This window comes from Ascaphus truei, chromosome 22 (genome assembly GCF_040206685.1).
Source record: "Ascaphus truei isolate aAscTru1 chromosome 22, aAscTru1.hap1, whole genome shotgun sequence".
Lineage (NCBI taxonomy): Eukaryota > Metazoa > Chordata > Amphibia > Anura > Ascaphidae > Ascaphus > Ascaphus truei.
Window position 1 is genome coordinate 18,015,934 of NC_134504.1, and position 144,179 is coordinate 18,160,112.

Genomic DNA, 144,179 nt, shown 5'->3' on the forward strand with positions numbered 1-144,179 from the left:
TCCCCATGCTGTGCCTGTGCCTCTCCCCATGCTGTGCCTGTGCCTCTCCCCATGCTGTGCCTGTGCCTCTCCCCATGCTGTGCCTGTGCCTCTCCCCATGCTGTGCCTGTGTCTCTCCCCATGCTGTGCCTGTGTCTCTCCCCATGCTGTGCCTGTGTCTCTCCCCATGCTGTGCCTGTGTCTCTCCCCATGCTGTGCCTGTGTCTCTCCCCATGCTGTGCCTGTCTCTCCCCATGCTGTGTCTCTCCCCATGCTGTGCCTGTGCCTCTCCCCATGCTGTGCCTGTGCCTCTCCCCATGCTGTGCCTGTGCCTCTCCCCATGCTGTGCCTGTGCCTCTCCCCATGCTGTGCCTGTGTCTCTCCCCATGCTGTGCCTGTGTCTCTCCCCATGCTGTGCCTGTGTCTCTCCCCATGCTGTGCCTGTGTCTCTCCCCATGCTGTGCCTGCGCCTCTCCCCATGCTGTGCCTGCGCCTCTCCCCATGCTGTGCCTGCGCCTCTCCCCATGCTGTGCCTGCGCCTCTCCCCATGCTGTGCCTGCGCCTCTCCCCATGCTGTGCCTGCGCCTCTCCCCATGCTGTGCCTGTGCCTCTCCCCATGCTGTGCCTGTGCCTCTCCCCATGCTGTGCCTGTGCCTCTCCCCATGCTGTGCCTGTGCCTCTCCCCATGCTGTGCCTGTGTCTCTCCCCATGCTGTGCCTGTGTCTCTCCCCATGCTGTGCCTGTGTCTCTCCCCATGCTGTGTCTGTGTCTCTCCCCATGCTGTGCCTCTGTCTCTCCCCATGCTGTGCCTGTGCCTCTCTCTGTCTCTCCCATGCTGTGCCTGTGTCTCTCCCCATGCTGTGCCTGTGTCTCTCCCCATGCTGTGCCTCTCTCTCTGTCTCTCCCCATGCTGTGCCTCTCTCTCTGTCTCTCCCCATGCTGTGCCTCTCTCTCTGTCTCTCCCCATGCTGTGCCTCTCTCTCTGTCTCTCCCCATGCTGTGCCTGTGCCTCTCTCCATGCTGTGCCTGTGTCTCTCCCCATGCTGTGCCTGTGTCTCTCCCCATGCTGTGCCTGTGTCTCTCCCCATGCTGTGCCTGTGTATCTCTCCATGCTGTGCCTGTGTCTCTCCCCATGCTGTGCCTGTGTCTCTCCCCATGCTGTGCCTGTGTCTCTCCCCATGCCTGTGCCTCTCCCCATGCTGTGCCTGTGCCTCTCCCCATGCTGTGCCTGTGCCTCTCCCCATGCTGTGCCTGTGCCTCTCCCCATGCTGTGCCTGTGCCTCTCCCCATGCTGTGCCTGTGCCTCTCCCCATGCTGTGCCTGTGCCTCTCCCCATGCTGTGCCTGTGCCTCTCCCCATGCTGTGCCTGTGCCTCTCCCCATGCTGTGCCTGTGCCTCTCCCCATGCTGTGCCTGTGCCTCTCCCCATGCTGTGCCTGTGCCTCTCCCCATGCTGTGCCTGTGCCTCTCCCCATGCTGTGCCTGTGTCTCTCCCCATGCTGTGCATGTGTCTCTCCCCATGCTGTGCCTGTGTCTCTCCCCATGCTGTGCCTGTGTCTCTCCCCATGCTGTGCCTGTGTCTCTCCCCATGCTGTGCCTGTGTCTCTCCCCATGCTGTGCCTGTGCCTCTCCCCATGCTGTGCCTGTGTCTCTCCCCATGCTGTGCCTGTGTCTCTCCCCATGCTGTGCCTGTGTCTCTCCCCATGCTGTGCCTGTGTCTCTCCCCATGCTGTGCCTGTGCCTCTCCCCATGCTGTGCCTGTGCCTCTCCCCATGCTGTGTCTCTCTGTCTCTCCCCATGCTGTGTCTCTCTGTCTCTCCCCATGCTGAGTCTCTCTGTCTCTCCCCATGCTGTGGCCTGTGCCTCTCCCCATGCTGTGCCTGTGCCTCTCCCCATGCTGTGTCTCTCCCCATGCTGTGCCTGTGTCTCTCCCCATGCTGTGCCTGTGTCTCTCCCCATGCTGTGCCTGTGTCTCTCCCCATGCTGTGCCTGTGTATCTCTCCATGCTGTGCCTGTGTCTCTCCCCATGCTGTGCCTGTGTCTCTCCCCTTGCTGTGCCTGTGTCTCTCCCCATGCTGTGCCTGTGCCTCTCCCCATGCTGTGCCTGTGCCTCTCCCCATGCTGTGCCTGTGCCTCTCCCCATGCTGTGCCTGTGTCTCTCCCCAGCTGTGCCTGTGTCTCTCCCCAAGCTGTGCCTGTGTCTCTCCCCATGCTGTGCCTGTGTCTCTCCCCATGCTGTGCCTGTGTCTCTCCCCCATGCTGTGCCTGTGTCTCTCCCCATGCTGTGCCTGTGTCTCTCCCCATGCTGTGCCTGTCTCTCCCATGCTGTGTCTCTCCCCATGCTGTGCCTGTGCCTCTCCCCATGCTGTGCCTGTGTCTCTCCCCATGCTGTGCCTGTGCCTCTCCCCATGCTGTGCCTGTGCCTCTCCCCATGCTGTGCCTGTGTCTCTCCCCATGCTGTGCCTGTGTCTCTCCCCATGCTGTGCCTGTGTCTCTCCCCATGCTGTGCCTGTGTCTCTCCCCATGCTGTGCCTGTGCCTCTCCCCATGCTGTGCCTGTGCCTCTCCCCATGCTGTGCCTGTGCCTCTCCCCATGCTGTGCCTGTGCCTCTCCCCATGCTGTGCCTGTGCCTCTCCCCATGCTGTGCCTGTGCCTCTCCCCATGCTGTGCCTGTGCCTCCCCCCATGCTGTGCCTGTGCCTCTCCCCATGCTGTGCCTGTGCCTCTCCCCATGCTGTGCCTGTGCCTCTCCCCATGCTGTGCCTGTGTCTCTCCCCATGCTGTGCTGTGTCTCTCCCCCATGCTGTGCCTGTGTCTCTCCCCATGCTGTGTCTGTGTCTCTCCCCATGCTGTGTCTGTGTCTCTCCCCATGCTGTGCCTCTGTCTCTCCCCATGCTGTGCCTGTGCCTCTCTCTGTCTCTCCCCATGCTGTGCCTGTGTCTCTCCCCATGCTGTGCCTGTGTCTCTCCCCATGCTGTGCCTCTCTCTCTGTCTCTCCCCATGCTGTGCCTCTCTCTCTGTCTCTCTCCATGCTGTGCCTCTCTCTCTGTCTCTCCCCATGCTATGCCTCTCTCTCTGTCTCTCCCCATGCTGTGCCTGTGCCTCTCCCCATGCTGTGCCTGTGTCTCTCCCCATGCTGTGCCTGTGTATCTCCCCATGCTGTGCCTGTGTATCTCTCCATGCTGTGCCTGTGTCTCTCCCCATGCTGTGCCTGTGTCTCTCCCATGCTGTGCCTGTGTCTCTCCCCATGCTGTGCCTGTGCCTCTCACCCCCCCATGCTGTGCCTGTGCCTCTCCCCATGCTGTGCCTGTGCCTCTCCCCATGCTGTGCCTGTGCCTCTCCCCATGCTGTGCCTGTGCCTCTCCCCATGCTGTGCCTGTGCCTCTCCCCATGCTGTGCCTGTGCCTCTCCCCATGCTGTGCCTGTGCCTCTCCCCATGCTGTGCCTGTGCCTTTCCCCATGCTGTGCCTGTGCCTCTCCCCATGCTGTGCCTGTGCCTCTCCCCATGCTGTGCCTGTGCCTCTCCCCATGCTGTGCCTGTGCCTCTCCCCATGCTGTGCCTGTGCCTCTCCCCATGCTGTGCCTGTGCCTCTCCCCATGCTGTGCCTGTGCCTCTCCCCATGCTGTGCCTGTGCCTCTCCCCATGCTGTGCCTGTGCCTCTCCCCATGCTGTGCCTGTGTCTCTCCCCATGCTGTGCCTGTGTCTCTCCCCATGCTGTGCCTGTGTCTCTCCCCATGCTGTGCCTGTGTCTCTCCCCATGCTGTGCCTGTGTCTCTCCCCATGCTGTGCCTGTGTCTCTCCCCATGCTGTGCCTGTGTCTCTCCCCATGCTGTGCCTGTGCCTCTCCCCATGCTGTGCCTGTGTCTCTCCCCATGCTGTGCCTGTGTCTCTCCCATGCTGTGCCTGTGTCTCTCCCCATGCTGTGCCTGTGTCTCTCCCATGCTGTGCCTGTGTCTCTCCCATGCTGTGCCTGTGTCTCTCCCCATGCTGTGCCTGTGTCTCTCCCCATGCTGTGCCTGTGTCTCTCCCCATGCTGTGCCTGTGTCTCTCCCCATGCTGTGCCTGTGTCTCTCCCCATGCTGTGCCTGTGCCTCTCCCCATGCTGTGCCTGTGTCTCTCCCCATGCTGTGCCTGTGTCTCTCCCCATGCTGTGCCTGTGTCTCTCCCCATGCTGTGCCTGTGCCTCTCCCCATGCTGTGCCTGTGCCTCTCCCCATGCTGTGTCTCTCTGTCTCTCCCCATGCTGTGTCTCTCTGTCTCTCCCCATGCTGTGTCTCTCTGTCTCTCCCCATGCTGTGCCTGTGTCTCTCCCCATGCTGTGCCTGTGTCTCTCCCCATGCTGTGCCTGTGTCTCTCCCCATGCTGTGCCTGTGCCTCTCTCTCTGTGTCCCCCCATTGTGTGTGAGTGTGTGTCTCTGTGTCCCCCATTCTGGACCATACCTGCATGGGTGGGGGAAGCCATCTTGAGCTCTGGCAGCAAACACCGGAAGTTCTCACTGACACTTCCGGGTCTCACTGCTGGGGCTCCGCAGCTAAGGCCTGGGACATAGTAGGATCAGCCTTGCTGATCCGTGCTGAGGCACGCTCACGCTCAGCACTGAGCCCCTGCAACCGCAATGAGAGCGGCTTTAGCAGGGGCTCGTGCACGCTTCCGCACGCTTGCGGAAGCGTGTGTCTTTACAAAATTTCAGATTTGGCGCTCGCCGGAACGCAGGGCCGGTCACGTGAGCGGTTCGCCCAATGAGGCACCGGGACACCTGGTCACCCTATTTTGTACTGTCGGTCACACACACACACACACACACACACACACACTTACTCAAACACACACACACGAAGAACACACATATACAGGCAGGACACAGAGCGAAAGACAGACACACTAAGACACACACATTGAGACAAAAATACACACACACAGAGACACACACATAGACAGACAGGACACAGATAGACAGACACACACAGGCTGGACACTGAGACACATATACAGACAGGACACTGAGACACACACACAGGCAGGACACTGAGACACACACACATACACTCACACACAGATACACACACCACTGAGACACACACACACGACACAGATAGACAGACACACATACAGACAGGACACTGAGACACAGACACAGCCTCACCTCTCTGCTGCATGCTTTTCCTCCGCTCTTTGGCTCCACCCCTCAGGCTCCTGCCACCTCCCGATTGGCTGAATTACACAGCAGCAACCAATCAGAAGCTGCCCAGCCCGCTAGCAGCAGCAGCCCTGCTCTATCCCATGTCTGGTATTATCTCTCACAGGGGAACCGGACACGGACACCGGGCAACCCTAAGAGCGAGCCGGGGGGCCGAGCGGGGGAGAGCGAGCCGGGGGGCCGGGCGGGGGAGAGCCTTGGTGGGCACGCATGGGCCGGGCGTGTGGGGCCCCCCTATGCTGTGGGGCCCCCGGGCAACTGCCCAGCCTGCCCATATGTTACGACGGCCCTGCCCAGCACTTAGTTAAGTTATGGTGGGTAAAAAAAGTTACAAAAACCATGTACAGTAAAGCATATAGGAAACTAGCTGAGAGACCCGGCGTTGCCCGGGATGTAAATCCCTAATAGGTAGTATTATTTATAAATAGGGGAACAATAGGTTGAGGTGACGGAGGGGGGGGAGGGAGGTGACATAATGTATGTGTCCAGCGGCCACTCGCTCCCCCTCTGTCTCGGCTGGTCCTATGTCCGCTTCCCCCCCCCCCCCCATCTGCGGAACATCAGCAGCCGGAGGCGCGTGCACGCGGCTGCAGGAAGCGCCATGTGTGCGCCTGGCCTAGCGGGAGGTGAGTCGGGAGGGCTGCAAAGCGGTGTACGGGTGAGGAGGGGGGTTTCCGTCCGCTCCCCCGCTTGGTCCCGGCTTGCCGCTTCCCCGCTTACTATCCCGTTCACCCGCTCCCCTGCTTACGGTTGAGGCGGGAAGCGCCGGGGTGTGAGGCGGCGGGAGGCACAGGGTTGTGAGGCGGCGGGAGGCACAGGGGTGTGAGGCGGGGGGAGGCACAGGGGTGTGAGACGGCGGGCCGGCGGCAGGGGTGTGAGCTGTGAGGGGAGGCTGGAGGTGCAGGGGTGTGAGCTGGGAGGGGATGCCGGAGGCGCAGGGGTGTGAGTTGGGAGGGGATGCCGGAGGCGCAGTGGTGTGAGCTGGGAGGGGATGCCGGAGGCGCAGTGGTGTGAGCTGGGAGGGGAGGCCGGAGGCGCAGGAGTGTGAGCTGGGAGGGGATGCCAGAGACGCAGCGGTGTGAGCTGGGAGGGGATGCCGGAGGCGCAGGGGTGTGAGCTGGGAGGGGTGGCCGGAGGCGCAGGGGTGTGAGGCGGCTGTTTAGTAACTTACCTGGGCGGCTGGTGCATGTGTGGTAGGCAGTCTTGGAGAGGCGCAAGCGGTGTGAGGGTGGTGTGTGTGTAAGAGTGGGTTAGACTGTTAGAGCACAAAGGCCAATGAGAGCCGTGGGTGGGCGGGGGGCCGACGGACCAATCTGATTGGCCAGAAGCTGAGTGACAGACCGATGGAACAATCAGATTGTCCATAAGAACAGCAAACATACAACGTTTTCAATTATGTAGATATAGATATATAGATGACATCTGGTGGAACCTATCCTAAGCTACATTTTGCAAAGCCAGTATAACCAACCCCACACTGATGAGACTCATTACGGTCGAAACGGCTGTCTGTGTGTGAGTTTACTGGCTATGCATCTTAACACAGGCTGTGTTCAAAGTTGTGAAATGCAGCAAGCATAAGCTTACAGGGGACCATGTTATATGGCTTTGAAGCAAAAGGTGGCACTGCGTGTTCATTTGCATCTCATTTCCCAGAATCCCTGCAGTGGAAGTGCTGTGTGCTGGGTGATAATGGTGAAAGGTGGGATTGCAGACCTGTCTAAGACATGCAAATGAGCATACAGTAATATTTCCATTATATATATTGTGATGCCGACACCACATTGCAGTCTCTTTTGTCCCAAATGAGGCAGGAAACGCTGTATTTCTCTATACTTGGGGTTTATTTACAGGGATAAATAATACGAATAGGCCCACCGTCCCTTTAAGAAAACCAAATAAAATCCTATCCCTAGTCAGGGAACTAACTGACTTCTCAGGCCGTTACTATCAGCTAAGCCAGTTATCAGCCCAAAACATGCTCTGGCATAGGCAATAAGGTAACAGCAGTCTTTGTAAACAATAGTAAGGGTTTTGCTTATCTTAGTCCATCTGGCGATGTCCCTGCTTCAGCACAGTCTATCGTCCTTCCTTCTTCTCTTTGGGATTCCACCCCACGGGAGCTCAGGGAAAGGGCGGGGGGGCAAGGGGCATGGAAGGGCGGGGGGCAAGGGGCGGAAGGGCGGGGGGGCAAGGGGCGTGGAAGGGCGGGGGGGCAAGGGGCGTGGAAGGGCGGGGGGCGTGGAGGGGTGGGAGGGGCAAAGGCAGGGAGGGGTGGGAGGGGCAAAGGGCAGGGAGGGGTGGGGGGGCAAAGGGCAGGGAGGGGTGGGGGGGCAAAGGGCAGGGAGGTGGCAGGAAGGGGCAAAGGGCAGGAAGGGGCAAAGGGGGCGGGGGGGCAAGGGACGGGGGGGGCAAGGGGCGGGGGGGGCAAAGGGCAGGGGGGGCAAAGGGCGGGGGGGCAAAGGGCAGGGAGGGAGGGGGGGCAAAGGGGAGGGAGGGGGGGCAAAGGGCAGGGAGGGAGGGCAGGGGGAGGGGGGGGCAAAGGGCAAATGGCAGGGGGGTAGTCAGGGACGCGTTAAATAACCCATTCCCCTGCGTTTACTCACCTTGCACACGGCCACGCTCGTCTTCCTTCGGGTACCGGCCGCCCTCCTCCTCCACCTCAGGGTCCTCAGCGACGAGGCTGAGACGCTCCGGTGAGGAGGTGCTGTTCCTTTCACGGGAGAGGCGTAGAGAGCCGGAGGAACGCTCTCGGGGATGGGGAGCTGGGGAAGCGGCCTATGTGAGGGAAGAGCCGCAGAGAGCGTGCTCTGTGGGGGAGAGCGCCGGGGAAGGGAGAGCACTGGAGAAGGGTGAGAGCACCGGGGAAGGGTGAGAGCGCCAGGTGAGGGAGAGCGCTGGGTGAGGGTGAGAGCGTCAGGGAAGGGTGAGAGCGCCAGGGAAGGGTGCGGTGTGTGTGAGGGAGAGTGTCGGAAGGGGGAGAGCGCCGGGGAAGGGGGAGAGCGCCGGGGAAGGAGGAGGGCGCCGGGGAAGAGGGAGGGCGCCGGGGAAGGGGGAGAGTGCCGGGGAAGGGGGAGAGCGCCGGGGAAGGTTGAGAGCCGGGGAGAGGGAGTGGCCTATGGGAAGTGAGAGCCGTGGGGAGGGTGAGAGCCGTGGGGAGGGTGAAAGCCCGGGAAGGGAGCGGCCTGTGGGAGGAGAGAGCGTGTTCTGGGGGGCCAATGAGAGCCATGGGGGGGCGGGACACAAGGGGGGGGGGGCAGACACACCGGCCAATGAGAGCCGTGGGAGGGCAGGCGGACCGACAGACCAAGAAAATGGTCTCCAGACACTCTCAAACAAGATTTTGAGAAATATATATATAGATAATAGAGTAGGAGGATCCAATGCGCACTCATATCCAGATGATATAAAAATAAAAGAGAAAACACAATAGTGTAATTCTGTATATATTCGGTATAGATAAAGATGGTAATGCACTCACATTTAGTAAGATAAAGCAGACATCTCGGTTAATCAGTTTAACCAAACTGTAGTAGGGAAACGTCAGGAGACAGGGTACTTCTTATATGGTCTCTGACGGCAGGATACTCCCAATTTCTCCGAGGCTCACAGGCAGCAGGATAGGATTGCGCTCGTTTTCTTGTTTTCATTTATAATAATAATAGCATGTTTTTGTATAGCGCTGCTAGTTTTATGTAGCGCTTTACAGAGCCTACAAAGTATGTATCGCTGAAGATAACGGGGTCGGAGAATCGGAACGTTTGGCATTATATTGACAATAAAGATCATTTGGAAATCTGTGTTAATAATAATAATAATTATTATTGTTTGCTCTTGTATAGCGCTGCTAGTTTTAGATTTTTTTGTGCCTGAGGCACAGGGAGATAAAGTGACTTGCCCAAGGTCACAAGGAGCCGACACCGGGAGTTGAACCATGTTCCCCTGCTTCACACTCAGTGCCAGTCTGTGTCTTTACTCACTGAGCCGCTCCTTCCTTTGTGTTTAATGAAGGATGGGCACATTCACGAATTTTGAAACTCTGAAATGAGCAGACTCTGTATTTGATTTGAAATCTTGAGTCTAACGCATTTTCTATTCTGAGCAACAAACTGTATGAGCCAAAACCCAAGAAATGCTAATTTTAAGAAAGAGCAATGGATTCTGGGAATTAAGACCGCATCAAATATTGGTCTTGTCAAATTCGAATACAGATTTGCAGCAATGCATTGATCTTTGATTTTATATATACTAGCTTTTGTACCCGGCTTCGCCTGGGGAGCTGCCGTCACATCTCCCCGCGCTACTGCCGCATCTCCCCTCGCTGCCGGCACATCTCCCTGCCCCCCCTCCCCCCGCTGGTACATCTCCCCCCGCTGCCGGCACATCTCCCTGCGCTGCCGGCACATCTCCCCGCCCCCCCCCCCCCACTCTTCCCCACTTCCAGCACATCTCCCCCCCGCTGCTACCGCAGCTCCCCTCGCTGCTGGCACATCTCCCCGCCCCCCCCTGCTGCTGGCACATCTCCCAGCGCTGCTGCCGCATCTCCCCTCGCTTCCGGCACATCTCCCCCCCTCACCCCCGCTGGTACATCTCCCCCCGCTGCCAGCACATCTCCCAGCGCTGCTGCCGCATCTCCCCTCGCTGGCACATCTTCCCGCCCCCTCCCCCCTGCTGGTACATCTCCCCTGCTAGCTGGCACATCTCCCCCCGCTAGCTGGCACATATCCCCTCCCCCCCCCCCCCGCTGGCACATCTCCCCCACACATCCCACATCACACACACAGAAACACACACACAGCCCTGATCCAGCCAAGGACACGCCCCCTCCCTTAGTAGCCACGCCCCCCTGCGCCTGCTTTAACATTTTTGCAGGACACCCGATGGAAACTTAGAATGTCCATAATTTGGGAGGTGAGTCACATTGGAAGCTCAACATAGTCGCGTTGACCTACAAATCCGCAGCAGAATGTCCAGTAAAAGTTGCGTTGTGCTACGTCGTGCCGTTTGTGAGATTTTGATGCTTCGTACATACAAACAAACAAACAGACGGAATAACATACTTAGAAATATAGTATAGATATATAACCTACAATTCCACACCTCCTTGAATAAATCTGTGTATTGTACAGCTCCTCATCCAAGGACACTGCTCTCGTAAGAGTGCGAAAGCATAGGCAGCCGTAAACAGTCATTGTGATCAAGCTCTGGTAAATGATTAACATACACTATAGCTTACAATAAAACAGGTTCTGTTAACAATCCAACTTCACTGCACAATAAGGTTTTGTTACATACATAGTGATATAATCATAATGACTCTTCCCATTATATAGGCTTCATGGTTTCAGTTTTGATGCGTTTAGCAGTATAACACAAAATAAACCACCAAGAAGGGGACACTTTCATATCTGGCTTTGGTTCTAAAAACGTTGTGTTTTTGTTTTGCCAAAACACGATTTGCAATATTGGAAAATTCATTTATTTGAATTAATGTATTTTTCTCGAAATTTGGTTGAGCTTTTCTGAACGTCTAACTTTTTTGCAAAAGTTTGCAGTTTATTTATTTTTACAAATCGGACCGTTTTAGTAAAGAGGAGAAGAAGGAGGAGAAGGAGAAGAAGAAGGAGAAGAAGGAGGAGAAGGAGGAGAAGGAGAAGGAGGAGAAGGAGAAGGAGGAGAAGGAGGAGGAGGAGAAGCAGGAGGAGAAGGAGGAGGAGGAGAAGCAGGAGGAGAAGGAGAAGAAGAAGGAGAAGGAGGAGGAGAAGGAGGAGAAGGAGAAGAAGAAGGAGGCGAAGGAGAAGGAGGAGAAGAAGGAGAAGGAGAAGGAGGAGGAGGAGAAGAAGAAGATTGATTTGGAGTTTGAATCTTACCTGGTCTATTTATTGTACCAAGGCAGTGGTCACTGGAACAAAGAGCACCATTTACATTTTGCATCAATGTTTCACGGTACATGGCTCTGGATTTGGTGTGATTGGCATAGCACAGGAGCGGCCAACTCCAGTCCTCAAGGGCCACCAACAGGTCAGGTTTTCAGGATATCCCTGCTTCACCACAGGTGGCTCAATCAATGGCTTGGTCTTCGACTGCACCACCTCTGCCGAAGCAGGAATATCCTGAAAACCTGACCGGTTGGTGGCTCTTGAGGACTGGAGTTGGCCGGCCCCGGTGTAGAGTGTCCGCAGTAAGAGTTGGAGAGGAGTTACCCGACACGCGTAACTTGATTAATAGAGATGCGCCAGCCATGCGAAATGCGCCCTTTCATCAGATGATTCGCCAACCAACCAATCAATGTTATCTAATCTGCTAATTTTGCAAAGTTCTCTAAAAGCACTAGATTCGCCTAATAGGAGGCCCACTCCGTGTTTCGCGCGGTCTCCGGCGATATTTCGCTGAAAGCGTACTAGTTTGATGACCTTGTTAACCCTTTGAAGCTTGGCGAAACGTTTTCGCTGGGAATCAAATCTGGTAATAAAAATGTAAAAGAAATGTGTTTTAGACCGTGCCGCACGTCTCTGGCGATTAGCACTTTTCTAACACATGGCGCAACTGGGGCCACAGATTGATGCAGCGGGTGCGTGGCAAACCAATTCTGCAGATGTCAGAATGTGTCTTAAGTAACCCGTTCACTGCCAGGAGAGGTGCCAAAGTAAACTCAACACATTGCTTGGCGGGGAGAGGGGGAGAGAGAGATACATTTAGAAAGTTCTCTCTCCCTCTCTCTTCCCCCCTCTCTCTCTCTCTTCCCCCCCCCCCTCTCCCCTCCACGCAATGTGTTGCGTTTACGTTGGCGCGTCATTTAAAGTTAACGCTATGGAAAACAATGGTTCAGGAGATATCGCGCTCATTATTTAATGCTACATTATGGCTATCACCCCAAAGTGTGAAACAAAGTGTCTGTGGAGTTAATACTGGAGTTATTATCTGTGGATGCTCTGTACATCTTTTAATATCCTTAAACCTGGATGCATACTGAATAATATGGATTCATTTCTGACTTCATTTCGTCACACAGGTATGTTTGTTTGATTGGAACCCTTCTATCAATATTAAGCCCATCTGCTATTGATCTTTATTTAACATCTACCTGGTATGAGCTGAATAGGCAGACCCCTCCCTTAATTGTTAGTCAAGTGACTATGTTTTAGAGTATTTAAGTGAGTCTATCTTGGCTGTGAGCCATATGGCTGTGTCATCCTAAAGTGTCACATAAACTGTCAGCGTGAGCGTGGATGTGACGATCCACATTGACTAAGGTAAGCGCAAAGCGCTCAGCACCAGCGGGGACTCAGCCTAAGTTGCCTGCGTCTGGATGTTTTCCATTTATTATATACAGAGGATGTGATGTTACACTATAAAGAGTTTGGGGGGCACCTATGCTAGGACTCTCTTAAGCATTATTCCCCTGTTACCCTTATAGATGAACTGCAACTGCTCCTCACAAGTATTCCAGACCGGACTTTATGGATGAGGAGCCGATATCTGGTGTGAGCAGCATTACACTGCGAGTCTCTATTTGTATAATCACAATATGCAGCTAAGCACTTAGCTCTGGCCTCAGCTCAGCCTCCTTGCTGCTGCCCCCCTGTTCCGCCCTAGGCCTAATGGGAAATCCTAAATGTAATAAAATAAAAATTTGAATAATTATATATATGTAGAGGTATCAGTACCATGTTAGCCAAGCTTAATAATCAAATATTAATAGATGATACCGTTCTGTGGCTCACTAAATGCTTTAATTTGTGCGAGCTTTCGAGATACGCTGATCTCTTCTTCCGGCGGCGTTACAATGGATAAAGTAAGAAGGGTTTTTACTAAAAAAACAGTGCGTCCTGGACTGTATCTGACTGAAGCCTATCCCTCCCCCCTATGCAGTATGCGATTTATTACTTAAAGTGTTAAATTGTCCCTGAATGTTAGTGATGTAAGAGTGTGTGTGTGTGTGTGTGTATATGTGTAAATATAAATGTATAAAGCGCCACAGTATATACAGCGCTTTACAAAAGGTGTGTATTGAGTGGGAGTGTATACCAATGGTGTGGGTAGGTGTAGAAATGTAAGAGAGTGTTGCATTACTATTAATGTGTGTAGATACTATGTGGTCCCTATTGATATATAGGGATAGAATTACATTGTACATATGTATGTGTAAGCTACAGCAGCGTGTGCATACTTATAGCGCAGGATGTATAGACATGGCCTTTAGCACTCATGGGAAGAGAGTTCTCTCGTGTCAGTAGTGACTCATGAAGCTGCAGTCTCAGTTTAGGCCACCGCTAAGTGTCCTGAACAGTTGCATAAATTTGCATTCATGCAACGGTCTCTCTTTCGGTGTTCTAAGATTACCTTTGAGTATGGCCACCTTCAGATCGTTCATCTTATGGCCAGAGTCAGAGAAATGTTCACAGACAGAACTGTTTCTTGTTCCGCGTGTGATGCTGTGGCGATGCAGGTTCATTCTCTTGTTTAGCCCCTGTCCCGTCACACCTTCAGTATCTGTTAGCAGCCCCTTGGGCATTTCATTCACATGATGAGGTACACGACATTGCTGGAGGAACAGGTGAACCTTCCTCTGATTTTGTACTCCAGATTCCTGTGTGGTATTTGTATTGTGCCCGCTGTGTGGAGCATTGCGCAGGTTTTGCATCTTGCGTCCTGGCATGGTCTTGTCCTGCATTCAGTTGTACTGTTGAATACTTTATCACTCATCATCATTTTCTTGCGATTATGAGGTTGTCTGTATGATAATAAGGGTGTTTCAGGGAAGACCTGTTGGAGTTTTGTATCTTCCTGGAGAATGGGTTGTAGTTCCCTGGCGATCTTGTAACATCGCCGGAAGAAGAGATCAGCGTATCTTGAAAGCTCACACAAATAAAAGCCTTTCGTTAGCCACAGAACGGTATTGTCTATTAATTTTTGATTATTAAGCTTGGCTAACATGGTACTGATACCTCTACATATACACATATATACATAGGCATCAATACGACCAATTCACATAAAACGGACTGTAAGGTGTTTTATGGCTTAGCGCTGCTTAGCAAGTGGAGCCTTAAATCTTAACTTTGTTGTTAAGCAAGACAAAATGTATGCAAGGCACATAGAGTAAAAGAAAGAAAATGTATTTAATAGCGAATATTCACGTTTCCCTGAAACAGGACATTATCGGTGTGACTGTGAATGAGAACTGGAGCACTGCGCTTATCGGAGCTATTCTTAGATTTCTTGTACAGAAAATGTTAGATAATTCTATTTCTTAATGAAGGAAAACCGTCAGAGTTTCCCAGGGGTTACGCCTTGCCTGGTATGAGAGATAAAATAATCTGCAGGGTTCCAAAACATTGGGCAAAGGAGACCCTCTCCATTTCCACGGGACAGGATAAGGGATCCCTGCACATTCTGACCTCACTTTCAGCTGCCGCTATCTTTCACCAACTGTCCGATCTGGCATCTCCAGGGTTCTCTTTGGGAACACAGGGACTTCATGTCAGAGATAACTTTCATGGGTTAAAACTAAGGGGTCTATCTAACAAGCAAATTTTGCCACATTTTCCCCCTGCCCCTATGTATCAAAGCATTTTCCTCCAATTTTCCCCTGTCTGCCCCAGCGTGTGATTTGAGGGGTGTCAGTAGGAGGAGTTGGGGGGAGTTACATGGTGCACAGATTATAATGAGATGTATCACATTCTGCGTCTCTGCCCCAGCGTGAGATTTGAGGGGTGTCAGTAGGAGGAGTTGGGGGGAGTTACATGGTACACAGATTATAATGAGATGTATCACATTCTGCGTCTCTGCCCCAGCGCGTGATTTGAGGGGTGTCAGTAGGAGGAGTTGGGGGGAGTTACATGGTGCACAGATTATAATGAGATGTATCACATTCTTCGTCTCTGTCCCAGCGTGTGATTTGAGGGGTGTCAGTAAGAGGAGTTGGGGAGTGTTACAGGGAGCACAGATTATAATGAGATGTATCACATTCTGCGTCTCTGCCCCAGCGTGTGATTTGAGGGGTGTCAGTAGGAGGAGTTGGGGAGTGTTACAGGGAGCACAGATTATAATGAGATGTATCACATTCTGCATCTCTGCCCCAGCGTGTGATTTGAGGGGTGTCAGTAGGAGGAGTTGGGGAGTGTTACAGGGAGCACAGATTATAATGAGATGTATCACATTCTGCGTCTCTGACCCAGCGTGTGATTTGAGGGTTGTCAGTAGAACGAGTTGGGGAGATTTACATGGTGCACAGATTATAATGAGATGTACTGTATCACATTCTGCGTCTCTCTGCCCCAGCGTGTGATTTGAGGGGTGTTGGTAGGAGGAGTTGGGGAGAGTTACATTGTGCACAAATTATAATGAGATTTTATCACATTCTGCGTCTCTCTGCCCCAGCGTGTGATTTGAGGGGTGTCAGTAGGAGGAGTTGGGGAGAGTTACATGGTGCACAGATTATAATGAGATGTATCACATTCTGCGGCTCTGCCCCAGCGTGTGATTTGAGGGGTATAAGTAGGAGGAGTTGGGGAGAGTTACATGGTGCACAGATTATAATGAGATGTATCACATTATGCGTCTCTGCCCCAGCGTGTGATATGAGGGGTGTCAGTAGGAGGAGTTGGGGGGAGTTACATGGTGCACAGATTATAATGAGATGTATCACATTCTGCGTCTCTTTGCCCCAGCGTGTGATTTGAGGGGTGTCAGTAGGAGGAGTTGGGGGGAGTTACATGGGGCACAGATTATAATGAGATGTATCACATTCTGTGTCTCTGCCCCAGCGTGTGATTTGAGGGGTATAAGTAGGAGGAGTTGGGGGGAGTTACATGGTGCACATATTATAATGAGATGTATCACATTCTGCATCTCTGCCCCAGCGCGTGATTTGAGGGGTGTTTGGTGTTGGGGGAGTTACATGGGGCAGATTATAATGAGATGTATCACATTGTACAGTATGTCTCTCTGCGCTGTTCTTTTTCCCTCTATAGTAGGTGCCGGTAGCCACTTCAGAGTTCTCATTATGGCCACATTTCAAAGCTCCCGAGACCTGTGGGCCAATAGGAAGCTGTGACGTCACCCTGCGCGACTTCCTATTGGCTCATGTGACACGAGAGCTTTAAACTGCAGAAAACTGCAGCAGATGTCAGCATCCCCTTCAGAGGTAAGTACCTCTGGAAGCCGGGGGTCCATGGGGCGGAAATAAACGGGGTTACACTCCAGAGACCCCCTGCTTCAACCCTGGAGTAAAAACGGAATTTTGTTTCCGAAATGCATGAATTGCTCCTTTAACTGGACCTTTGCCTGACCCACCGCAGGGTTTCACCTGCACGTGAGAATGTCGAATATTAGCTATACCTGGGCGGGCAGAATCTCAGGTATGCCTGAGCCTTCAGCATTACCTGTAGGAATACGTTGAGCAGAGTGGACACAGAGGTCAGATTTTTGACCTTCAACCCAGCGCAAAGGAAAGGGGGCGCGACTGTTCTGTTTTTGTTGAAATATAACTGCACCAGGTCACTGGGTGAATCCCATTCTCTGGCACTGCGGGTGATGAGCAGGGAGACTGCATCATTTTACCCTCGAAATGAAATGTCCTCTTGGTTTCCAGATTTATATTTGGCAGAGGTTTACAGCAGGGGGGCTCAATTCCAGTCCTCATGCCCCAACCCCCCTTCCCCCGCCCTTACATGTCAGGCTTTCAGGATATCCCTGCTTGAGCACAGTTGGCTCAGTCAATCCCTGCTACTGCACAGGTGGCTCAATCAGTTCCAGCTTCAGCACAGGTGGCTCAATCAGTCCCTGCTTCAGCACAGTTGGCTTAATCAGAGGCTCTGGTTGAGTCACCTGTGCTGAAACAGGGATATCCTGAAAACCTGACCTGTTGGGGGGGCTTGAGGACTGGTTACAGTACCTTGCAGATTTTCTTATACAAACAGGGATGAAAAATGAAGCAAAATAGGCAACAGATATGGTACATTATCATGTAGGCGTCTGGTAGCCCCTCCTTACGGACAGTTCCCAAATGACACATTGGAAACGTTGGTGCAAAGTACCACTATACAGGCATACCCCGCATTAACGTACGCAATGGGACCGGAGAATGTATGTAAAGCAAAAATGTACTTAAAGTGAAGCACTACCTTTTCCCACTTATGAATGCATGTACTGTACTGCAATCATCATATACGTGCATAACTGACATAAATAACGCATGTGTAACAGGCTCTATAGTCTCCCCGCTTGCGCACAGCTTCGGTACAGGTAGGGAGCCGATATTGCTGTCCAGGACGTGCTGACAGGCGCATGCGTGAGCTGCCGTTTGCCTATTGTGCGATATGTCCTTACTCGCGAGTGTACTTAAAGTGAGTGTCCTTAAACCGGGGTATGCCTGTACATTGTTGCAAAGAACCACAAGATTAAAATGTTCTCTTTGCCCCACTCTATCTATCTAAGACTGAAATAAATAATATTTGTGTGTGTATTTGTGCCCCCTGTGATTGGCCGGCGGACGGCCACAGCTCATTGGCCTGCGGGGTGGGCTGAGGTCACAGCAGGGCATGACAGTCACACCACCCACACCCGGTCGCCATGCCTAACCTCAACCCGTCACCCCTCACACCTACCCTACACCCTCCCGCCTCACATTGCCACCGGCTCCCGCAATCACTCACTGCCTCCCGCCTCACCCGCGGGAGGACCGGGGTAGGGGGGGAGAACGATCGCCAGGGACGGGGGGGAACGAGCGCCGGCTTCCGCATCACCCGCCGCCTTACACATAGCCGCCGCACTGCCTCCCGACTCACCCGCGGGAGCACCAGGGCCCGGGGGAGGGGGGAGAACGAGCACCAGGGACAGGGGAACGAACGCCGGGGACCGGGGGTGGGGGGGACGAACGCCGGGGATAGGGGGGGGGACGAGGGCCGTGGGGTCATGCAGGGGAGGGGACTGTGATGTCAGGTACAGGGAGGCCTGCTGTCGGCCCCCCGCATCACCGCCACTCCCCCGCCTCCCCTCCAGCCGCACCGCACTCAGTCCCTCACCCTGCCGCCTCACAACTACACCCGGCCTGCCGACGGCCCACCGCATCGCCCCCACCCCGCCCGCAACACCGCACTCAGTCACTCACCCCGCCGCCTCAGGGGCAGGGGGTAAGCGTCTGGCGGCAGGAAGCAGCACCCACCCGGTGAAGGTGTCGTCCACCCCACCCAGTCACTGCCACCCACCCAGTCACTGTCACCCGCCCAGTCATTGTAACCCACCCAGTCATTGTCACCCACCCACCCAGTCACTGCCAAGTGTCACTGCCTCCCACCCACCCAGTCACTGCCTCCCACCCACCCAGTCACTGCCTTCCAAAGTCACTGCCCACCCAGTCACTGCCCTAAGTCACTGCACCCCACCCACCAGCCCAGTCACTGCCTCCCAATGACACGGTCACTGCCTCCCAAGTCATTGCCTCCCACCCACCCAGTCACTGCCTAACACCCACCCACTGCCTAAAGTCACTGCCACCCAGTCACTGCCACCCACCCACCGCCTTGCACCCACCCACCCAGTCACTGCCTCGCACCCAAAGTCACTGCCTCGCACCCACCCACCCAGTCACTGCCTCGCACCCAAGGTCACTGCCTCGCACCCACCCACCCAGTCACTGCCTTGCTCCCAAGGTCACTGCCTCGCAAACCGCCTTGCACCCACCCACCCAGTCACTACCTCGCATCCAACCCAGTCACTGCCTCACAAGTAACTGTATAGCTCCCAAAGTCACTGCCTCGCAACCACCCAGTCACTGCCTCGCACCCACCCAGTCACTGCCTCGCTCCCACCCAGTCACTGCCTCGCTCCCACCCAGTCACTGCCTCGCTCCCACCCAGTCACTGCCTCGCTCCCACCCAGTCACTGCCTCGCTCCCACCCAGTCACTGCCTCGCTCCCACCCAGTCACTGCCTCGCTCCCACCCAGTCACTGCCTCGCTCCCACCCAGTCACTGCCTCGCACCCACCCAGTCACTGCCTCGCTCCCACCCAGTCACTGCCTCGCACCCAAGTCACTGCCTCGCACCCAAAGTCACTGACTCGCTCCCACCCAGTCACTGCCTCGCACCCACCCAGTCACTGCCTCGCTCCCACCCAGTCACTGCCTCGCTCCCACCCAGTCACTGCCTCGCTCCCACCCAGTTACTGCCTCGCTCCCACCCAGTCACTGCCTCGCTCCCACCCAGTCACTGCCTCGCTCCCACCCAGTCACTGCCTCGCTCCCACCCAGTCACTGCCTCGCACCCAAGTCACTGCCTCGCTCCCACCCAGTCACTGCCTCGCTCCCACCCAGTCACTGCCTCGCACCCAAGTCACTGCCTCCCACCCAGTCACTGCCTCGCACTCAAGTCACTGCCTCGCTCCCACCCACCCAGTCACTGCCTAGCTCCCAAAGTCACTGCCTCGCAACCACCCAGTCACTGCCTCGCACCCACCCAGTCACTGCCTCACTCCCACCCAGTCACTGCCTCGCTCCCACCCAGTCACTGCCTCGCTCCCACCCAAGTCACTGCCTCGCTCCCACCCAGTCACTGCCTCACTCCCACCCAGTCACTGCCTCGCTCCCACCCAGTCACTGCCTCGCTCCCACCCAGTCACTGCCTCGCTCCCACCCAGTCACTGCCTCGCACCCACCCAGTCACTGCCTCGCTCCCACCCAGTCACTGCCTCGCACCCAAGTCACTGCCTCGCACCCAAAGTCACTGACTCGCTCCCACCCAGTCACTGCCTCGCACCCACCCAGTCACTGCCTCGCACCCACCCAGTCACTGCCTCGCTCCCACCCAGTCACTGCCTCGCTCCCACCCAGTCACTGCCTCGCTCCCACCCAGTCACTGCCTCGCTCCCACCCAGTCACTGCCTCGCTCCCACCCAGTCACTGCCTCGCTCCCACCCAGTCACTGCCTCGCACCCAAGTCACTGCCTCGCTCCCACCCAGTCACTGCCTCGCTCCCACCCAGTCACTGCCTCGCACCCAAGTCACTGCCTCCCACCCAGTCACTGCCTCGCACTCAAGTCACTGCCTCGCTCCCACCCACCCAGTCACTGCCTCGCTCCCAAGTCACTGCCTCGCTCCCACCCACCCAGTCACTGCCTCGCTCCCAAGTCACTGCCTCGCTCCCACCCAGTCACTGCCTCGCTCCCACCCACCTAGTCACTGCCTCGCTCCCAAGTCACTGCCTCGCTCCCACCCACCCAGTCACTGCCTCACTCCCACCCAGTCACTGCCTCGCTCCCACCCAGTCACTGCCTCGCACCCAAGTCACTGCCTCGCTCCCACCCACCCAGTCACTGCCTCGCTCCCAAGTCACTGCCTCGCTCCCACCCACCCAGTCACTGCCTCGCTCCCAAGTCACTGCCTCGCTCCCACCCAGTCACTGCCTCGCACCCAAGGTCACTGCCTCGCAAGTCACTGCCTCGCAAGTCACTGCCTCGCACCCAACGTCACTGCCTCGCAAGTCAATGCCTAGCTCACAAGTCACTGCCTCGCTCCCACCTACCCAGTCACTGCCTCGCTCCCAAGTCACTGCCTCGCTCCCACCTACCCAGTCACTGCCTCGCTCCCAAGTCACTGCCTCGCACCCACCCACCCAGTCACTGCCTCACTCCCAAGTCACTGCATCGCTCCCACCTACCCAGTCACTGCCTCGCAAGTCACTGCCTCGCACCCAACGTCACTGCCTCGCAAGTCACTGCCTAGCTCCCAAGTCACTGCCTCGCTCCCACCTACCCAGTCACTGCCTCGCTCCCAAGTCACTGCCTCGCTCCCACCCACCCAGTCACTGCCTCACTCCCAAGTCACTGCCTCGCTCCCACCTACCCAGTCACTGCCTCGCACCCAAGTCACTGCCTCGCTCCCTCCTACCCAGTCACTGCCTCGCACCCAAGTCACTGCATCGCTCCTAAGTCACTGCCTAAGTCACTGCCTCGCTCCTAAGTCACTGCCTCGCTCCCACCCAGTCACTGCCTCGCACCCAAGTCACTGCCTCGCTCCCACCCAGTCACTGCCTCGCACCCAAGTCACTGCCTCGCTCCCACCCACCCAGTCACTGCCTCGCTCCCAAGTCACTGCCTCGCTCCCACCCAGTCACTCCCTCGCACCCAAGGTCACTGCCTCGCTCCCAAGTCACTGCCTCGCTCCCAAGTCACTGCCTCGCTCCCAAGTCACTGCCTCGCTCCCAAGTCACTGCCTTGCTCTCAAGTCACTGCCTCGCTCCCAAGTCACTGCCTCGCTCCCAAGTCACTGCCTCGCACCCAACGTCACTGCCTCGCTCCCAATGTCACTGCCTCGCACCCACGTCACTGCCTCGCTCCCAAGTCACTGCCTCGCTCCCAAGTCACTGCCTCGCATCCAACGTCACTGCCTCGCAAGTCACTGCCTCGCACCCAAGTCACTGCCTCGCACCCAAGTCACTGCCTCGCACCCAAGTCACTGCCTCGCACCCAAGTCACTGCCTCGCATCCAACGTCACTGCCTCGCAAGTCACTGCCTCGCTCCCAACGTCACTGCCTCGCACCCAAGTCACTGCCTCGCACCCAAGTCACTGCCTCGCTCCCACCCACCCAGTCACTGCCTCGCTCCCAAGTCACTGCCTCGCTCCCACCCACCCAGTCACTGCCTCGCTCCCAAGTCACTGCCTCGCTCCCACCCAGTCACTGCCTCGCACCCAAGGTCACTGCCTCGCAAGTCACTGCCTCGCACCCAACGTAACTGCCTCGCAAGTCACTGCCTAGCTCCCAAGTCATTGCCTCGCTCCCACCTACCCAGTCACTGCCTCGCTCCCAAGTCACTGCCTCGCTCCCACCCACCCAGTCACTGCCTCACTCCCAAGTCACTGCATCGCTCCCACCTACCCAGTCACTGCCTCGCACCCAAGTCACTGCCTCGCAAGTCACTGCCTCGCAAGTCACTGCCTCGCTCCCACCTACCCAGTCACTGCCTCGCTCCCAAGTCACTGCCTCGCTCCCACCCACCCAGTCACTGCCTCACTCCCAAGTCACTGCCTCGCTCCCACCTACCCAGTCACTGCCTCGCACCCAAGTCACTGCCTCGCTCCCACCCACCCAGTCACTGCCTCACTCCCAAGTCACTGCATCGCTCCTAAGTCACTGCCTAAGTCACTGCCTCGCTCCTAAGTCATTGCCTCGCTCCCACCCAGTCACTGCCTCGCACCCAAGTCACTGCCTCGCTCCCACCCAGTCACTGCCTCGCACCCAAGTCACTGCCTCGCTCCCACCCACCCAGTCACTGCCTCGCTCCCAAGTCACTGCCTCGCTCCCACCCAGTCACTCCCTCGCACCCAAGGTCACTGCCTCGCTCCCAAGTCACTGCTTCGCTCCCAAGTCACTGCCTCGCTCCCAAGTCACTGCCTCGCTCCCAAGTCACTGCCTCGCTCTCAAGTCACTGCCTCGCTCCCAAGTCACTGCCTGGCACCCAACGTCACTGCCTCGCACCCAACGTCACTGCCTCGCTTCCAACGTCACTGCCTCGCACCCAAGTCACTGCCTCGCTCCCAAGTCACTGCCTCGCATCCAACATCACTGCCTCGCAAGTCACTGCCTCGCACCCAACGTCACTGCCTCGCACCCAAGTCACTGCCTCGCACCCAAGTCACTGCCTCGCACCCAAGTCACTGCCTCGCATCCAACGTCACTGCCTCGCACCCAAGTCACTGCCTCGCACCCAAGTCACTGCCTCGCTCCCAAGTCACAGCCTCGCTCCCAAGTCACTGCCTCGCACCCAAGTCACTGCCTCGCTCCCAAGTCACTGCCTCGCTCCCAAGTCACTGCCTCGCTCCCAAGTCACTGCCTCGCTCCCCCCCACCCAGTCACTGCCTCGCTCTCCCCCACCCAGTCACTGCCTCGCTCACAAGTCACTGCCTCGCACCCAAGTCACTGCCTCGCATCCAACGTCACTGCCTCGCACCCAAGTCACTGCCTCGCACCCAAGTCACTGCCTCGCACCCAAGTCACTGCCTCGCTCCCAAGTCACTGCCTCGCTCCCAAGTCACTGCCTCGCTCCCAAGTCACTGCCTCGCTCCCAAGTCACTGCCTCGCTCCCACCCACCCAGTCACTGCCTCGCAAAGTCACTGCCTAAGGTCCCGGCCCGTGACCAACGGGGTGAAATGGGAGCTGTGAAGGGGGGACCGAGCTGTGAAAGGTGGGGGGGATTGGACATGTGAACGCGGGGGGGGGGGGGGGAGAGAGGAGGGAACGCATCTGTGAAGTGGGGGGAGTGAAGAGAGAGGGGGAGCGGGAAAATTAAATATATACTGGGTATATCAGCTAGTGCTCTATAATTGCCTTGATACATCCGCACCTTCAAGTCACTGCCTCGCTCTCAAGTCACTGCCTCGCTCCCAAGTCACTGCCTCGCACCCAACGTCACTGCCTCGCTCCCAACGTCACTGCCTCGCTCCCAACGTCACTGCGTCGCACCCAAGTCACTGCCTCGCTCCCAAGTCACTGCCTCGCATCCAACGTCACTGCCTCGCAAGTCACTGCCTCGCACCCAACGTCACTGCCTCGCACCCAAGTCACTGCCTCGCACCCAAGTCACTGCCTCGCACCAAAGTCACTGCCTCGCATCCAACGTCACTGCCTCGCATCCAACGTCACTGCCTCGCATCCAACGTCACTGCCTCGCATCCAACGTCACTGCCTCGCACCCAAGTCACTGCCTCGCTCCCAAGTCACTGCCTTGCTCCCAAGTCACTGCCTCGCACCCAAGTCACTGCCTCGCTCCCAAGTCACTGCCTCGCTCCCAAGTCACTGCCTCGCTCCCAAGTCACTGCCTCGCTCCCAAGTCACTGCCTCGCTCCCAAGTCACTGCCTCGCTCCCAAGTCACTGCCTCGCTCCCCCCCACCCAGTCACTGCCTCGCTCTCCCCCACCCAGTCACTGCCTCGCTCCCATGTCACTGCCTCGCTCCCAAGTCACTGCCTCGCTCCCACCCACCCAGTCACTGCCTCGCAAAGTCACTGCCTAAGGTCACGGCCCGTGACCAACGGGGTGAAATGGGAGCTGTGAAGGGGGGACCGAGCTGTGAAAGGTGGGGGGGATTGGACATGTGAACGCGGGGGGGGGGGGGAGAGAGGAGGGAACGCATCTGTGAAGTGGGGGGAGTGAAGAGAGAGGGGGAGCGGGAAAATTAAATATATACTGGGTATATCAGCTAGTGCTCTATAATTGCCTTGATACATCCGCACCTTCATGTTACAGATTTTTTCCCCAGGCTCTCTATACTGTATTGGTCCTAGAGATGCATAGATTTGCTTTCCAACCCTCACAGGTCTCCTTGTCATGTGTACAGAGCTTTCCAAATCGCACACGTCTTTTCTTCAAGTGTACAGAGCTTTCCAAACCTCATAGGTCCCTTTGTCATGTGTACAAAGCTTTCCAAGCCTCACAGGTCTCATCTTCATGTGTACAGAGCTTTCCAAACCTTAATGGTCCCTTCTTCACATGTACAGAGCTTTCCAAACCTCACAGGTCTCTTCTTCATGTGTACAGAGCTTTCCAAACCTCACTGGTCTCTTCTTCACATGTACAGAGCTTTCCAAACCTCAGGTCTCTTCTTCATGTGTACAGAGCTTTCCAAACCTCACAGGTCTCTTCTTCACGTGTACAGAGCTTTACAAACCTCACACGTCTTTTCTTCATTAGTACAGAGCTTTACACACCTCACAGGTCTCTTCTTCATGTGTATAGATTTTTTTTAAACCTCACAGGTCCCTTCTTCATGTGTACAGAGCTTTTCAACCCTTACAGCTCTCTTCTTCGTGTGTACAGAGCTTTCCAAAGGCAACAGGTCTCTTCTTCATGTGCACAAGACTTTCCAAACCTCACAGGTCTCTTCTTCATTTGCACAGGACTTTCCAAACTTCACAGGTCTCTGCTTCATGTGTACTGTCTCCGATAACCCTACATACTGGTACAAATAAACTGCACTGTTCTTATAAGAGGTGTTAATAATAGCCCCTCATGAGACATTAGGTACAGAAGCAGCCAGACAGTATCATGGTATAATGTACCCTGCTAATCGCAGGTAACAAACATACGCGGGGATAATTGCATCAGAGGAATAAGTACTTCACAGCGAATAATATTGCCCATCAGATCTGTTTTTATATCTGCTGACGCAATATGCTTTGTATCTGTGACCCCAAACTGGCTTCCTTTGGTGAAAAGCTCAGTTATTAACTTAATTTGATTTTCCTGGAATGTACTGACAACCAGTAGTGAGGGTGACTGACTTTTAGCCCAGCAGGACAAAGTCTAGCAACAGCAAGCCAATATGAAGCCAATCTAACACACTGAAGGGAGATTGATCAAACAACCAGATCAATCGTTTGCAGGTAATTCAGAATACCGCGGCTAGAACTATCAGACACCTGCACAGACGCAGCAATGTCGGTGGAACCCCGAGAGAACTGGCTACCAATCAGACACTGAATTGAGTTCAGCATCCTCCCTACAATCTACAAGATCACCCACCGCCTAGCACCTACACACATCTCTGAAAGCGTCACTCCATCCATATCAGCCAACACACCGCCTAGCAACAACACACATCTCGAAATGCGTCACTCCATCCATATCAGCCAACACACCGCCTAGCAACAACACACATCTCGAAACGCGTTACTCCATCCATATCAGCCAACACACCACCTACACACATCTCTGAACACGTCACTCCATCCACATGAGCCAACCCACCGCCTAGCACCTACACACAACGCAGAACGCGTCACTCCATTCATGTCAGCCAACACACCGCCTAGCAACAACACACATCTCGAAACGCGTTACTCCATCCATATCAGCCAACACACCACCTACACACATCTCTGAACACGTCACTCCATCCACATGAGCCAACCCACCGCCTAGCACCTACACACAACGCAAAACGCGTCACTCCATTCATGTCAGCCAACCCACCGCCTAGCACCAACACACATCTGGGAATGTGTCACTCCATCCATTTAAGCCAGCCCACCACCTAGCACCTACACACATCTTGGAATGCGTCACTCCATCCATTTAAGCCAGCCCACCACCTAGCACCTACACACATGTCGGAATGCGTCGCTCCATCCTTTTAAGCCAACCCACTGCCTAGCACCTACACACATAGCGGAATGCATCACTCCATCCACATCAGCCAACCCACCGCCTAGCACCAACACACATCTCAGAACGCGTCACTGAATCCCAATCGGCCAGCACTCCGCCCAGCACCAATACACATCTCAGAACTCGTCACTGAATCCATATTGGCCAACCTACCGCCCAGGACCAACACACATCTCAGAACGCGTCCCTGAATCCATATCGGCCAGCACACCGCCCAGCAGCAACACACATCTCAGAACGCATCACTCCATCCATATCAGCCACTCCGCCGCCTAGCAACAAAACACAACTTGGAACGCCTCCATATCAGCCAACCAGGCAATAATGTATGCTTGGTATTCCTTGATTCAAATCCACCATGATTGGAAAGAGATCATGATTTACCCATGCCTCGAGTTTGGGGGTGGAGTTCTGCTCTGTGACACAAACCATCATACCTAACAATACATACTACATCACTGGAAGGACACCGCCATACCAGCTCTCTGAGCCAAGTGTGACTCCACCTTCCTCATAACCACCTAATGGGGTAGTACCTTACATCTCCCTATAAGGAGCCAACGTTTCCCGGGTTTCCAACCCCTCTAAACTTTACTGTCATGTTGCCCCAAAACAAACTTAGACCTCCAATTCTTGAAAAACAGGGAGGGAGTAAGGGAGGGACTTGAAACTGGTCTAGATGATGAAGAGGTAGGTCCCTTTCTATATAACCTTCTTTCAACTCCTCCCCAATCAGAAACTACCCCTAACCCCCCCCCCCCCCCCCCCCCCACGCACACACACACCTCTGCAAAAGTTAAGTTGCTCCTTCAGCTAGGGCCTCAGGGCTTCCTTTCTCGGCCCAAGGGACCAGGTTTTTGAACAACCTCCCTTATTAAAATCAGTAAAGCCCCCATCTTACAAGCCTACAAGAAATCACGTAAGGCCCACCTAAGGAAAATTGGACCATCCTCAAAAATTCACCACATTAACCCACGCAGTCAACCCCTCGGGTAGTTGGCATGCTAAGAAAACATTGATTTAATTTACAGCAGTGGATAGCAAAGCGCTGGATGAAGATACCTGCACAAGGTGTCACTGGTTCGATTCCTGCCTCTGACATTTTATCGTGTGCCAATTTGCGCTTTACATTTCTTTAACAGCTGAATTGAGATAACTTCTGCGAGCAATTTACTTAGTAAACTGGAAAAATCTTGAAATGTACTTCTCTGTGTATAAGGGGTATAAAGGCGACACGGCTGTTTCAAGAAGGTTTTTGTAAACGCTTAAAAAAAGGCAATGATTGGAGCAAAACCAAACACTGTGCTAGATAATTTGATAAAAGTTGCAAAAGATTTTCACGTTTTTCCAGACGCAGCCTATACATTCTTGGCAGTCACTTAAAACCCCATCCAATGTCCCCTTTTCTAAGGCCCTGCATGGCACCGATTTACTTAGATTGTAAGCTCTTCGGGACAGGGGCTCCTTTGTTTAATGTCTGAAACGCTTATTCCTATTATGTGTTCTATTGTTATCTCCTGCATATTACTGCAGCAAGGCGCTATGTACCTGCATGGCGCTCTATAAATGAAGATATACATACAGTAAATACATACTTGTGTCAGACATGGGCATTTTAGATGAATTTGCCCAAATTCTAGTCCATGAATGATATCGCTGTGCTTGGAGTGTCTTTCCAATGTTGACATTCTCACGGTTGCCATTCTCTTCAAATGAACAAACGTCTGTTATCCCCACCTCTCTACCACAGCAGGTGCAAGACGCCAGCTCAGGAAACATTTCATGTATCTGATACATTTAAAAAATGCGCTTTTTACCGTGACTCCAACTCAACCTTGTAAAATATGCTCCACTGTTTAACACCGACCCTTCCATCCAGCATATTTTTTTTTCTGTATTGTCAAAACTAATTGGAGTCCAAGACAACAGATACTTCCCAGAGTTCTGGCACATTTTCTTTTCTGCTATACTGTAGATAACTATGACTCAGATTTTTGGGATAGCATAGTTCGGGTTTTCTCACTGTTACCACCGACCATCAACCCGCGTGCACCGTTCCGCAGGCGGGCAGGAATTTCTTTATTTATAACACAATCAAAACACTAGAGGAGACACTGAGTTGAGTCAAGAATTCCGTAATTATGATGTACGGGTGGCTGACACTCCAAGTTAGCCATGTGATCCAACATGACCTCATTGCAGTTCAGAGAAGCCATCACCCGTAAAGACGTACGTAGGAGGTCTGTCTAGAGGATGGTAGTAAAGTCAAAGAAAATGTTATTTCTAGCCATCAGTGTTAATCCAACAGAACACACACAGACACACATGCTTGACATATGAAATATATTTAGCAAAAGTGAAATTGTTTACACAATTATGCGATCGGCACAGTATGCATTGTATTGTATGTTCTTTCAAGGAGGTTGTGTTTTTTTTTATTTTTACTGTATACTCAGCTCTCTCGAAGAACAAAGCAAGAGCATAAAAGCTTTTTGCAGAGGATGGGGTTAAAGACAGAGTAAAACAGAATAATATTCAAATTGAACTGATGAATATATGGCAAGCTGTGTCTCTTGGGTATGTACAGTATGTATGTCTTTATTTATATAGCGCCATTAATGTACATAGCGCGTCACAGCAGTGACAATCATATAAATAAAAAATAATACAAATAACAGGTCATGGGGATAAGGGAATCATGGTAGCCAGTGATGCCCAATGACTTTTGTGTTGGGTCGCCAGAGACCCATTAAAATGAATTTCAGTCAACTGTATCTGCAACCATAGCCCTTTTTTTTAAATATCTGTTAGCTTAACTTTTAAGTGGTCACTGAGAAGCACACATTTGTGGACTCTACTGCATATGCAGGGGTGCGCAAACTTACCTTCATGCACCCCTCTTTCTCCTCTCCCCTCCGGAGTCAAATGACATTGCGGTGTCGTGTGACGTCATGTTGCCATGGCAACATGACGTCACATGACCCGGCGGCGTTGCCATGGAGATGCGTCGTTGGAACCAAGGTAAGTTAAGAAGTTACAGAGGCCTCACTCGATCCCCGGCATTTATTTTAAATGCCTTCGGGGAAGCACGAGGCCTCCGTAACAGCCGCTCCCCCCACCCCCCCGAAAATCTTGCGCCCCCCACTTTGCGTACCGCTGGTATATGGGACAGGTGTTGCTTGTCAAAGCCCCACTGACAAAATGCTATGAAAACCTAGGCTCATCTGGACCACTTTTCCATGGTGGCCGCTCAAGAATGACAGAGACTAAAAGCCTTGAGTACACTTAGGAGACTGACCAAATCTCTCATGTCAGTCTGTGCTAGTATGGCTGAGTCAGTGGGGGAGAGTCAGTCTGCTCTATGTGTATCAGTGTGTGTTTCAGTCTGCTCTCTAGGTATCAGTGTATGTACCTGAGTCAGTCTTGTGTGTGTGTGTGTGTCTGTATGCTCTGTGTGTATCAGTGTGTGTGTCAGTCTGCACTCTATATATCAGTGCTATGTATCTGAGTCACCCAGCAGTGTGTGTATCTATCTATAACGGCTTAGTGTGCCTACTGCGTGGTTTACTTACACCCCACTAACAAACTGAGACGACACAGTTTTGTGGAAGTAAAAATGGTCACAGCTTTATTGTTTTAACAATACCTACAAATAACTGTCAGCCATAATCTTACTCCTTTGTCATCCCTATTCTCGGTATCTTCTGGCGGGGGGAGCCCTCCTCCAACCGCCCTAATCTACCGTCCACCAGGAGAGACACTCTCCGCCGCGAGAGACACTCTCCACGGCCCCCGTCTACCGTTACTGGGAGAGACACTCTCCACCGCGAGAGACACTCTCCACGGCCCCTAGGTCCCCCTTATCAGAGCCGCCTGGGCCTACCCGCATAGGATAGCGCCCAGCTGCCTAAGATTGGTGCCAGGGGTACAGCGCCTGACCGCCTGCGTCGGCGCCTCCAGCCTGCACAATCTTTTCAGGGGGACCGTTACCTGGCGGCCCATCCGCATCGGGTGGAGCCCCATTTCGGGTATTCACGGTGTCCCTACGATGACTGGCCTGACAGTTCCGCCAAAGCTGTAACGATGGATCTGCTAACAGATTCATAAGAAATGGTTATACACAACACAACATTACATTCTCAATGGGATGGGTGGGAAAACAGAATCAGTGAGCAGCTCCTGCAAGCGCAGGGTTTAAATAGCCCGCCCCATTAGCCCCTCCCCTTGTTGATTTGCGCGCAAATCCACCAAGCCTCGTGGTGGGGGGAAGGAGAGGAAGGCACTTTAAGTACCCCCTGAAGGCACAGGCCATTATGGGCGCGCCGGCCCCATATTGGGACCTCTGCTTCTTCTAATCTGCTGTGTGTATCAGTGTATGTATGTGTATCTGAGTCAGTCAGCAGTGTATGTATCTATCTGCTGTGTGTATCACTGAATGTGTGTGTATCTGAGTCAGTCAGCAGTGTGTGTATCTATCTGCTGTGTGTATCTGAGTCAGTCAGCAGTGTGTGTATCTATCTGCTGTGTGTATCAGTGTATGTATGTGTGTGTATCTGCGTCACTCAGCAGTGTGTGTATCTATCTGCTGTGTGTATCAGTGTATGTATGTGTGTGTATCTGCGTCAATCTGATCTGTGTGTACTGTATCGTACTGCGAGAGAGCTCCCCTCCCCCAAATATCCGGGATGCCACATAAATAACAAACAAATAACGACAAACCCCAGGTCTGGAGGTACAAGGCCGACGCTTTTTAGTTAACCATTAAATAATTGGGTAATTGCCAACCCCTGCCAGAGTGCTCGCTCAAAGGGTGAAAGGTCAAAGGTCCTTTAACCGATCACATCGTGACCTCCAAGCCGAGCCCACGTGACCCGGCCGTTAACGCCAGTGGGCTCCCAGAAGTCTCGTTTAAATTGCCCCCGCCCACTCGCCATTCCCAGCCCCACCGCGCTTTACCCAGCACGGAGCACCGTCTGGCAAGGACAAGCACTTACCCCCCCAACTACCACCGCGACAGAGGCAACGACCTTCAAAACTCAACCCCATAGGGGTAACAAAATGGAGATTTATCTCCTCCCCATCAAGGAACTTCAGTCATTATTTCTCATTTATCTCTTCGTAAATTGAATATCTTGAACTTCAAACTGTAACAACATCATTAACAATATTTCAAAAAAAGGGACGGGTGGGAAATTGCTGGCAGGGAGCGGACTGACCCCGCGCCCTGCCAGCCGGACTGACCCCGCGCCCTGCCAGCCGGACTGACCCCGCGCCCTGCCAGCCGGACTGACCCCGCGCCCTGCCAGCCGGACTGACCCCGCGCCCTGCCAGCCGGACTGACCCCGCGCCCTGCCAGCCGGACTGACCCCGCGCCCTGCCAGCCGGACTGACCCCGCGCCCTGCCAGCCGGACTGACCCCGCGCCCTGCCAGCCGGACTGACCCCGCGCCCTGCCAGCCGGACTGACCCCGCGCCCTGCCAGCCGGACTGACCCCGCGCCCTGCCAGCCGGACTGACCCCGCGCCCTGCCAGCCGGACTTTATGCCCTCCCCAGTCTGCCCTGTGTGTATCACTGTGTGTGTGTATTAGTCAGTCTGCCCTGTGTGTATCACTGTGTGTGTGTATTAGTCAGTCTGCTCTGTGTGTATCAGTATATGTGTGTATCAGTATATGTGTATTTGTATCTGAGTCAGTCTGCTCTGTGTGTATCAGTGTATCAGTGTACAGTATGTGTGTGTCTGTATGTGTCAGTCTGCTCTGTGTATCAGTGTATGTGTGTGTATCTGAGTCAGTGTGCTTTGTGTGTATCAGTGTATGTGTGTGTGTGTATGAGTCTGTCTGCTCTGTGTGTATCAGTGTACTGTATGTGTGTGTGTATCTGAGTAAGTCTACTCTGTGTGTATCAATGTATGTGTGTGTGTGTATATGCGTTAGTCTGCTCTGTGTATCAGTGTGTGTGTGTATGTGTGTATATCTGAGTGAGTCTGCCCTGTGTGTCAGTATATGTATAAGTGTATGTGTGTATCTTTGTGTGCATGCATGTATAAGTATATGTGCACGCATGAGCCTGCGTATATCTGAATGCACACAAACCCCCATTATAACGTCTTTATCCATCATGGCCATTTAATAGCCTGACGATGCCTGATCACCCCCGCCTGACTCTGGGGTATACGAGTAAATTGTACCTTTAACCGCACACACACATGCCCGTGCTCCTGACTTAAACCCTATCATTTGTTTTCGCTTTGCTGAATAGCTCTGGATTGTATCTGGTTTGGACAGCAGTATGATTTATGCAAGCCTCCCCCCTGCCAATGCTTTCTCTTGATGTATCTGGTCCACTAAAAATATATATTTACAGAATATCAGTAGGGCACAGCCTGTTGTGTAAGAGGCTGGATGCCTCGCGATGAACCGCTCTGACAAACTGGCGGACGACCGACCTACGTCATGGAAGAAAATAGCTTGCGAGTCACCGTTGGAATGAGGTTTGACGCTGCTGCTCTCCATTTTTGTTCCCCCTAACGCCAGAACGCTGCCTACTCCACTTAGGTAAAGAGTTCTGATGAAAGGAAACGTCTGGATCCACAACAAAGTTGATAAAAGGGACCTCATGTTTTCGAGACCGGGATGAGAATGCCGGGCAGTGGTGAGTAACACCAGAGGGAGGCTGGCCAAACGTTCTGCTTGGGCCAGAGCAACGAGGAGCACAGGAAGTGTGTCATTAACATGGCGTGAGCGTGGGTTCAATTCCCCTGCGAGGTCAAATTCAACCACTCAGCATTAACCCTTGTTAACCCGAGGAGTCTGCAATGCTTTGCAGAGGCTTGTTACTGTTAAACTCAATTAGGTTAAAAGAACAAAAAACACTTTTTTTGTCGAAACTCCATTTTACGAAACGGTTTTTTTGTTGTTTTTTTTTAATGCTTTTAACATTGATCCTTTTCTCCATTGGGTACAAAATATATTTTGTGGGTGTATATATAGAAAAAGAGAGATCTGTGGCACTCAGCATAAAAATTGGGCTACGTTTCGGACTAAAACGTACATTTCCATTTAATATGTGCATCAATACAATCCACACAATGATAAGTAATTCGATAAGTTTACGATCGATCTGTTCTCCTGTGATCATTCGGCGAAGAATCGGCTCGGGTTCATTAAATGGCTGTCAGTGCAGCAGAAGAGGACCAAAGATGCAGTTATGTGACCAGGCAGTCACTAGATGCAATTGGTGCACTGCTATAGAGAGGGCAGGGCTCAAAAAGGTGTGTGCCAGAGCCTGTTTCAGAAGAGGAAGGGGGTGTGACTTTGTAAATGGTTGCTACATTATAATACACTAGCTGATATACCCATGTCATCAAGGGTTTTTATTTTTTAAATCCTACAAGTATTTTCTCATAGTCAGTGGCGAAATTCCCATTAGGCCCGGGGCTAGGGTAGCACATTTTTGGGGTGGCAAAAATGTCCGCCTTCATATACATTTGTCGCGTTCTCTGGCCTATCGGGCCTGATGCGGTAACTTAAATGCGGCAGCCGCCTCCTTCTGAACCGCAGAGTCAAATAATGCAGTGGACGTCACCAACGTGACGTCACACGACGTCCTTGGCAACGCGACTTCGCAGCGGTAAATGACGTCACGACGTCGCGTTGCCAATGGGAACGCCGCGACGTCACGTTGGTGACGCAAATGATGCCACGGTTCAGAAGGAAATGGGGGGGGGCGGAAGCAAGGAGGCGGCCACCACAGCTAAGTGGCCAGGGGAGACGGATTTTCATTTTTTTCATAGTACAGAACGGATTTATTTATTTTAAAAAAAAAACCCCACAGATGTAGGATATTGCTTGGTTTACAGAGGCAACCCAAGCTGGCCGTTTCTTTTTTACCTACATAGAATTGAAGCAGGGGGTTTCTGGAGCTGACCCCCATTAATTTCAGCTCCGGGGTCCCGCTTCTTCTGGAGATACTTACCTCCGTAGGGGGTGCCGGTAGCCACTCCGGCTTGCTTGCTGGGGTTCACGCAAGGACCGCTTTTCAAAGCTCCCTTGTCCCGCGGGCCAATAGGAAGCTGTGATGTCACCCAGTGCAGCTTCCGATTGGCCCACGTGAAGACCGAGCTTTAAACTTGCCGGAGATACCGGCGTCCCCTCCGGAGGTTTCTCAGGAAGCAGGGGGTCCCCGGAGCTGAAATTAAAGGGGTTCAGCTCCGGAGACCCCCTGCTCCAAACCGATGTTAAAACAAAATTGGAAAAAAACGTCCCACTTGGATTGTTCCTTTAAAATGCCATGTTTTAGTCCACAACCCCTAAATCTCACGGGTTCCTGTCCTTGAAAGTGGGCTATTCCTCCGTTGTTACAAATCGCAACTACATGTCGTTGACTACGGGTACATGGTATCACCCTCACGCATGTTATCCCGCATGCAATGTAAGCGGGGAGCCATACATAATCACCCCGGTGAAATAAATGAGTTATCTGTATTGGTATTTCACAGAAACCATCAAAGTGAAATAACCGTCATCCACGGACCAGGTGGAAGTTACAAGAAGCTAACCGGGTCACATCTGACAACCGTTGCATCAACAACAGAGGGAATGAAAGCACTTATGTTCTCATCACTCGGAATGTGAGTGTTTGGAATTCAGAGAGATCAGGGTATATATATTTTGCTTGCATCCAGATTACTAACAGGGCAGCAAAGGGGGCACCCACGAGATATATTCTCCGGGGTCAACCTTCGCCCCACAAAATCGGCGTACCTGGCACAACTTGCCTTCTGCCCCGATCTTTGAAGTACAGCACAACCCCGTTACAGCGCGATGCAAGCGTGGCCCCCAGTTTTCGTATTTAGGAATACTTTACAACACGATTATTGGCGTCTTAATTACTATATTACAACGCATACAATTGTACATTATTTCTAACGCGATCCGCTGATAGCGCGATGTGATTCTTTGGACTCCAAGTGCAGCGTTATTAGGGGGTTGAGCTGTATCAAGCTTTTTGAAGCCTAAAATAGGAGTTTTGCATGACTTGCCTGTCCCTCGCACCGTGGGGGTGGGGGAAGCGCCCTGAATCCCACCCACCACTTAACCACCCTTTTATTAACGAAACACACGCGCGGTTGGGAGCAGAGATGGGCGGATTTGGATCGGCCGGTTGTTTTGGTCCACGGATTTCAGCGGATTAATCTCAAAAAGGGCGATGTGCGTTTTGCTGATTATTTATTATAAATATCAATACGCTCCGCGGATTCCGCCGGCCGGGGACGGATTTGTAGAATCTAATCCGTGGATTCGGCTATTGGTTCTTAAGAATTCGTCCACGGGTTGTATCCAATGGCAAATTTTTGATGAATCCGAGCAGATTAAAACCGGCCATATATGTTTGTGGATTTGACACCGCGAAACGGATTTTGGGTGGAAAATGCGAGAAAATGCGGGAAACGGATTTGGGTGGATTCTCCCCTCTCTAGTTGGAAGACACAGGTTGCAGCTTTATTAACCGTAAGGCTGCGGTCCCAGTGCGTTCTACAGCGCACGCCGTGTGCACAAGCACCGCCCCCCAATCTATCCGGGCCAAGTACATGCATCGGCGCGCATTTAGCAGCCGCACTGAACTGCAAGTCTTCACACATACAATTTTTTTGTATTTGGAACTTGCAACAGAGGCGTGGCCACGCCCCGCCAACGGTTCAGCCAATGAGGGCGAACCAGCCATGGGAGGTCATGGCCATGCCCCCGCAAAACCCCCGCCACGCCCCCTCCCGTCGCAAACTCTCCCTCTCTCCCAGGACCGCGATCTCCAGTGAAGCACTGTGCACGCGCCGCCCCCCTGCCAGGCGCTCATGCTACAGAACGCACTGGGACTGCAGCCTAAGGCTGCGGCCAAAGTGGAACGCACACACTTCCGCGCTCCTCGGCGCAGTGCACCCTCGCCAGCAGCAGGAGATATTTCCTGTCCTGCAGGCAGAGGCAACAGGGAGGCGTGTCCATGACGTCACGGAGCTGGTTCGCCCTCATTGGGTGAAACGCTCACGTGACCCAACCGTCGTACGGGAAATACAAACAGGTTTGTATCTCCCCATAGCATACGTGCACTATGCACTAATACATTGTAGTCCTAGTGTTTGTTTCGGAGCGAGCTACGTAGCTCGTGCCGTCTCCTGCACTATGGACGTAGCCAATAACCAAAGCTAGGGTACCCTGCTAAATTGCTCCATAACCACTCATAAGCCAGAGGAATATCTCCCAACTTTTAACCATTTGCCAAGTAGCCGCCAAAACCACTTGGCCCCGGACAACACGACCTCAGGTGGGAAACTGCCATACCGACTGTCAGAGCCAAGTATGACTCAACTTCCCAAATAAGTACTGGAGTTACCTTGGACCTCTCCAGCAAAAAGCCAACTTTACTGCAGGGTCTGTTCCCTCTCTAACACCTTCCCGCAAAGCTGCAATAAGAAATAACAAAGCACAACACATACAAATCACAATAATAGTACAGCTGAAACCCGTTATAACGTGGTCCTCGGGGTCCCCAGAATGAGACCGCGTTATAATTTTGCCGCATGAGGACTTACTGTGAGAGAGAGCCGTGATCACACCTGGGATATAAACTAATAGGCCAAGTAAATTCAAATGACTGAAATCAGTATATTTCCCAGGAATCTCAGATTGTATTCTTCACTGGTGAAAGTCGACCTTTTTCTCTTCTTTGCTTTTCAAATTGTGCTTCAACTTCTCAATTCCGCCCAAACTTGTTTGGGCCAAACAGTTCTATGTAACACTTTGGCGAATGTTTGAGCGATATGTAGGCAAAGCGTATGTAGGCTAGTATGGATGGATGTATATCTTTTTATAACACCCACAGTGTACTCTTTACAAAGACAATGCAGTACAGGGAATTATAATACAATAAGTGCAACAAACACAGTCAGACAATCAGAAAGGAAATCCCTGCCTGGGCTAAATCCAATGGCAAAAATACACAGTGAAATATATCTCTTGAATAAAAGGGTCATTTAGTTTAACACTTTTGCCAAAGCATTGTAGGCCTGTGAGCCCCTCCAAGGCATGACCATAATTCACACGTCGTAACACTGATTAAAGTTCTTAATAACCTGTACAATACTAGGAAGAATGCTCATAATTGATCTGTCATAATCAGCTGCACGGTTCTAAATCTGATTGAAATTCTTATTTAGCAATAGAAGAAACTGTCCTGCGCTCAGGCCGTCGTCCGGCACAAATGGTGTCAACAATAGTTACATAGGAAGGAGCAGGGAGTTGTAATGGGCCAAAAGTGAGGTCAGAGCTTGGGAAGGAAACCTTACCTATGGAAGCTCACTTGTAGACCTCGGTCCTATTCTCCTCTGTGTTCCGAATCCTGGCGTGCAGCCTTCTGTGTGTATTGCATAGGAGAGAAGGGAATCCGGCGCCACAGCCCGTGACAGAATCCAAGGCACCTACGGTTGATTTGAAAAAACTTTATTCAGTTCAAACGAATAACAGGCTACACCACAGTCTCCCCCTCAACGCGTTTCACGCTCGAATCAGCGCTTCGTCTTGGAGTGGGGAGCTGTGGTCTGAGCCTGCATATTTATGCTAAAAAAGCCCGCGAAAAACGGGTTTTAAATATTAACCTCTGAAGTACCAGTACCATGATAACTTGTAACGCGTGCACAACTATCCTAATACATTTATATATCATTGCTCTCTTTGAACTTTGTACATAGAAACACTTGTCTCACTCCGAATAGTAAAAGGATAATGCACAGTACTGGTAATCTAACAAAGACAAAAAATAAACACTGTATGCAATATATCTAGAAGTAAAGAGCATTGAGGACAACATAAATAATTAACCCCTTATTAAAGACAAGGTCTGGTAATCAGACTTTATCAGTTTAGCTCTATTGTTAATAATAACATATTAGAGAATAATACAAATAATGAATGGCTATGTGAGTCCTGAATGACAGAAAAAGGGGGGGAGGGTGGGGGAAATGGGAGGGAGTGGAGGAAAGAGGGGGGAAGAGGGGGAAAAAACAAGGAATAACAATAAGATAGAGGCAACACTGAGACATGATTAAAATAAATATTAAACACTAATACCAATGATGAAAGAAAAAGTTCATAATGAATTACAAAGCAAAATCAAAAAATGTCAAAGGAAACAACGCCGGTCCCATTCACTATTCGGAACCAGCCTGTGAATCAGCTCTTTCTACTGATAGAGAGTCCCTGATTAATATGACTTGAAGTCAATCCAGACAAAAATGTCCTGTTGAGAACACGGATGTGCCATACTTTGTCACTAATTTGACCCCCCCCCCCTCTTTCCTCCACTCCCTCCCATTTCCCCCACCCTCCCCCCCTTTTTCTGTCATTCAGGACTCACATACCCATTCATTATTTGTATTATTCTCCAATATGTTATTATAAACAGTAGAGCTAAACTGATAAAGTCTGATTACCAGACCTTGTCTTTAATAAGGGGTTAATTATTCATGTTGTCCTCAATGCTCTTTACTTTTAGATATATTGCACACAGTGTTTTTATTTTGTCTTTGTTAGATTACCAGTACTGTGCATTATCCTTTTGCTATTCAGAGTGAGACAAGTGTTTCTATGTACAAAGTTCAAAGAGAGCAATGATATATAAATGTATTAGGATAGTTGTGCACGCGTTACAAGTTATCATGGTACTGGTACTTCAGAGGTTAATATTTAAAACCCGTTTTTCGCGGGCTTTTTTAGCATAAATATGCAGGCTCAGACCACAGCTCCCCACTCCAAGACGAAGCGCTGATTCAAGCGTGAAACGCGTTGAGGGGGAGACTGTGGTGTAGCCTGTTGTTCATTTGTGAGCTGAATAAAGTTTTTTCAAATCAACCGGAAGTGCCTTGGATTCTGTCACGGGCTGTGGCGCCGGATTCCCTTCTCTCCTATGAAATTCTTATTTACCTGGAGAATACCAGAAAGAATGCTCTGTATTAGATCTGTCACAATCGGCTGCATGCAAAGACCTGTGCATATGGAAAGTGGGATGGGACAAGCTTTAAACCTGGGAGGGAGGAGCCAACCTCCAATCAGCTGATACCAGCTGGACAAAGTTAACAAACACACAGATACCCAGTCTCTGTATCGGAAGTCCCATATAATATTAGGATATCCCAGTCTCTATATCGGATATGTCATTTAATATCAGGATGTCCCAGTCTCTATCGGAAATCCCATATAATATTGGGATGTCTCCATTTGTGTATCGGATATCCCATATAATATCGGGATGTCCCTGTTTCCATATTTGATATCCATTATAATATTGGGATGTGCCAGTTTGTGTATTTGATATCCCGTATAATATTGGGATGTCCTAGTTTCTGTATGGGAGATCCCGTATAATATTGGGAAGTTCCCGTTTCTGTATGGGAGATCCCGTATAATATTGGGATGTCCTAGTTTCTGTATGGGAGATCCCGTATAATATTGGGAAGTTCCCGTTTCTGTGTGGGAGATCCCGTATAATATTGGGATGTCCTAGTTTCTGTATGGGAGATCCCGTATAATATTGGGAAGTTCCCGTTTCTACATGGGATATCCCATATCATGTTGGGATGTCCCCGTTTCTGTATGGGAGGTCCCGTATAATATTGGGAAGTTCCCGTTTTTATATGGGATATCCCATATCATGTTGGGATGTGCCCGTTTCTGTATGGGAGATCCCGTATAATATTGGGAAGTTCCCGTTCTGTGTGGGAGATCCCGTATAATATTGGGATGTCCCCGTTTCTGTATGGGAGATCCCGTATAATATTGGGAAGTTCCCGTTTCTACATGGGATATCCCATATAATGTTGGGATGTCCCCATTTCCTTATTGGAGATCCCATATATTATCGAGATGTCCCAGTTTCTGCCTGGGAAACTCCATATAATGTTAGAGTATATCATTTCCTTCCACCACGTCTAAGCTGCCATAAATCTGCCAAAGAAACTCCCATCAGGAGCTTCAAACATGAAAACAAGTTAAATTCAACTGACTCCACAGTATAGAAGAGTGAAACACTGGTGTAGTCATATTAAATTGCTGTAGCGTGCATTGCAGGCAGCTCTGGAAAACCAGAGGTTAAATAGCATGAATAATCTAACACTGGTGGAATGATCGCATATTGCATCTTCGGTCTAAGATCTGAAAGCAGATCGCTCCTGGGACCAAAGTGAACTAGTTTAAGGGGATCTCATCTGGGTGATTGATACCTTTTTTTTAATCCAAATCTGACACCTATAAGTATATTTAATGTACAGCTCAACCCCGTAATAACGCGGTGCTTGGGGTCCAAAGAATCACATCGCGTTAGAAAAAAATTTGCGTGGGACAATTGCACCCCTCAGGGGTTCAACGGCCGCTGGAGGGGGAGAGCTGGGATAACTCTCCCACCTGTCCTAGGCCCGGCCGCACAGCGGCGCCCCCCGCGGGAGTGACCCGGCATCAGCAGCTCTCTTCTCTCCCTGCTTCTGCCGTCAGCTTCCGGCTGGCAGGGAGAGAAAGGAAAATCAGTGCGAGAGCCAGCATGTTAGGAAGATCTGCATGGTACTGTATATACTGTATATATGTATATCACGTGTTCAGAAGAAAAAATCTACATAACTTACGAAAATTGGGAGCCACGCTTGCATCACGTTATAAGCGGATTCGCATTGTAACGGATCGCGTTATAATGGGGTTGACCTGTATTTATTAAAGGGAGACTTGGGAGGGGTTTGATTTCCTCTGGCTACTCCCTTGTGTGTGTGATGACACTGTGTGATGTCACTGTGTGATCAGCGAGCGCTTATACAGCCAGAGCCCCTCCTGCCCACCTTATCTTTATTGGCCCTATGATAGGGACAGGATGGGATAAGGAGAAAAAAAAAACCACTTTATTGACAAACACTTCCCCATTCCAAGGCCCCAAAGATCGCACCTGCAAGTCATACTCACTCCAGCTTTATACTGCAGCATGTTGTGTGTCACGGAATTATCAACGTAAGAAAAAAAGAGGGTTTGGTCCAATACAGCATATCATTCTTCGGTCTTTATAGGATGCTCAATATGCTCTAACAATATGCTCCGCTAATCCGTCTCAGATGAATCCAGACTTCTTTCTACAGGGTAACCTCTTTATGGACACAATTTCTTTTTTTGCATTGAATGTAAAAACTCACAGTAAATCTGTTTTTGTGTTTTCCATTGCACTGTGGTTACTGGTAATCAAAGGCAGCTGCAAGCCCTTTAATCCGGTCAACATTATGGTGTTAATCTGTGGACGTGTTGGAAAATGATTTATTCACACACCATGGCACGATAACAATGACCCAAGTTACACACATTAAACGGAAAAAGAAAAGACGCTTCTTTTACTTATGCTGAGAAAAATGCAACAATAGCCAGAAAGTGTGTGTGTGTGTGTGTCAGTACCATTATACAATGCAGCATGTTCACTTTCAGGTAATTAGAAGTTTAGAGAGATACAGCTCAACCCCCTTACAACGCTGTGCTTGGAGTCCAAAGAATCACATCGCGCTATAAGCGGATCGCGTTAGAAATAATGTACAATTGTATGCGTTGTACAATAAAGTATTTAAGTCACCAATAATCGTGTTGTAAAGTATTCCTAAATACGAAAATTGGGAGCCACGCTTGCATCGCGCTATAAGCAGATTCGCGTTGTAACGGATCGCGTTATACTGGGGTTGAGCTGTACTTAGTATGGCTATGCAACGCAGCATGCCAGAAAGTGTGTGTGTGATACTTAGTATCGCTATGCAACGCGGCATGCCTGGAGAGGGCGATCCTCACCCCAGACATGAGTAACTGCTGTAAGAGATACAAGGAGGCAGTTTTCCATAGGTTACGGTAATATTAACTTAACCTCGTTAAAATATTTTCCTACCAATCACAAACATGTGTTTTTAAGTCAACCATATGGGTTAAACACCTGAAAAGCCACACAGAGCGCTGTTTATACTCACAATGTTATGAACAATATTTACAGCGTCTGGATTCAATTACTCTGTGATGCTTTTTGTTGGATTTCTCATACATCGACCCTGACTCCCTGTTAAAAGAAAAAAAGAAAAAAGACCTTTTCAAACAAAATGAAGGTACAATCCTTTTATTTTAATACTGTAGATACTTTTTCTTGTCATCGCAGGTCACTGTACCTTTCATGCTGCAATGTATCAGGCCTAAACTGATTGTATTGTCATTCTTTTAGCATCAGTGTTTCAAGGGTCAATTTCTCGTTGTTCTGTTCTGTCTACATACAGTATGCTGGTGACTTGACATGTATTATAATGTGTGTATTATAATGGGATGCATGCATTATAATGGGGTGCGTGTATTATAATGGGATGCATGCATTATAATGGGGTGTGTGTATTATAATGGGATGCGTGTATTATAATGTGTGTATTATAATGGGATGCGTGCATTATAATGGGGTGCGTGTATTATAATGGGATGCATGCATTATAATGGGGTGCGTGTATTATAATGGGATGCGTGTATTATAATGTGTGTATTATAATGGGATGCGTGCATTATAATGGGGTGCGTGTATTATAATGGGATGCGTGTATTATAATGGGGGTGTATTATAATGGGGTGCGTGTATTATAATGGGATGCGTGTATTATAATGGGGTGCGTGTATTATAATGGGGTGCGTGTATTATAATGGGATGCGTGTATTATAATGAGGGCATGTATTATAATGGGGTGCATGTATTATAATGGGATACGTGTATTATAATGGGGTGCGTGTATTATAATGGGGTGCGTGTATTATAATGGGAGCGTGTATTATAATGGGGTGCGTGTATTATAATGGGGTGCGTGTATTATAATGAGGGCATGTATTATAATGGGGTGCATGTATTATAATGGGGTGCGTGTATTATAATGAGGGCATGTATTATAATGGGGTGCGTGTATTATAATGGGAGCATGTATTATAATGGGGTGTGTATTATAATGGGGTACATGTATTATAATGGGGTGCATGTATTATAATGAGGGCATGTATTATAATGGGGTGCATGTATTATAATGGGATACGTGTATTATAATGGGGTGCGTGTATTATAATGGGGTGCGTGTATTATAATGGGAGCGTGTATTATAATGGAGTGCGTGTATTATAATGGGGTGCGTGTATTATAATGAGGGCATGTATTATAATGGGGTGCATGTATTATAATGGGGTGCGTGTATTATAATGAGGGCATGTATTATAATGGGGTGCGTGTATTATAATGGGAGCATGTATTATAATGGGGTGTGTATTATAATGGGGTACATGTATTATAATGGGGTGCATGTATTATAATGAGGGCATGTATTATAATGGGGTGCGTGTATTATAATGGGAGCGTGTATTATAATGGGGAGCGTGTATTATAATGAGGGCATGTATTATAATGGGGTGCGTGTATTATAATGAGGGCATGTATTATAATGGGGTGCGTGTATTATAATGGGAGCGTGTATTATAATGGGGTGCGTGTATTATAATGGGAGCGTGTATTATAATGGGGAGCGTGTATTATAATGAGGGCATGTATTATAATGGGGTGCGTGTATTATAATGGGAGCGTGTATTATAATGGGGTGCATGTATTATAATGAGGGCATGTATTATAATGGGAGCGTGTATTATAATGGGGAGCGTGTATTATAATGAGGGCATGTATTATAATGGGATGCATGTATTATAATGGGATGCATGTATTATAATGGGGTGCATGTATTATAATGGGAGCGTGTATTATAATGGGGAGCGTGTATTATAATGAGGGCATGTATTATAATGGGATGCATGTATTATAATGGGGTGCATGTATTATAATGGGGTGCGTGTATTATAATGGGATGCATGTATTATAATTGGGTGCGTGTATTATAATGGGAGCGTGTATTATAATGGGGAGCGTGTATTATAATGAGGGCATGTATTATAATGGGATGCATGTATTATAATGGGATGCATGTATTATAATGGGGTGCATGTATTATAATGGGAGCGTGTATTATAATGGGGAGCGTGTATTATAATGGGATGCATGTATTATAATGGGGTGCATGTATTATAATGGGGTGCGTGTATTATAATGGGGTGCGTGTATTATAATGGGATGCATGTATTATAATGGGGTGCATGTATTATAATGGGGTGCATGTATTATAATGGGGTGCATGTATTATAATGGGATGCATGTATTATAATGAGGGCATGTATTATAATGGGGTGCGTGTATTATAATGGGATACGTGTATTATAATGGGATACGTGTATTATAATGTGATGCGTTTATTATAATGGGGTGCGTGTATTATAATGGGGTGCGTGTATTATAATGGGGTGCGTGTATTATAATGGGATGTGTGTATTATAATGGGGATGCGTGTATTATAATGGGATACGTGTATTATAATGGGATACGTGTATTATAATGGGAGCGTGTATTATAATGGGAGCGTGTATAATAATGGGATACGTGTATTATAATGGGATACGTGTATTATAATGGGATACGTGTATTATAATGGGATACGTGTATTATAATGGGATACGTGTATTATAATGGGATACGTGTATTATAATGGGATACGTGTATTATAATGGGAGCGTGTATTATAATGGGATACGTGTATTATAATGGGGAGCGTGTATTATAATGGGATGCATGTATTATAATGGGGAGCGTGTATTATAATGAGGGCATGTATTATAATGGGATGCGTGCATTATAATGAGGGCATGTATTATAATGGGGTGCATGTATTATAATGGGGTGCATGTATTATAATGGGGTGCATGTATTATAATGGGATGCATGTATTATAATGGGGTGCGTGTATTATAATGAGGGCATGTATTATAATGGGATGCGTGCATTATAATGAGGGCATGTGTTATAATGGGGTGCATGTATTATAATGGGGTGCATGTATTATAATGGGGTGCATGTATTATAATGGGGTGTGTGTATTATAATGGGGTGCATGTATTATAATGGGATGCATGTATTATAATGGGGTGCATGTATTATAATGGGGTGCGTGTATTATAATGGGGTGCGTGTATTATAATGGGATGCGTGTATTATAATGGGGTACGTGTATTAAAATGGGGTGCGTGTATTATAATGGGGTGCTTGTATTATAATGGGGTGCATGTATTATAATGGGGTGCGTGTATTATAATGGGATGCGTGTATTATAATGGGGTACGTGTATTAAAATGGGGTGCGTGTATTATAATGGGGTGCGTGTATTATAATGGGGTATGTGTATTAAAATGGGGTGCGTGTATTATAATGGGGTGCGTGTATTATAATGGGGTACGTGTATTAAAATGGGATGCGTGTATTATAATGGGGTGCGTGTATTATAATGGGATGCGTGTATTATAATGGGATGCGTGTATTATAATGGGGTGCGTGTATTATAATGGGGTGCGTGTATTATAATGGGGTGCGTGTATTATAATGAGGGCGTGTATTATAATGAGGGCGTGTATTATAATGGGGAGCGTGTATTATAATGGGATGCGTGTATTATAATGGGGTGCGTGTATTATAATGGGGTGCGTGTATTATAATGGGGTGCGTGTATTAAAATGGGGTGCGTGTATTATAATGGGGTGCGTGTATTATAATGGGGTACGTGTATTAAAATGGGGTGCGTGTATTATAATGGGGTGCGTGTATTATAATGGGGTGCGTGTATTATAATGGGATGCGTGTATTATAATGGGGTGCGTGTATTATAATGGGGTGCGTGTATTATAATGGGGTGCGTGTATTATAATGAGGGCGTGTATTATAATGGGGAGCGTGTATTATAATGGGATGCGTGTATTATAATGGGATGCGTGTATTATAATGGGGTGCGTGTATTATAATGGGGTGCGTGTATTATAATGGGGTGCGTGTATTATAATGGGGTGCGTGTATTATAATGGGGTGCGTGTATTATAATGGGGTGCGTGTATTATAATGGGGTGCATGTATTATAACGGGGTGTGTGTATTATAATGAGGTGCCCTTCAATTTCACTTCCACTTCTTGCATTTTTCCTACAATTCAGATGGGTATATTAGCCCCATAATTGTGTTCCGTGATAAACATACTTGTAGATACACTAGACCAGGGGCGGGCAAGTCCAGTCCTCAATGGCCACCAACTGGTCAGGTATTCAAGATAGCCTTGCTTCAGCACAGGTGGCTCAGTCTTCAACTGACTCATCATCTGAAGACCCCCTGATGTCTCAGAGGCGTGAACTCCAATCCCCATTAGGCCTTGGACATAGTAAGCACTTAGGTGCTGCTGCTCGCTCTTGCTTGCAGCCGCTCGCTCTACCAGGAGCTTTTTGCTGTCCTGGCAGAGGAGACAGCAAGTGCGCTTGGGAGGCGGGTATCACTGTGTGTGTGTCACTTGGTAGCTGTCAGTGTGTGTGTGTGTCACTTTGAAGTGGTCTGTGTGTTTGTGTGTCACTGGGGAACCTGTGTGTGTGTGTATATTATATAATATTTTAAAAAATTAAAAAAAAAAGACATGTTGTGAGAATAAATTATTTATTAACATTGTGCAACTTTAATAAACACACACACCTCTGTGCTGCCTCTGACAATGCCGGACCGGCTGCAGACCCATTGGATGGGAGCGGTCACGTGACCGCTCCTCCGCTTCCCCGAGCTACAAATTTCAAACTTGCCGCTCTCGGGGAAGTTTCTCCTCCTCCGCACGCATGCGGAGGGAGAAACTATAGCCGCGCTGATAACTGTTGCAGGGGCTTTGTGCATCTTTTCAGCGCGGCTCAGCGACGCTGAGTTCACTATGTCCTGGGCCTTAAATGGAATCCCTGCCCCCCCCCCCCTAACAATTTCAGCGTTGCAACCCTGCTCCAAATTTAGTGCCCCCGACCTCCCCATCAAATTTAGGGCCCCGACCATCCTCCCATGTTCCGGGACCCCGGGAAAACTACAGGCCCCCGGGAAGTCTTTTGGAGAACCTTTTAGTCCCATTGGAGCGGATCTCTCCTACACCGGGGCAAATATGTCTTAGTGGCGTATTGAATACTGGCCAGAGGCATCTGTCTATTTACTGAGCTGCAACAAAGTCGTCAACACAGTTTTAACAAATGTTAACTTCCAGTTGCATGAATAATTTTGCAGCATATATTATATCTCAAAGTTTTCTGCAACATCTCAAAGTATTGGCTCAGTATACAGTAACTGTCCTCAAACCTCACAGGTACGGAATGATCTGCAGATACTTACAGGGTAACATTCTAACACCCCAGTACAAATAGTTAGTTCTAGAGACTGGTGATGGTTTGTTATTTTTTAGCCAGCTGCTACATGTGTTCTCTGTTGTACTTACAAGACTCCCAAGGTTTCGGGTGGGAAACAGGAACGGCTTTGGAAGAAGTTGGTTGCAAATAAGCAACAAGTTAGACAGTCCAACACTGTTCAAAGAGAAGGCAGCATACAAGGAGTGCTAAGCATACCAAAAGCTTGAGGTGTATTGCACAAATATGATTTATTGCCGCCGTATGTCATCAGGCTGATGGTTCGGATCAAAGAGAAATATTCCTCATGAACTTGGACGGAGATGCAAGCGTGATTATGGATTTGGTTGAAATAAAGGCTTGTTGCACTTAAACTTGACCTGAACACATCCATTTTTAGAATTCTTCTTGCTATTCAGACTGGTAAATTGGTATCACCATTGTGTTCTGTGATGGGATGGATATACATATAGATAGAATTAATTTTATATACTTTTTTGCTTGTTTGTTTGTTTGTTTACTTCTATAGTTCCAACCACTTATTTAACACTTTGCCAACATAGTCTACCAGGTATACAGTAATGCAAGGTTATTCGGGGTCAAAGCGTGATAAGCACCAAGGAGTAGAGATTCACCCACTGCTGCAAAAACAGCATTTTTTCGCTATTTCAAACTATTGCAAAACTCCCATGAGTCCAGGTGCAAAGTACGTTTTTCCTGTCTTGCCTTCAAATACTATCTGGACAAGCTACCCGTCTATCCGAACATGTTCCTCACCCCTACAACACGCAGCACTTATCACCGGAAATCTGACTCCAAAAGACTATTCATGGTCCCAAGGTTCAACAAAGTACAGTATCCTCATGCTCCTCCTCTTATCATGCACCTGCCAACTGGAACAGTCTACCAGAGACTCTCAAAGCTACCTCCAGTATAAGTAATTTCAAGACTTCAGCTGTCTCACGTTTTAATCTGGTCTGTAACTGTTACATACGCCCATAATCATATTATATCTAACGGCCCTGAAATGCCTGTAAATTGAATGTGTAACCTCTCTGTTCATTTAATGTAACCGTGTAATTATCATCATAACTCCGTGCCCAGGACAGACTTGAAAACGAGAGGTAACTCTCTCCTGGTAAAATATTTGTTATAAATAAAGATTGAAAGAAAATTTTAAATATACCAAACAAGATGGGAGGGCTTGGTCTACCATGCCTTATTTCCTACTACAAGGCAGCCCAGACAAGCCAACTAATACTATGGCACTCTAATCCAGTCCACAGACGTTGGGTATCTTTGGAAACGGATTTAGTTGCCCCAGTTGAATTAAGTAATCTTCTGTGGTCCCCAGTGAGAAAGAGACCGGAAATATTCAAAACCAGCGAAATGATAGCACACTTACTCAAATTATGGGACTCCGTAGCGATTCGACACCTCCTTACAACACGTAATACACTTATGACACCACTATATGACAATCCACAATTTAGTCCAGGAATGGGCCGTAATAGGTTTATAGACTGGAAAACAGTAGGTGTCACAAGATTAAAAGATGTAGGCACAGAGGGAATTCCCAGACCCTTTGAATATTTCCACAAAGAAAAGGCTATCCCAAACAATCGGTTCCTCCAATACCTTCAATTGAAGGCCTTTTATAATAAAATCCAACGTCCGAATTGCTAACTAGATTTGAGTCACTTTGTCTAGCAGATAGTAACACATCTGGACTGATATCTAACCTGTATGAGTACTTTGTTAGCCCTCCTCCTCATATGAATCAAAAACTGAAATATATGATACAATGGGAAGAGGATCTGGGGGAGGAACTAGACATGGAAGACTGGAATGATATTGTTCAGACGGTGGCCACATCCTCAATGTGTATCCCAAGCAGAGAAAATGCCTACAAAGTTATGATGAGGTGGTACTTAACCCCCACGAGACTAGCTAAATTCATCCCAGAGTATCCAACAATATGTCCGAAGGGATGCGGAGTACAAGCCACATTTATACATATGTGGTGGGGGTGGCCATTCATAGCAGCTTATTGGCTGGAAATCAAAATGTGGTCACAAAGGTTTTTCGGATTGGATCCAACAATGGATCCCTGGTTATTTCTATTAAATAAACCATATTACCTCCTCACGAAACATGAAAATAAATTACTATGCCACATATCTTCAGCCGCAAGACGCAAACTAGCGGCAGTATGGAAACAAACAACTATTCCCTCAATCCCTAAAGTTAAAAATAAAATCTGGCAGATTTGCTGCATGGAAAAATTGGTTAGTCTTAATAACGACACCTGCACAGATTTTCAGAAGGTGTGGTTACCTTGGATTTTGGGTGCTGGTCAGAAATTACCCACTTAATTTTGCTGTAAAAAATGTAACTTGTGTGATTGAACATTATAAGATGATTTGTTAGGTAAAATTCTAAATGAATGTGTTCTTTCTCCCGTCTCTATTTTCTGTACCCTTCCCCCCCACCTTTTTTTATTTTCTCCATTTCCCCCTCTCCCTAAAAATTTTAATAAAAATTAAGTTTAAAAAAAAAAAAAAAAAGATTAAAAAGCAAAATGTGAAGAAAAATGTTCCAAAACAAAATTAGCTATTGAATTCCACGACTGCTCAAAAATAGATTATCTGGCAAAAAAAATTGGACATTTTTTTCCGATCAATCTTTTGTTGATTTTTTTCAGAAAATTGTTTAACACCGAAATACGGTAATTTTCAGACGTTCTGCGGAAAACTCTGGAGTCTATATTTCATGGCGCACCATGCAGAAATAATCGTGAGTGTGATGGCACTGTTTCTTTGCCACATGTATGTGCTACGCCTGTTCTGCAGAGCCAGAAACAGCACAACATGGAACCAACAGGACATTTGGAAAAACTGGAAAGTATAAAGAGAATTTAATTGATTGAGTAAACTGAGCTGCTCATATTTCCCCCTAAATCTGACCAAACAGCCTTTTTTTCATCATAGTAAACGGTATTACCATATGTCCTATCGCCAAAGCACTTTGACTGGGAGTGACATTTAGAGATGGGAGATTCCGGCCCTGTTTCCCGTATTTTCACTGATGTTACCCCCAAAATCCGTTTCGCAGTATAAGATCCGCAAACGGATTTCGTGGTTTCAATCCGCGCGGATTCACCAAAAACCGCTATTGGAAACAACCCGTGGACGGATTTATAAAATCCAATCCGCCAACGGATTACAGAACCCGCGGCGTGTATTGTTAATAATAATGTTAAAATCCGCAAAAACGCGAATCGCCTCTTTTTGACATTGATGCGCTGAAATCCCCGGACCAAAAGAACCGGCCGATCCGCTGCGGATCCAAATTCACAAAAAAATCGCCCATCTCTAGTGACATTTGACTCCTATCACGCTTGTGCTCTCCACACAAGCGAGAGAGAAAGGGAAGGACCCGTTAGCGAGGCCGCAGGGGATACGAAGGGAGGAAGTTGCCGCGCAGCTGGGGATCGGCGCACGTAGTCACATTACCGCGCTGCGCGCATAAGAATGCGCGACGCGTCCGGAGGTGCGGTGCCTGGCTCAGAGACACGAGTGATCCAGCTGCATGTGCGCGCATGCTCTGACAGCAGAGCGGGAGTGCGCGCGTTCTCAGGCACCAACGCGGGGGTTGCTGGAAGCCAACGCTTCAGCACAGGAGTCTGGAACGGGAACCAGGAACATGGACATGGAACGAGCCAAGGCGGTAGAGTCCAGAGCACAAGGTAACATCCACAAGGGAATTGCTTCTTGGAGGACATCCAGCCTCCTTAAAGGCATAGTGCCAGAAACAGCAAGGTGCAGCGAAACTAAATATAACATAAGAGTTCTTAGTCTAATCCATTAGCCAAGGAAGTATAAGTCTGCTACCACGTCAAGGTGAACCCTACTAAGCAGGTACCGCATTTTCATACCTACACTACCCGACGGTAAAGTAACCTTAGTAGTATATGAGTGACTGTCCCAGTCTTCCGGAATCCAAAGGAGATGAGTAAAGGTCCCAAGGAGGTCCAGGCAGGAACAGCATGCGATGATGGTAGTACTTGCAGGAACCCAGACAGGTAGCCACTGAGTGCTATTTAAAGGAAGCAGCAGCTGTAAGCAATGAGAAAGTCAGAGAGAGGCTTACTTCCTGTCAGGAGGAGGATGGCAGGATTTGCCAGGGAGCAAGATGGTGTCGTTTGCTTCAGAATCCTTAAAGACACAGGATCTTGACTCGCAGCTAGAGGGCGGCGATCAGAAGGAAACAGGTATGGAAGGAACACGCCGCAGGGGGCGTGTTCCGCGCATCGTTACAACTCCTCACTTTTCTTCTCCGATCACATTCACGACTGAATGGCTGAAATTTGTCAATTCTTTCATCTTAATATTGCCAGGACCCACCTTTTCCTGTCAATCAAATCTAATGCATGCCCTGATCCTCTCCTGTCTGGATTATTGTAACATACTACTAACAGGCTCACCTGCCTCGCAAATTTCTCCTTTGCAATCTATCCAAAATTCGACTGCTAGAATAATTTCACTTTTTCCCAACTCAGCCCTGCTCATCGCCTCATCGCCTCCTTTAATACCTCTCCTGACCCCCCCATCAAGTTTCGGATCACCCACAAAGTTCTCCTCCTTACCTTCAAAGCTCTCCTCTCATCTGCTCCTTCCTACATATCAGCTCTGCTCTCTCGTTATACCATTGCTTGTCTCCTGCGCTCTGCCCATAACGCTCTCCTCTCCACCACTGTCACCTCTACTGCTCTCTCTCGTCTTAAAACTTTTTCCCCTCACTGACCCTTATCTGTGGAACCCTCTCACACTCAGTATACATCAAGCATAATGAGAAATGTTCAATTTTGCATCACTTTCACCCTTTTTTTGTGCCAGGAATCTGGCAGGTGTGAAATGGCACAAACTTCTCCTGATAAGAACCCGCACTAGATGTAAAATAATCCTATTACGATGTTTGTTTTATATTTTGTGCAAATAACAGACACGGTGCATGAAAGCAAACTTTCCCATGTACTGATTCCATTGACTGCAAGTCTCGGTAACACTTATATAGACCAGGGATTTGCGAACGTCTTACCTTTAAGGGTCTCCACTCATCTGCTCCTTTCTACATGTCAACTTATATCTCTTGCTATGCCCCTGCTCGTCTCCTGCACTCTACCCATAACTGTCTCCTATCCACCCCTTTCACCTCTACTGCTCTCGCTCTCGCCTTTATCCTTTTCCCCTCGCTCCCCCTTACCTGTGGGACTCCCTCACACTCAGTCGCCGCTCCGCACACAAAATGCCCGCCTTCACCTCATCGTCACCCTCAAAATTGACACCTTCCCACACCCTCAACACTCCCTTCCCGCCCGCTACGCACTGAAAATCTCCGCATTACCAAAACCATCACCCTCTCGCCGCTCCGCACACAAAAATTCCGCCTTCACCTCATCATAAACACTCACAATGTCCGGATACCTGCCCTGTTGCCGCTCCGCACACAAAATGTCCGCCTTCCCGCCCGCACCACCCTATTCACACCTGATACGTACATCTACCCCCCCCGCTCCGCAAAATTCCCCCCCCCGCAACCTCCCCCCCATGCAATCTCCCCATCCACGCAAATACCCCCCCCCCCCCGCCTCACCCAAACCCGGCCGCTCCGCAGCCTCCCCATCCACATAACTACCCCCCCCCCCCCCGCCTCACACAAACCCGGACACTCCGCAACATCCCCAACCGCACCATCACACTCACGTGTGCCGCCCTGCACTGGCTCCCAGGCGGAGGGGAAGCGCGGCGCGGCCCTCCTGCCCCAGTCGCAAACGCCAGGCTCCTCCCCCTTGCTCCCAACGAGGATGGAGGGGAAGCGCAGCGCAGCCCTCCTGCCCCAGCCGCAAACTCCAGGCTCCTCCCCCCTCGCTCCCAACGAGGATGGAGGGGAAGCGCGGCGCGGGCCTCCTGCCCCAGCCTGCCACTCTTGCCCCCCCGCCAACTTCCCGAACCCACCTCCTGTCCCAGCCAGATGCCACGGGGATATCAGTGCCAGGAGGGGAACCGTCTGCCGCCAGGAACCACCACCCTGTCAAGGTAAGTCACCCACCGTCTCCCACCCACCCACTGTCACCCAGTCACCCACCCACTGTCACCCAGTCAAAGTCAACCATCCCCACCCACCCCCACACAACCACCCACACCCACACAACCACCCACATCCACCCAACCCACACCCACCCAACAACCCACCAACACCCACCCACACACCCACCCACCCATACACAAATACACCCACCCACCCATACACAAATACAACCCATACACAAATACACACAATATACACAAATACACCCACCCACCCACCCACACATACACAAAAACACCCACCCACCCATACACAAATACACCCACCCACCTACCCATACACAAATACAACCCATACACAAATACACACACACACCCATACACAAATACACACACCCAATACACACCCACCCGTACACACCCACCCACCCATACACAATACACCCACCCATACGATACAATATACACCCACCCATACACCCCCAAGACATCCACCCACCCATACACAATACACACCCACACACGCCCAATACACACCCACCCACCCATACACAACCCATACACACCCACCCATAACCACCCAACCCACCCATAACCACCCAACCCACACCCACCCACACACCCCCACCCACACACACCCACAACCACCCACCCACACACCCCCCCACCCACCCAGTCAGTCAGTCACCCACCCAGTCAGTCACCCACCCACCCAGTCAGTCACCCACCCAGTCAGTCACCCACCCAGGCACCCACCCACCCAGTCAGTCACCCACCCAGTCACCCACACACCCAGTCAGTCACAAACGCACCCAGTCAGTCAACCACCCAGTCAGTCACTCACCCACCCAGTCAAGTCACCCAAGTCACCCACCCAGTCATCAGTCACCCACCCACCCAGTCACCCACCCTGTCATGCACCGAGTCAGTCTCCCACCCACCAAGTTACCCACCCAGTCAGTCACCCACCCACCAAGTCATCCACCCAGTCAGTCACCCACCCACCAAGTCAACCCACCCAGTCCATCTGTCACCCACCCAGTCCGTCAGTCACCCATCCACCCACCCAGTCAGTCACCCAATTCAGTCACCCACCCACCCACACAGTCACCCACCCACCCAGTCAGTCACCCACCCAGTCAGTCACCCACCCACCCAGTCAGTCACCCACCCAGTCAGTAAAGTGTCAGTCACCCACCCACCCACCCAGTCAGTCAGTCACCCACCCACCCCGTCAGTCAGTCACCCACCCACCCAGTCAGTCACCCACCCAGTCAGTTAGTCAATCAGTCAGTTAGTAACCCACCCAGTCAGTCACCCACCCAGTCACTACGCTCCCACCCCCACACCAACCCCCACCCGCGCCCCCCAGTGAGCCACCACCGCCTACCTGTCAAGGGGGGGAAACCCAACACTGTCGCCCGCACCCCCAAAATTACATCCCGGGCAACGCCGGGTATATCAGCTAGTATATATATATATATACACATATACATACAGAATATGCAATTCTCCCTTAAGGAGAAGGGTTATATAAAGAAAAATACTCACTCACTTTCATCTACTGCCAGGAAATGACACAAAATAAGGATAAGAGCGTGGAAATACCCAGCCCAAAGGGTGTCATTTAACGGCTACATTTATTAACCCCTTCCATGCCTGTGTTTATTCCTTTCCATATTGACGATATCATACTTTTGCAAAGTATATTTGCAGGTCCGCGTATTAAAGAGTGTGTCTGCCTTGCGTTACTTTTCGTGACGGTTTCTGCGTTAAGTTTCTCTGTTATATTTAAGATGGTGCGAGTGGGGGGGGGGTTAGCGCAGAATACTAGCTCCCAATTCTCCCGCAGCAGAAATGCACTTGATAAATAAGTCCCGTTTCCGACAGGAAGAAAATCAATATAGTTTTTTTTTTGGATGCAACTGGCTTCATGGCAGAGTACATTTTTGATACATAGACACCCTTAGCTCTAAAATTAGATTGTAAGCTCTTTAGGGACAGGGACTTATTGTCCCTGAAATAATTATATGTACAGTGCTGTATACACTGGCAGGGCACCTGTAATAATAATATGTTCCTTATAAAGTGCTACTATTATGCATTGTGTGGGCAGAAGTCCTTGCTACCAAATTGCTAGATACCAACATGACACATGTAAGGACATCCATTGTCTGACATGTCCAGAAGTCTAGGTTGACATTCTAGAACAGGGGGGCTCAACTCCAGTCCTCAAGACCCTCTCCTTCCCCCCCAACAGGTCAGGTTTTAGAGATATCCCTGCTTCAACACAGGTGGCTCAATCAGTGGCTCAGTGGGCCACCTGTGCTGAAGCTGGGACTTATTGAGCAACCTATGCTGAAGCTGGGATATCCTTAAAACCTCACCTGTTGGGGGGGGGGGGTCTTGAGGACTGGAGTTGAGCCCCCCTGTTCTAGAGAACCGCAGACGAGCCAAGTTTTGGGAACACCAACCAATAATCCAATTCGGTCGTATACCAAATCGATCTCACCTCTGCTCACGAATTGCTGATTCCTGATATTTGGGATGGGCGCTCGGCACAGGTGCAATCATGGCTAACAAGTGGAGGGACGCTCGAACGGTTATGGTAAATGGTAACAGCGTACGCACGCAAAGCCCCTCAACTTCATCATCCAGCAGTGTTGGGTTCATTCTGGCTCGCACACACGGTAAGATGGCGGTCTAGGATATTTGTCGCGGCCATTTTGCCACGGCCAAATCTCTACCGCGTTTTGCCACTAGTCACCTCGCCGCCGGGACCTCCCTGGCCGCTTTGCCGCCAAGGTAAGCCCCAAACCTTACTCCTTACCCTAGACACCCCTACTGTTAATCCCTAATACTAACGCTACCCTCTACCCTAAAAACCTAACCCCTTACCCTAAACATTTTACCCTAATCCCCTATCCTAAAATGCTTAACCCATTACCCAAACTCCAACCCCCTTACATTAACCCCTTACCATAAACCCTAACCCCTTACCATAAACCCCTAACCCTTTTCCTAACCCCTTACAATAAACCCCTAACCCCTTACCCTTAAACTCCTATCCTTAACCCCCTACCCTAACCGCTAAATGAACCCTGAAACAAACTTACCTTGACGGAGTGGCTGCGGCAGAGTGGCTGCGGCGGAGTGTCCCTCTGCGGCCCAACGCCGGAGGAGACTTGGTGCCGGTGAAATGGCCGGTAAGATGATGTTTCACTCAACCTAGCATGCATCTGCTGTATGTATGTCTTTATTTATATAGCGCCCACAGTGTACTCAGCGTTAACAAAGACAGCACAGTGCAGGGAATTATAATATAATAAGTGCAGCAAGATCAGACAATAGGAAGGGAAATCCCTGCCCCGCAGAGCTTACAATCTAAGTGGTATGTTGGGAGACTTACAGAGACGGCAGGTGAGGGAATAAGTGCAGTAGGTGGCAGTCATTGGTAGGAGTGATCTTGGGACAATAGCCATCGGCGTATACCCATCAACAGATGGGTGTACACCAATGTCTACATATACACGGCACAAGGTCGCCTGGCCCCCAGGAGTTTAGTAAGAGAAGTTTACGAGGGACACTGGAGGGTCACTAAACGTTAGGCAGGTCTTATCTCCTCACATTCCCGCCCCTGATCTGGGGGTCCCACAAGGAGAAGCTTGAAAACTACTGATCTACACAACCGTGGAAAAATATTCCAGGCACCAGTTCCCTTTCTATTCTCTGAGCCTGGCTTGTAAGAATAAAGATTTCCTATTTATTACCCAAGGAGCAATATATCAGTTGACAAATACCTTCACGTTACCCGGTGTGGAATCGCTCTTCATAGTAAAGTCTTTATTATTGGCACACTACAAATGAAAAACTTATTTTTCATTTCTGCTTATTGTACTTCTTTTTCCCCCTTCCCAGCCTGGATGGAATGCGAGCGATACATATTGCATCTGTTAATACGCAGTCTAACCTTGTCACATTTCCCTGCTCTAAAGGATTGATTGGACTTTTAAAAACACTAAATCAACTTTATTAAGTTATCCCTGAATCCTGGCAGAGCTTTGGACAAGCAAATGCTCTTTAAAAACTATTCACTCTTTTGATTCTGTACCCGACTTAAAAAAAGATACACTTTATTCAGCCCGGTGGAAAAGCAATTCTAACTCAATAGGGATAGAGCCTCCAGAGGCAATCCAAGCGGCACTTTAAAAATATACAGTATATATACTGTATATTTCTTTTTTTATTTAATATATGCAACCTTTAATTACTTTTATTGAAAACAAATGACCTAAACTACCTATCAATTCGTGCTCCCATGATCGATCTTAAAGATCCTGCTTCCCTGGGTACAGTAAATGGCCGCCTTTCCGTTTTAATCAATCCTTCAGTCAGTGCAACTCAGCAGCTACAATGTATGCTTATATTACAACGGTAACATTATCTATTGTTACAGTTTGCAGCTCAAGCTGCTGGGAACATTGGCAACAAATGATTACGAACAGGAAAGTGTTGCAAAGATCTTGCACTGCTGGGGAGGTGGGTTTAAACCTGCTATAGAAATCAAAGGATGCTCAGCATATTAATACTCATTAAAAATGGCATTAAGTATTGAATTGAAAAAAATGCAGTAACAATGATCTAATACTACAGAACTGATTTATTTAAACAAACCCCACATGTATGTAGGATATTGCTTAGATTGCTCCTTTAACCCATTTATGTCCCTAATGATATACCTGGCACGACCTTGGCATGTTGGTGGCCCTTACGATGAGTTACATCATGGGCACTTGTTGGGTTTCTGGGGGGTGATCAGGCTGACTTCTCTGTATGGGTGGTCAACCCAATCGGCACGAAAGTGCAGTCCCCCCCCCCCACTCTCGTTCCTGACGTCCGGGGTCTCATCATGTAATTGCTCCTGGAGCCGATGACATGACACGGACGTGCCAGAAGCCTGGTGGTACTCTGGTAGTTAGACAAGAAGGTAGACAACCCTATGTAGCGGTGCTCGGAGGTTATAAATAAAAAGAAGTGGTAACCCATACCCCCTGGTGCTATCAAACTCCGACCCATGCCTCAACGACACAAACTGATTTAACTAAAGCTGCCAAACTTCACAGGGTTTTTTCGGGACACTTCAGGCTTGTAGAAAAAACGCAAGTCGAGAGTAACGGTAAGGCAGCACAACGGAAAACCGCCCAAACCACGATTTCTTTCAAATAAACCATCACGGATTCCATCTTTACAGCAGTCACATGCTCTGTCTCTCATTTATCACTGGCACCCGCAAAACTATTTCAAGTTTGCCTTCCAGAAATGTGCTAGCTTCAACATTTAACTGTAAGGAATCGGGGAACGCGTCCTTTGCGACGTGTTCCCTCCTTACCTGTCTCCGCACAGACCTCCGCTCTGGCACCAGCGCGTGCGCGCTCTCCCGCTCTGCTTACTGAGCGCGCACACGTGCAGCTATTCTAATGCTGCCACGGAGCTTAGCTCCGCCTCCTCGGATGCGCCGCACGCTTCTCTTGCGTGCGGCGCGCTCACGTAACGTCGTGCACCGCTCCCCAGCTGCGAGGCAACTAATCGGATGCCACTTGTCTCCGCAGCCTATCGCGCCTCCCGCTGGGGCCACGCTTCTGCTCCGCCTCCTGTTCTATTGGCCCACGCCAGTACTTATACCCTGCTCACGCTCAGAGTCATTGCTGAGCATAACTAGGTGTAACAGCCTGCGTCTGTTGTTCCTTGTGCTCCTGCGTCTGTTGTGCCTGGTGCTCCTGCGTCTGTTGTGCCTTGCTCTTGTCTCGCTCTCTCTCGCAGTTTTTGGATTCTACGTGTACCGACCCGGCTTGACTACTGAACCCCTCTGGATATCGACCCCGGCTTACCCTCGACTTCGTGTACCTCTCCAACCCATACCACGGCTATACGGACTTCGACGATTCTGATATTTGAACCCCAGACCACGGCTTAACGGACTTTCACTATTCTGACCTCTCCATCCCAAGACCTTGGCAAGTATTTGGACTAACCCGCTCTCTCCAACCCAGACCCGGCTACGTTGACAATCCGCCTGCCAGGCACGTTTCCGCTGCTGTGTGTGCGTGGTTCTGTACTTCCCCACCTCGGTACCGGGTCCTGTCTTGCTCGTGGGTAGCGCAAGTGTTACATTAACAGCCCTAATTTCTCGCTATACACCTGCCCGAATCTTGCGTTCTGCTCAAGGATGTCTTCTCTCGACCCCTTTTGTATCTAAAGTCCTCTCCCGCCTTAGGCTACGGCACCCAGTCACTGCGTGCACGCACGCGTCGGAGCGCCTGCCGGCACGTGCACCAGTTTCAGCCGCGAACTGTGGTCTGTGGTTGTGCGTCCAGAGAAGAGCAGGAGATCGCGACGGGAGGGGGGGCGCGGCCATGATGTCACGTGGCTGGTTCGCCCTCATTGGCTGAACCGCCGCCGTGACGTGGGCAATTCTCGGCCGCCGCACCAAAAGACAGAAATCTTGTTTTTTGGCAAAGGAGGTTGCGCATCGCGCTTTCTGCAGGCGCCCGCAGGCAGTGACTGCGGCCGGCCCCATAGAGAGCCGTATCTTGTTTGCGCCGTGCACACTGGAGCAGTGGGGACGAGGCCTTAAACATCTCTCCCTCACAGCCCCACACCTCTGGAATGCCCTTCCCCACAATATCCGCCTGACACCCCTCTCTCCACCTTTACGGCCTTTCTTAAAACACACCTCTTCAACGAAGTATATGGGTAGCTCCCCTGGCTGACACTATACATCTCATAGGCACTGACCCCCTGCAGACGCACTTACCAGAACACCCTCCTACTGTCTCTGTCAAGTCTCTCTACTTACCACTTAGATTGTAAGCTCTTTGGGACAGGGACTCCTTTTCCTAATGTTACTTTTATGTATAAAGAGCGTATTCCTGTTATGTCCTGTGTATTACTGCTGTAAAGCGTTATGTACATGGATGGCGCTATATAAATAAAGATGCACATACATACATATATGTAATAGTGCTTTACACACAAAACGTTGCACATTTGATCATTTAAGAGTTAGGACTAGTCAGATAGCACAATATATTACAATTAGAAAAGGAGTACAATATATTACAATTAGAAAAGGAGTATGCCATGATATGGTAATGTTATTTGTTATATAATGCTGACAGTGTGTACAGAGCTGCACATGAGTCCCTGTTCCAAAGAGCTGACAATCTATTTTGCTGCCTGAGGCACAGAGCGATAAACCCAACATTACAAAGGAAGCTGACACGGGGATCCGAACCGTGTTCATCCACTTCAAAGACACCGTTCTTACCACTAAACTACACCTTTAGCAATCCCTTACCTGTGACTTCTGTGTGTATATAGTGCACATTACATACATTGGCAGAAGTGCATACTGTATCATTGAAAATGTTGCTAAATATATATTTCTAAGCAACTTCAGTACTTTCCAAAGGAAACCGTCTGTCCCCTCTAGGACGACTCCCACAGCTGTCCAGCTTGATGAAGAGATGTATGGAGCAGGAAAATAGCCTTATGGAGACGCGGGTAAGAGCCGCTTGCAGACCCGCCCCCCATGTGGGGCCAGCGCCTGCGGATGCAGCAGCCCACGGAAAGAGTTCTCGTAACTCACAATGGTCCGTCCCCTCTGCTGCTCCCGGCTGTGTGTTCCCTTGGAGGGGTAAATGACACGCTTCCTGCGCGACCGCGATCGAAATTGTAGACAAGAGATAAGATATCCTATCTCTTAACTTCAGGACTTTTCCTAGAGTTTTTGAAAGACCTTTCTCTCGATTAGTAACCAGTTAACAAATACAGATGCAGCGGCCGTTATTAGAACATTTCACGGAGCCGTTTTCGTGAGCGCTGCTGCATTTCACGCGGCACGCGCTCATTATTCTTCCGTGAACGCTGCCGTGAATGCCGCCAATCACACCCGTACATCTGCTACGGTTAGAGGATTTGTGTGTGGCTTAAGGAGCTTCGGAAAGGGCTACTTTCCCATGTACAGTATACAGTATGAACTTGTAACGTTAACCTGCAAATTGCTTTGATTTTTAGATTTTAAGACAACAACACCCGATAAAAACCCTAGTAAACACGCGTCTTAACGCGGAAAAGTTTGAAGAAATCTTGCGGCACGATTTGGGTATGCCCAGGGATACAAATCGTGAAGTGTTCGGATAACGGCCGCTGAATCTGTAGATCGTGAATGTAAGAACTTTGCACCTAGGTTTGCGAACCTGGCAACATTCACTGTTTTTTGGCGGCGCTTTTTCAAAAAGTTTGCGAGGTTTGGCGAGTGAAAATCTCCAGAACCTGAAATATGGGATTTTCTGGTCAAGAGGGGAGAGGGCAAGATTCTTATATTCCTCCGCCCGCCATGTGTCGGCAGCCTTGCGAGACCACCCCTCTCTCACTCTTACCATCGCCCCTTCTCATAAACCCTCCTCTCGCTCTCACCCCTTTATTTCACTCCCCCTCCTCACACTCCATTCCCTCCTCCCCTACTCACACTCCATTCCCCACCTCCCTTTCTCGCACTCCATTCCCCCCTCCCCTCCTCACACTCCATTCCCTCTCCTACTCACACTCCATTCCCCCCTCCTCACACTCCATTCCCCCCTCCCCTCCTCACACTCCATTCCCCCTTCCCCTGTTCACACTCTATAGCCCCCTCCCCTACGCACACTCCATTCCCCCTTCCCCTCCTCACACTCTATAGCCCCCTCCCCTACTCGCACTCCATTCCCCCCTCCCCTCCTCTCCTCACACTCCATTCCCTCCTCCCCTACTCACACTCCATTCCCCCCTCCCCTCCTCACACTCCATTCCCCCCTCCTCACACTCCATTCCCTCCTCACACTCCATTCTCCCCTCCTCACACTCCATTCCCCCCTCCCCTCCTCACACTCCATTCCCCCTCCCCTCCTCACATTCCATTCCCCCCTCCTCACACTCAATAACACCCCTCACACTCAACAATTCCCCCCTCCCCTCCACACACAATAACCCCCCTCTCCCCACACAGTAACCACCCCTCTCTCCACACCATAACCCCCCCACCCCCCCACTGCCTCAAAAAACACACACACCTACCCTACCTTAAATAAATAAATAAGGGGAGAAGAATTGGGTGGTGGGCAAATAAGGACATTGGTCTCAAGGTCCGGGCAGGCCCAACTCCCAGCGCGTTGGGGGTGGGGCTTGAGTGAAGGCCGGGCCGCAGTGGGGGAGAGCTTTGGGCCCGGCAGCAACTAGAGGGCCCGGCAGTTGGGTCAGACCTCTAGCCAGGCCCAACTTCCAGGCCCCCGCCCCCCCCCAGGAGATTCCTCTCCAGTTAACGTCACAATTCGACCGAAAATGGCTAATACCGCTTCAAATTTGTCAACCTCGGACATTCCTTTTGGGTTAAAAGTGCGTAATGCTCTCTCGTGATCGGCGATCATATTGCTTTACAACGTGTTGGCACTTCAGAAAGAACAACGACAATAATGCATGTAACTTATTAAATGAGTCATGCAGTGTACAGTACAGAACATCGAAGCCAAGAAACTTCAGTTCATCTGTTGAGTTTAAATCCGGTTGTGCTGTTGTTTTGATACAATACCACAAACGGGCTCCACTGGTGGCTGATCATATTGGAAAAATAAGGGCCTTATGGTGTCTTAGATGGAAATAACTTTCATGTGGTATTTTAACTGGATATGCTGTTTCCATTGGAAATATCGTTCTTGTGGTGCTTGTACTTGGAAATCTGGAGCCCGTCCAGGCTCCATGCTCAGAGCTGCTACCCTTCCCATTCACTTCCTAGAGATACTTCTCTGTTTATCTGCAGGAGACGATGGCCCGAGGTTGTGCAATGCAGAATGGGACGTGTGGTGGTTGGCGGCAGTCTCCGTCGCGGCCAACTCCACGCTGGCGTTTAGCGCAGGGGCACCCTCCGCCACCGGCGCTTCAACGTGAAGGTACGTTTTAGATTAGGGGGTTAACCTTAGGGGTATTAGTGGTTAGGGTAGGGGGGTAACTTTAGGGGTTTTAGTGGTTAAGGTAGGGGGGTAACTTTAGGGGGTTTAGCGGTTAGGGCAGGGGATAACTTTAGGGGTTTTAGTGGTTAGGGCAGGGGGGTAACTTTAGGGGTTTTAGTGGTTAGGGCAGGGGGTAACTTTAGGGGTTTTAGTGGTTAGGGTAGGGGGGTAATTTTAGGGGTATTAGTGGTTAGGGTATGGGGTTAACTTTAGGGGTTTTAGCGGTTAGTGTAGGGGGATAACTTTAGGGGTATTAATGGTTAGGGTAGGTTTTAACTTTAGGGGTTTTAGTGGTTAGGGCAGGGGGGTAACTTTAGGGGTTTTAGTGATTAGGGTAGGGGGTTAACTTTAGGGGTATTAATGGTTAGGGTAGGTTTTAACTTTAGGGGTTTTAGTGGTTAGGGCAGGGGGGTAACTTTAGGGGTTTTAGTGATTAGGGTAGGGGGTTAACTTTAGAGGTATTAGCGGTTAGGGTAGGGGGATAACTTTAGGGGTATTAATGGTTAGGGTAGGTTTTAACTTTAGGGGTTTTAGCGGTTAGTGTAGGGGGATAACTTTAGGGGTATTAATGGTTAGGGTAGGTTTTAACTTTAGGGGTTTTAGCGGTTAGTGTAGGGGGATAACTTTAGGGTTTTAGCGGTTAGGGTAAGGGGTTAATGTTTTTAGGGTAGGGGCTAGCGTTAGTATTAGGGGTTAACATTAGGAGGCTTTAGGGTAAGGTTAGTCACTTACCCTAGAGAGTGTCCCGGCAGCGAGGAGAGTCGCGGCCAAGATCCAGCGGTCATTTGGTCGCAGTGAAACGACCGCGGCCAAAAGTCCTAGACCGTGTACAATTGGTTTTTCCCAAAATAGTCTTGGCGCCAAATTAAATACGTTAGATAAAAATGGTTAAACCAAACTATTCGCAGAGCCTACCGAGCCATTTAAAGGCGCCCAAGGATAATCCTATGGTTACATTGTAATCCTGTGCCCGCAGCTCACCGGGCATTCTGTGCCCGCGGCTCACCGTGCATTCTGTGCCCGCGGCTCACCGTGTATTCTGTGCCCGCGGCTCACCGTGCATTCTGTGCCCGCGGCTCACCGTGCATTCTGTGCCCGTAGCTCACCATGCATCCTGTGCCCGCAGCTCACCGTGCATCCTGTGCCCGCCCCGTGCATTCTGTGCCCGCAGCTCACCGTGCATTCTGTGCCCGCAGCTCACCGTGCATTCTGTGCCCGCAGCTCACCGTGCATTCTGTGCCCGCAGCTCACCGTGCATTCTGTGCCCGCAGCTCACCGTGCATTCTGTGCCCGCAGCTCACCGTGCATTTTGTGCCCGCAGCTCACCGTGCGTTCTGTGCCCGCGGCTCACTGTGCATTCTGTGCCCACAGCTCACCGTGCATTCTGTGCCCGCAGCTCACCGTGCATTCTGTGCCCGCAGCTCACCATGCATTCTGTGCCCGCGGCTCACTGTGCATTCTGTGCCCACAGCTCACCGTGCATTCTGTGCCCGCAGCTCACCGTGCATTCTGTGCCCGCGGCTCACCGTGCATTCTGTGCCCGCAGCTCACCGTGCATTCTGTGCCCGCAGCTCACCGTGCATTCTGTGCCCGCAGCTCACCGTGCATTCTGTGCCCGCGGCTCACCGTGCATTCTGTGCCCGCAGCTCACCGTGCATTTCTTGTGTTGGAAATATATGGGCGGAAAATAATACAAATGTACAGTCCAATGACCATTTCCGATATAAATGTGAAAACTGCTTGTGCTCGCGACGTATCGACACATTTTCAGTTTTAATGACAGGCCGCACCCCCCCCCCCCCCTCCTCCAGAACACCCCCTTTTTTTTTACCAGGTCGGGAAGCAGGGGTGCCCCCCGGAGATGACCACCTTGTTCCCATGGAAAGTTGTCACCGCCAACTCCTGGCATTTAGGACGCCGCGACAGACGATGTGACGCTTCCAACTGGTGCACACAACGCCTCAGGTTTTGACCCCGCCATTTTGTGTAACCCGGAGGGGACGCTACTGCCGGCCCTTTCCCCAGTAAGTATCTTGGGAATCGGGGGGTCCCCGGAACTGAAATCAACACCGGCCAGCTCTGGGGACACTTTCCATCTATGTAAATAAATAAAGGGGGGGGGGGTAAAAAATAAAATATAAAGCATCGGGCTGCACCTTTAAAACAGTGAAATATAAAATGTAAAAAAAAACAAATTTCTCCCTACATGGCACCAAACCAGGAAGCAGGTGAGACCAGCTATGGCAGGAATAACACATCATTTGACTTATTGGCATGTGGGTAGCGCCGCTGGCTGAGACTATACATCTTAGGCTGGGTCCATGGTGACCGCACGCTCGCGTCCATGCGCGTGACGTCACCCGCGTTTTAGCTGGAGCGTTTCGTGGCCAGGCTACACGCGATGGGGAGGCGTGTCTGGGGGGGGGGGGTGTGCGGCCGTGACGTCACGGAGCTGGTTCGTCCTCATCGGACAAACCGCTCGCGTGACCCTGGCCGTCGCGCCGCGGAATCAAATTGAACTGATTCCTCTCGCACCGCACGACCCCTCGCGCTGTCGCAGGCGCGGTCCGTGGCTGCGGTCATTGCCTTAAGCATTGGGATCGCGCCGCGCGCACGCCTCCGCACCGTCTCCCCAAACATGGCGGCAGCCTTTTACAGTTTGTAAAACAAAAGAACAGATCCTGCGCTCCTACCAATTTGGGCTCAAACATACCAGTGACCTGTTTACATTTAGAACCCGAGTCTGTGTAATAAAGGAGTCATGTGGTTGCATCTTTTGATCAAAACATGATTCAAGCCGCCAACCTCGTCACGATAATCTCCGTTTAGCAGGTTCCTACACTGAGTATATGTCATTTCTTATTGTCCCGTGGACTAAACTTTGTGAAGTATGTGAAACTGCCCTGAAGGGGTTAAATAAATGAAGCGTATGCTTGTTTGTGATTTAGTGCAATTAAAATTTGTCCAAAGCCAGTATCAGAGATCCCTTATTATAAAGGTGACCTGTGGGTGCACAAATACCCTAGTGTGAAATATTAAAATGTACCCATATCTCGCCCGTCCGTCCGTCTGTCTGTCTGTCATCGCAGATAAGTTCTGTAGCCCACACAGAAACGAGAGAAGGTGAACGATACATGAGCTACCCTGAGCTCTGGCAAAGAGGAGAATTAAAGCCGGCATGTAGGAGGAAGTAGGATAAGAAGGAGAGCCGGGGAGGGGGGGGGGGGGGTATCTGGAGAGGACGCCGGTTTGGCAAGATCGATGGAAAATAAAAGTGCGCCGAATATACATATATATATATTATTTTTTTTAAATCTGTTTAAGAGCACTCAGTGAAGGACTGCCAACAAAAACTAATCTGTATTACTGAGATGAGTGAGAGCGCACAGGACAGAGCGAGGGAAAGGAGGCAGATGGTATAGAACAGGAACAGACTTCGGGCTCCTTATCCCTGAGAGCGAAGCGTGATAGCGCTGAGGCTTACACAGTACCAGAACTTTTTATTCACAGTCCTACACGTTAGTTTACTTAGTTAGGATTTATTATATATATATATAGCAAATTGAAATATTACTGTATGCTCATTTGCATGTCTTAGACAGGTCTGCAACCCCACCTTTCACCATTATCACCCAGCACTTCCACTGCAGCAAAGGATTCTGGGTAATGACATGCAAATGGGCACACAGTGTCACCTTTTGCTTCAAAACCATTTTAACATGGTTCCCTATAGGCTTAAGCTTGCTGCATGGTGCCCATTTGCATGTCATTTCCCAGAGTCCCTTGCTGCAGTGGAAGTGGTGTTTGCTGGATGATAATGGTGAAAGACAGGGTTGCAGACCTGTCTAAGACATGCAAATGAATATACAGGAATATTTACAGTTGCTATATATATATCTTATACTATATTAGTGAAAGCACTGTATGCCTGCATGCATGCATGCATGCCTGCCTGCCTGGATGTCCGGTGTCCCTAGGGGCAATCTCATTGGTCCCTTGGCCCGCCCGCCCCCGCACACCTCTCATTGGCCTCACACACACACACCACCCCCTTGGCCCGCCCCCCACACCTCTCATTGGCCTGAGGCGGAGTGACGGGCCAAAGGTGTATATACACACACACACACGCGCACGCACACGCACACACACACACACACACACACACACACACACACACACACACACACACACACACCGCTCCCCGCTCCAAATCACCTCTCCCCCCTCCAAATCACCTCCCCCGCTCCAAATCACCTCTCCCCCCTCCAAATCACCTCCCCCGCTCCAAATCACCTCTCCCCCCTCCCCGCTCCAAATCACCTCTCCCCCTCCCCGGCGGCATCACCTCTCCCCCCTCCCCGCTCCAAATCACCTCTCCCCCTCCCCAGCGGCATCATCTCTCCCCCTCCCCAGCGGCGCTCAAACTGAACTCTCCCCCTCCCCAGCGGCATCACCTCTCCCCCTCCCCAGCGGCGCTCAAACTGAACTCTCCCCCTCCCCAGCGGCATCACCTCTCCCCGCTCCAAATCACCTCTCCCTGCTCCAAATCACCTCTCCCGTACCCCCGGCGGGGGAACAGGCAGCTGCCACGCGGCGCGTAAGATGGCGGACCCCCTTCCTCCCTCGCGGCGCCGAGTCAGACGGTGGCGGCGCCCGGAAGTACAGGTAGGTGTCGCTCCCTCACCTCCGGCGCCAAACGGAACTGAGAAAGGGCGCATCAACAGAGACGTGTGTGTGTGTGTGTGTGTGTGTGTGTGTGTGTGTGTGTGTGTGTGTGTGTGTGTGTGTGTCACTGTCCACTGCCCCCCCTCCTGTCCACTGCCCCCCCTCCTGTCCACTGCCCCCCCTCCTGTCCACTGCCCCCCCCTCCTGTCCACTGCCCCCCCCCTCCTGTCCACTGCCCCCCCCCCTCCTGTCCACTGCCCCCCCCCTCCTGTCCACCTCCCCCCCCCTCCTGTCCACTGCCCCCATCCTGTCCACTGCCCCCCTTCCTGTCCACTGCCCCCTCCTGTCCACCCCCCCCTCCCCTCTCCTGTCTACTGCCCCCCTCCTGTCCACTGTCCGTCCCTCCTGTCCACTGTCCCCCCCCTCCTGTCTACTGTCCGTCCCCCCCTCCTGTCCCCCCCTCCTGCCCCCCCCTCCTGCCCCCCCTCCTGTCCCCCCCTCCTGTCCACTGTCCGTCCCTCCTGTCCACTGTCCCCCCATCCTGTCACTGTCCGTCCCCCACCTCCTGTCCACTGTCCGTCCCCACACCCTCCTGTCCACTGTCCGTCCCCACACCCTCCTGTCCACTGTTCGTCCCTCCCCTCTGGGGAACACGGAGAAAGAGGGAGAGAGAAGGGAGCGGGAAATTTTACTCACGGGCAACGCCAGGTCTCTCTCCCCCTCGCCGCTACAACTCACCTCTCTCCCTCTCCGCCGCCGCTCCAACTGGAACAGATGGCGGCGCCCGGAAGGACCCCCTTCCTCCCTCGCGGCGCCCAGTGAGAAGATGGCGGCGCCCGGAACTACAGGTAGGTGTCGCGTGTGTCGCCCCCCCTACTTCTCCCCCCCCCACTTCTCCCCCCCCCCACTTCTCCCCACCTCTCCCCCCCCTACCTCTCCCCCCCCTCACCCCCCCTCCTCCCCACCACCCCCCCTCCTCCCCACCACCCCCCCTCCTCCCCACCTACCTCCCAGAGCACGCTCTCTACGGCTCAACATCCCCGAGGAGCAGGAGGAGGGCGGCAGGGACTTAATGCTGCTAGGTGAGGAAATGCAAGGGGAGGAATCCATGCCTTTGACGCCCCCCCCCCTGCCTTTGACGCCCCCCCCTGCCTTTGACGCCCCCCCCCCTGCCTTTGACGCCCCCCCCTGCCTTTGACGCCCCCCCCTGCCTTTGACGCCCCCCCCCTGCCTTTGACGCCCCCCCCCCTGCCTTTGACGACCCCCCCTGCCTTTGACGCCCCCCCCCGCCTTTGACACCCCCCCCCCCTGCCTTTGACGCCCCCCCCTGCCTTTGACGCCCCCCCCCTGCCTTTGACGCCCCCCCCCCTGCCTTTGACGCCCCCCCCCCTGCCTTTGACGCCCCCCCCCCTGCCTTTGACGCCCCCCCCCCTGCCTTTGACGCCCCCCCCCCCTGCCTTTGACGCCCCCCCCCCTGCCTTTGACGCCCCCCCCCCTGCCTTGACGCCCCTGCCTTTGACGCCCCCCCCCCTGCCTTTGACGCCTCCCCGCCTTTGACGCCTCCCCTCCCCTGACTCCCCTCCCTGGTGCTCCCCTCCCCGGCGCTCCCCTCCCCGGCGCTCCACTCACATCACCTCCCACACACTGACTGACACACACAACTTACTGACACACTGACGCGCGCACACACACTGATGACACACACACACTGACTGACACACACACTGACTGACACACACACTGACTGACACACACACTGACTGACACACACACACCGACTGACACACACACCGACTGACACACACACCGACTGACGCGCGCACACTGACTGCCGCACGCGCACACACACCCCCACACACACACACTGACTGCCGCACGCGCACACACACTGACTGACTGCCGCACGCACACACTGACTGACGCGCACACAAACCCTGACTGACGCACACACGCACGCACACACTGACTGAGGCACACACTGACTGTGTGGCGTCAGTCAGTCTGTGTGTGTTTGTGTTTCTGCCTCAGACTCACTGACGCGCGCGCAAACACACAGTGACTGACGCACACACGCTACATGAAGCTGTAAAGGAGGGAGGGAGGGAGGGGGGGGACTGGATTGATGTTAATGGGGGACAAACAGAGAGAGGGGGGAGGAGAGAGAGAGGAACGGGAACATTACATCCCGGGCAACGCCGGGTCTCTCAGCTAGTATATATATATATATATATATATATATATATATATATATATATTGTGACAGAAACCAGGGGATGGTAATAAATTCCATATATAGGGCTCCCAGGATACTGAACAGTTTCTATCCTGTCTGGCCTGGGAGTGCAGCCTTATAATACATGCACTCCATCCCACAGTTTTGGGCAAGCGCTGGAACTGAGGGATTTCTGTCACCTGTCATGCTAATTAGAAATCAGGTATGTAAGACTGATTTCCTGTTTGCTCTTGTCTCTTCTCCAGAGCCTGGAAGGCTGCTGAACACAGTGGGGAGAAGCCCCTTCCCCACACAGGTTCAATTGTTCTATTCATTTGGCTAACTCTGCAAAAGTACCTTGTTTTGTTGTTGGAAAGTGGAAAAGCCACTTCCACCCTGAGTTAGGGAAATCTAAGTTAAGTTATCGCTCAGGTGAGCAGCTTTTGTTTTGATGTGTTTTGTTGTATGCACTGTGGCAGTCTCAGTGCCTGGGACTGAATAAACCAGGCACAGCCTGTTTAAAGGAACAGTACGTGACGCCTCCTCATTTAACCTACCCCAAAAGACCGTGTTCTAACCGTCCCGGACAAGCAGCGGAGCCCCGGAGTAAGCTGTTTGTCACATATGGTGGAGAATGCGGGCAGAACACTAAAAGGTCTGGGGGTTTAAAAAAAAAAAAAAAAGTTTTTTTTCTCTCTCTCCAAACAAGATGGAAGACGTGGTGAGTGCGCTGGTACGCAATGTCGCTGTCCAGAAAGACGCGAATGAAGCCCTGCAACAGGCGAATGCAAACCAGCAAGAGACAAACCGCTTCCTGAGAGAGGAGCAACAGCGGTTCGCTCAGGGCTTACAGCAGGAACTCGAGATCCTGAGGGGGACTATCAGTAACCTTCCACTGGCAGCGGCAGCCCCAGTTCCGAAAATGACCAGGGCAAGCCACTACCTTCAGAAGATGGGACCCTCGGATGATGTGGAAGCCTATCTTCTCACGTTTGAACGCACGGCACAGAGAGAGGGATGGCCAGAAGCTGAGTGGGCTGGTCTAATCGCACCCTTCCTAAGCGGCGAACCCCAGAAGGCTTACTTTGATCTAGAGCCAGCCGAAGCTAACGTCTATGCAAAATTGAAGTTCGAGATCCTCGCCCGCCTCGGCGTAACCACGGCTGTTCGCGCCCAAAGGTTTCACGCATGGTCCTTCACGATGGATAAAGCCACCCGAAGCCAGATGTATGACCTCATCCACCTCGCCCGGAAGTGGCTACAACCCGAGATCAACTCAGCAAGCCACATCGTGGAACGGTTGGTCATGGACCAGTTCTTGAGGAAACTTCCCTCTGCCTTACGCCATTGGGTCAGTCGGAGTGACCCCCACAATGCGGATGAGCTTGTGGCCCTCGTAGAAAGGTACAATGCAGCAGGAGAGCACCCGCAACCCACAGTCGTGGAGCAACCCCACTACCCGAGGTTCCAGGACTCTTCCAGAGACGGTAAAAGGGTACCGGGGTTAAGGGGAGCTGAAGAGCGGCGACCACCTTCACGCAGCACCAGCAACAGTGGTTCGCACACTAAGGGCAATAGCCAACATGGGGAGCCGGGAAAAGGCTCTAAGTGGGACACAGACTATGTACCTAAATGTGTAAATTGTCATGAGAGGGGCCACACAGCAAAAATCTGCCCACTAAATGATGAGCCCATGCAATGCAACAGCGTGGAACCTTATTCGCTGTTGTCCCAATGTATGCGCCCTAGCCCAGAGGACCCCTTGAATAACCATCTGTGGGCATTTGTAAAGGTTAATGGTAGGAGGGTTCGGGCACTTCTGGACTCTGGGAGCATGGTCACACTAGTGTCCGAATACCTCTTGCCCATTAAGAAGAAACAGGGAAACAGTTCACAAAGAATGGCAATTTGTTGTATACATGGGGATAATCATGAATATTCCACTGTTGATGTTTTTTTTTGAAACAGAGTTTGGTTCTTTAGATTTCAAGGTGGGTATTGTACCCAAACTGGCACATGATGTGTTAATAGGGACCGACTTTCCCCATTTTCTAAAAATGTGGTCCCCCGCTAGGAATAGCGCCCAGAGTTCAATAGCGGACCATAACGAAGTATTAGAAGAAATAAATCCTTTCCCGTTTTCAGAAATGGAGGTTGACGAGGGCCCAAATAAGAAGGGGGAAAAGGAGGAGTGCTGTAAAATTCCCTTCCCCATCACTACTTTGGTAGGGAATACCCCAAATCAGGATGTTGATCAGACACTTACCACCCCAGAACCGGATAAGACCCTCGCTGACCTAGAGGTCAGTCCTGGGAGTTTTAAGAAGGCCCAGTGGGAGGACCCCACATTAGAGGTAGCAAGGGGAAATATACGGGACCTGAATAGTACTCTTGGCCAACCAGATAGGTCGCTTGCTTACCCCTACTTCGAGGTAGAGAACGACCTAGTATATCGGGTTGATAAAAGAAAATCAGTTACAACTAAACAATTGTTGGTACCACGGACATTCCGTAATGTAGTGTTACACCTCGCACATAGTCATCCATTGGGGGGACACCTAGGGGTGGAAAAGACAAAAGAAAAGGTTCTCCGAAGCTTCTATTGGCCTGGGGTTCTGGCAGAAATTACGAATTATTGTTCCTCATGCCCAGCATGTCAGATCACCGCCCCGTTCAAGGCGTACCGCAGCCCATTGGTACCCCTTCCCATAATAGAGGTACCATTTGACCGGATTGCTATGGATCTAGTAGGACCCCTAATAAAGTCTGCTAGGGGACATCAGCATATATTGGTAATATTAGATTATGCCACCCGATATCCGGAGGCAGTTCCCCTACGTAGCACCTCTGCCAAAAACATAGCAAAAGAGTTAGTAGTTCTGTTTTCCCGGGTTGGAATTCCTAAAGAGATTCTATCTGACCAGGGAACACCGTTTATGTCCCAAGTAACAAAAGAGTTATGTAAACTCCTAAAAATCAAGCATCTCAGAACCTCAGTCTATCATCCACAAACAGATGGTTTAGTGGAAAGGTTCAATAAAACCTTAAAGAGCATGTTACGGCGGGCGGTCGATAAAGATGGGAAAAACTGGGATTGTTTGTTACCGTACCTGTTATTTGCCATTAGGGAAGTTCCCCAATCATCCACAGGCTTCTCCCCGTTTGAACTATTGTATGGCCGACACCCAAGGGGCTTACTGGATATAGCCAAAGAGACTTGGGAACACGAGGTTACCCCTTACAGAAGTGTAATAGAGCATGTTGCCCAGATGCAGGACCGCATTGCTGCAGTCCTACCCATAGTGAGGGAACACATGGAGAAAGCTCAAGAAGCACAGAGGAATACGTATAATAAGGGTGCTAGGGTCAGAATTTTTTTTCCAGGTGATAGGGTACTAGTTCTGGTTCCCACCGTGGAAAGTAAATTCCTTGCTAAATGGCATGGGCCATATGAGGTCTTGGAAAGAGTGGGAGAAGTAAATTATAAGGTAAGACAGCCAGGTAGGAGGAAACCTGAGCAAATTTACCATATAAACCTACTCAAGCCCTGGAAAGATAGAGAAGTCTTGTCAACCCTAGTAACCCCAGGTCCGTCAGAGAGTCAAGAAACTGACCCAGAGGTTAGCATAGCTGAAACCCTGTCCGTTCATCAGAAACAAGAGGTTCAGAATTTAGTGAGCAGAAACAAAGAAATCTTCTCTACACAGCCAGGTAGAACTAGCGTAATTGAACATGACCTAGTCTCTGAACCGGGGGTCCGAGTTAACCTTAAACCGTACCGAATCCCAGAGGCCAAAAGAGAGGCTATAAGTTTAGAGGTTAAAAAAATGCTAAAACTAGGCGTAATTGAGGAATCCCAAAGTGGGTGGAACATTCCTATAGTCTTAGTCCCAAAGCCAGATGGTACAACAAGGTTTTGTAATGACTACCGGAAACTAAACGCGGTGTCAAAATTTGATACTTACCCTATGCCCAGGGTAGATGAACTTGTAGAGAGACTGGGCAAAGCCCGATATCTCACAACCCTAGACCTAACAAAAGGGTACTGGCAGGTTCCCCTCACAGAAAGGGCAAAAGAAAAGACAGCCTTCTCAACCCCAGACGGCCTCTTTCAGTATAGGGTGCTGCCTTTTGGCTTACATGGAGCTCCCGCCACATTCCAAAGAATGATGGATAAAATTTTAAAACCACATGCTCGGTATGCTGCTGCCTACCTGGATGATGTGGTAATCCATAGTGAAGATTGGCAATCCCACCTTCCAAAGGTCCAAGCTGTGCTCGACGCAGTTCGGTCTGCTGGACTAACTGCTAACCCCGCTAAATGCACCATTGGTCTGGAGGAGGCCAAGTATCTGGGGTATTCTATTGGCAGAGGTTTACTCAAACCCCAAACACTCAAAGTGGAGGCGATACAAGGTTGGCCAAGGCCAGTTACAAAAAAACAAGTAAGGACCTTTTTGGGGTTAATTGGGTACTATAGAAGGTTTATTCCCAATTTTGCGACTAAGGCAACCCCACTAACCGACCTCACAAAAGCAAGAGGACCACTTATGGTAAAGTGGTCCCCCGAAACCGAACAGGCCTTTAGAAGCCTGAAAGAAGCTCTCTGTGCCCAACCAGTGTTGGTCACACCTGACTTCTCCAAAGAGTTCGTAGTCCAAACCGACGCATCTGAGGTAGGGCTGGGGGCGGTACTCTCCCAGGAGTCTCAAGGTGAGGAACACCCCATCCTTTATTTAAGTAGGAAACTAAATCCCCAGGAGAAAAATTACTCCATAGTAGAGAAAGAGTGTCTCGCAATAAAGTGGGCTGTAGAGACGCTCAAATACTACCTGTTGGGGAGAAAATTCCGGTTGGTCACAGATCATGCACCCCTTACCTGGATGTGTCAAAACAGGGAAAAGAATGCTAGAGTGACCAGGTGGTTCCTAAGCCTACAACCCTTTAAATTTTCTGTGGAACACAGGTCAGGGCACAAACATGGCAATGCTGACGGGTTGTCAAGGATGCACTCCCTAATATCCATGGTCGCTCATCCCTCAGGGTCTGAGCTGGGGGGGAGGATATGTGACAGAAACCAGGGGATGGTAATAAATTCCATATATAGGGCTCCCAGGATACTGAACAGTTTCTATCCTGTCTGGCCTGGGAGTGCAGCCTTATAATACATGCACTCCATCCCACAGTTTTGGGCAAGCGCTGGAACTGAGGGATTTCTGTCACCTGTGATGCTAATTAGAAATCAGGTATGTAAGACTGATTTCCTGTTTGCTCTTGTCTCTTCTCCAGAGCCTGGAAGGCTGCTGAACACAGTGGGGAGAAGCCCCTTCCCCACACAGGTTCAATTGTTCTATTCATTTGGCTAACTCTGCAAAAGTACCTTGTTTTGTTGTTGGAAAGTGGAAAAGCCACTTCCACCCTGAGTTAGGGAAATCTAAGTTAAGTTATCGCTCAGGTGAGCAGCTTTTGTTTTGATGTGTTTTGTTGTATGCACTGTGGCAGTCTCAGTGCCTGGGACTGAATAAACCAGGCACAGCCTGTTTAAAGGAACAGTACGTGACGCCTCCTCAATTAACCTACCCCAAAAGACCGTGTTCTAACCGTCCCGGACAAGCAGCGGAGCCCCGGAGTAAGCTGTTTGTCACAATATATATATATATATATATATATATATATAATCAAAAAATAAATAGATGATACCGTTCTGTGGCTAACGAAATGCTTTTATTTGTACGAGCTTTCGAGATACACTGATCTCTTCTTCCGGCGATGTTACAATGAATGAAGCAAAAGGTATACTTATGTATATATATATATATATATATACATATACAATAAAGAATATCACTTGTGAGCACATTCACATGTCTTAGACAGGTCTGCAACCCTGCCTTTCAACCATTATCACCTAGCATAGAGTGTTCCCACTGCAGCAAGGGATTCTGGGAAATGACATGCAAATGCGCACACAATGTGTCACTTTTTGCCTGGAATATCCATTCACATGGAGCCCATTTAATCTGATGCATCGCCGTTCACACAGTTTTTAAGCACAGCATGGGACTAGCAAAGCAAGTACAGACCACTCACAGACATGTTTCAACCTTGATGGGTATCATCAGTGTGGGCATCTGAATAGAAAAGATAAGTCACCCGGTCCCACACGTGGCCTCTTTTGGCAGCAAAGATGGTTTATAGTGTATTTTTGTATTATGAATGCTGTTTTCATGCTACGGTCTCTTCTCCTGCTATCCCTCTTCCTCCTGCTCTTCTGCTCTCCCTCTTCCTCCTGCTCTTCTGCTCTCCCTCTTCCTCCTGCTCTTCCCCTGCTCTCACTCGATACCATAATACCATGGTTATTGTAATGTGTGATCAGAGTCATTTGCCAGATTTGTGTCCTCTGTTTTCGTGAATGAACTGATTTTCCGGCTTCATTTCTTGCACGCTATTATATTTTGCCCTTAGTAGGTATGTATATATCTTTATTTATATTGCGCCCACAGGGAATAATCCGTTACAGGTCTGTGGCACACAGGCAATTTCAACCTCCCAAGTCTACTTTTAATTCCAATCTTTGCGTATAACGCAGAGGTTTCCAATACAACGTTTCTGCCGTCTGTCAGATGTATTCTTATTACACACCAGGCGACCTGTTCCTATCTTATCTTATTTCCCACTTCCTCTCACCATCCATTGCACCCAGATATCCCTCTTATACACACTGTATATAATGTTGTGTTTCTGTATTTCTGCCACACCTGATGCAGGACCCGGAGAGGTTGGAAAACTTGTAACATATCAACTACTTGTTGGTCCAATAAAAGGCATCGTACCCCGTACTCCCTCTCCCTCCTGTGTTACTACTCCCTCTCCCTCCTGTGTTACTACTCCCTCTCCCTCCTGTGTTACTACTCCCTCTCCCTCCTGGGTTACTACTCCCTCTCCCTCCTGTGTTACTACTCCCTCTCCCTCCTGGGTTACTACTCCCTCTGCCTCCTGTGCTACTACTCCCTCTCCCTCCTGGGTTACTACTCCCTCTCCCTCCTGGGTTACTACTCCCTCTCCCTCCTGGGTTACTACACGGAAGAAAGGACCAACACGGCTCCCACCCTTCTTTGTCTTCAATATTATAAACTGCTTCAATGCTGCAGAGACTTGGATTGCGGTGCCCTTTAATCTTGCATCAGGTTTATTAAATCTTTGTGAGATGTTTAACAAGCAGGAAAGCAATGAATGAAATATATTTCCTGTACTAGTTCCTTGAACTATGAAAAGAAAAGGGAGATTAAGATGTTTTTTTCAAGGACACCCAGAGAGCAAGCAACCCAGGCTAGGTTTACACTTCGGAGAAGAAGGCTGGGGCCATAGAGGGGTCCAGCCGCGCTCCTCCGCGCTGACGTTGAGGCTCGCCTGCTCGGTCAGGAGCGATTCCATGGACTGGCAGGCGAGCCAGCGTGCGCGATCGGGAGGCGGGGCAGTGACGGCGCTGGGCCAATGCCCCGCGAAGCGTCGACGTCAACGTCACGGCGTCGACGTCATGACGCTGCTTCGCGCTGATTGGGTGTTTTTAGCCGACAGCGCGCTGAGAAAGTTTCGGCTGTTGGCTGAAAATTCCTGCGCCTCAGCACGCCTGCGGACGCCCCTATAAAGACATCCTCCGGCTTCCCCCTCAATGGACCCAGCCTAAGTCTCACGGATTGTGAGTTCAATTCCAGCCCAGGCTGTTTCATTTTGCCGTGAGCACCCACTTCTTAATCATTATACCACTGCGGGATATAAAATTCATTTAGACGCTAAATGGTAGTAATAACAGATGCTTACTGATCTTCCCACTCCCCATCCATTTTTTTTTTCCCTTCCAAGAACGACATCAAAAATATTAAAAAGGCAGAGAGACAAATGCTGACATGAAGCTGCGAAGATGAAATATCTCAACCTTGCGTGGGCCAAAAGTTGAAAGTGTCCAAAAGTTATTGTAATAGCTATTTTGGCGCCTGCAACGAGTCCATTTTTCAATCCACTTTTCCTTCTGATCAAAGGCAGTCTGTAGCTCAAATGACTTCTGGATGTGGAGTTCAGGCGCATATGATAGTTTTGTCAGTATACAAAGGTTTCAAACACGCTGCGTATACAGATGATAAATTGTCTCCATAAGGAGACAGTTTTAAGTTTTCCTAATTGTATCCTTTTGTTTTTGCTGAAATTTCAGGGCACAGCGGGAACCGAGGGTTCCTCCTTGTGACGTTTGGCCTTTACCATCTCGCCTGCCATGGTTCTCATCCAATGACCCAAGAATGGATAAATACTACAGTAGTTGTATGAACTCTGGTAATTTGCAGCATAAATGAAGAAGTGAGAAATCCTTCCATTAACTCATCCAGCACACACAGTGTCTGATTCCGAGAGGTTATCTCGGGTAATTGTTAAATCAGCAGTCATGGGCAGACGGTGAAAGTGAAGGGTTGGGTAAGCCAGTATCACATGCTCTTTCTGTCCACTGATAATAAGCTACATTTGGGCGTTGGAGGGCAGACAATGTGTAAACAAGCACAAAGAACAACAGATAATTTTGGTACAGCAAAGGGCAGACTCAAGAATACATAAGGGAACATGAAAGAGATCAGTTTAGATTCGGCCATTATTATTATTCTTTAACACTGATTTGAAGCAGGGGATCTCCGGAGCAGACCCCCATTAATTTCAGCTCCGGGACCCCCTGCTTCCCGAGATACTTACCTCTGCAGGGGGTGCCAGTAGCGGCTCCAGCTCAGCTAGCCGGAATTAAAGTTTAAGGCTCCCGCGTCACGCGGGCCAATAGAAAGCCAACCCGGGTGATGTCACAGCTTCCTATTGGTCCGCAAGGCACGGGACTCTTGAAACTCCGCCATTATGTGAATCCTGCTAGCCCAGCGGAGCAGCTACCGGGGACTACTCTTACGTCTGTATCTCCGTCTAAAAAAAAGTGTATTTACCATTTAAAAAGGACAGACCCATTCCTCCAGACTCCTTCAAAACTTTTCCAAAAGGCGGAAAGTCCCTTGTTGCCTGGGATAGAACAATATGGCAGACATAATCAAATAAAGCTGTAATTCCAGGGGGGTGGGAGATTTTGCTGGGGGGGGGGCGCGGGCCGTTTCAGGGGTCCCGCGCTCTTCCCCCCGGCATTTAATTTAATGCTGGGGGATCGCGTGAGGCCCCTGCAACGCTATACTTACCGGAATTCAGGCGCTCTGTGACGCGTTGCCATGGCAATGCGGTGTCAAATGAGGGCGCGGGGCCATGTGACGTAACGTCACACGCGTCAAATGGCGCCGCGGGTCATCATGCGACGTCACGTGACCCCGAGCGTCATTTGATGCAGCTTTAAGGTAGTGAGGGGGGGGGGCGGCCATCACCGTTGCAGAGAAGACAGGGGGGCGCAGCTGGAACAGTTTGCGCTCCCCTGATGTACACTACAAACCTCTCGTTAGTAAAGGTATTCTGGGAGACAAAATTACAACTACTGTACAGTGTTTCCGACACAGCAACAATACGTAAAATATCCAATTGTTTATAAACTGGAAGATATAAAGATGTTGGTACACGGGGAATATGAGGTAATAAGAGGCTGCTCTTTCATATGATATATTTGGCTCAAAAGGGATTTTTGTCGGGTTTGCTCATTTAAAGATGCACTTCCCAATATAATAATAATGTTGTTTCTTATATAGCACCAGGGATTTTTTTTTTTTTTTTGGTGACGGTTCGTGTCGGTACTGGGCACCGTCACCTCTTTTTCTGGGTGTCTCTTACCGCTCTTCAACTCCGCCACCTTCTCCTACTGATGGCGCATCGCCATTACAACGCAACATCACACGATACCATTGGAGGAGAGGAGGAGCAGCAGAAGGTGAGAGACCCTGCGCTGACCCGGGTAATGGCCCCTAATTGCTTACAAAATAAAAGCACTGACCACACTCTGCGATGTACATATGATTTGTGCAGGCTCAAGTCCCTGCCCTGTGGAACGTACAATCAATGGGAGATAAGGTGACTTGCCCAAGGTCATAAGGAGCTGACACGGGGTTCCCCTACTCCAAGCTCGGTGCCATTAGTTGTCAGAGTCTTAACTCACTGAGCCACTCCTTGACTCGTTCCAAAACATGGTTTTTTTTAACCCACGTGTGTTGCTTTTGAGAAAGCCTTTATTGTACGGATATAAAAAGCCAGAGATTGAGTCAGGTGGCTCAATCAGTCCCTGCTTCAGCACAGGTGGCTCAATCAGTCCCAGCTTCAGCACAGGTGGCTCAATCAGTGGCTCAGTCTTTCATTGAGCCACCTGTGCTGAAGCAGGGATAGCCTGAAAACCTGACATGTGGGAGGGGGGGGGGGGGATGGAGTTGAGCTCCCCTGGCTTACTATATACTATATGATATATGTTGTATGTGCAAAAGGGGGAAAAGAAAAAAAAACTGTCAGAAACACAATGTTAACTGATTTCTCCCCAAAATGTCCATCTTGGGACCAGATGAACTGCTCCCATTTGCCAGTAGTTTGACCTTTTGAAAATTGGAATTCCATGTGGAATTTTTGATATTTTTAAAACTAATTTCTTTGATTGAATTTCATAAAAACCTGGCGAGGAGAATCAGACTCCTACACAGGACTGGCCTAATGACTTCTCTGATCCAACCAGGCATTTTCATGCGTTAGTAATGTGTACTTCGTGTCAGGGCTCTGATAACTACATAACTGGCATTTCTACAATATTACACTAGGAAAGTTACCTTGAGAATATACTAGATGTGGAAAATCTGTTGCATTTTGACTCAGTTGCAGCTTTTTCCAAAACTCAAATTTCACAGTCTGAAAAGCCCGTGATCATCTTTCCAAAACTGTATATTTATTTATAAAAATGTTTTGTTTTTTTTACAAGGAAGTAATTGAGAGTTACCTCTCGTTTTCAAGTATGTTCTGGGCACAGAGTTATAACAATACGTGGTTACATTAAAAGAACAGAGGTTATACAGTCACTTCACAGACATTTCAAGGACAGATAGAGTTGGAACATTGGGTACAGGGGATAAAGGCTGGTGAGTTTCTGAAATTGAGCAGCTTAAACATCAGCAAACGGCTCACACCCTTTGGCTGTCCACCTTTGGGGCGATGCACTGTAGGGTTCAGGTTGAATGTATATGCTGTTAGCGCCACGCTAAAAAGAATCTTCAGTAACCCCATTCAACTCTGAGTTGGTTACATAGCCAAATTGAGTAGGTGTAGGGTAAAAAATAAATATTACAAATAATGCTGATCCTTGGAATTAATAAGCAACAGAAACAAAATGCAAAACTAGCAGAACGTTCCCATATGCACCTGTCTATCTGTGAAATCTCTTCTGGACCGATTCATAAAACAAGACCCCCGGGGGGGAAGTATTTTTGTTAGAAAAATAGCCAAACTATGTGTCAGCAACTCAGATAAAGTATGTCTGTTAAACAGTCAAAGATGAAATCCTGAGATAGAAAATAATATTTATACACGAGCCATGGAGAAAAAGTACTAGGTGTATGGTGAGACAATAATCCAGCCACAAAAGGACTTTATTGAAACGGATTCTTCCACATGGACAGCTTTCAAAGAGTAAACCTTCAAAAGGGTAAGCAGTGCGTCGTCGTTAATATTTTCCCATCTAAACTTGTATTTCTTTGCTAAAGAACAAAAGGGGTCTGTTTAGAATAATGTTCTTGTTGACCCCAGTGTAAACACAGCACAAACATTTTAAAAATGGTGCTTAACGAGATCAGGGATATTTTTGTAGGGCAACAGCTCACACCAACAACAAAAGAAAAGTTCATTATAGGGATTACAAAACTAGGGCTGGGACGTTTGCTGGAAGTGGATACACGCTTTGTCTATCACATTTCTATATTTAAAGTTGCGTTATTTATTGTAATATAAATAACATTTTCCTTTGCTTACGACTCCTGCCCACAAAAACACAGCTGACATTGATTATGGTGTGAAGTGTAACAAAACAGAACGTTTTTCAAATGACACATGACAACGTGGATCTGTGTTGCCCCTCCTAGCTTTTATCGAAGCCTCGTGTGTCATTGAGCTTGGAATCCGTTGAAGAAGACGTTGTCTACCACCTTGCGGCTGTTCTGCGCGAGAAAGTGTTTCTGTTCAGCGTCCTCCACGCGCGGTAACACAAAAAAAAAAACCTTTTACACGTCGAGCGAAGTCTCTTGTATGGTCCGAACGCCAAAATGCAAACTCTGGCACTCGTCTCCCGTTTATTTCGGAAGAAAAAGAAAAAAACTGGGAGTGTCCGCTTAGGAAGAGAGCTATGTGCCATTTCGGAAGCTGCCGGTATATTTATAAGACCTCTGCAATTTTCAGGCATTTCATGGCACTTAAGAGCTGGTTTGGGGAACGGAAATTCTCATTGAGATTTTATTGATCGAGCTAACAGCCAGCCATATGGCTCAGCGCTGGAGACCTCAAGGGCAGAACTTTGGAACTGTTTTATTATTTGAAGTCTTGGAAACAAAAAAAAAAGTCTCCGGTGTCAAAAATTCTATAAATGACAACAATTTCCTTTGCAGGATTCTTCCGCCACTCCTTAAATTCCTAACCATCTCGTTAGAAGAAGCATAATGTTAACCCTGCCAGTACCAGCACCTTCACGACTCAAACTTCTATTTGGAGTGACATCGAGGGGACCTCATATTAAGTGACCCCTGCATGGTTCGGGACACCATATTTCTGTCCTTCTTGGGATTCCTCTTGCGCTGAAGGAAAAGAGGGTTTAGTATCCAGAGTATAGGAGAGACCACATGAGCCTGGACTAAGGGCCTTATTCTACATCCAACATAGCGGCTGTTCTCAGACAGAAACCGACATTGACGTTGATGAGGATTTGAGGGCGAAAATGGTCCAAACGGCTGCATTGGCAGATATAGAATTACCCCCAAAGTGCAAGCGGCATGTTGGAAAACCCTACAATTTCTGCCAAAAATACATTGTTTAAAAAAAAAATTGTACCTATACAGGGGGTGGGGGTGGGGGGCGAGGAGGGGGATGGTGTCCCAGAGCAGGACTTCCAGTCTTACAACAGAAAGACCGCAAGTAAAACAATTACAAAGCCCCAATGCCTGAGCGCTATTTAACAAAAAAAATGGTCACTATTTCTTCAAATGACCGCCACGTCGGTTTTTAAAGCGAAGATAGCTGCAACGCAAAACCAGACACCTGTGTATTTTCTGCATCAACCTTTATTCCACTGTAAAATAAATATCTTGTCCAAGGACAGCTCGGGGGGGAAATAGACATGGAGGTCAAAATATAAGTAAGCAAAATAGGTGCGGAAGAGACATGGGCCCATATTTACTGAGCGGTGCTATTCCATAAGACTCCTTCCAACGCGGAAAGGACACAATAGGACCCATTCTAAGGTTTCCTGGAGCTCCAGTAGGTGCCTTACCGGATAGAACGGCAGAGCAAATATGGGCCCTGATCTGTGTCTTTTGTGTGGTTCTTCTATCCTATCACTGGATGATCTGCCTTTAAAACATGTAGGAGTGGTCACATAACTGCCAACTCATCGCGCTTCTAGTGCATCCCAAATATAATCAAGTTTGTTACACAAATCGCTTGAAATGTAGAATTAATTCTAACGTATTAATTGAGAAACCAGTGGTTTTTAAATCACACGTTTAATGGTCTCCTCTGCGCGTTGAATAACTGCCTAACTTCTACCCTTTCTATCCTCCACTCCCCCAACTAACCTGTTATTTATGGCAACCCCAGATAATCAAGTCTGCTTTAATGTCATTGGCTTTGCTCCATCCCTCCCATCTTATACTGTAACTCAACTTAAACAAAATACTTATTAATACGTCCCATACTCTCAAGCTGCAAATGACAAACACAATATTTGGTTGAATGAGATGATATTGTTTCCAGCTGTGAGCAGAAAGCCGGTCCTCGCGTATGGAAAAGGTGATCTTCCCAGGGGTATATCTGATTACAGAATGTAACGGTGATCTTAAATATATATATATATATATTTCTTTTTTATCAAAGAGCCTAACTATTATTAACCTGTCCCAGTTCCTTTAACTGCATTGAGAGTTTTTATTTACCTTATGTCATTTTACAATCTGGTTTTCTGCTTGTTTAAAAAAAATTAAAAAATAAAACCAAAAATGGAAAGTAAAAAAGTTCGAAAATTGCATCTTAAAAGTCATCAGTGGAAAAATCTCCAGCCTCCCACAAAGACATGGTCTTTCCTACTTCTGAGAATTCTATTCCCCCAAGCTCACGGATCAGAACTTTCACAGCACAAGGAAATCCCATTACCCATTGGACATCTGTTATTATCTCTATGTATAAAACAGTTACTAAAAAAAAATAATAATGATGCTCTCTGTATTGTCACGATTGGTATTTCCATAACGCTTTGCTTGCATGCATCACTCCAATTTAATGCTATTATTGAACACACCTTTGTTTAAATAGCATCAACATGTCCAGTATTTGTTGAACACGTTGTTGTTAGCGATGGGTGAGTTCAGGAGGGGGACAGCTCGGCCCATTGCGCTTGTGTCTGAGGCGGAAACGAGGCAAAACATGATTCCAGCTTCCGAGGCGGGCTCGGCGGAAAACCTTTGCTTCTCACTTCGCGGGACGAAGGCTGAGCTAGCCTGGTTTTGAATATATAGTTACATTAAATGTAAAAACAATATATATATATATATATATATATATATGTAGAGGTATCAGTACCGTGTTAGCCGAGCTTCAATAATCAAAAAAATAAAAAAATAAATAGATGATACCGTTCTGTTGCTAACGAAATGCTTTTATTTGTGCGAGCTTTATATATATATATTCTACTAAGATATCACAAATAAGTACTACATTGTATTATAAATTATATATTTTACCATGTGTGTGTGTGTATGTGTGTGTGTGTATGTGTGTATGTGTATATATATATATATATGACCATATGATACCGGTTGAAGCACGACATCAAGGTACAGCACTCAGGTAAGTTGATCACAAGTTGTTTGTATTGAAAAAGACACAAAGACCTTTCTCATGTGATACATTAAAAACCGCTGAGGTGTATCTACGAATCCTAAGATGAGTGGTAGATCGTATTGATTACTTTGGGAAATCACTTCTTGTACGACTTGGATGTGGTCCATTGTGTTGTGTCCACGATGAAATCCCGCTTGTTCTCTAGGGTGGGCAAAATCCAGGGTCTGTTGCAGCCGATTAGTGAGTATCATCATAAAAATCTTGTCAGTGATTGGAAGTAGACTGATTGGTCTGTAGTTCTTGAGGTCCTTGTCTCCTTTCTTGTGGATGAGGATAACTATGGCATTACTCCATTGTTCTGGAATTTTCCTGTTGTTGAAGCAGCATGTAAATAGTTTTCCTCATGGACTTTTTTGCCTATTGCCACTTCTTCTGGAAGGACGCATGATACATCATTGGTGGATTCTTCTCCTTCTTCCTTTGCTAGATTATGCCCAGTCTTATTGGTGTTCTCATACAAGTGCACGGTCTTTAATTGTTGATCCATCATCTTGTTTGAGTGCAATGATTTGCTTCTTCCCAACCATAAATCGCTGCTTCATCTTTTTTAAGCTATTGTCATCCGTTAGTATTCTTCACCAGATCCCAGTTAAAACTTGTTACATCTTCAGTGATACATTTGCGGGCCATCTCACACGACTCAACATCTTCAATTCTTGTTCTCCCTTCTTGGGAGTGCTTCATTTCTTGTCGTCTCCTCATTAATGGTTTTGTCTCATCTGGTATTTTCTGATCCTGTAGTCTGTTAGCGATTCCTCCAGTTTGTTATGCGCTTTCATCTACAATACCTAAACGTTCTTCATAATTGTTTGTTAAAGTGTCCACATACATTTGGAACACGCTGAAGTGGTTTCTCTGCTCTAGTTGAAATTCTCTGCTGTTATTCTTGAGGTTTTTTATGTTGATTTGGTTTTGTCTCCTTTTTTTAAATCAATTTTCTTTGTTCCATCTTCGCATTCATATGTAATTTGCATCGGAACAATGGGCGATCACACCTGGTAGCCAAACTGTTAAGCACAGTGCAGTTTTCAATCATGTGTTCCCTGTTAGCTGGGTTATAGTTACCGTTGTTCTTGGTTCCATTGGGTCCACTCCATGTACATTTTCTATTTGGATTCTTCTTCAAGAAGGAATTCAATAAGTATTCCCATTCTGCAAATTCTACCAATCTGTCCCCACGTTCATTCCTGTTGCCGTATCCACTCTTACCAACTGATGTTTTGTCTTTCTGCTGAGCACCAATCCTTGCATTGAAATCTCCCAACGATCTCGAAGTGACAATTTCCTGTTGCTTGATTTCATGGTAGAAGTCTTCCACCTCATGGTTTTCACGACTTGCTGTTGGAGCATACACTTGGGTTTGGATTCAGACTGTTCTTTCTTATGAGCTTTCATACAGCACTATGATGTTTATCCATGTCTTGTCAACGATGAAGCCTTCTCCACTGGTTCTTTCATTTTCTACAACTCTAATATAATAGTTCAATATAATAGTTCTCCTCTTTTGGGCTCAATGAGGCCATCACCTTTTCTTCTTACTAAAGACCAACAACATTCCATTTCAGATCTTGCAGTGCTACATCACCGGAAAGAGCCCAGCAGATGTAGGTAGCCAGGTTTAGGTTTGAATGATGGTAATTATTTAACCTCCGGGGATACTTAGTCATCTCTGCCTTCTTCCTGAACGCTGCCAAGCCCAGAGGCACTCCAGACTGGAGAATGAGACCCGGTACTTTTTGGTTTGCTCCATATTTAGGAGCTGAGGTCTTACTTGCCATGCCGGCAAGTACCTTTTGCAATTTAGCCGAGTATATATTTCAAGCTTTCCTAGTTTAGCCCTGTTTCCTACTGAATACAGTGTAACTACCAATGCTGTATAACCTGTTGGCTCGCAGGGCCTAAGCCTCTGCCACGAAGAGCCTGGGGCAATGTATATGTATAGATTATATCTTATCGGATGCAGCGCCTCCACCTGCGATCCAGCAGAGCGGGAGTTGTGCCTCGCAGGACAATACCACAATACTACTCACACAGCATGTAAAAGAAACAGTAGCTTTACTATCGGTAACCATAACCATGCATATATGTATCATAACCTATCAGCATTTCTCCCTAAGGAGACACATTAGTTAACGTGTCTCGCAGGACGCGACCTTTCACCGTGCTCCCATCCAGTGTCCAACACCCCGTACCACGAACCCCCAAAGATAAGTGTGTAGGTGTGTGACTGCGCAGCCACTAATATGAGCAATGTTATAGTTGGTGCACTTTACGAATGTTACCTGCCGAGCGCTCCTGCGCGCGGGCCCGCAAACAGACTTCACAAAGGATCCGACGACGCGGAGCTGCCTGTGATGCCTTCCGGGGCGATCCCACCCAGATGGCTGAGGATATGCCTGAAGAGGTCTGGTCCCAAACCTCTGGGATGGTGCTGTGATAGTCTCTGTGTCTTTAGCCTCTTCATTCACTAACGTGACAGGTTCCTATGCTAGGGCCTGTCCCTACATTAACTCTGAATGACTGTGACTCAGGGCCTATATGGGCCTGGGGGTATACGGCCTAGTGTAGAGGCTACTTGCCTCTCTACACACTGAGCTCCTTCCTCGTCCCCCTCCCTAACTTCTCGGATCAGCGTGCTCCCCTGCGCAACCTCCTAACCTCTTCCTGTTGAGCTCCTGTCTCCCTATTGGCTCCCTGGTATCACCTGGTCTGACTGAGGCTCATGGGACTTGTAGTTTCCAATGCTATGCCCCCTCTGGTTGGTCCGTGCTTCGCACGCTACCGCAGCCACTCTCTGCTCATGCGCGCACTCTCTGCTGACGCCATCGCCTCCAAGACTCGCTGCGCATGCGCGAGTACCAAAATGGCGGCGCCCTGATCGCTCGGGCCGCCGCGGAGCCTCCAGTGCACTGGAGCGCTCCCTGCACGCTTTACAACCTTCCCTTACTCTCCCTATTGCAGCGGAGATTAGGGTGAAGCTGGGGGACCTGGCTACATCAGTTAAACCCACCAGCACAAGTGCCAAAAATATATCTTCCTGAACACGCTATGCCACCTTTACTCCACCTTTAGGCAGTGAGATAAGGATTTGAGGATATATATATATATTTTTTAAACTTTCTATTGTGCAGAACAACCAAACTTGGAAGGATTACTTTATGTATCAAAATAAGGGGACTGTCAGGGTTTGGGGCGTCTCCATCACTCCAGAGGGGGAAGGGATTGGGGGTACTGCTAGGGACGTTAGGTTCCATAGGTTATCTCAAGCATGTCAGCCACTGGGTATTGTATGTGGTAGGCTGTGTATCTGGCATGTGACATCGTAGTGGTGACATCATAATGCACATAGCCTGGTGGCAGATAAGGAGAGTCAGATATCTGTAAAGTTTACACAGAAAGCAGATTAAGAAACAAAGAGGCAGTCGGTTGGCGCGGGATGAGAAAGTAAGAACGCTGGAGAAGGAGAGAGAGGCGGAGAGAATTGAGGACATCATAAGGTATTAAAGGAAAGTGCTGGGAGGGAGAGAGAAGGGGGGTGAGAGAGAAGTGTACAGGGGGGTGCGGACAGGAGGGATTAGGTTGGTTTCTTAGAGTTCCCAAGCATACGGGATACTTTCATCTTGAAGTATATACTGTATAAAGAAAAGCTATTCTGTGTTTTTCAGCTATCTCTCTCTATTTATTTCTTTATAGGTAGACTAGCTGAGAGACCCGGCGTTGGCCGGGATGTAAATGCGTAATAGGTTTTATTATTTATAAATTGTGGAACAATAGGTGACTGTTTGTTGTAAAGGTTGGATAATAATATTGAAAAGAAAGATGGAAGAAAATGTAATACGATGTTGTATAAAAATGGTTTATTGTAACCACACCACAGTACAATGTATATTTTGGTGCCATAAGTGATGTAAAAATGTGAGGCGTGTGTCCTGCTAGGGTGTGAGGCGGCGGGTGGCGCGTGAGTTGTGAGTGCTGTCTGCGAGTGGGGGTCCTGCTAAGGTGTGAGGCGGCGGGTGGTGCGTGCTGTCTGTGAGTGTGGGTCCTGCTAGGGTGTGAGGCGGCGGGTGGCGCGTGGGTTGTGAGTGCTGTGTGTGAGTGGGGGTCCTGCTAGGGTGTGAGGCGGCGGGTGGCGCGTGGGTTGTGAGTGCTGTCTGTGAGTGGGGGTCCTGCTAGGGTGTGAGGCGGTGGGTCAGTGATGTCGGTGCGTAGGGGCGGGGGGCAGCAGGTGTGTGTGGCGGCAGGTATGTGTCGAGTGTGGCGGGTGTCTGTTGAGTGCGTGCAGCGGCTGTGAGGCGGTGGGTGAAAGGCAGAGGCGGCCGGAGTAAGGGCGGGTGAAAGGGGGAGGTGGTGGGAAGGGGGGGAGGGGGGAGGTGGTGGGAAGGGGGGAGGGTGGTGGGAAGGGGGGGGAGGGGGGAGGTGGTGGGAAGGGGGGGAGGGGGGAGGTGGTGGGAAGGGGGAGGTGGTGGGAAGGGGGGAGGTGGTGGGAAGGGGGGGGGAGGTGGTGGGAAGGGGGGGGGGAGGTGGTGGGAAGGGGGGGGGGAGGTGGTGGGAAGGGGGGGGAGGGGGGAGGTGGTGGGAAGGGGGGGAGGGGGGAGGAGGTGGGAAGGGGGAGGAGGCGGTGGGAAGGGGGTGGAGGCGGTGGGAAGGGGGTGGGGAAGGGGGAGGCAGTGGGAAGGGGGGGAAGGGGGAGGCGGTGGGGAAGGGGGAGGCGGTGGGGAAGGGGGAGGCAGTGGGAAGGTGGGGGGAAGGGTGAGGCAGTGGGAAGGGGGGGGAGGAAGGGGGAGGCGGTGGGGAAGGGGGAGGCAGTGGGAAGGTGGGGTGGGGGGAAGGGGAGGCGGTGGGAAAGGGGGGGGGAAGGGGGAGGCGGTGGGAAAGGGGGGGGGGAAGGGGGAGGCGGTGGGAAGGGGGGGGAAGGGGAGGCGGTGGGAAGGGGGGGGAAGGCGGAGGCGGTGGGAAGGGGGGGGGGAAGGCGGAGGCGGTGGGAAGGGGGGGGGGAAGGGGGAGGCGGTGGGAAGGGGGGGGAAGGGGGAGGCGGTGGGAAGGGGGGGGGGAAGGGGGAGGCGGTGGGAAGGGGGGGGGAAGGGGGAGGCGGTGGGAAGGGGGGGGGGGAAGGGGGAGGCGGTGGGAAGGGGGGGGAAGGGGGAGGCGGTGGGAAGGGGGGGAAGGGGGAGGTGGTGGGAAGGGGGGGAGGCGGTGGGAAGGGGGGGGGGGAAGGGGGGGGAAGGGGGGGGAAGGAGGGGGGGAAGGGGGAGGCGGTGGGAAGGGGGGGGAAGGGGGAGGCGGTGGGAAGGGGGTGGGAAGGGGGGCGGGAGGCGGTGGGAAGGGGGGGGAGGCGGTGGGAAGGGGGGGGGAGGCGGTGGGAAGGGGGGGTGGCGGTGGGAAGGGGGGGGTGGTGGTGAGAAGGGGGAGGCGGTGGAAGGGGGGGAGGCGGTGGGAAGGGGGGGGCGGTGGGAAGGGGAGGCGGTGGGAAGGGGGGGGGCAGTGGGAAGGGGGGGGGCAGTGGGAAGGGGGGGGGCAGTGGGAAGGGGGGGGCAGTGGGAAGGGGGGGAGGGGGCAGTGGGAATGGGGCAGTGGACAGGAGGGGGGCAGTGGACAGGAGGGGGGCAGTGGACAGGAGGGGGGGCAGTGGACAGGAGGGGGGGCAGTGGACAGGAGGGGGGGGCAGGGGGCAGTGGACAGGAGGGGGGGGCAGGGGGCAGTGGACAGGAGGGGGGGGCAGGGGACAGTGGACAGGAGGGGGGGCAGTGGACAGGAGGGGGGGGCAGGGGGCAGTGGACAGGAGGGGGGGGCAGGGGGCAGTGGACAGGAGGGGGGGGCAGTGGACAGGAGGGGGGGGCAGGGGGCAGTGGACAGGAGGGGGGGACAGTGGACATGGGGGACAGTGGACAGGAGGGGGGGACAGTGGACAGGAGGGGGGGGGGACAGTGGACAGGAGGGGGGGGACAGTGGACAGGAGGGGGGGGACAGTGGACAGGAGGGGGGGGGGCAGTGGACAGGAGGGGGGGGGGGCAGTGGACAGGAGGGGGGGGGCAGTGGACAGGAGGGGGGGGGGCAGTGGACAGGAGGGGGGGGGGGGCAGTGGACAGGAGGGGGGGGGCAGTGGACAGGAGGGGGGGGACAGTGGACAGTAGGGGGGGGACAGTGGACAGGAGGGGGGGGCAGTGGACAGGAGGTGGGGGGACAGTGGACAGGAGGGGGGGACAGTGGACAGGAGGGGGGGACAGTGGACAGGAGGGGGGGGCAGTGGACAGGAGGGGGGGGGCAGTGGACAGGAGGGGGGGGCAGTGGACAGGAGGTGGGGGGGCAGTGTACAGGAGGTGGGGGTGCAGTGGACAGGAGGGGGGGGCAGTGGACAGGAGGGGGGGGCAGTGGACAGGAGGGGGGGGCAGTGGACAGAGGGGGGGCAGTGGACAGGAGGGGGGGGGGCAGTGGACAGGAGGGGGGGGGGCAGTGGACAGGAGGGGGGGGGGCAGGGACAGGAGGGGGGGGCAGTGGACAGGAGGGGGGGGGCAGTGGACAGGAGGGGGGGGGCAGTGGACAGGAGGGGGGGGCAGTGGACAGGAGGGGGGGGCAGTGGACAGGAGGGGGGGCAGTGGACAGGAGGGGGGGGGCAGTGGACAGGAGAGGGGGGGCAGTGGACAGGAGAGGGGGGGGCAGTGGACAGGAGAGGGGGGCAGTGGACAGGAGAGGGGGGGGCAGTGGACAGGAGAGGGGGGCAGTGGACAGGAGAGGGGGGCAGTGGACAGGAGGGGGGGCTGTGGACAGGAGGGGGGGCAGTGGACAGGAGGGGGGGCAGTGGACAGGAGGGGGGGCAGTGGACAGGAGGGGGGGGCAGTGGACAGGAGGGGGGGGCAGTGGACAGGAGGGGGGGCAGTGGACAGGAGAGGGGGCAGTGGACAGGAGAGGGGGGCAGTGGACAGGAGAGGGGGGCAGTGGACAGGAGAGGGGGCAGTGGACAGGAGAGGGGGGCAGTGGACAGGAGAGGGGGGCAGTGGACAGGAGGGGGGCAGTGTACAGGATGGGGGGCAGTGTCACACACACACACACACACACACACACACACGTGTCTCAGTCCCGTGATGCGCCCTTTCTCAGTTCCGTGCGGCGCCGCAGGTGGGGGCGAGGTGGGGGAGCAACACACGCGACACCTACCTGTACTTCCGGCCGCCGCCATCTTCTCACTCGGCGCCGCGAGGGAGGAAGGGGGTCCGCCATCTTACGCCCCGCGAGGGAGGTGAGTGGAGAGGGGAGGTGAGTGGAGAGGGAGGGAGTGGTGTGTAGCGGGAGGGAGGTGAGTGGAGCGCGAGGGAATGGAGCGCGAGGGAATGGAGCGCGAGGGAGGAAGGGGGTCCGCCATCTTAGGCGCCGCGTGGCAGCCTGCCTGTTCCCCCGCCGGGGAGGGAATGGAGGGAGTGGTGTGTAGCGGGAGGGAGTGGTGTGTAGCGGGAGGGAGTGGTGTGTAGCGGGAGGGAGGTTAGTGGAGCGGGGAGGGAGTGGTGTGTAGCGGGAGGGAGTGGTGTGTAGCGGGAGGGAGTGGTGTGTAGAGGCAGTGGAGCACCGGGGAGGGGGGGAGGTGAGTGTGATGGGGAGAGGACAGAGATGTGTGTGTGTGTGTGTGTGTGTTTTTTTTTTTTTTGGACCTTTGGCCCGTCACTCCGCCTCAGGCCAATGAGAGGTGTGGGGGGCGGGCCAAGGGGGTGGTGTGAGTGTGTGAGCCCAATGAGAGGTGTGCGGGGGCGGGCGGGCCAAGGGACCAATGAGATTGCCGCTAGGGACGCAGACATACAGTGCTTTCAGAAATATATAGTAGATATAGTTAAACAATTCCATATAAAAAAAAAATTCTCATAGTTCCCAGCAGCTGCTAACTAAGGTATTTACTTATCCTAGAACAGGAGGTCTCAACTCCGCTCCTCAAGGGCCACCAACAGGTCAGGTTTAAGGATATCCCTGCTTCAGCACAGGTGGTGCAATCTTCGACTGAGCGACTGAAAAGAGCCACCTGTGCTGAAGCAGGGATATCCTTAAAACCTGACCTGTTGGTGGCCCTTGAGGACTGGAGTCGGCCTCCCCTCTTGCAGAGAGATTAGGGTGTATTCTATAAACTGCGATATTGCCGAGTCGGTGCTATCGCCCAGGAAGCCCCACTGAAATCAATCGGGTTTTCCGAATCGCGGTTTATAGAATAAGCCCCACTGAATGTGAACCTGGACAGTGGGCCTGTTAGGATTACGATACTTTTTACCGGACTATCCTACACAGAGAGAGACGCATCAGGACGCTCCAGTTTGCGTCACCAAACTGCCTTCAATTGTTGCAACGAATTCTCAAAACCGTGCAACATGCGAGTGACGACCATGGGTGTGATCCCCGGGCCCGAAAAGATGTGCTTTTTGATTTATTATACGGCACCAGCTTCCGCTAACTCTCACCCCCCAAAATGTGCTACATTTTTATGAACGTATTATTGGGCAAAATGTATTATTTTCCCAACTTTTTTTGCCAACTTCTAATCTGAAAAAAAAAAAAGTTTAATTTAAAAAAAAAAAAATCAACATAAATGGCTTCGCTAGAATGATTCAATCACTTTTAAAAATACAAGTTTTTTCTTTGTTTCCTGTGAAAAATAAATGTTTCGATTTTCTGATGGTCCCATTTAATTCTTATTTTATTCTTCCACTTTATGAATGGGGATTGACAATTTGCCTGTAAACATAAGAGATTATGAAGGACCTTATACTATATTGTCCGACGTGGCCGGGTTTCCCCCCCCAAAAATCTCCATGAAATATTTCAAACTCCCCCCCCCCCTGATTCCCGAGCTACCTACAGCTAAAGATAGCGCTGGTACTGTCCCCAACAGTGGAAACAAAATGGCGTCTTCAATCTCCTGCAACACGAGGGCCAACAGGGAGCCGCACACCTCATCTGTTGCGGCTTCCTGTTGGCTAGCGTGATGTGAGGGATTTCAGTGAAAGAAAGTGCTGGTGATACCTTCGCTGGCAATTATCTCGGGAAGCAGAGAGTCCCTGGCACCGAAATTAACGCGGTTCAGCTACGGAGACCCCTTGCTTCCGGACCAATGGGAGATAAGGGAAGGGAGGGGTACAACTCCTTTAAGGGGCATCGCAATCAGTGGCAAACTCCAGTTCAAGTCACTTTGGGGGCTTGTTGACGTCACCAACCACCTACATTTTAACCTACTACACGTGCCAACGCCACTGACAGCAGTGGGTCTCAAACTCAGTCCTCAAGGGCCACCAACAGGCCAGTCGAAAACTGAGCCACCTGTGCTGAAGCAGGGATATCCATAGAAGCTGACCTTTTTGGTGGCCCTTGAGGACTGAGTTTACTGAGTTTGAGGCCCCCTGCCTTAGAGGGACCGACCCCTGTCATGGCATTGGCAGAGTTGTTGGAAAAAGCTTCGCCCCCCTTCTCATCATCTGCTGACCTCTCCCTAGAAAAGAAAAACAGAATTGCGATTGATCCAATTGCCGAAAACAAACAGCGATCGGTTAAAAAAAAAACAATTTGGACGATTGTGTGTGTGTGTGTGTGGGGGGGGGGGGGGGCGGCCATGCAATAACCCGGAGCATTCCAGCTGCATTATATTCTCCAGGAGAAAGACATCCGATCAGGCGAGGTTCTGATTGTCTTTTCAGACACCGTTCTTGATGTGGTTTGAGATTGGAGCTGCTTTGGAAGGCAGCGTGACATTTTATAGCCGAGATATTTTCTCCATCCCTTTCTACTTTCAAAGGGCCGTGTATTTGTACCGCCAACGATTGCCAAACGCATGAAACTGGAACCTGAGTGGGTGTTACAGAATACAGGTAGCCTAGACCACTTTGCGTGACAGCCTCTCATGTGTTATTTGACTCACGGTCGCCTTTTGAAGGCTAGCGTGGCCCGAGCAGAAACATTTAATTAGATATTTCCAACGTTTAGACATGTTTTATAGATTTTCTAGATTGGTTTTGATGGGGGCCCGAAAAGTAAGATTCTTTGATCCAATAAAAAGGGGAAAAAAAAAAACTTAGGGTTTGAAATATATTATTGTACATAAGAAAAATAAAATGAGGGCATTGAGGAACACAAGCAAGGGGTGAAAATTGGGTCAGAACACGGCGATTATGACACTTTCTCTACTCCAATTCCACTGTCTTTTGTTTGCGGGTTTTTAATAAAAAAAAAGTAAAAGTACTTAAAGTGCTATTAGGCCGCGCTTATAGTTCCGGTAACGGCGACGGCGCGTCAAAACAAATGTATTGAGTCTGTCACGTGCGCTTATAGTAGGAGCGACTCGACGGCGCGACAGCTTGGTCGCGATCGCTGGAAGTCACTTCAATTTGATTTTTTCAGCGACCGCAGCGTCGCCGTCGCCGTCACTATAAGCGCAGCCTTAGTAACTATAATACATATAGGGGCCTATCCTCGTAGCTCTGAAGTGTGACAAACTGCTTCTAAAGAGCCCTTCCTGATCGGATCGGCGTGCTTTGCTATTCTGTAAGCCCTTCTCGCATGTCCAATCTGTGTCTAAAACACTTTTTTAAAGCGGTTTCACTCCAGTTCTGCCAATCCGATCGTTTTGCCAAAAAAGCCTCCGACTCACATTTTTTTACCAAAACAGCTATTCTCGTAGCTCCGTTATGCAAACCGCTTCTAACAACGCACGCTTTTTTCACGCCGCGGTTTGTCATTTTTATAGATGCGGTTTGCAATAGAGAATAGGTTTTTTTCTCTCACATTTCATTCCACTGCTTCTGAACATAGCGCACCGTATGGTTTGGCGCCGACAACAATGGAGCTACGAGAATAGGCCCCTAAGGCTGCACTTATAGTGCCGGCAACGCAACAAATGTATTGCCTCCCGCATGCGCTTATAAGCGCGCCGCGAGCGACGCAAATTTTTGAAGCTGGTCAAATTTGATTTTTCAGAGCCTGCCGCTCCTCCTCTAAGGCACCTTCCTGCGCATTCTCTTGCAGGCATCTTATGATACAGTATTTATACAGTGTGCAGTGCTACGAAGACAGTCATTCTCACGTCTAACACCTGGCCTGCTAATCGTGTCCGTCTGCGGGTCCATGATGGCTTATCCAGCCCCGAAACTGTGTAACTGTCTAGTCTGAGAAATGAACTGCTACGTTCAAATTGAAGATCTAGCAGAAACAATACCCTAATATCCTGAGATATTTCAGATCTGGCCTGTCTCTCGTGCAAGATAGTTTGACATATCTGGACACATTTTATAGTGGAGTCTGGTATTTTCTATAAACAGCATTGTGAGCTTTTCAAATGTACCCAGAAAATATTACACAAGATCGCTAAAAAGGTACCTGGCAGCTAACATTTCGTTTTCTTCTTCTGTGTGCGGGATAAAAGAGGTATTTTCCACAAGTCTGTCAGTAATCAAAAAGTGTTTATCCCAACTCGTTTTCACGTTGAGAATATCTTGCAATCATTTTTTCCATGTTTCCGATAACATGCGAGTCCGGGAATACATTTATTTTTTTTCACGCAAGTCTTCAAAAATAAAAAGAAATTCAAAACAAAACCGGGATACACTAATAGGACAGAGAGAGAACGTTTGTACTCCGTGTAACAGAGTGAGGATGGGTTACCTGGCGAATTCCCCTGGCACAAAATACTGTGGTAAGTTCTAGTACAAGGAAAACCAGCAGAAACATTTCATCTGCATTGAGATGATTTACTCTCTCTCTGTTTATTCTGGGGGGTTTTGCACCTGTCTTCCTGTGACCTTACACGTATGTAACCCTCCCCTGCCCGGCTTCTTGGGAGATTACATCGGGGTGTATTATTCGGCTACCCCGCACAGGTTACCCTGACTCAGGGGCTGGATACAGGCGGCTGGGCGATGGGGTAGCAAGGACGTAGAATAATGGGCGCCAGGAACTTGTGTAGTACAACTGTTATTTATTCATGTTCCCCAATCCCAGGCAGCGCTCACACACATAGTAATAACGTGGCACAGGGTCCGCTCACACACACAGTAATAACGTGGCACAGGGGCTGCTCACACATAGTAATAACGTGGCGCAGGGGGCGCTCACACAGATAATAATAACGTGGCACAGGGGCCCTTCACACACATAGTAATAACGTGGCACAGGGGCCGCTCACACACATAGTAATAACGTGGCACAGGGGCCGCTCACGCACATAGTAATAACGTGGCACAGGGGCCGCTCACACACATAGCAATAACGTGGCACAGGGGCCGCTCACGCACATAGTAATAACGTGGCACAGGGGCCGCTCACACACACAGTAATAACGTGGCACAGGGGCCGCTCACACACATAGTAATAACGTGGCACAGGGGCCGCTCACGCACATAGTAATAACGTGGCACAGGGGCCGCTCCCACACATAGTAATAACGTGGCACAGGGGCCGCTCACACACATAGTAATAACGTGGCACAGGGGCCGCTCACACACATAGTAATAACGTGGCACAGGGGCCGCTCACACACATAGTAATAACGTGGCACAGGGGCCGCTCACACACATAGTAATAACGTGGCACAGGGGCCGCTCACACACATAGTAATAACGTGGCACAGGGGCCGCTCACACACATAGTAATAACGTGGCACAGGGGGCGCTCACACACATAGTAATAACGTGGCACAGGGGCCGCTCACACACATAGTAATAACGTGGCACTGTGCTTTATAACAGACATGCATGAATACAGTTCTACCATCAGTGCCCACTCAACACTCCGATGAAAAGACTTGGACTTGGTTGCTCTGAGTAAGTGTGGGACCCGGACCCCCAGTTTGCTTCGGAACCATCAACGGTATTGATCCTATTATTCTGGGTATCCTGGCGGTCTTTCTTACTTGACCCAATACCTTTTGCCTGTTTGGGAACTGCCACTTCCATACAGACGAATGAGGAATATTAGCGCCGATCCGCGGTTAGAGCTGATCCGCCGGCACCCGGGAACCATCTTTCCTGAGGCCCTCTGTGGGGTGTCATAATCCTTTGTATTACTTGTTAAGGACTCAATTCCGTGTTTCGGGGATCCTAACTTAACTAGGGGATCCTAACCTAACTGTCCCTATCTACAACATAATAAACGGGTTCCCGATCTATACTATCACTGTATAGACATTAGCAATCTACTCTCCCCCAGGCGCCTCTCCTCATGTCCTTCTGGAACCTAGCCTAGTATAGTCCCTCCTCTTTAAATACCCCTGAGTGACATATGGAACCCCCTTAGCAACCCAGGGTGGTACCTAGCATATAATAGCCTTTAGGACGGAGGTGTGTGGATCGGGCTTAGGTCACGCCTCCGTGAAGAGTCGCGTGACACACCTGGCGCTGACAATATCGTGCGCAGATGCTGTCCAGAGGTTATCAGGCACAGGATCCAAACACAAGTTAGCACTGGCAGCAGAACAGCTGATTCATCTGGGATACCTGCAGTGCTAACTCCGCCCTGTGACGATCAAGTAGTTTGATAATGATTATCGTATTCAGCTGTGCTCCTTGTCTTAGATTGGCTCTACATTCAAGAGTCAATCATCTGCTGCTGCGTACCTCTCATCCGATTGGTTCACCGACCTTTATATGCTCAGCGATCCCTGCTCCAAATCGGCTGAGCATAGTGATCTCTACCTAGTGACGAAGTGCTGTCCACAAGCTTCTGCTTGCTGTACCCTTCCTTGCTCATCTTATCTTGCAATCCAGTTACCTTGACCACGGACCCCTACCCTACTTCCCGGACGTCTGCTACCCTGGACCTCGGCTTGGATATCTAAACCTCGACCTTCTACTACCCTCGACCTCGGCTACGTGACCTCAACTATCCTCCAACCTCCTACCCTCGACCACAGCGAGTATATCTACTACCTTACTTCTCCAAACCCTGACCCGGCAACACGACAACGAACCTGCACACCGGACATGGCCTGTCCTGTTTGTGGCGAGCACTCGTATTTTAAATCACTTTTTAAAGTCAGTATATATAAACACGGGAGAGCGGAGATTTGGGAGGGGATTGATTTCCTCTGGCTGCTCCCTTTTGTCTGATGTCACAGTGTGTTCAGCAAGAGTTTGCACAGGCAAAGCCACCTCTTTCTCTCCTTATCTTATTGGCTCTCTGACAGGGGTTCGATGGGATAAGGGTTGAGTTAGCACTTGGTTGACAAGGGGCCTCGCCCATTCAAAGACCCAAAGAAAATGTGTCAAAACAAACCACAACAGGCAAATCTTTTCTTTAAGTCTGATTACATTTGTTTAACCTTTTGGGTGACCCATGATGTAATGGCTACGTCCAAGGCCGGTGCAACCACTAGGCGACCTAGACGGTTGTCTAGGGCAGTATATTATGGGGGGCGGTGGAGGCAGCGCGAGGGAGGCCAGGAGCAGAGCAGACTGCTTACCTCCCACGCTGCTGCCACGCTCCACTGTAGCTACTTGTTCTCCCTGCTGCTCAACCGGGCTGGGGGGTGTAAAACAGAGGGGGGTAAAACCATTGGGGGTTAAAATCTGAGGGGGGTAAAACAGAGGGGGTTATGTAAAAAACGGGGTATATCAAAATGGAGGTGGGTATGTAAAAATGGAGGTGGGAGTGTGTAAAAACGGAGGGGGGTAAAAACGGAGTAAGGGGGGGAGAGAGAGAGAAGGGGTGTGAGAGAAGGGGGTGAGAGCGAGAGGGAGGGTTAGGTAGAGAGAGAGGGTGGTGTGAGAAAAGGGGGTGAGAGAGGGTGGTGAGAGGGGGGGAGAAATTTCTGGGTGAGAGAGAACGGGTGAGGGGGAGGAGGGGGTAAGGGGGAGGAGGGGGAAAGGGAGTGGTAGGGTTAGATAGAGAGAGAGAGGGTCGTGTGAGAGAAGGGGCGAGAGAGAGGGGGGTGAGAGACAGAGAGAAAGGGTGAGAGAGAGGGGGGTCAGAGAGAGAGAGAGCGCGGGTGAGAGAGAGGCAATTTTGTTTTTTGCAAAGTCACATGACCAACGCGCATCTGAAAGGAGGAATTTTTAACGTAAGTTTTTTTAGGGGGGGCGGAATTTAATTTGGCGCTGACATTTTCGCAAACCGAAAGCGCGCAAGTTCTCACACCTCTGCGTGGCGGGCGCAAGGCGGCGAAAAGGCTTTGAACGAAGTCATCCGGTTTATGAAGCGTGGGCGCGTTTACTGTAGCAGCAGACAGGCGTCCGCCCTCGCAGCACGATGGGAGGTAACTTTGGTCTGCCATGAATCCATCTTGTCAAAATATGATCTCAACCCGTGCAAGAGGCTTCCCAGAACCCTCTTTGTTTTTGGATCCCAGCTAATGCGCTTGTCAGTTCTGACAGCTCGTGGCTGTATACGATACCCAAGGACATGCCTTCTAATAAACGCTATATATATTTCTTTTGCTGGAAAAATTAACATATTTTTATTTATTTATTTTATTTTATAACAAATTGTCAGTCCTGATGGGAAACAGAAACGTCTCTTTGCGGCTCAGCCCTGGGCCAGCACTACAGCAAGTGGAAAGTGTCATAAAAACGCGTTGGGAGCATTTTTTTAAGCCTGGGTCACAGGTGGGGGAGCTTTAATTATCTCCAGGCTTCTGTTTGAATTCACCGTGCTGTTTCGCAATAAGAGGCGATGGGTGTGAGAAATAAAAGACTTTATTTAAAAAAATGAGCTATAGCATGTAGCCCTGACAGTGTATGCAGTACTGTCCTCAAGACCCCCCCAACAGGTCAGGTTTTCAGGATATCCCTGAATCAACACAGGTGGCACAGTCAAAGAGCCTGCTTCAGCACAGGTGGCTCAATCAGTGGCTCAGCCTTTGACTAAGCCACTGATTGAGCCACCTGTGCTGAAGCTGGGATATCCTGAAAACCTGTCCTGTTGGGGGGGTCTTGAGGACTGGAGTTCTGCACCCCCTGCATGTGGAGCTAATTTTGGTGGCCGAGGCACAGGGGGTTAAAGTGACATGCCCAAGGTCACAAGGAGAGAGGACGCTGAGGTTAACACCAGATTCACCCACTTCAGAGGCAGTCACAACACCATGAGGCTGCTGTTGTAGCCCCAGCGCAAAGAAGACTGGGTGGGTTAGTGCAGTAGTGGCCAATTTCAGCCCTCAAGGGCCACCAACAGGTCAGGTTTTCAGCATATCCCTACTTCAGCAGAGGTGGTGCAGTCATAGACTGAGCCACTGATTGAGCCATCTGTGCTGAAGCAGGGATATCCTGGAAAAACATGACCTGTTGGTGGCCCTCGAGGACTGGAGTTGGCCCCACCCCCTGGACTAGTGCAAATCTCACTGGCCACGGACTTGGAAGACGCGGGTTCAAAACCCGGTGGCTGTAATTTGTCACCGTGGGAAGCTGCTAGTGAGGCCCCTGGCCGGTTCTATGATTGCAGAGACTCAACACATTATGGGCCTTATTAACTAACCAGTCTTCTGCCAAAACACAGCGGAAGGCACCGGAACGCACCTTTCTGCCCATTCAAATGACCGGGCCATGAAGTGACTTTCAGCGCTGGAAGGTATCTCGTGAAATAGCACCACTTAATAAAGAGGGCCCTAAAATACCAAACAGGTAACGCTATCAACACGGAGGACTAAAATCAGTGAAAGTGTAGTGTTTTAGACCTAAAATGACCCCTTAATGGAAAAGTGCTGATAACTTGTTATCACTGAGTCTCCATCCAAGTCTATCAGATGTCAGTGAGTCGGCGAGTTATGGCTCCGGGATAAGGAAGACAAAAGAAAAAAGTAAAAACCTTTATTCTGCACTGGGCTCTGGGGAGAGCTCCATTTTAACTTCCTGGACACCTGATATGTCTAACGCTTCTATCGCCTGAACGGAGAGTCGGATTTTCAAAATAAAAACAGCGTTGGACAGGGCAGCAGGAGAGCTCTCACAGTAAGGTCAGCGCAACTGCGTGATGTTTCATTTAGAAACTGATCTAAGCTTAGCCGCTCCCAGATCCAACTCAATGCTTTGTGAAAGCAAAATGGCCGCCAGACCAGTGAATGAAAAGAATGTCGCTCAGCTTCCAGCTCTCTGATTGGTCCCCTATACCCTGCCACCATTTTGTTTTTTTTTATATCCTGGCCAATTCCTCCTGAACCACGGGAATCCGGGCGCTCTTTATTTTTGAGTGGTGTAGTTAGGGGGGTGAGGGGGAAATGCTGCCGTTAAAATGCTAAATTCATCTGGAAACAAGCCGAATAGACACATAATTCAATAGGACTTTTAAACATCTGTTAGTGGAGAACCGCTCTGAAATGTGTTTTAAAACGAGACCCCCCCTGCCCCCCCAAGATAAGAAGCTGATGTCTCTCCTCAAAGACTTTTTTTTTTTTTGTCAGATTCCATGACATTTTTTCCCCCTGGTTTTAGTTTTTTTCGGAGTGTATTTTCCCAGAGGACAGTGTTCCTTTTTCCTACCCTGAGCAGCTGACATGCAATCATTCTAATTGCTTAAACAGCTATTTGCTGAAATGATCAGGTATTTCCGTGCAGGAGAATATGGGGGGGGGGGGGTGGGAGAGGGGGAGGGGATTTTAATTGCGATTCCGGAAAAAAAAAAAGTCGCCGCTACCATACACGGGATATTATGGAACAAGCAGAGTGTACACTGTCCTCCCGTAATTTAGCACAGGGGCGCTAACTCCAGTCCTCAAGAACCCCCAGTGGGTCAGATTTTCAGGATATAATTATAATAATAGCATGTTCTTGTATAGCGCTGCTAGTTGTACGCAGCGCTTTACAGAGACATTTTGCAGGCACAGGTCCCTGCCCCGTGGAGCTTACAATCTATGTTTTGGTGCCTGAGGCACAGGGAGATAAAGTGACTTGCCCAAGGTCACAAGGAGCTGACACCGGGAATTGAACCAGGCTCCCCTGCTTCAAACTCTCAGTTCCAGTCAGTGTCTATTACTCACTGAGCCACTCCCTCTCCCTGCTTCAGGACAGGTAGCTCAATCAGTGGCTCAGGCAAGGTAATGAAGGGGTTAACTCCTTCCGCTACCCTCCCGGTAGACATAAACACCCATCAAGGGCCAAATACCACCTTCACCCACCCCCGCTACCCCCAATAAACTGGGCACTGGTGTTTAACCCCTTCATTACCTTAGCAGTTAGCCGCTAACAGGGCCACCAACAGGGGGGGGGGGGCAGAGGGTACTGGCGAACCGGTCCTCATGAGTCGGGGGCCCGGCCATGCCCGTTAAAGTAAAAAAAAGCTTGTGGGCCCCCTCATCCCCCGCTCCCACCCCTCGGCTCCCAACGTGGGACGGAGGGGATGTGCCATGGGATTCCCCTGCCCGCGCCAAGTGCTGAGAGGGCGGAGGCAGAGAGAGGGAGGGCCGGGACGGTGGCTGGGCCGAGCAAGGAGGACTGGTGTGCTGTCCCTGATTGGAGGAGAGGATAGCCAACCAGAGGACAGCAGGGTTGGAGCCCACACCCCGGCGGGCCAGATACATGTTCTGTGCTGTCTGTGTCCTGCAGGAGGTGGGGGTAAAGTACAAGGTGGGGGGAGGTGGGGGTAAAGTACAATGTGGGGGGAGGTGGGGGTAAAGTACAATGTGGGAGGAGGTGGGGGGTAAAGTACAATGTGGGAGGAGGTGGGGGTAAAGTACAAGGTGGGGGGAGGTGGGGGTAAAGTACAATGTGGGGGGAGGTGGGGGTAAAGTACAATGTGGGGGGAGGTGGGGGTAAAGTACAATGTGGGGGGAGGTGGGGGTAAAGTACAATGTGGGGGGAGGTGGGGGTAAAGTACAATGTGGGGGGAGGTGGGGGTAAAGTACAAGGTGGGGGGAGGTGGGGGTAAAGTACAAGGTGGGGGGAGGTGGGGGTAAAGTACAATGTGGGGGGAGGTGGGGGTAAAGTACAAGGTGGGAGGAGGTGGGGGTAAAGTACAATGTGGGGGGAGGTGGGGGTAAAGTACAATGTGGGGGGAGGTGGGGGTAAAGTACAATGTGGGGGGAGGTGGGGGTAAAGTACAAGGTGGGGGGAGGTGGGGGTAAAGTACAAGGTGGGGGGAGGTGGGGGTAAAGCACAAGGTGGGGGGAGGTGGGGGGTAAAGTACAATGTGGGGGGAGGTGGGGGTAAAGTACAATGTGGGGGGAGGTGGGGGTAAAGTACAATGTGGGGGGAGGTGGGGGTAAAGTACAATGTGGGGGGAGGTGGGGGTAAAGTACAATGTGGGGGGAGGTGGGGGTAAAGTACAATGTGGGGGGAGGTGGGGGTAAAGTACAAGGTGGGGGGAGGTGGGGGTAAAGCACAAGGTGGGGGGAGGTGGGGGTAAAGTACAAGGTGGGGGGAGGTGGGGGTAAAGTACAATGTGGGGGGAGGTGGGGGTAAAGTACAAGGTGGGGGGAGGTGGGGGTAAAGTACAATGTTTGGGGAGGTGGGGGTAAAGTACAATGTGGGGGTAAAGTACAAGGTCTCGGGCTCGGGAGGGAGGAGGACGGGGAAAGCGGGCTCGGGAGGGAGGAGGACGGGGAAAGCGGGCTCGGGAGGGAGGAGGACGGGGAAAGCGGGCTCGGGAGGGAGGAGGACGGGGAAAGCGGGCTCGGGAGGGAGGAGGACAGGGAAAGCGGGCTCGGGAGGGAGGAGGACGGGGAAAGCGGGCTCGGGAGGGAGGAGGACGGGGAAAGCGGGCTCGGGCCGCACAATGAGTGCAGAGCCCGCGGGCCGCGTGTTGTGCAGGCCTGTTTTATATGAATTGGAGAGGTGGGGGGATATTTAATATATATGAGGGTAGTGGTGGGGGGTGTATGTATGTATGTATGCGGGGGGGTAGGGTATATTATATATGTATTCTGGAGCGTGTTTTTTTTATATGTATTGGGGGTGTCGCAACTTTAACCATTGTGTCCAGTATTTTTGGACAAGTCATCTGGCAACCCTAGCCACCAATGTTAAAAATGTAAAATCTCCATTCTAAGTCTAGCTAGGAGGGCTCGCTCTCCCCCCGCCGCGGCGCCCGGCACCCCAGCTCGCTCTCCCCCCGCCCGGAAGTGGAACCCCGGCTCCGCTCGCTCGCTCTCCGCCCGCCCGGCACCCCGGCTCGCGTCACAACCGCTCGCAGCCTAGCAGTGCAGCACCCCCGGTGCCTGCTGCTGGTAGTGAGCGCGTGGGAGGCTGGGAGCGGCAGTCTGCATAGGTGAGAAGTATATACCAGTGACGGTGTCTTTATTGTGATATTTCTTCAGATAAATAAAGGGGGTACAGGTTGAGTTTTTTCCCAGTACTGCAGTTATAGCAAAGTGATGTTTCTCTTGTGAGGTATTGTAAAAGTTATATAAAATATTGTTTTATGAATAACACTGTAACAGAAAGATGTCAGAATAAATTGTAAACTAGATATTCAGGGGATATTAACTATTTGTTTACAAATCGTTAATTTACATTTTTATTCATGTGAGTGATTGTGTAGGCCGGGCCCTGTGCACTGCTTTGCCTGGGGGCCCCTAATGTTGTTAAGATGGCCCTGGCGCCAACTTAACTTCCCCCGCGCGCGCACCCCAACCCAACTTCCCCCACGCGCGCCTCCTGCCCCGGCAACAGCTGCGGGATTAGCCCGCCAGTCTCGCCCACCCACCCACTGTCATTCGCCCGCCCGCCCACCCACTGTCATTCGCCCAAACCCCCAACCGACCCGCCGTCATTCGTCCGCCCACCCACTGTCATTCGCCCGCCCACCCACCCACTGTCATTCGCCTGCCCGTCATTCGCCCGCCCACCCACCCACTGTCATTCGCCCGCCCACCCACCCACTGTCATTCGCCCGACCGTCATTCGCCCAAATCGTGTTTTTTTTATATGTATTGGGGGCGCCGCAACTTTAACCATTGTGTCCAGTATTGGGTTCGGGGGGGGGAGGGATGCGCTATGGGTTCGGGGGGGGCCTGCTCCTTTAATTTGTCCCGGGCCCCATGATTTCTGTTGGCGGCCCTGGCCGCTAAGGTAATGAAGCTGCCTGTAAATGTATTTTAATTGCATTGGATAGAAGCTGGGGTCTCCGGAGCCGGTATTAATGCGGGGGTCTCCGGAGCCGGTATTAATGCGGGGGTCTCCGGAGCCGGTATTAATGCGTATCAGCTCCGGAGACTCCCGGCTTCAATCCGATGCAATAAAAATACATTTTTGTTTCTAAGTCCTGCTCTCGGATCCCATCCCGCCACTCTAGGGGCGGTGCGATGAAATTTGCGAGGAGCTCGCTAGCTGAGTGTCTCGATGATCTCATTGGAGCTACTAGAATAGGGTGATTTTATAATAATGTAACGGGTTTTCCCCCCCCCCCAATCGCAGATATAGTGTGGGGTGAAAGGGAAAATACAATGTTACCATAGGTGTGGTGCGTTACCTGTTGGCTCACAGGAGGGCTGAGCTTCCGCCACGGGGAACCTGGGCCAATATATACTAGGGGTAACCACTTACTCAATTCAGCGCCTCCACCTGCGATGGCTCCCACCTGCGGTGGTTCCTCACAGGACACATACAAATAATCAATACTCACACACAGTGATATATATATATATATATACAGTGTTCGACAAATCACCCAAAAATCTACTCGCCCAACCAAAAAATCTACTCGCCACCTAGTCCCGCCCCCAACCCCGCCCCTAGTCCCGCCCCCAACCCTAGTCCCGCCCCCCAACCCCGCTTTAAAATAAAATATATAAATAAAATACATTTAATAAATTCCTAGTCAGAACAACATTCATTTTTGACATAAATGTATTTATTGTATTACATTATACTACAATTAGTCCTTGTTACGTGTGTGTGTGCGTAAATTTCAGATCTAGAAATAAAAGCCAGGTGTGAATGACTAGTTTCCTGAACCCCTTAACCAGTGTCTGGACGTCCCCGCTTCACAATATCTAAAGCAGTAATCCCGCCTGGGATCTTACCTGATCCGCAGTCCCTCAATGTCCAGGTACCTCATTCCCGCAATGTTTTACATTGGAGGGGATGTGTTCCCTACCTGTCTTCTGGGTTAGGGGGGGTTCCGATGTCTTCCGTGTGAAGCTTGAGTCAGATCTGGAAGACAGCAGTATAGGTTATTTCGGTGTAGTATAGGGCAAGTAAGATATATAGGGTAAATAAGAGATCCAGAGTGTGGGGGGGTTAGAGAGAGAGAGGGAGAGAGAGAGGGGGGAGAGAGAGAGAGAGTGTGTGGGGGGGAGAGAGAGAGTGTGGGGGGGAGAGAGAGAGAGTGTGGGGGGAGAAAGAGAGAGTGTGGGGGGAGAGAGAAGAGAGAGAGAGTGGAGAGAGAGAGAGAGAGAGTGGGGGGAGAGAGAGAGAGTGGGGGGGGAGAGAGAGAGTGGGGGGGGAGAGAGAGAGTAGGGGGAGAGAGAGAGAGAGAGAGAGTGGGGGGAGAGAGAGAGTGGGGGGAGAGAGAGTGGGGGGGGAGAGAGAGAGTGGGGGGAGAGAGAGAGTGGGGGGAGAGAGAGAGTGGGGGGGAGAGAGAGAGTGGGGGGGAGAGAGAGAGAGTGGGGGTAGAGAGAGTGGGGGGGAGAGAGAGAGTGGGGGGAGAGAGAGAGTGGGGGGGAGAGAGAGAGTGGGGGGAGAGAGAGAGAGTGGGGGGGAGAGAGAGAGTGGGGGGAGAGAGAGAGAGTGGGGGGAGAGAGAGAGAGAGAGTGGGGGGAGAGATAGAGAGAGTGGGGGGAGAGATAGAGAGAGTGGGGGAGAGAGAGAGAGTGGGAGGAGAGAGGGTGTGGGGGAGAGAGAGGGTGTGGGGGAAAGAGAGAGTGTGGGGGGAGAGACACAGAGGGGAGAAACGGTGGGTGACACACACAGAGGGCGGGTGATACACAGAGAGAGGGTGACTGACTGACTGGGGGGGGTGACTGACGGGGGGGTGACTGACGGGGGGGGTGACTGATGGGGGGGTGACTGACGGGGGGGTGGTGACTGATTGGGGGGGTGGTGACTGATTGGGGAGGTGGTGACTGATTTGGGGGGGTACCTCTGGTGTCACACACATACACATGCTCCCATACACACATACACTTGCTCCCATACACATACACACATACACTTGCTCCCATACACATACACACATACACTTGCTCCCATACACATACACACATACACATACACACATACACTTGCTCCCATACACATACACACATACACTTGCTCCCATACACACATACACTTGCTCCCATACACATACACACATACACTTGCTCCCATACACATACACACATACACTTGCTCCCATACACATACACACATACACTTGCTCCCATACACATACACACATACACTTGCTCCCATACACATGCTCACATACACTTGCTCCCATACACATACACACATACACTTGCTCCCATACACATACACACATACACTTGCTCCCATACACATACACACATACACATACACACATACACTTGCTCCCATACACATACACACATACACTTGCTCCCATACACACATACACTTGCTCCCATACACATACACACATACACTTGCTCCCATACACATACACACATACACTTGCTCCCATACACATACACACATACACTTGCTCCCATACACATACACTTGCTCCCATACACATACACACATACACATACACACATACACTTGCTCCCATACACATACACACATACACTTGCTCCCATACACACATACACTTGCTCCCATACACATACACACATACACTTGCTCCCATACACATACACACATACACTTGCTCCCATACACATACACACATACACTTGCTCCCATACACATGCTCACACACACATGATCACACACGGGGGGGGGAAGGAAAGGCCGCGACCAGCACCACCACCACCTTGCTCCTCCCCCACCCACCCGCGCCCATCTCCCGCTCGTGGGGGGGGGGCAGGCCGACACCCTCCCCCCATATCTCACGCGGGCATATTGGAAGCTTTGGGGAGGCAGGGTGGGTGGGAGGCATGTGGCGAGGTATCCCCCAGGGGACAGTCAGTCCCGCAGTGGCCGTCACTAACCTGCTCCCCTCGCCGGCATGTCTTCACAGTGCGCGGCCAAGCAGCTTTGCAGACTGCTTCTTCCCCCCAGCCCGCGGCGGCATGAAGCTAGCTGGCGAGGAGGCGGCAGGGTAGGTGGGAGTCACGTGGTGAGGGCCGAGGGCCGAGGGCCGAGCCCCCCCCCCCGCACGCCAACCGGGCTGCCAGCAGTGGGGACCTCCCGCCCCAGGCAGCGATCGGTGGATCGAGGGGGAAAGGGACAGGAGCAGGGCACAGGAGGAGGGGAAGGGGATAGGAGGAGGGGAAGGAAACAGGAGCAGGGGAATGGAGGAGGGGAAGGGGACAGGAGCAGAAGAAGGGGACAGGAGCAGGGGACAGGAGGAGGGGACAGGAGGAGGGGACAGGAGGAGGGGACAGGAGGAGGGGACAGGAGGAGGGGAAGGGCACAGGAGCAGAAAAAGGGGACAGGACCAGGGGACAGGAGGAGGGGACAGGAGGAGGGGAAGGGGACAGGAGCAGGGGACAGGAGAGCTGCCGCGGTGGGGAGTAGGGAGCCATGTAGGGACCAGGGGGATCGCAGGGAAGGAGCAGAGGGGCCGCAGCATGGCGAGTACTTACTCTTGATGTACGGGCAGAAAGAATGGCCGCTCGTTGGGGGCGGGCTCATATAGAGCTTGGCCGCGCGCCCACAAAGCCTGGGAGCGCGCGCCAATCAGCAGTCAGGTAGAGAGTTTTTTTTTTTTTTTTTTTTTACAGCGCGAGCAGGGAAAATTTGAGCGCGAAAGGGGGAAATTTAAAAAAAAACACGTGTGCTGCTTGGGCCAATAGTTACTCGCCCGGGGGTTAAATCTACCCGCCCCGGGCGAGTAAATGTATAGGATTGTCGAGCACTGTATATATATATTAACTACACTGGCGACACACTTTATTCGAGCTCGGCTAGTCCCACGAATTCGGGTATACCCGGGTGTATTGAGGTTTGTGACTGTTTTCTGCCCGAGTGCATTGAGTTATTTTCCAGGCAGGGATTGAAGCATTTTATTCCCGCTAGCTGCAATACTGCACAGTATATATATATATATATACTGCATTACAATTCATGAATTTATGCCATCTGGTAGACACGCGAAGCATTGCAGCCTATTAAATCCTAATCATTATCATTTAACAGATCAGCCGCCCATCAGCCAGGCATGAACCCAGGCTGGGAAGGCAAACGCAACGGGGCTTGTCAGAGGTGAGGAGCGGCGCATTCCAGGTATCTGCCAAGTACATACCGGGTATTTGCTCGAATAAAGTGTGTCGGTGCAGTAATACCATTTACTGGGAACAGCATATAACACAAGACCATACAAACATATCAGAACAGGTGTCCCTCTCTCAAGGAGACACTTACTGCGACGTCCCGCAGGACGCTTCCCCAACACCAGGTGATCCCACCCAGTGTCCAAAGAACCCCACCCAATGTCCCGCACTCTTGCAGAGAGAGGCAATGGGTGACTGCGCAGCCACAATTACACTAAGGGCCCGTTGGTGCACTTAGAACTGTATAGTACCTGCCGAGCACTCCGGTGCTCGGATCAGCAACAACTTCACAAAGGATCAGTCGTAGGATGACGTCATCTGATCCCCAACCGGACTCTTTGCACGCGGACCGCCGAGGGCGATCCCACCCTGGAAACCGTCTCTGAGGACCCCAACTTGGATCTGAGCCTCTTAGCAGGAACCGCAGCGTCCGCTGTGTCCCTATCTAATCTACCCTACTGTGACAGGATCCCTAACATAGGACCTGTCCCTACAGCACTAAGTGACACGCGCTATACTATAGGCCGTCCCTACAGCACAGCAACCTGTAATGGCTTTGGGGAAACTCCTAGGGGTCTACAGGGGTTAATAACCTGCCCCACTCCCCTAACTCTTCCCAGTCCTGACTGTTACTAAACTAGTCCCAGCGCCTACAGCAACAAGCTGTGACCCACTGGATGCTGGCAGCCAATGTGCTGCGCAACGAGGGGCCTGCCTGTCAGACCTCACAGCACTGACAGCCGTGACTCTGACAAGGCAGCACTACACTAAGGGCAGCGTCCCTATCTTGGGCCTCCCTCAGCACTTACCCACTAACCTAGTGGGGAGTTGGGGCCTACCTGGGGTGTGGGTACCTATGTGGGTGCAGGAGCTGCACTCGCTCCCCGCACCCTTCCTTCCCTCACAGCTCCCTGACTCCAACTGACAAACCTGAGTGACAGGGTCCCTAACCTAGGGCAACCCCTGGCAACACTCACTTTAATGGGGTAACTCAGAGCTATCTCGGGCCCTGGGGGTGCTGGCCTAGTACAAGGAGTCCCTGACTCCTGTACCCTACCTCCTTCCCTGGGCTGCTCCTGGCTCTGACTGCCTAACGTGGTCCAAGCCCGCGAAATGTATCCTTTTGCTCCCTCTAGGGATCCTTGGCCCTCATTGGCCACACGGAGGCACCTGGTGTGCTTGGCTCTAAGCCTCATGGGAGTTGTAGTCCCGTGGAGGCTGCAATTACATTGGGGCCGCGTGCGCGCCTTCCCTGCGCCTGTGCAACTCCTTAATGGCCGCCGCAACATCTCCCTACCTGTCGCGCGACTTTCTAAAGGCTGCATGGACTTGCTAGCTAGCCCTGCGCATGCGCGACTATCTCGGGCCGCCAGGGGCTTACCGCGCATGCGCAAACTTGCGCAACATGGCGGCGCCCTGCATGGGAGCCGCCGAAGATCTCCAGCGCACCGGAGCGCTCCCTGCTCGGCCCCCACCCTCCGGAATGGCCGTCGGGTCTGCCGCTTGCCTCCGGCAGCACCCGCCATCGATCCTGGCCACGGAGGTGATGGGGGTCGCAAGGTGAGAGGGGTGACCTGGCTACAATAAATTAAAAAAAACGCGAGTTGGCGCTGTTTTTCAGCTCCGCTCGGTGTGTTTGAGCAGGAGACGCACTTCCCGAACGAGTTTGGCACGTCATCTGAGCTTTCTGGCAAACTTGCCAAATCGTTCGGGATCTGCTCAAAATCCTCGAAGAGTTTGTCATCGAAGTTCATAGAATAAGCCCCCAATGTCTTTCCAGACTGAGCTGCTCCTCCCTTCTGATAAGATATATATATATATATATATATATATATATATATGTAGCCCTGGTTCCTATCGAACACAGGCCACTACCATATGCTGTATAACCTGTACGCTCACAGGGCCTAAGCCTCTGCCACGGAGAGCCTGGGGTGCTCACAATACTTATGACTTGGTGCAGCGCCTCCACCTGCGACAGCTTCCACCCTAGGGGAAGTGGGTCTTCGCAGGAACTTATGTACATGAACACACACACACAGCGATATACCTTAACCAATATACGTTTACTTGTAGCAACCAACAGCTTAATTAACAGGTGTCCCTCCCTAGAGGAGACACTACTACCAGCGTCCGGCTGAACGCTCACTCTCCCTTTCTCCTCACCGGGTGATCCCACCCCGTGTCCAGTTCCCGCGTGGAAAACGTTCCCCCACCCCCAAGTGAGTCAGTGGATGTATAAGTGTGTGACTGCGCAGCCACCGTGTCCCGGAGTGAAAATGGTACCGTTGGTGCACTTGACGTTTACCTGCCGGGCACTCCTGTACCCGGTTCTGCAACTATCTTCACAAAGGATCGGTGTGGGCGTAGATGACGTCACCCATAGGTGTCCGGGGCGATCCTACCCAGACACGCTGTGACTTAGTAGCGGGCCTGGTCCCAGGCCTCCCGCTGATTTAGAACTGTCCCGGTAGCGATCGTATCACAGAAGGGGATCCGGAACCTGACTATGGCCAGTTCCTAGCTCAGCTGCACTCTACTGGGGCTCAGGGCCTAACTGGGTCTGGGGCATGCGGCCTAGGTAGGGGTGGCCTGCCTCCCTACACCGGAACTCCTTCTCCTTCCTCCGACAGCTAGCTCGGACTCCTCGTGCGCCCCACCACTCCCTTTTCCTCCCTATTCTCGTACCTGATTGGTTCTGCCATGTCACGGGGGCTGCTGGGACCCGTAGTCCCCTAACTCCCCTCCTCCCCGAGCTCTCCTCCTTCGCGGGCTTTGTTACCATGCTCTGTGCATGCGCAACCTCCTGCCGGACCAGGTCTGCGCCGGCGCCACCCTAAACATGGCGGCTCCTTTAACGCGGAACCTCCGTTATTGGAGCGTTCCCTAGGTGCGATATATCCCACCCCTCACAACAATTGGGGGAGAAAACAGGGTCCAGGCTATATATATATATATATATATATATATATATATATATATATATATATATATAAAGGTATCACCGAATACTGAAGAACTCATTTATTCTGCACTATCGCAACTGGACTAACACGGCTATTTTCTGCTTTATATATATATCTTATACTATACTAGCTGAGAGCCCCGGCGTTGCCCGGGATGTTTGTGGTGTGGGTGTGGCATTTGGGTGGGGAGTGGTCCACGCGGCCCATGTGCGGTGGTAGTGCTGCTGTGGCTGTACTGATGGTGATTGTATTGGTGTGCTGATTTGGGAGGGTTTGGTGCTGATGTGGGGGTGCGGATGTGGGTGTGCCGATGGGGGAGGTGCAAAGGTGGCGATGTGTGGGTGCTGATGGTGTTGATGGGGGCTGGGAATGGTGGGGAGCCGAGAATGCCAGTGTGCTGGGGGGGCATGGGATACCGGTGTGCTGATGTGGTGGTGCTGGGGTGTGTGTGTGTATACATGTTTGTGTGTATACATTGTATGTGTGTGTATACATGTGTGTGTGTGTGTATGTGTACGTGTGTGTATACACGTGTGTGTGTATGTGTATACACGTGTGTGTGTATACACGTGTGTGTATACACGTGTGTGTGTATACACGTGTGTGTGTGTGTATACACGTGTGTGTGTATACATGTGTGTGTGTGTAAACACGTGTGTGTATACACATGTGTGTGTATACATTGTGTGTATGTATATATTGTGTGTGTGTATACGTGTGTGTGTGTATACACATGTGTGTATACACGTGTATACATGTTTGTGTGTGTGTATACATTGTATGTGTGTGTGTGTGTGTGTGTGTGTGTGTACATTGTGTGTGTGTACACATGTTTGTGTGTGTATACACATGTGTGTGTATACACATGTGTGTGTGTGTATACGTGTGTGTGTGTTTATGTCTCCATGTGTGTGTGTACGTGTACATGTGTGTGTGTGTACGTGTCTACGTGTACATGTGTGTGTGTGTGTGTGTGTACTGTGTGTGTGTGTGTACGTGTCTACGTGTACATGTGTGTGTGTGTCTACGTGTACATGTGTGTGTGTGTGTACGTGTGTGTGTGTACGTGTGTGTGTCTACGTGCGTGTGTGTAGGTGTGTGTGTTGTGTACGTGTGTGTGTGTGTGTGTGTACGTGTGTGTGTGTTACGTGTGTGTGTTTGTGTATACGTGTGTGTGTTTGTGTCTATGTGTGTGTGTTTGTGTATACGTGTGTGTGTGTATACGTGTGTGTGTATACACATGTGTGTGTGTACACATGTGTGTGTGTACACGTGTGTGTGGTGTACACATGTGTGTGTGTGTACACATGTGTGTGTGTACACATGTGTGTGTATACACAGTGTGTGTATACACATGTGTGTGTGTATACACGTGTGTGTGTGTGTATACATGTGTGTATACATGTGTGTGTGTGTGTATACATGTGTGTGTGTGTATACATTATGTGTATGTATACCTGTGTGTATACGTGTGTGAGTGTATACGTGTGTGTGTATGTGTACATGTGTGTGTGTGTATGTCTCCATGTGTGTGTGTATGTCTCCATGTGTGTGTGTGTATGTCTCCATGTGTGTGTGTACGTGTACATGTGTGTGAGTATACGTGTACAGTGTGTGTGTGTGTACGTGTCTACGTGTACATGTGTGTGTGTGTGTGTGTGTGTACGTGTACATGTGTGTGTGTGTCTACGTGTACATGTGTGTGTGTCTACGTGTACGTGTGTGTGTGTCTACGTGCGTGTGTGTACGTGTGTGTGTGTGTGTGTACGTGTGTGTCTATGTGTGTGTGTGTCTACGTGTGTGTGTTTGTGTATACGTGTGTGTGTTTGTGTCTACGTGTGTGTGTTTGTGTATACGTGTGTGTGTGTATACGTGTGTGTGTGTGTGTATACGTGTGTGTGTGTGTCTACGTCTGTGTGTGTGTGTCTACGTGTGTGTGTGTGTGTCTGTGTCCCTGTGTGTCCTTTGGCCCGTGACTCCGCCTCAGGGAAGGGGGGGGGGTGGGGGGAAGGGGGGGGGTGGGGGGGGAGGTGGTGGGAAGGAGGGGGGTGGGGGAGGGAAGGGGGGGGTGGGGGGGGGAGGGGGGGAAGGGAGTGGGGGGGAGGTGGTGGGAAGGGTGGGGGGGTGGGGGGAGGTGGTGGGAAGGGGGGGGAGGTGGTGGGGAGTTGGGAAGGGGGGGTGGGGGAGGTGGGAAGGGGGGTGGAGGTGGTGAGGAGGTGGTGGGAGGTTGTAAGGGGGGAGTGAAGGGAAGGTGAAGGGGGGTGAAGGTGGGGGTGGAGGGGAGGTGAAGGGGGGGGGTGGAGGGGAGGTGGGGGGTGAAGGGGGGGTGAAGGGGAGGTGGGGAGGTGGGGGGGTGAAGGGGAGGTGAAGGGGGGTGGAGGGGAGGTGAAGGGGGGTGGAGGGAGGGTGAAGGGGGGTGGAGGGAGGTGGAAGGGAAGTGGAGTGAGGGAGGTGAGGGGTGGGTGAGGTGAAGGGGGGGTGAGGGGAGGTGAAGGGGGGGTGGAGGGAGGTGAAGGGGGTGGGGGGGGTGAAGGGGAGGTGGTGGGTGAAGGGGGGTGAAGGGGAGGTGGGGGGGTGAAGGGGAGGTGGGGGGGGTGAAGGGGAGGTGAAGGGGGTGGAGGGCGAGGTGAAGGGGGGGTGGCGGGAGGTGGAAGGGAAGGGAAGTGGAGTGAGGGGAGGTGAGGGTGGGTGAGGTGAAGGGGGGTGAGGGAGGTGAAGGGGGGGTGAGGGGAGGTGAAGGGGGGGTGAGGGGAGGTGAAGGGCCGCTCCTCACCCGTCCGGCCGCTCACTCACCCGTCCGGCAGCTCCCTCACCCGTCCGGCAGCTCCCACGTGTATCTGAGGCGGGAGGCAGCTTGTTGTGGCCGCTCCCCCGCTGTGTCCCGGGCGCTCGCTCCTCCGCTCACTGTAGCGGCGCCGGGGGGGGGGGGGGGGGGTTGAAAGCGCGGGGAGACACGGGGAGAGGAGGAGGTGCGCGCAGGTGTGGAGGCTGATTTCGGGGAGGAAGAGGCGGAGGCTCCGGCGGGTATGTGAGCCCCCCCCCCCCCCGGGTTATACATGCTGCTAATGTACACCCCCCCCTACTGTGTGTGTGTGTGTGTGTGTGTGTGAGTGTGTGTGTGTGTGTGTGTGTGTGTGTCCCTGTTGTGTGTGTGTGTGTGTGTGTGTGTGTGTGTGTGTCCCTGTGTGTGTCCCTGTGTGTGTGTGTGTCCCTGTGTGTGTCCCTGTGTGTGTGTTTGTGTCCCTGTGTGTCCTTTGGGCCGTCACTCCGCCTCAGGCCAATGAGAGGTGTGCGGGGGCGGCCAAGGGACCAATGAGATTTCCCTAGGGACACCGGACATCCAGCAGGCAGGCAGGCTGGCATGCATGCATGCAGGCATACAGTGCTTTCACTAATATAGTATAAGATTAGTGAAAGCACTGTATGCCGTCTGCATCTTCCTGTGTCCCTAGGGGAAATCTCATTGGTCCCTTGGTCCGCCCGCCCCCGCACCTCTCATTGGCCTGAGGCGGAGTGACGACACACACACACACAAAGTGTCCCCCCCACACACACACACACACACAAAGTGTCCCCCACACACACACACACACACACGGCTCCGCCTCTTCCTCCCCGAACATCAGCCTCCAAGTCATCGTGACCCGCGCGCACCTCCTCCTCTCCCCGTGTCTCCCGTGCTTTAACCACACCCCCCCCCCCCCTCCAAAAACACTCTTGAAAGTAATACGGGCGGACGCAAGCGCTGCAACCCGCCGACCCACCCCAGGACTGCTACTTGAAGTGGGAGGACGAGCGGCTGACCTCTTCTCCAAGTTACTTGGAAACGATAGTATGTATATACACATACACAGTGTCTCTTATGTAAAATAAAGAGGTGCCCCCGCCCTCCCACCCACACCAGTGTCAGCGGCCCGTGCGAGACCACCCCCCCCTCTATATCTCACACCTCTCCCCCCCCACACACGTGTGTGTACGAATACATATACATGCCCCCCCCTCCCCGGCTCTCCAACTCACCTCCCTCCCGGCGGGGGAACAGCCAGTGGCCAGACAGGCTGCCTCGCGGCGCCGATTGCCCAAGATGGCGGCGGCCTGAAGGACCCCCTTCCTCCCTCGCAGCACCAAGTGCCTAAGATGGCGGCGGCCGGAAGTAGAGGAAGGGGAAGGGGGGGGGGTGTCACTGTCGCGGAGTTGCGGCTGTCCCCGATCACGGTGGCTGCCTCCCTGCCACTGGGCGCCGCCACTGCTCTCTGCACCTCACAGACCTCAGGGGCGCCACAGCCGCACCACCCCTCTCCCGCCTGAAACACACCTCAGCACGCCCGTAACATGCCGGTGGGGGAGCAGAGCAGTGGCGGCCGCAGCAGGGCTGACTGTCCTCACTCCCCCCCCCCTCCCCGTACCTCCCTGTCGCCTCCCCAAAGGTTCCTCTCCGCGTGAGGTGGGGGGGATGCCTAACCGCTATCTTCATGCCGCCTGAGGTGTGGGGGATGCCGGGACGCTAACTATTTGCATGCCGCTGCCACGTGAGGTATGGGGGGTGCGGGGGGGATTGCCGGCCCGCCCTCTTAGCTTCATGCCGCCGCCGCCTCCGGTATGGGGGGGGGAGGGGGAAATGTGACCCAGTCACTCACTCCTCACCCACTCACCCAACCACCCAGTCACTAACGCACTCACCCACCCAGTCATTAACTCCACTCAGTCACTAACTCTACCACCCAGTCACTAACTCTACCACCCAGTCACTAACTCTCCCACCCAGTCACTAACTCTCCCACCCACCCATTCACTAACGCACTCACCCACCCAGTCACTAACTCAAACACCCACCCAGTCACTAACTCACTCAACCACCACCCAGTCACTAACTCACCCACCCTCTCACTCACTACTCACCCACCCAGTCACCAACCCAGTCACTAACTCACCCACCGAGTCACGAACTCACTCAACCACTAACTCACTCACCCACCCAGTCACTAACTCACCCACCCACCCAGTCAATAACTCACCCACCACCCCAGTTACTAACTCACTCGCCCACCCACCCAGTCACTAACTCACCCACTAACTCACTCACCCACCCACCCAGTCACTAACTCACCCACCCGACTCACTACCTACTCACCCACCCAGTCACCAACCCAGTCACTAACTCACTCACCCACCCAGTCACTAACTCACTCAACCAAGAACTCACTCACCCACCCAGTCACTAACTCACTCACTCACCCAGTCAATATCTCACCCAGTCACTAACTCACCCACCCAGGCACTAAACTCACTCACCCACCCAGTCACTAAACTCACCCACCCAGTCACTAACACACCCACCACCCAGTCACTAACTCACCCACCCACCCAGTCACTAACTCACCCACCCTGTCACTAACTCACCCACCCACCCAGTCAATAACTCACCCACCCACCCAGTCACTAACTCACCCACCCAGTCACTAACTCACCCACCCAGTCACTAACTCATCCACCCACCCAGTCACTAACTCATGTCACTAACTCACCCACCCCACCCAGTCACTAACTCACCCACCCACCCAGTCACTAACTCAATCATCCCACCCACCCACTCACTAACTCACCCACCCAGTCACTAACTCAACCACCCACCCAGTCACTAACTCAACCACCCACCCACCCAGTCACTAACTCAACCACCCAGTCACTAACTCACTCACCCACCGTCACTAACTCACCCACCCAGCCACTAACACCCACCCCAGTCATTAACTCACCCACCTAGTCACTCACCCACCCACCCAGTCACTAACTCACCCACCCAGTCACTAACTCACTCACCCAGTCACTAACTCACCCACCCAATCACTAACTCATCCACCCACCCAGTCACTAACTCTCTCGCCCACCCAGTCACTAACTCACTCACCCACCCAGTCACTATCTCAGTCATCCCACCCAGTCACTAACTCACTCACACAGCCAGTCACTAACTCACCCACCCACCCACCCACCCAGTCACTAACTCAGTCACCCAGTCACTAACTCACTTACCCACCCATCCAGTCACTAACTCACTCACCCACACAGTCACTAACTCACCCACCCACCCACAGTCAATAAGTCACCCACACACCCAGTCACTAACTCATCCCCCAGTCACTAACTCACCCACCCACTCACTAACTCACCCACCCACTCACTAACTCACCTACCCAGTCACTAACTCAATCACCCACCCACCCAGTCACTAACTCAATCACCCACCCAGTCACTAACTCAATCACCCACCCACCCAGTCACTAACTCACCCACCCACCCAGTCACTAACTCACTCACCCACCCACCCAGTCACTAACTCACCCACCCAGTCACTAACTCACCCACCCACCCAGTCACTAACTCACCCACCCACCCAGTCACTAACTCACTCACCCACCCACCAGTCACTAACTCACCCACCCATCCAGTCACTAACGAACCCACTAACTCACTCACCCACTAACTCACCCACCCACCCAGTCACTAACTCACCCACTAACTAACTCACCCACCCACACAGTCACTCACTCACCTGCCCACCGACACAGTCACTAACTCACCCACACAGTCAATAACTCACTCACCCACCCAGTCACTAACTCACTCACCCACCCAGTCACTAACTCACTCACCCACCCAGTCACTAACTCACTCACCCATCCAGTCACTAACTCACTCCACCCACCCAGTCACTAACTCACCCACTCACTAACTCACCCAGTCACTAACTCACTCACCCAGTCACTAACTCACCCACCCACCCAGTCACTAACTCACCCACCCACACAGTCACCAACTCACCCAGTCACTAACTCACTCACCCACCCACCAAGTCACTAGCTGAGACCCCGCTCACTAACTCACTTACCCGCCCTCACTAACTCACCCGCCCGCTCACAAACTCACCCACCCAATCACTAACTGACTAACTCACCCGCCCAATCACTAACTCACCTGCCCAGTCACTAACTCACCCACAGAGAGAGGGCAATGGGGAGCAGAAATAGGGGGTGAGTGGACAGAGAGAGGGAGCGGGACCATTCAATCCCGGGCAACGCCGGGTATATCAGCTAGTATATATATATATATTGTATTATGATGTCATCCACATGGAAAATGTCAGGTTAGTACATAAGTGCACACATGCGCAATTAAAAATTAAATGCCCATGCCCCAATTTTGCATCACTTAACAAATAGACCCCAAGTGAGTCCAGGTTAGCACCAGAGCACCAACCTAAAACTCACATCGCAAACGATCCCAATAGCCCAGACTCGTGGCTACTGTCCCACAGTCGCTCTTACCAACCATTATGGCCAAGTACTGCCATCTACTGCACTTATTCCCTCACCTTCTGTCTCTGTAACTCTCCCAACATTCCACATGGATTGTAAGTTCTCCGGGGCAGGGATTTCCTTTTCCTACTTGAAGTTTAATACGGGATAAATATTCAGGAATACCTAATGGAAAACAAAACTATTAGTAATAGTCAGCATGGATTTATGAAGGATAGATCTTGCCAAACTTACCTTATTTGTTTCTTTGAGGAGGTAAGTAGGAATTTAGACCAGGCTAATGCAGTTGATGTGGTCTACTTAGATTTTGCAAAGGCTTTTGATACGGTTTCACACAAGAGGTTGGTGTACAAGATAAAGCAAATTGGACTCAGTAATAATGTATGCACCTGGATTGAAAACTGGTTGTAGGACAGACAACAGAGGGTTGTCATAAATGGAACTTTTTCAGGGTGGGCTAAAGTCGTGAGTGGAGTACCTCAAGGATCGGTACTGGGATCCCTGCTTTTTAACTTGTTTATTAATGACCTTGAGGTTGGCACCGAGAGCAAAGTCTCCATCTTTGCTGATGATACTAAATTGTGTAATGTAATAGAATCAGAGCAGGATGTAATTTCTCCGCAGAAGGACTTGGAGAGACTGGAAACGTGGGCAGGTAAATGGCAGATGAGGTTTAATACAGATAAATGTAAGGCTATGCATTTGGGAACCAAGAATAAACAGGCGACTTACAAATTAAATGGGGATAAATTGGGGGAATCCTTGATGGAGAAGGATTTAGGAGTGCTTGTAGACAGCAGGCTTAGCAATAGTGCCCAAAGTATTGTATTGTATTGTATTGTATGTCTTTGTTTATATAGCGCCATTAGTGTACATAGCGCTTCACAGTAGTAATACATGTGGTAATCAAATACATAACAGATAATATAAATAACAGATCATGGGAATAAGTGCTTTAGACATAAAAGTAACATTAAGGAAGAGGAGTCCCTGCCCCGAGGAGCTTACAGTCTAATTGGTAGGTAGGTAGAATGTACAGAGACAGTAGGAGGGAGTTCTGGTAAGTGCTTTTGCAGGGGCACTTACAGGGCACTTAAAGTCATGCAGTAGCTGCAAAGGCAAACAATATCTTATCTTGCATTAAACGGGCAATGGATGGAAGGGAAGTAAACATTATTATGCCCCTTTATAAAGAATTAGTAAGACCACACTTTGAATATGGAGTACAATTTTGGGCACCAATCCTAAGAAAAGACATTATGGAACTAGAGAGAGTGCAGAGAGGAGCCACCAAATTAATAAAGGGTATGGACATTCTAACTTATGAGGAGAGGCTAGCTAAATTAGATTTATTTACATTAGAAAAGAGGCGTCTAAGAGGGGATATGATAACTATATACAAATATATTCGGGGACAGTACAAGGAGCTTTCAAAAGAACTATTCATCCCACGGGCAGTATTAAGGACTCAGGGCCATCCCTTAAGGTTGGAGGAACGGATATTTCACCAGCAACAAAGGAAAGGGTTCTTTACAGTAAGGGTAGTTAAAATGTGGAATGCATTACCCATGGAGACTGTGATGGCAGATACAATAGATTTGTTCAAGAAAAGGTTGGACATCTTTTTAGATAGGAAAGGTATACAGGGATATACCAAATAAGTATAAATGGGAAGGATGTTGATCCAGGGAGTAATCCGATTGCCAATTCTTGGAGTCAGGAAGGAATTCATTTTTCCCCTTATGAGACATCATTGGATGATGTGACTCTGGGGTTTTGTTTGCCTTCCTCTGGATCAATAAGTATAGATATAGGATAAAGTATCTGTTGTCTAAATTTAGCATAGGTTGAACTTGATGGACGTATGTCTTTTTTCAACCTCATCTACTATGTAACTATGTAGTACTGTATGTAACTATATGCAACTATGTAACTATTGTCTGATCTTATTTGTTGCACTCGTATTATTATTCCCTGCACGGTATTGTCTTTGTGAAGCGCTGAGTACACTGTCGGCGCTATATAAATCAAGATATACATACATACCAACCCTTAACCATTACGCGTCACCCTATAAACGCAAGTGCACTGAGCCTCGGATCTATTAGTCCGTGTGATTAAACTGCCGTGGGCACAGTCTGCCAAGAAAAACAAACAGGCGAAAGTTTTCTACTAGAGCTCTTTCATAAAGAAATACACTGCTAATAACAGGTCAAACCCAGTAGCCCATGAAGACTGGTACAGAAGTCTGGTCAGCCCTCACTGATTTCTTATTCAGCATCCACAGTCTCATAGACATTAATACAGTCTCGGTTATTAAAATCAGCACTTTTCCATTCAAATGCCATTTTTGTTCCCATCCCCGGAGGTTGACATATCTGCTTGTGTTTAACAGTGGCCAGAAGTGGAGGATTCTGGGTATATTACAGAACAAGGCATGTATGGGGCGAGATCATTGTTATTATTTTACATATATGTATGTATATCTTTATTTACGGTATATAGCACCCACAGCATATTCGGCGCTTTGCAAGAGAGACAACACAGTGCAAGGAATTATGGTAATACAATAAGCGCAACAAACAAGATCAGAGAATAGGAAAGGAAATCCCTGCCCCAGAGAGCTTGCAATCTATGGCTTCGTTTATAGCGCATGCGGTAGCGTGACGTCACGCGAGCGAAAACACGCATTGCAGGCTGGAGGCAGCGGGAGGCGACAGGTTGGCTGAAACGCACACGTGACGTGACCGTCGCCCGGCATGATCAAATTCAGAGGTCTGCTTAAAATGTGTGCGCTCAATTGAAAACACAACAACTTTGTTTTTGCGTCGTGCGCACACGCGCCACAACTATAATCACGGCCTGACTGGCACGTTGGGAGAGTTACAGAGACAGCAGGTGAGGGAATAAGTGCAGTAGATGGAAGTGCTTAGCCGCAGTAGTTGGGAGGTGTGACATCACCTCCACTCGGGTCAGGATCCCACATGGATTTAAATTAAAATGAATGTTTATCGCCGTTAAATAGCCAGGAAACCAGGCGTACAAACATTGACTTTTCAGAGCTCAGAAGCAGTCGGATGAAAAACACGACTTCGTTTTCACGTTTCTAACCTGGCGGCGTATGGGAACGGCAAATCTTTGTAAGCAAACAGCGGTGTCTTGTTATTAGGGTTTCAGCTGAACTACAGTTACGTATAAACCATTACGTTGCCATGAGCTGCAGGCCTCTCTGCCAGCAACAGGGTTAAGGCAGGGGTCCTCAACTCCAGTCCTCCCCCCCCCCCCCCCAACAGGTCAGGTTTTCAGAATATCCCAGCTTCAGCACAGGTGTCTCAATCAGTCCCTGCATCAGCACAGGTGGCTCAATCGGAGGCTCAGTCTTCGTCGAAGACCGAGTCTCTGATTGAGCCAGCTGTGCTGAAGCAGGGATATCCTGAAAACCTGACCTGTTGGCGGGGCTCGAGGACAGGAGTTGAGAACGCCTGGGTTAAAGATTATTTCTGCATATCGTTTCCACATTCTGACGTGCTAAAATGTATCAGCTTTCTGCTATCCGCATTTTCATCAACTTCTTATATACAGATTCACAATATGAAAATATTCAAGCTAATACAGCTCAACCCCGGTATAACGCGATCCGTTACAACGTGACTCCGCTTATAGCGCGATGCAAGCGTGGCTCCCAATTTTTCGTATTTAGGAATACTTTACAACACGATTATTCGTGTGTTAAATACTTTATTGTACAATGCATACAATTGTACATTACTTACCGCGTTATAAGAGGGTTGAGCTGCATTATTATTTTTTTTAATCACATAAATGTTACATTTGAAAGAAATGAAGACTATGCACGTCCCCTGAACATAATACAACATAATACAACCATAATTCTTTTTCACTGGGACAAAATCTTTTAATTCCATTTTATATAGAGTCTTTTCGCGCCCTATTTTCCCTGCATTTTTTAGGGTGCTGAAGGAGTGACGTTTGCATACATTTGTGGCAGGCTTCATTGGTAAGAGTACTTCGTATATATAAATAAAAATATACATAGGAGTCATGGGTTAAAATATGATGAATTTGCCAAGCGCTCCTTATCTACGGTGGTAGAACGAGTAACAATCGGCTTGCAGACAGGAAGGGAAAATATACTGAGACCCTTACTAGGGTTACATATAGTGATGTTAGGCGACATTAATAATTATTACGGCTAGAAAACGCCTTGATAAGGCTATGAGACTCATTGTATTACTCTACTGAATGGGCAAACTTGTAGGTGGTCCACAGCCCAACCCTCTGCAGTAACCGTTTTAGCGTTGGGACTAATTGCTTGTCATATCCTCCTCATTTGAATTTTTCATTGATTGTTCCAGTTGTGTGATCAAAGCAGAGCAGTGGTTCTCACTGGGAAATTGCTGCGACCCTCCCACGTGAAACAATACTAAAGGACACGGTATTCTTACCACCAGCTCTGACTAAGCTTGAGGTCATTTCCTATATAACGTGGTTTCATTGATACCATTTAATTAAAGGCAGCAACGCCAGCTAGAGGTAGGTAAAACCGGGCGTGTGAAATCAGCACCTACCAGAGGCCAGAGCCTGAAGGCTCCCTAAACCTTACCCCCGTGCCGCCTTGCTTTCACCCCTCAACAACCCCCGGTTCAAGACTTCCATCCTGGACCCCCCGGGAGAATTGTTGGTGGAGCTGCCCAAACCCTAAAACATGTAGAACCAAAACCAGAACCAGAACGGCAGGCCAAGCGCCCATCTTGTTTTTCAGTTGTATTATTTCATTCCTAGTTGTTGTTTTTTTTTCTTTTACTTAATTTAAGTGTTTCATGCTTCTTTGTTTTTTATCCCTTTTAGGCTATTTTTCTGCTTATTCATCCCCGCCCCCCCCCCCCCCCCCCCCCCCTCACCTTCATAATTTGGTAAGAATCAAAATCGAGTTTTGGCAAAACTAGAACCAAAGCCACTGAAAGGTTTTACAATCACGCCCGAAAACATAAAGAAAGAAAAAAACATTTTGTAGGACCAAAAAACTAGAAAATGCCACTCTCCTTGTAACTCCTGCGAGATGTGTATAGCGTTGCCAGGCGGCTTCTCTGTAAATACTAGGCACAATGGTGAAAGGTGCGGCGAGCTGGACACACACCTCTCTCCGCTCCATGCTGTTTCCTCCCCTCCTTGGCCCCACCCCTAGGCTCCTGACACCTCCTCCTGATTGGCTGCTGCTGGGTAATGCATCCATGTCCAGTATTACCTCTAATTTTTACTGGACAGTGTCCAAATACTGGACAGTCCGGTTCAATACTGGACACCTGGCACCCCTGTGTGAATCATAGATGCTACCTATAGAAAGAACTGTAAACATGTGTAGCGTCAATATTTCAAGGAAGTCCCTGGTAATGTACAACTCAGGGGGGCTCAACTCCAGTGCCCAAGCCCCCCCGACACCCTCCCCCCAGGTCAGGTTTTTAGGATATCCCTGCTTCAGCAGAGGTGGCTCAATCAGTCCCTGCTTCCACACAGGTGGCTCAGAGGTTCAGTCTTTGACTGAGCCAGCTGTGAGGAAGCTGGGATATCCTGAAAACCTGACCTGTTGGTGCGGGGGGTGGGGGGCTTGAGCACAGGTGCACTTATTCTGTAAGCTGTGATAGTGCCAATCCGGCGCCATCGCACAGCAAGCTCCATTGAAATCAAACATAAGCGCTTTATACTCTCCAGATGAAAATGCTGCATTTGTAAGGTTACCAGGCGTCCAGTATTGAACCGGACTGTCCTGTATTTGGACGCTCTGTCCAGTAATAAATGAAAGATATTACTGGACATGTATGTGTATACCGGTATTACCTCTCTGGGCGTGTATGTGTATACCAGTATTACCTCTCTGGGCGTGTATGTGTATACCAGTATTACCTCTCTGGGCGTGTATGTGTATACCGGTATTACCTCTCTGGGCGTGTATGTGTATACCGGTATTACCTCTCTGGGCGTGTATGTGTATACCGCTATTACCTCTCTGGGCGTGTATGTGTTTACCGGTATTACCTCTCTGGACGTGTATGTGTATACCGGTATTACCTCTCTGGGCGTATCTGTGTATACCGGTATTACCTCTCTGGGCGTGTACAGTATGTGTATACCGGTATTACCTCTCTGGGTGTGTATGTGTATACCTGTGTTACCTATCTGGGTGTGTATGTGTATACCGGTATTACCTCTCTGGGCGTGTATGTGTATACTGGTATTACCTCTCTGGGCGTGTATGTGTATACCGATATTACCTCTCTGGCGTGTATGTGTATACCGGTATTACCTCTCTGGGCGTGTATGTGTACACCGGTATTACCTCTCTGGGCGTGTATGTGTATACCGGTATTACCTCTCTGGGCGTGTATGTGTATACCGGTATTACCTCTCTGGGCGTGTATGTGTACACCGGTTTTACCTCTCTGGGCGTGTATGTGTATACCGGTATTACCTCTCTGGGCGTGTATGTGTATACCGGTATTACCTCTCTGGGCGTGTATTTGTATACCGGTATTACCTCTCTGGGGGTGTATGTATATACCGGTATTACCTCTCTGGGCGTGTATGTGTATACCGGTATTACCTCTCTGGGCGTGTATGTGTATACCGGTATTACCTCTCTGGACGTGTATGTGTATACCGGTATTACCTCTCTGGACGTGTATGTGTATACCGGTATTACATCTCTGGGCGTGTATGTGTATACCGGTATTACCTCTCTGGGCGTGTACGTGTATACCGGTATTACCTCTCTGGGCGTGTACGTGTATACTGGTATTACCTCTCTGGGTGTGTATGTGTATACCGGTATTACCTCTCTGGGCGTGTATGTGTATACCGGTATTATCTCTCTGGGCATATATGTATATACCGGTATTACCTCTCTGCGCGTGTATGTGTATACCGGTATTACCTCACTGGGCGTGTATGTGTATACTGGTATTACCTAGGGTGACCAGATTTTGAAAATGAAAAACCGGGACATTTTTTTTTTACATAACAGTTTATTTATTGTAGTACACTTATACTTACGACCATTAGTCTTTGTTACATAGTTGTGTGTGTGTTGACCTCACTAATCGAACAAAAAACCCCAGATGTGAATGATTTTGAACCCCTTAACCAGTGTCTGGATGCCCCCTCTTCACAATTTCTAAAGCAGCAATCCCGCCTGGGATCTTACCTGATCCGCAGTCCCTCAAGGTACTATACTGGAGGGGAGGTGTTCCCTACCTGTCTTTCGAGGTCTCCCGTGTGAAACTTGAGTCAGATCTGGAAGAAAGAAGGGTAGGTTACTTCGGTGTAGGTATACGGCAGTTAAAATAAGACAGGGAGGGTGAGAGAGACAGAGAGGGTGAGAGAGACAGAGAGAGAGAGGGTGAGAGAGACAGAGAGAGAGAGGGTGAGAGAGACAGAGACAGACAGAGAGAGACAGAGACAGACAGAGACAGAGAGAGAGGGTGGGAGAGACAGAGGGTGAGAGAGACAGAGAGAGAGAGGGTGAGAGAGACAGAGAGAGGGTGAGAGAGACAGAGACAGACAGAGAGAGACAGAGACAGAGAGAGAGGGTGAGAGAGACAGAGGGTGAGAGAGACAGAGGGTGAGAGAGACAGAGGGTGAGAGAGACAGAGAGAGAGAGGGTGAGAGAGACAGAGAGAGAGAGGGTGAGAGAGACAGAGAGAGGGTGAGAGAGACAGAGAGAGGGTGAGAGAGACAGAGAGTGGGTGAGAGAGACAGAGAGTGAGAGAGACAGAGACAGAGAGGGGGAGAGAGACAGAGACAGAGAGGGGGAGAGAGACAGAGACAGAGAGGGGGAGAGAGACAGAGACAGAGAGGGGGAGAGAGACAGAGAGAGAGGGTGAGAGAGACAGAGAGAGGGTGAGAGAGAGGGTGAGAGAGAGAGAGAGGGTGAGAGAGACAGAGAGAGGGTGAGAGAGACAGAGATAGGGTGAGAGAGACAGAGAGTGGGTGAGAGAGACAGAGAGTGGGTGAGAGAGACAGAGAGTGGATGAGAGAGACAGAGTGGGTGAGAGAGACAGAGAGTGGGTGACAGAGAGAGAGAGGGTGACAGAGAGAGAGAGGGTGACAGAGAGAGAGAGGGTGACAGAGAGAGAGAGGGTGACAGAGAGAGAGAGGGTGACAGAGAGAGAGAGGGTGACAGAGAGAGAGAGGATGACAGAGAGAGAGAGGGTGACAGAGAGAGAGAGGGTGACAGAGAGAGAGAGGGTGACAGAGAGAGAGGGTGACAGAGACAGAGAGAGGGGGTGACAGAGACAGAGAGAGGGGGTGACAGAGACAGAGAGAGGGTGACAGAGACAGAGAGAGGGTGACAGAGACAGAGAGAGGGTGACAGAGACAGAGAGAGGGTGACAGAGACAGAGAGAGGGTGACAGAGACAGAGAGAGGGTGACAGAGACAGAGAGAGGGTGACAGAGACAGAGAGAGGGTGACAGAGACAGAGAGAGGGTGACAGAGACAGAGAGAGAGTGAGAGAGACAGAGAGAGGGTGAGAGAGACAGAGAGAGGGTGACAGAGACAGAGAGAGGGTGACAGAGACAGAGAGAGGCAGACAGAGAGAGAGTGAGAGAGACAGAGAGAGGGTGACAGAGAGAGAGAGGATGACAGAGAGAGAGAGGGTGACAAAGAGAGAGAGAGAGGGGGTGACACAGAGAGAGAGAGAGGGTGACACAGAGAGAGAGAGAGGGTGACACAGAGAGAGAGAGAGGGTGACACAGAGAGAGAGAGAGGGTGACACAGAGAGAGAGAGAGGGTGACACAGAGAGAGAGAGGGTGACACAGAGAGAGAGAGAGGGTGACACAGAGAGAGAGAGGATGACAGAGAGAGAGAGAGAGAGAGAGAGAGGATGACACAGAGATAGAGAGGGTGACAGAGAGAGAGGGGGGTGACAGAGAGAGAGAGGGTGACAGAGAGAGAGAGAGAAGGTGACAGAGGGTGAGAGAGACAGAGACAGAGAGACAGAAAGGGAGAGGGACAGAGAGGGAGAGGGACAGAGAGGGAGAGGGTGAGGGAGAGGGGGAGACAGACACGGGTACACACACACACACACACACACACTGGCACACACACACACACACTGGCACACACACACACACACACTGGCACACACACACACACACACACACTGGTACACACACACACTGGTACACACACACACTGGTACACACACACACTGGTACACACACACACACACACACACACACTGGTACACACACACACTGGTACACACACACACTGGTACACACACACACACACACACACACACACACTGGTACACACACACACACACACACACACTGGTACACACACTGGTACACACACACTGGTATACACACACACTGGTACACACACACACTGGTACACACACACACACACACACACTGGTACACACACACACACACACACACACACTGGTACACACACACACACACACACACACACACACACACACACACACACACACACACACACACACACACTGGTACACACACACACACACACACACAGGCACTGGTACACACACACACACACACACACAGACTGGAGTACAGAGGCAGCCACGAGCAGGTGGCTCTCCGCCTCCCCCTGCACCCACCCCCGCGCCCATATCCCGCACCTAGGGGGGGGGGGGTAGGAGCGCCGGGACACAAAGGTAAACTGCCGCCGCCCCCCCTCCCCCGGAGGGCAGCCACGGGCTCCCGGGGCAGAATGGGGGAACACCGCGCAGCCACCACTGCCAGCCCCCGCGCCCATCTCCCGAACCAAGGGGACAGGGGGGGGGGAAGGGAGCGCCAGGACAGGGGGCGAAGGATAAAAAACCCACCTCCTATCCCCCCGGGCGGGCAGAGGGGGGGAAACACCGCGCAGAAGAGCCAGGAGCCGCGGGCAGAGACACACACCACGTGTGCTCTGCCGCAGGAAGCGGAAGCCCCGCCCCCAGGCACCTTTCCTTCCATCCATTCCACATGCCGGTCCTTGGTGAAGGATGATGCCGGGGGGCGGGGCTTAATGCCGGGACGCTGGGGATTGGCCAACAAGGTAGGAAACTGCCGGGGGGGGGGGGGAGGGGGGGGCATTAAAAAAAAAAAAATACTTACCAGCCGGGCTTCTGCAGTCTCCTCCTCCGCGCCGCCGCAGACTCGCGCACAGCGCACAGTGCACCGCAGCTAATTACTCACACACCGTGCACCGCAGCTTACTCGCGCACCGCCGGCGACAAAAAAAAAAAAAAAAATGGGGACACATTGAGGAAAATCCGGGACATTTCCGGTACACACAGAAAATCGGTACAGCTCCCGAAAACCGGGACTGTACCGGCAAAAGGGGGACGGGTGGTCACCCTAGTATTACCTCTCAGGACATGTATGTGTATACCTGATTGGCTTCTGCTGGGTGATGCAGCCAATCAGGAGGAGGTGTCAGGAGCCTGGAGGTGGAACCAAGGAGAGGAGAAAACACCATGGAGCGGGGAGGTGTGTGTGTGTCTCGATCGTGTCGCACCTTTCACCATTGTGTCCAGCATTTTTGTAGAAGCCACATGGCCCCCGTAGTTATCCGCAGTTTATTGCCATAATACCTGTTGCTTGTTCTAGTCTAATTGACATTCCTTTTAGGATTCCGATACCAAATGCTAAATCTGGCCATTTTTCTTCACGTGGTTCCATTTAACCGAAGCACCTGCTATTTGGTTTTTTTTTCCCCCTTTCTTCTTTGCACAAGGGAAATACCTTCTCTCTCAGCATCTGGCAGTTTTACTGCCTGCAACCACTTGTGTTCTCACAGGCTCGGACATTGTCTGTGTTCTCCCAAAGCTGTTTCACTTGTATCTCCGAGAAATCCATCAACATCTCTGGGATATAAAGAAAATAAGGACGGACCATTATTTCTCCCTAGTAAATCATGCCTCAAGGCTGAGCAAAGCCAAGATATAAATTGCTTTCATACTTCCACTCTGTGTGATTTGTCCATTATTCAATTCTGTGTCTGTTTTATGCTCTGACTCAGGCAGTGGCAGGGGGACCACGTGGAGGGTTTTAACACGCTCCCGTGTAACTTTCCGAAAATCACGACGGAAAGAACTGCGCCGACGCTATGCCACGTCACATCGGGGGGGTTCTCAACTACAGTCCTCAATACCTCTCCAGGTTTTCAGGATATCCCAGCTTCAGCACAGGTGGCTCAATTAGAGGCTCAGTCTTCGAGCCACCTGTGCTGAAGCTGGGACTGATTGAGCCACCTGTGCTGAAGCAGGGATATCCTGATAACCTGTTGGGGGGTCTTGGGAACTGGAATTGAGCACCCCTGCATAGTAGACGAGTGTAACACCCCTATGCTTGTTCGTCCACGGCCCTGGGCCCATAAAATCTGTATATATATGTACAGTATTTTGATCCAGAGGAAGGCAAACAAACAACCCCCAGGGAATAATGTTGGATATTCCCTATTCGGTCTTCTTTAGTCTGCATCACATGTAAGGAACTTTTGTTGCAAGTTTGATGCAGTGTCAGATGGGGGGCACACTGCGCAATCTGATTGTAGGCCCCCCCAATATCTCCAACATCCCCTAACCTCCTACAGTACCTTGGCCCCTTCCCCACTTCAGGTCATCTTGCCCAGGGATGTACAATCTTTTGGCCCTGCACCTGGTTAGACCCAGTGATCGTACGCCCACCTTGTATCCTGCGTCAAATGACGCCGCTGGGTCATGTGACATCACATGACCCAATGGTGTCATTTCACACCGCGTTGCCATGGCGACGTGTCACCGAAGCTGTCGGAGAGCAGGTTAGTGAGTTTTACAGAAGCCTCACGCTCTCCCCGGCATTTCGTTTAAATGCTTTGGGAAAGAGCGCAAGGCCTCTGTAACCACCGCACCCCCCAAAGAAATTCTCGCACACCCCTCATCTAGCCGGGTCTCATTTTCTTCCTCCACTGGGTCTGAGACAACTGTCCCATCTCTCTACCCCATCGGAACCCCTAGCTTGCTTGGGGGACCCTCCAGAGTTGTGCCTCCCCCCACCCTCCCTCCCCTGGAGATTTCTCCTCTTCCCACGACAAGCCAGTCTGGCCTTAGTTTGATGCACAAAAAGTGGAGGGAAATGATAACAAAAGATGAAACACCTGGTACATCTCACTTATAATGGGAATGGAGGCAAGGCACTCCATTGGATGACTCCTCTAGAAGACGGCCCTGATTCATGTCAATGGGCTACAAAGGGCCCGGCTTACTAACAGGTGTTACTGCATAAGATGTCTTTGGTGTCAGAAGACTTTGCTTGAATGGGCCGCGACTGGTCATATTTACCCAGCCGTATTGGACGGCGTCTTGAAGAGTAGCCCTGCTTAGTAAACATGGTTCTTCACCCTAAGACGAGAATATCGACTTCTCTGCAGTCTGTAAATAACGGAATCCGATTGTATTTTCCGGGGAGGGGGAAACCCTGCGCAGGTCATTTTCATCATCCTCCAACCTTCGCTGCTTGACCTCCGTAGGGCGTTGCAAGGGTTAATCGACGTGTTGGTTACAGCTGCCGAAAGAAGCTCAGTGCTGCCCGATGTGCCGATTCTTAGCGTGCGGCCTCCTCCTTCCCCCGGCATACTTGCGAGAACACCTGCAGATGACGTCATGGAATTGAAGCCACGGCAGTCTTCAGGTTTGCATCGGCGACGGTCTTGTATCAGAACCAGTTTGTTGTGAAATAACAAAGAGGGTGTTATTACAAGGGTCATAATTCAGAAAGCGCAGCCAAACGCCTTGTTGGCTGGTTGGGGGTGGTCAGCGAACCTTTTTTTTCCCTCAAGACCCTGGACATTAGCAACATTTTCCATGGGCTGGATACCGAGAGAGGAAGTGTTCTAACATCTGGAATACCTTTGAATCTTGTAACGGTTTTCTCTATCCTGATGTCTGTGAGGCAGTGAAGGCGAGTGGCTTGTGCAGTGGGAATAAGGATGGTCTTCTCTAGGCATTAAAAAAAAAAAAAAAAAGAATCGCTTAATGTCAAAGCACCAGCTCCATAACCTTTAGACCAGCAGTTTCCCAACCCCATATTCATAAATCTTATCACCGACTCTTCAGACTATCGCTGACACCGTGTGACCGATCCCAGGCAGTATAGTGTCCTGAGCTCGTGGGGGGAACACACGCTTAATAATCCCCCAAACTGCCCCTCGGTGTGTGCAGGCAGCATGGGGGGCTATAGCTATCACTCACTGCAGGAGCTTCCAATGTCACGCCCCACAATGCCTTGCAGCTGTGGATGCAAAGCATTGTGGGAGAGCGACTTTGGAAGGTACCCACGCTAAGGTGCAGTATGAGGCCTTGCTAAGTCCCCACACAGGCTCAGGAACCCGCTATATACTGCTTGAGATCCGCCATTCCATTTTCTTTTGGTGAACCTCTTGGAGACTGTGACGGTAGGGAGGGTTTGGGCCGGGATTAACAGGGTTACCCCCCAAGGGCCTCCCTCTAACCTCGCCAGGGAGACAAGGGGTTAACTGGGCTGAGGCCCAGAACTGTGACTTAACCCTTGTTAAATAACATGAAAATGCTTATTCCCCTGCGTAAATGTATTCTCCCGTTTCCCTGTCCCATTGTAATGTCTGGGTTAATCAGTACCTGCATAACACACACACTGGGTCATCAGGGGTTAACTGTGTAAGCCCAGTGGGCTAACTAATGCGTTATCTGTGTATTCCCTTTGCCTCATGGGCCTGCAACTGCCCGTGTCAGCGTGTAAGTGGATTGCCTTGTATGGGTGGCCTCTTATGAGAAATAGCTGCAGGGCAGGGATGTCTGGAGCATGAGGGGAAAGGGGGGAAATATTTTAACCTGTCTTGCCTGCCAGCAAGGTATTCTGAGCTGGTGTCTTAGAGAAGAGAAGGTTTTAGAACCCCACATGACAGATGCAGATGGGGGACATATATTTTTGATATTTGTGGCTCACTGGGGCAATTTTACAATGCGTATCCCAAATGCTAATAACCTCGGCCTGCCTTTGTAATGCGTACCAGGAACCAAATGGTCTTGACACCTTAAAGCTGGGTTACCTCTGTATGCTAAATAGGACATCCTGCTAGATTTGAGCCTGGCTTCACAGGGGAATTGTTTATGCGAGGAGCTACCAGCCTACTTCAAAAGGTTTTATTGATGGGGCCAGGGGGGGGGCTACCCCCAACAGAAAATCAAAGTGAGTAACTTTATTAAATATAAGAATACTATGAGATGTCCTTGGCTGAAAAGGATAAGAGTTACATATTTGTAATCGTGGGATTTAGCATATCTTTGGGAGTCTAAACACTGTATATGTACCTGCTGCTAAATGCCAGATATTAATATCTCTATTAATGTTCATATTACAATGTAATGTTGGGTATCTCTGCGAATGTCAGGTGTCACAGACTGTATTAATATATCTCACCTGACTGTGTGTATCACGGAACGGAAGTTATGCAATGATTTGCAGTAAATATGACATTTTGGTTGAGTTCTGAGAAACTGCAGCCCCCCTGCTATGATAATGAGCAGGAAGGCTAGAATTTACATACCTGGTCATCAAAGGCTAAGTTGCTAATTGCTTATGCTTGGCCCAAACTGACCAAAAGGAAATTAACCAGTGTAAGTGTAACTTTTTACACTGGGACCTGGAAGTCCAAACCTAGCTTCAAAAGCTTGAAAGGGACGTTTGCTAGATGGCACGGCGCCGTATCTGGGAGAGATGGGGTTAAAATGATATATAAGTCAGAACCACCTTTTACCCATTGTTGTTCATGTTGTTCATGCAAAGTTCTTCATTGTTCTTGATGCAAATGATCTTCATGCATGCATGTATCCTGCCTGTTTTGCTGTGATGTCAACTGAACTATGGGAGAAGTGGCCAGTCTGTAATCCTGCTGGCTTTCTTGCCATAATCTTTACGTAAGTGTCTATATTTTGCCTGTTATTTGTACATTATTGTGTGTTCACCTTTATCAAGGAATAAAATCACTTTAATATATCTTAAGTCTCGTCCCAGTTCAAACCCAGGTATATATATATTTATATATAGTTTTGGTGTAAATTACAACCTGTCACAAGCTACCGTGACAGAGACACCTCAAGAACTCCTAGGGGTTCATGAACCGCCTGTTGGGAATCACTGCTTCAGAGCGCCTTTATGACATGCTAGATAGGTCATCGGCACTTCCACTTGGCCAGAGCAGAGCCCACCCCCCTTAATTTCGTTTCTGGCATCCGGAATCATGTGATCAGCTCTCCAGGAGCAATCACGTGACGCAGAAGTGCTGGGGTTCTGGTGCCACCGGACCTCGGTACTGTGAAGGCTATAGCTGCAGAAAAGTTCAACTATTTTGATTCATAATATTTATTTATTTTAAATAAATCTGCATTTTTGCCATTAAATTGCAGCTAGGAAGGGATATGTGTGCTGCAAATCTCAGCCCCAATGAATCAGATCACTGAGTGTCATCTCGGAGTTTGGCGAGTGTTAATATGCACAATGAAGTGAAACACAAATGACAATGGGGTGTTTCCAATTCAGTGTTCTCTCATCACCTGTTTTCCCCTCTTTTACTTGGTTTCAAATATTGCATCCCAGTCTCAGATGGCGGCTGGCGAATCTCCCTGGCTATCGACCACTGTTAACTGTAGGGAGAAGCAGCGGCTCAGTGAGTAAAGATACTGACTGGCACTGAGTGTGAATCAGGGGAACTTGGTTTAATATAAAACAAAAATTGTGAGGCGCTTCCGATAAAGGTGTGATAAATATATAAATATATAGTGATAAATATATAAATATAAAGTGTTCAAAAATAGTGATAATACTAGTAAAGTTCGCTGCTCAACCCTCTTAGGAGAAGATCCAGTTCCTCCTCTCTTGATTGTTTGGAAGAAGCTTGTGGGGAGCACAGAATTTCACCATGTAAAAGGGGGGTCTTGCTTAGGATACTCTCCCTGGTGCCAGTGGAACGAACCCTCAATGGAAACAGAGACAACTCTAGTGCAACATTGTATGTTCACTACTGATGTATTCAATAAAAACAGTGGTAATCCACACTTACATTAGCACCATGTGCTTAGACACGTAACAATCAAAGCGCAGCAGCAGTATACACCATCTACCCCACTCCCGGGATCGCGTCGCGTCACTTCCGGTTCGGCCCGTTTATTGAATATATCAGTAGTGAACATACAATGTTGCACTAGAGTTGTCTCTGTTTCCATTGAGGGTTCGTTCCACTGGCACCAGGGAGAGTATCCTAAGCAAGACCCCCCTGCAAACCACAGAGCCTACAGATTGTTCTTCTAATGCTGTATTTTGACTGGGAGAATGTGAGTTTTGAATCTCGATCCCCATATACATTGCTACAGGTGTTTTGGACATACTGTATTACACTATTATTTATTTCATTCCTTTTACATGGTGAAATTCTGCGCTCCCCACAAGCTTCTTCCGAACCTGGTTTAATTCCTGGTATCGGCTCCTTGTGACCTTGGGAAAGACACTTTATCTCCCTGTGCCTCAGGTACCAAAAACATAAATTGTAAGCTCCACGGGGCAGGGACCTGTGCCTGCAAAAATGTCTCTGTAAAGCGCTGCGTACAACTAGCAGCGTTATACAAGAACATGCTATTATTATTATTACTGTATGACGTTGTTCAGGAGCATCAAGGAGCGCTTCATGAACAGCAGCCCTCCTCCTGCGGCATCATGTGACGTTGTGTTGTCATGGCAACGTGATGCTGCAGGCGGAGGGTCGCACACTTACCTTGGGGTAAACAGAGTCGTGCCAGTCGGGGGGGCTCCCTTGCCCCCTCCATCCGCTCCCACGTTTAAGTCAGGCGGAAGTTGGATCCCGGTAGGAGGAGGTGGAGAATGGCTGCGGCCAGGGTGAATGCGAGCACACTGGCGCTCGAGCTCCATGACATTTTTGCTTGGGCGATTAGTGGCCTGCTGGTTGCGTGCGTAAGGGGGGCGTGTCGGGGGGGGGGGCACGGCCATGACATCACAGAGCTGGTTCGCCCTCAGTGGGCGACCCGCTCACGTTACGCGCCAGCGAGCGGCAAATGAAATTGATTTCGTCTCGCCGTGCGCTCACGGGCATGCGCTCACGCTGGACAAACACGTTGTAGCAATGTCACCGGGTATATCAGCTAGTCATAAATATGTACAAGATTCCCAGTAACTAATGTACTAACTACGGTTTATAAATATAAATATACACCGTGTGAGTTGACTCACGGGACAGCACTACTCGGAACTCAAAACACATTCAGATATTGCCGTTTTCTTGTTAACGGTGATGCGCGTAAGAACTATTTCATGCCATGCGCCTGGGTAATTGAGCAATTAGGTCTGCTTGTTTAGTAATTGCCCTCGACTGAAAATGCCCTGTTTTTCACCGTTGATGTAAATGTAGCAGTGTATTTTGAAAGAAGCAAAGAGACTGACAGATGTTTGTGCAAGTTCTCTGTAACAGGGTTTCATTCCTACTCACATATTTGTAATAAAGTACAGCAAATAAAAAATACCACTTGTGAGCACATTCACAAGTCTGCAGACCTGCCTGTCCCCGTTATCTCTTAGCGCCGCTTCCACTGCAGCCAGGGGTTCTGGGTAATGACATGCAAATATAGCTTACGCCTGCCCTAACACAGCTTTTCAGCACAGCCTCGGTTAAAGAAGTGCAAAGCCAGCAAACCTACTCACAGACAGCAGTTTCGAGCTTTTGCGTCTCATCCGTGTGAGGTTGGTTGCTGGCCTAGCAATGTAATAAAGTAAAAGCACTTCTGACTAACAGGTTGCCCGCCATTTTTACACTTATTTCAGATTTTAGAGGAGCAGCTCCTCTCCGCCCTCTTTCCCAGAACCCTTTTATTTTTGACATGTGTTGGTTGATGAAACAGAGGGTTCCCGGAGCTACACAGCATGAATGAATGCATTAATCCTTTAGCGTGACGCGGGCTAGAAGCTTCCTATTGGCTCACTTGACGCGGAAGATGTTAAACGTCCCCAGTAAGTATCTCAAGAGCCAGGGGGTCCCCGGAGGTGATATTAAAAGGTGGGGGGGGGGGGGGGCGGTTGTAAAAGAAAAAAATTAGTAGGGGGTCACTGCCTGTTTTTAAAGGGGCAATTGGAGTTGATTTTGTCACTTGCTTTCCCAGGTCTTAAAAAGCTTTTCCGGAGGAACCGCACCGGTGGAGACAGAACCTTCCAAATATCCTTTCAGTTGAGTTCATATGATGACGCATCTCGGTTCCCCAGCTCAGTACTTTGCATATTAGCCGTAAAACGGGGACGGAGCAGTTTACATTCTTCTTTCTGGGTGGGCTGAAGGGTTGCCTCGGTGGTCGTCCTGGCCTTTGAAGTGGATGATTCTAATTGCCCCCAAAATGTGTAGGCTGAATAGTTAAAAGCCGGTTGACCCGTAACCATGTCTGCAACAAACAAGATACATTGCAGTGTGTGTGTGTGTGTGTGTGTGTGTGTGTGTGTGTGTGTGTGTGTGTGTGTGTGTGTGTGTGTGTGTGTGTGTGTGTGTGTGTGTGAACACCCACATCTACTGTATATTCAATTTAAATGGATAGATGTATGCCCTCAAACTATACTGTACAAATATAGGATGAGTATCTCCGCCGTCTTCCTTGGACGTAGGTTGAACTCAATGGACGTGTTTTTGCAACCTTGTCTACTGTGTAACTTCTGAAGCAGAGTTTTGGCCTTCTTCTTTAAATCACAAAGGAATGATTTGTAAAGGTTGTCCGGCTCACAAGACAGACTTCGATTGCGTACGGCTACTCTCGAGTCCCCTCCCATAGGCACGTCACTGCCATGCAGTCGGGAGCCGAGCCTTGCGACGTCTTGGCGCGCAGCAGTATCCTCAAATGGATATGCAGTGTGACCCATCACCAATCCGATCAAATCCCACATCTCACACTCCATTCTTCTCCTCACTTTTAAAGCTTTACACTCTTCTGCTCCTCCTTACATCTCATCCCTAATTTCTCGTTATGCACCATCCAGACTCTTGCGTTCTTCTCAAGGATGTCTTCTTTCTACCCCCTTTGTATCTAAAGCCCTCTCCCGCCTTAAACCTTTTTCACTGACTGCCCCACACCTCTGGAATGCCCTTCCCCTCAGTACCCGACTAGCACCCTCTCTATCCACCTTTAAGACCCACCTTAAGACACACTTGCTTAAAGAAGCATATGAATAGCACTGTGGATATTCTGAACACATGATACATAAAGCTTGGCCCCCTGCAGACGCACTTACCAGAACTCCCTCCTACTGTCTCTGTACGTTCTCCCTACCTACCAATTAGACTGTAAGCTCCTCGGGGCAGGGACTCCTCTTCCGAAATGTTACTTTTATGTCTAAAGCACTTATTCCCATGATCTGTTATTTGTATTATCTGTTATTTATTGGATTACCACGTGTATTACTGCTGTGAAGCGCTATGTACATTAATAGCGCTTTATAAATAAAGACATACAATACAATACCAATTCACAGCGGCCGGACGTTACCGGGTGTGCAGCCAAGTCTCCAGCAACACAACCTCCAGCCGTATCCTCAGCCGAGAAACTGCCCAGGACCCTGGCGGCAAACCTCTCCACTGCCGCCGCAGCCGGTAACATGGTGCAAATGGTGGAGGTGCGAGTTGGCATCAATCTCATCCCTTCTGGGACCAAAAGGCGTTGACCGCGAAGAGGTTAAGGGGCTCGCATTTGGGTAACCAATTTCCTTTCCACAGAAATACAAAACACCTACAAAGTATTGACACATTTATTAATGTCATCTTGGTAAACGGAAACTTGGCAGGGGTTTGGTCACCTCTGGCTCCTTTTTGTGGGACGTTACTGTGTGTTGGGCGGACCGGACACAAGATTATCGCCCCCCCCCCCCCCCCCCCCATTCAGGAGTCCCCATTGAAAAGTAAAACGCTTACATTCCAAAGAAACGAGCAAGTGTGCATGTCCCACTTTTTGGCACACACGAAAGACGGCCTCGCACGGCTCTAGTCCTGAGTATTGTATTGTATGGCATTCGTTATCGTCCTTGTTACAGTGCGGGTTTCCGGGCTTTCATTTGGAAAGCTATTAAACAGACTTTAAACGTTAAAATAAATAACTCGCTAAGTGGGACCGCACCTATAAACGACCCTATATACTTTAAGTGGAGCTAGTAAAGGCTTTATAGAGGAACCCTTTAAACCGAGTAACTTTGTTATCCAGAAAGAAGAAGGAAAAGGGTATCAGCTGCTAAAAACTCATGCACATTTTTATATACACGCGTGTGTATGTGTGTGTGTGTGTGTGTGTGTGTGTGTGTGTGTGTGTGTGTATATATCTTATACTATATTAGTGAAAGCACTGTATGCCTGCATGCATGCATGCATGCCTGCCAGCCTGGATGTCCGGTGTCCCTAGGGGCAATCTCATTGGTCCCTTGGCCCGCCCGCCCCCGCACACCTCTCATTGGCCTCACACACTCACACCACCCCCTTGGCCCGCCCCCCACACCTCTCATTGGCCTGAGGCGGAGTGACGGGCCAAAGGTCCAAAAAAAAAAAAAAAAAAACACACACACACACACACACACACCCCTCCCCGCTCCAAATCACCTCTCCCCCTCCCCGCTCCAAATCACCTCTCCCCCCTCCCCGCTCCAAATCACCTCTCCCCCTCCCTGCTCCAAATCACCTCTCCCCGCTCCAAATCACCTCTCCCCTCCCCAGCGGCATCACCTCTCCCCCTCCCCGCTCCAAATCACCTCTCCCCCCTCCCCCTCCCCGCTCCAAATCACCTCTCCCCCCTCCCCCTCCCCGCTCCAAATCACCTCTCCCCCCTCCCCGCTCCAAATCACCTCTCCCCCTCCCCAGCGGTATCACCTCTCCCCCTCCCCAGCGGCGCTCAAACTCAACTCTCCCCCTCCCCAGCGTCATCACCTCTCCCCCCCCGGCGGGGGAATGCAGCTGCCACGCGGCGCGTAAGATGGCGGACCCCCTTCCTCCCTCGCGGCGCCGAGTCAGACGATGGCGGCACCCGGAAGTACAGGTAGGTGTCGCTCCCCCACCTCCGGCGCCAAACGGAAGTGAGAAAGGGCGCATCAACTGAGAGGTGTGTGTGTGTGTGTGTGTCACTGTCCACTGCCCCCCCCTCCTGTCCACTGCCCCCCCTCCTGTCCACTGCCCCCCCTCCGTCCCCCTCCTGTCCTGCCCCCCTCCTGTCCACTGCCCCCCCCTCCTGTCCACTGCCCCCCCCTCCTGTCCACTGCCCCCCCCCTCCTGTCCACTGCCCCCCCCCTCCTGTCCACTGCCCCCCCCTCCTGTCCACTGCCCCCCCTCCTGTCCACTGCCCCCCCCTCCTGTCCACTGCCCCCCCCTCCTGTCCACTGCCCCCCCCCTCCTGTCCACTGCCCCCCCCCTCCTGTCCACTGCCCCCCCCCCTGTCACTGCCCCCCCCCCTCCTGTCCACTGCCCCCCCCTCCTGTCCACCGCCCCCCCCCTCCTGTCCCCCTCACCCCCTCTCCTGTCCACTGCCTCCCCTTCCTGTCCACTGCCCCCCTTTCCTGTCCACTGCCCCCCCTCCTGTCCACTGCCCCCCCTTCCTGTCCACTGCCCCCCTCCCCCCCCCCTCCCTCCCCCCCTCTCCTGTCCACTGCCCCCCCTCCTGTCCACTGTCCGTCCCTCCTGTCCACTGTCCCCCCATCCTGTCCACTGTCCCCCCATCCTGTCCACTGTCCCCCCCCCATCCTGTCCACTGTCCCCCCCCCCATCCTGTCCACTGTCCCCCCCCCCATCCTGTCCCCCCACACCCTCCTGTCCACTGTTCATCCCCCCCCTCCTGTCCACTGTTCGTCCCTTCCTCTGGGGAACACGGAGAAAGAGGGAGAGAGAAGGGAGCGGAAATTTTACTCACGGCAACGCCAGATCTCTCTCCCCCTCGCCGCTACAACTCACCTCTCTCCCTCCCCCGCCGCCGCTCCAACTGGAACAGATGGCGGCGCCCGGAAGGACCCCCTTCCTCCCTCGCGGCGCCCAGTGAGAAGATGGCGGTGCCCGGAACTACAGGTAGGTGTCCGCGTGTGTCGCTCCCCCACTTTCCCCCCCCCACTTCTCCCCCCCTCACCCCCCCCCATCCCACCTCTCACCCCCCCCCCTCCCCCTCCCCCTCCCCACCTCTCCCCCCCCTCCCCACCTACCTCCCAGAGCACGCTCTCTACGGCTCAACATCCCGAGGAGCAGGAGGAGGCGGCAGGGACTTAATGCTGCTAGGTTAGGAAATGCAGGGGGAGGAATCCATGCCTTTGACGCCCCCCCCCCTGCCTTTGACGCCCCCCCCCCCTGCCTTTACGCGCCCCCCCTGCCTTTGACGCGCCCCCCCTGCCTTTGACGCCCCCCCCTGCCTTTGACGCCCCCCCCCCTGCCTTTGACCCCCCCCCCCTGCCTTTGACTCCCCCCCCCTGCCTTTGACGCCCCCCCCCTGCCTTTGACGCCCCCCCCTGCCTTTGACGCCCCCCCCTGCCTTTGACGCCCCCCCCTGCCTTTGACGCCCCCCCCTGCCTTTGACGCCCCCCCCCCCCGCCTTTGACGCCCCCCCCCCCCGCCTTTGACGCCCCCCCCGCCTTTGACGCCCCCCCCCCCTGCCTTTGACGCCCCCCCCCTGCCTTTGACGCCCCCCCCTGCCTTTGACGCCCCCCCTGCCTTTGACGCCCCCCCCTGCCTTTGACGCCCCCCCCTGCCCTTTGACGCCCCCCACCTGCCTTTGACGCCCCCCCCTGCCTTGACGACCCCCCC

At 50.7% G+C, this 144,179-nt stretch overlaps 1 long non-coding RNA gene across 2 annotated transcripts; it reads right to left on the bottom strand.

Moving 5' to 3' along the window:
• Nucleotides 1–41,146: 41,146 nt before the first annotated feature.
• Nucleotides 41,147–110,063, bottom strand: LOC142472528 (uncharacterized). Of its 2 annotated transcripts, XR_012789751.1 has the most exons (4): nucleotides 109,759–110,063; nucleotides 107,757–107,812; nucleotides 42,361–42,446; nucleotides 41,147–41,648 (listed from the first exon to the last, which is right to left on the bottom strand). It is a non-coding gene; the product is annotated as an uncharacterized LOC142472528 (long non-coding RNA). The 2 variants fall into 2 exon arrangements; XR_012789752.1 differs by lacking the exons at nucleotides 107,757–107,812; nucleotides 109,759–110,063 and adding an exon at nucleotides 65,646–65,906.
• Nucleotides 110,064–144,179: the final 34,116 nt, after the last annotated feature.